The 141,834-nt window shown below is 53.0% G+C and overlaps 1 protein-coding gene across 2 annotated transcripts; it reads left to right on the top strand.

Annotated features, from left to right (window-relative positions):
• The first annotated feature begins 36,061 nt into the window (after positions 1 to 36,061).
• Positions 36,062 to 135,535, top strand: PAX7 (paired box 7). Of its 2 annotated transcripts, none has more exons than XM_082670027.1 (9): positions 36,062 to 36,199; positions 38,718 to 38,953; positions 39,518 to 39,647; positions 40,685 to 40,813; positions 89,726 to 89,925; positions 97,223 to 97,388; positions 98,543 to 98,745; positions 127,879 to 128,125; positions 135,274 to 135,535. In XM_082670027.1, exons 1-9 carry the CDS (start codon positions 36,115 to 36,117, stop codon positions 135,387 to 135,389), a joined length of 1,512 nt encoding a protein of 503 aa, XP_082526153.1. In that variant the 5' UTR covers positions 36,062 to 36,114; the 3' UTR covers positions 135,390 to 135,535. The 2 variants fall into 2 exon arrangements, with proteins under 2 accessions (XP_082526153.1, XP_082526154.1); XM_082670028.1 differs by having other exon boundaries at positions 40,679 to 40,813.
• Positions 135,536 to 141,834: the final 6,299 nt, after the last annotated feature.

The following is a 141,834-nucleotide window of genomic DNA, read 5'->3' as shown; positions in this document are numbered from 1 at the left end:
AGCCCCTCACAGCTTCCCAGGCCACCCGTGCAGCCACCATCACAGAGATGTATTGACCCATTTAGAGTCTCTGGGACAAGCCTTTGCTCTTTCTGGGGGAATCTCATTCTTCTGATCTCCAGTCAATACATGGGTTTGTTCGTGGATCGGAAAACATTTAATTGCCGGCTCTGTAGCACTCTGTCAAAGCCACCTTCACTCCCAGGCACAGCCCGGCTCCTTTGGGAGCCCTGAGGCGCCTGGGCTGACTCTCTCTAGCCCAGGGCCAGGCTGGCCTGGCAGGAAGGGGCAGAGCCAGGGCGTGAGTGCAGTTCTGGCTGGGGCCTCCCCTGGGGCCCGTGGGGATGGAGGCGACACAAGCTCTAACAAGGCCATCAGGAACAGGGTATGCGAACCCTTCAGCCAGCATCAGGAATTGGCAGAGGCCCTTTATGAAATAGGAGGTCCTGGATCCTCCACGATAAGAGCCCCAGTCAGACGGGGGAAACCTAGCTTCTGCCTTTAGGGAACCCCAGTCAGATGGGGGAAACCAAGCTTCCGCCTCTGGTAGCTTCAGCCTCAAAGAAGGCAAGACCCCAAGATGAAAACAGCATTAAAGCAAAGCTACAAATAGACAAAGGCAAATAGATGCCCAGGAAATGGAGGCTGGACCATCTGAGCTAAGAGTTTGACAAGGGTTTGGAATCAATCACGGCTGGCTCCAAGGGGGAGGCAAACATAACACTGTACTTTGAGCAAGGGAAACTATGGACTGGCCAAAAATGTGAGGACAAGCATCTTGAGAAGGGAATACCCATGCAAAAGCTCAAAACCTAGAATGAACTGTATAGACTGTGCAAAGGCTGGCGGTTGAGGAGCTGAAGGGTAGATCTTAGACTGTCAAGGAAGAGCCAAGTTTTACTAAGCACTTAACTATGTTCCAGCTCTGTTCTAAGGGCTCCACGGGTATCATTTCACCTGGTCCTCGCAGCAACCCTGTAAGCCAGACGCTAACATGTCGGTATTATCATCCCGAGGTTAAGATGAGGAAGTTGAAACACAGAGAAGTTAAGTAACTTGCCTAAGGTCACAAGCTGGTAAGTGGGGAAGCTGGGAAGGTTCTAAAGAATGACCCCATTTAATCTCTCTGTTACAAATGATGCCTAAGACCCTGAGAGGGGGGACTCCCTGGTGGTCCAGTGGTTAGGGTGCGGCGCTTCCACTGCAAGGGGCGTGGGTTCGATCCTTGGTCGGGGAACTAAGATCCCACATGCTGCGAGAGGGGCAGCAACATGCTTAGTGTCATACAGTGAGAGGGAGGCAGGGCCAGAATGGGGGCTGAGGCTGTGGTTTCCTGGACCCCAGGAAGGGACATCAGCACACGGAGTTCAGTCTTCTCTTGACCTGATTGATCCAGGGAGCGGGTGGAGGTGGGGTAGGTTGGCAAGAATGATGCAGAAGGATTGTCGTCAGCAGGAAGGGAAAAGGCAGCATTGGTGAGGAAGTCTTAGACCTCTACAGCAGCTGTCTGCCAGAAGTTTAACATCATCGCGTATTAAATGCTTAAAACAGGCAAAGGATTTAGATGACATTTCACCAAAGAAGGTATATAGACAACAAATAAGCACATGAGAAGATGCTCAACCTCATTAGCCATTAAGGAAATGCCAATTAAAACCACAATGAGATACCACTGTACACCTATGAGAATAGCTACACTTCAAAAGACTGACCATCCCAAGTGCTGGTAAGGAGGTGGGACACTCAGACACTGCTGGTGGGAAGGCAAAACGGCGCACCCACTCTGAAAACACTTGGTAGTTTCTTAAAAGTTAAGTTAGCACCTACTATGTGATAAAGCCATTTCATTCCTAGCTATTTACCTAAGAGAAATGAAAGCAAATGTTCATTGAAGTTTATTTAACTGGCCTAAAGCTGGAAGCAACCCAAATATCCATCAACAGGTAACAGATGAACTGTGACGTATCTATACGATGGAATACTTGGCAACAAAAAGATACAAACTATTAATGTGCATGACAACGTGGATGAATTTCCAAATAGTTATGCTACAGAAAAAGCTAGACAAAATGAGTACATCCTGTATGATTCCAGTTACATAAAATTATAAGGGACACAAAGTAATCTACAGTGACAGAGAGCAGAGCAGTGGTTGCCTTGGGGATGGTTGGGGCCCAAGGAAACTTTTAGAGGTGACGCATGTGTCCATCATCTTGAGTTTGGTGATAGTTTCAACAGTGTCTACAAAGAGCAAAGCTTGTTGAATGGCACGCTTTAAATATGTGCAGCTCGTTGTATGTCAGCTGTATCTCGATAAAGCTCTTTAAGAAAATAGTCTGGCGTAGGGCTTCCCTGGTGGCGCAGCGGTTAAGAATCCGCCTGCCAATGCAGGGGACACAGGTTCGAGCCCTGGTCCGGGAAGATCCCACATGCTGCGGAGCAACTAAGTCTGTGCACCACAACTACTGAGCCTGTGCTCTAGAGCCCGTGAGCCACAACTACTGAGCCCGCGAGCCACAACTACTGAGCCCACCTGCCACAGCTACTGAGCCCACGTGCCACAACTACTGAAGCCCGAGCGCCTAGAGCCTGAGCTCCACAGCAAGAGAAGCCACTGCGATGAGAAGCCCACACACCGCAACGAAGAGTAGCCCCCGCTCACCACAACTAGAGAAAGCCCATGGGCAGCAACGAAGACCCAACACAGCCCAAAATAATTAATTAATTAATTAATTAATTATTCTTTAAAAAAGAAGAAAATAGTCTGGTGTTAAGCAGCCTAGAGGGACAGAAAGACCCCCCTGAACCAGAGTCATAGTTAGGAAGTCTCCTTGCACCCCGTCACTCCCACCATGTTCAATGTCGCCTTATTTACAATAGTCAAGACATGGAAGCGACCTGAGTGTCCACCGATGGATAAATGGATCAAGAAAATGTGGTATATACAACAATGGAATAGTCCTCAGCCATAAAAAAGAAGGAAATCTTGACGTTTGCGACAACAAGGATGGACCCTGAGGGCATTATGCTAAGTGAAATAAATCAGACAAATACCATATGATCTCACTTATCTGTGGAATCTTATAAGCAGCAACAACACTGAGCTCATAACAGAGAGCAGATTGGTGGGCAGTGGGCAAACTGGGTGAAGGCGGTCAAAAGGTACAAACTTCCAGTTATGAATAAATCACAGGGATGTAATGTACCGCATGGTGACTATAGTTAATAATACCGTATTGCAAATTTGAAAGTTGCTAAGAGAGTAGATCTTAAAAGTTCTCATCATAAGAAAAGAAAATTAAGTATAAAAAAGAAAAAGAAAAAAAATACAGAAGAAAGTCCTTGCACTTTAAAATCATAAAGGAATTCTTCCATGTTTCCTTTTAAAACGTTTATGGTTTCGTTTTCACATTTAAATATTTGATTCCTTTGGGGTTTGTTTGTTTTATTTAAAAACTTTAATTGAAGTATAGTTGATTTACAATAGTATGTTAGTTTCAGGTGTACAGCAGAGTGATTCGGTCATACACATATATGTACATATATTTTTTTTTCTCCATTCTTTTCCATTATAGGTTATTACAAGATATTGCACAGTTCTCTGTGCTGTACAGTAAATCCTTGTTGTTCGTCTATTTTACATAAGGTAGTGTGTATTGATTAATCCCATACACCTCATTTATCCCTCCTTCCCTTCCCCTTTGGTAACTGTATGTTTGTTTTCTATGCCTGTGAGTCTGTTTCTGTTTTGTAAACAAGTTTGTTTGTACGGCCTTTTAGAGTCCACACATAAATGATAGCATATGATATTTGTCTTTGACTTACTTCACTTAGTATGATAATCTCTAGGTCCATCCTTGTTGCTGCAAATGGCATCCTTTGTAATTTAATTCAGGGAAAGAGTAGAGATGCAAAAATTTTTTTCCAGGTGGCCATTCAGTTGTCCCAGCACCATTTATTGAATAATTCAGCTTTTCTCCATCGGTGATGTAGTAACATTATCAAGTGTTAAATACCTATCCGAATTGAAGCCAATTTCTGGGTTTCTATGCTGTTTCATTGGTCCATTTGAGAATTCATGAGCCAAAACCACATTGTTTTAATGATCGAAGCATCATACATAATATGGTTCTTTCCTTCAGGGCTCTCTTCTTTCCAGAGTTTTCCTGGCTATGCTCACTGGTTAATCTTTCATGTGAACTTTAGGATAAACATCCAGTTCACTGAAAACGGTTGACATTTTTCCAGAATCAAAGTATATTTCTCAACTGGCTTTGAGAGAATTGGAATTTCATGGCGCTGACTCTCCTTCCTCAAACACGATCCACCTTTCCATGACGCATCACATCTTCCTGTCTCTTAATAGTTGTGTTAATTAAAATATGTATTGAAATATAACAGGAATACAGAAAGGTCACAAATCTTTAAGGATACAGCTGGGTGAATTTCCACAAAGAGAATATCCCATGAAATTTCCACCCAGATTGAGAGAGAGAAAATGGTTAGCACCTCCTCCAAGCCCATCCTCCCCAAAAGGAGCCACTTTCCCCAATTCTACCCTCAGGAGTGTTTCCTGGTTTTGAACGTTGCCATTTAGATCACACCGTCTGTACTCTTTGGTACCTCCTTTCACGCAACAGTGTGTTGGCAGGATTTATTCATGCTGTTCCGCGTGGCAGTCCTTTGCTCGGTTCCATTACTGCATCATTTTTCATCGTGTCCAAGCATTCTACGCCTGGTGAGTATTTGGATTGTTTCCAGTTTAGAGCTAGTAGAAAGAGTGATGCTTTGAATGTTCTAGTCCATGTTTTTTGGTGCACATATGAGCTCACTTCTGTTGGGCCCTCTGAGGAGTAGCATGGCTGGGTCATGGCGTGTGTGTTTGAGAGCTTTGCCAGGTACCACCTAATAGTTTTCTAAAGTACTGGGACTCATTTCCACTCCATGAGCCGTCTTCTCAAATCCCTTCTTCCCTTCTTCCCAGGTACGCGGTGAGACTACATTTCCCAGCCTCCCTTGCAGTTAAATGACATATGATGCCAAGTCCTCACCAATGGCTCTGGGTGCCCCTTCCATGCTCCACAGAGAGTGCACCTTCTCCACACTCCCCTCTCGCTTCCTTCTCTCTGGAACCCACAGTGACCCACGTCAACCATGCAAATGAGGGCAATGCCCAGTGGGAGGGCAGAGAAGCATGCTGGGTGGGATCTGACTTCCTGAAAACCTCTCTGGAGTAGAGCTGCCCCCACCAACCAAGCAGCTGTGAGAGAGGAGGTCTTCCTTGTTCTTCAAGCCAATTATTTTGGGGTCTTTTGATTATAAGAGTTAGACCTTTTATCCTCAATAATCCAGGAATTGGTGCCTGCGGTGGGGTACCAATAAGTGACGTGGTCCTAAGGGTCAGTCAGCGAATGAGAGTGATTAACCACGTGACGGAGACATTCTATACCCTTTATCTGTCTTGTAATGAAGAAAGTGAATTGAAGTGTGTTCTCCTTGTAGCTCATGGAACTTCTCCTTTGTAAGTACACCTTCTATGTTATTTAGGGCATTGGTGTTCATAACTCTTATTATCTCCTTTGTGGATTACACATATGTTCTAAAGTGCCTTTCTTTTTCTTTTTTTTTTTTTTAATTAAATTTTTATTTATTTATTTATTTATTTTGCGGTACGCGGGCCTCTCACTGTTGTGCCTCTCCCGTTGCGGAGCACAGGCTCCAGACGCGCAGGCTCAGCGGCCATGGCTCACGGACCCAGCCGCTCTGCAGCATGTGGGACCTTCCCGGACCGGGGCACAGAACCCGCGTCCCCTGCATCGGCAGGCGGACTCTCAACCACTACGCCACCAGGGAAGCCCTAAAGTGCCTTTCTTTAGTGCCTATCTGACTACTTTTCTAGTCTGAACTCCATGCTAATATTAAGATGACGATACATTAAGATTTTTTTTTTTTTTTTTGCATTTGCCTAGGATGCCTTTGCCCAGTTGTTATTTTCACCTATTCTGAATTACGTCGGTTTAGGTATGCCTCTTATCTAGCGCATAGAGCTGAATTCAGCTGTAGACTCCAAACTGGATTTTTTCTTCCTTTTACTGGGCAAATTGAGCTCATTTATATTTATTGACATTTCTAATATCTCTTCTTGTCACAGTTTCATGTCATTTTTTCTGTTTTTAGGGAGTTTTTAAGCCTTTTACTATGGGAATCATTCCCTTTGCTTTTGTATGTGGTTCTTCCACTATACAAGGAGTTTCATACATTTGTTTATTATTATAACTTTACGTAATATTTTTGGTCCACCATTTCTCAGAATGTGAGAAAATCAAGGTGTTTCTTCTTGCCCACCCCCACCATTCCCTTTCCTCCACCATCCCCTTTTGAGGCACTAAAGTTTCCTATCTTAGTGATGTCCTGTGTTCTGTTACGTGTTTCCATATTTCATGTTTGATTTGTCAACTTTGAGTGATGGTCTTTGGTTCCCAGCAACTACAGACCAGGCGTTCAGCAAACACACGCTTCTCTCTCCCATCCCTCCCGTCGTTCCTCACACCGTCAAGGGAACGATCATTCAGGCTCCTGTCTGCCCCTCTGTTCCCCACACCTGTGGAGTCTTCTTTCCAAGCTTAATCACAGTCAGCACACCCCCAGCTCTCTGTCAGTCACTTCTCAGTGGCCGAAGTTCATCTTCACCTTGAGTTTCCTCAAGACGGACTCCATGGGGACAGCACTGGCTGAAATGGTCAGAATTGTGTGGGGGACCCTTGGACTTGAAGGATGGCTCAGCTCAGTGTAAAACCCTGCCTCACACTTTCTTTCCTCACTTCCTCACTTCCCTCGCTGGGGTCCAGTGCCCTCTTTATTACAGACTGGGGAAAAGCCAGGTTCTCCTAGTCTGGCTGTCTGTAGGCGACTCCTCCGGCTCCTGTGATATTCAAGAGAGAGATGTTCTCACTGCAGGGCGAGCCCCTAGCTGACAGGACGTATGTTTTTCTCATGTTTTCTGAGCCCTCCAGTGGCTGACAACCATCTAGATCCTCCCACGTGGTTTCTGTGACCCTTCACCCTGCACAGCTTTTATACCCATCATAGCTGCTATGGGCAGCCTTTGTGTATTATTTTTGAGTCTGCATTTTCTGATTTCTAGTTTTGCTGAAGGTGTTGTTTGTGGGGACCTTTATTCACCTTTTGTATGGTCTCCAGGAGGACAAATGAAAATTGCCGTCTCATGCTGACAAGCACACACCAGCATTCTGTGGAGTCAGCCTAGCATCTGCTCTTCCCCACCTGCTACACTCCAGGGGCCGTGTTCTGGGATTACAGCTCCCACCTTCAACAAGACCCCGTCAGTCTCCTCCCAAAGCAGGAGACCTCCATCGGCAGAAGCTGTTTCTCCCCCAGCAGACTGAGACTTCTTAAAGGACCCTAGTGATGTCTCCCTCTTCAGATCAGAAAACTCCCAAAAGTAGAAGCTATGTCTTCTCCTGGTGTCCCCCATAAACATACAAATTTCTAGTCTGTTGTGAGTCCTATGAAGAAAGGAAAATAGGAAAAGGGAAATAAAAGTCATGGAGGCTACTCGTTTAGTTAGGGCAGATTTCTCCGAGCAAGTGACATTTAAGCAGAGAGCTGAGTAACACGAGGGGCAGTCCAGGTGTGTGTCTGGGGGAAGCGCATTCCAAGCAGAAGGGACAGCAAGTGCAAAGGCTCTGGGGCGGGGGGAGTCATGTCTGTTTGAGCAATGGCAAGGAGGCCAGCAAGGGCAAGGTGAGGCGTGAGAGAGCAACACGGGTAGGGAGGGTCATCATGGGCCAGGATGCTGTCTTTGGCTTTGCTGTAAGTGGAGCCACTGTGGGATTTTGAGCAGAGAAGTGACCTAATCTGACTTATTTTTAAAAGGATCAGCTCGGAAGCCACGTAGAGAACAGACTATAGAAAGGCAGGATGTAGAAACAGGGTCAGCCTCACTCAAATGAGTTTCTTGCCTTTGACACTGACAGGCATCCAGCTGCTGAGGTCCCCCTGAGATCTGTGAGCCTCTCAGACCTCTGCTTTCACACTCCCCTCCCCATGGAATCTCAGCTGATGAGAGCAGGGACCCTACATCCTCACTCCCTTCTTTCCCCACTGCAATATTTACCCTCCAATGACCAGATACGGAATCCCTGACCATTAGGAACTTTGAGGGGCGGGGGAGTAATTTGTAGAGCGGCTGCTGACGGCAGCTCTCAAGGCTGGCTGAGCCTCAGCTTCCAGAAGAGAAAGACACAGGGTGACCACTAGGTGGCAGCATTGCTCTGCTGAGAAGGTGGCGCTGCGCTTCCAGAAGCTGGGAGTTTCGGTCGCAGAGAGAAGGGAGCTGAAACTCTCCCTGCCCCTTGTCTCCAAGGGACCCTTCACGGACAGGGATGGTGGCAGTGTGAGGATTATTCCAGAGGGTTCCAAGACAATAAATACCTTCCACATCAATTGTGGCCACAGAAAATTCTATGAGGTCACCATATTGGGACCTGGTAGCCCATTTTACAAGTGAGAGCAAAGGTCCAAAGAGGAGAGTGTGGCAGGCACGAAATCCTCCAACGGCAGAACCTCAGCCTCTTCTCCGAGCTTTCCATGCCTCCCTGAATCTAAAGCAGTGGCAGGGAGAGCAGTGGGGGCAGAGGTAGCGGAGGAAAGTTGCCTTTACCTGTCCTGGTTTACGGGTCCAGGAGGCATAAGCACTTCTGAGGATGAGAAGGGAGAGGAGTTGAGCGCAGTGCACATTCTTGGGGACTCTTTTAGGTTCCATCAGAACCCCAGCACATCTGCTTGGAGGGGTAGCTAAAGTCAAGCTAAATTAAAACAGGATCAAAAGTGATGGCAAAGCAGGAGGAATTATATTTGTGATTGCCTAGCTGTCTTTATAAATGCTCAATTAATGGTATTTTTTTAATCGCTCCAGAAAGAGGGTGTGGCTCCCTATATGCCTCGCCCTACAGACCCAATCAAACCCTATAGTATAGGGCACCACGTACTTCTCCTTTATCACCATCTAAAGGAGACCCACTTAACATCCTCTTAAGTAACTATTGGATTAATGTCTCTCTCCCCCACCAGAGTGTCCGCTCCAGAAAGAAAGGAGCTGGTCTCTTTGTGCTCCAAATTATATTCTCATCTCCCAGCACTGATGTGTAGCATGTAGCGGACGCTCAGAAAGCATGAATGAATGCATGCATGCATGAATGATAGCGTGCATGAATGTCTTGGCCTAATCCTGTGGCCTCCACGAGGTCCCCCTGCCCCCAAGCTTTGCAGAGCCCATAGGAAAGGAGCAATTTGTTGCTGCTTCAAGGGTGACTGTATTCTATGAACCCAGAACAGAAGTTTGTTCCATGTCAAAATCTCCCCCAGCCGGTTTTGGACCTGTTCCCCCGCTGATGGGCAGATAGAGCAGAATGGGAGATGACCCAGTGACACCAGCCCCCATCTCCACTCCTGTATCCCCGGCCCCACCAATGGCTGGGAGTCCTGCCCAGGCTGCAGGATAGAGAAGCCAGGAGAGCCTTGCTCATAAATTACATTTCAGGCAGTCTGCTGGGAAGATTAGGATTGCAGTGGTTTGCAGCCAGGGCTTTCCATTGTCTCTCTGCAGGAAAAGTGGTTCAGGGATAAACAGATGCAGCAGTGCAAGGGAAGGAGAGAAGGAGGGAAGGAGGAGAGGAGAGAAGGGAGGAGGGATGGGAAAGGGAGAAGAGAGACAGGCAAGATGGGAGAGAGGGAAGCGGGAGAGAGAGAGAAAGGCAGAGAGACAAAAGACAGAGAGACAGAGCAACCAGAGAGATGAGGGCTAGAAGTCACAAAGCAGGACCTGGACAGCAGAGAAGGCAATGGAGGGATGGCTAAGACACCTGTACAGGCAGGTCAGTGAGCACAGCCCTTCTTACTTCTTGCATGTATTTTCCAGATCCTAGGTGCCAAGGGGAACGTATCAGCGTCTTTCCCTGGAAGACAAGACTGATGGTCCTAATAGTCCTGAGTACCAGGGAGGGAAGATTCTTCCCAACCAAATCTCAGATTGGGGAAGATGTTTGCCCAAGGTCACACAGCAAACCTGGCAGGTCCAGGGATTTCAGGACAGGATACCTGAGCCGGTGCTAAATGCTGTTCTCAGGGTCCCCTTGTCAGGAAGAGGGAATCTCCTGATCATTGAGGACAAGCGTGCAGAGGCCACACATTCCCACACTTTCTCTATTTCCATCTGTTGCTGCGATCACCTTGTTCTCACCTCTGGGAGCCGTCACCATTTCCCCATCGTGCTGTAATGCCTCATACAGAATGAACATTTGCCTCCAGAAAAGAAGGCACCAGGTGGAGCACGATGGACTTCACTCCAGCCTCACCCGGCAGGCTCACTCGGATCCAGCAACCCTGGTTAAAACAAAGGCACTGTAATCTCTCATTCACTATTGCATCTGAGCTTCCCCACAGTCCTGTGGGTTAGACTTTATGATGGTGCCCATTATACAGATGAGAAAACTGAGGACTGGACAAAAGCGACTCAGCTCAGAAGTATCAGAGCCAGGAGGAGTCCAATGGATGCAAGTCTGCCTGACTCCACAGCCCCGGCTCATCCGTGTTCTACGCACAGGGCAGTATCTGAGCAGGGACGGGAAGAAATCCAGAGGAAGGAAAGGGAAGATCACACACCCTCCCTGGGAACCACTGACCCATCCCCTGTACTTAGGCAGTCTTTTGGAAATTCCAGAGAATGTCTTGTTCCTAATCTCTCTTATAGAAAAAGATTTCTTGGGGAATTCCCTGGCGGTCCAGTAGTTAGGACTCTGTGCTCCCACTGCAGGGGGCCTGGGTTCGATCCCTGATGGGGGAACTAAGATCCCACAAGCCGTGCAGTGTGGCCAAAAAGAAAAAAGATTTCTTGGAGAGACAGAAAAACTAAGACCCAGAAGAGGTTCCATAACTCTGAGCTTCCTTTCTGCTCCACCCATAGGATTAGAGCTGCCGAATAAGATACAGGACAATATTGGGGCACATTTACACTAAAAAATGGTGCATCGTGTATCTGAAATGCAGATTTACCTGGGCAGCCTGCATTTTTATTTGCTAAATCTGGCTACCCTACGTGGGACACCGCCCACACTTCTCCCATCCTTTAGGATTAGAAGAGGTGGGGTGACACGAACCCAGAATCGGTGTCACTCCCTTCCCAATCAGGGCTATATTCACCTGGAAATCTGCGCCCTGCCGTGAATAAACATTTGAATGAACCCTCAGGAAACTATTATTTTCCACAAAGCGTTGAATCCCAGCCATCTCTAATATACACCCAACTCTCTGGGGTCATCAGAGGAGGAGGGAGTCCAAATTCCCTTCCAAACCCCAGGAATTCTCCAGGCCTCCATGTTGGGGCAGCCAGTGGCTCTTGGAATCAGCCAGGCCTGACCTTGTGACCTTGAGCAAGTCTTATCACCCCCTGGGCCTCAGTTTCCACATTTGTGAAATGGGAGCCGGTTCCCCCTTTCCCTGCAGCCCTAGCCCAAGAAACTTAGCTCCGGAAACATCTCCATGCCCCCCGCCCAAAGACAGGTCACTGTGCATCCGGGGCCCTGGCTTTGGTCCCTGTGACAGCCTCACGTCCCCTCCTCCCGGGTCAGATGGAGGGTTGAAGGCGGGAGGAGAGCCCCTGCCACCTGCCACCAGGAGATGCTGCTCCTGCCTCACTTCCGGTGAGCAGGTAGGCTCTGATGGACACGGCTGTGTGTGTCACATGTTCCCAGCCCCCAGTGTATAAACATTTGAATGTTTATACACTGGGGGCCCAGTGCAACAAAATTCCCGCTAACTCTGATTAAACACTGTCCATGCACCAAACCCCACATAAAGCATTCTCTGTGGATTACCTGGTCTAATCCCACAACCATCTCACACCCTCAGGTGCGTCCATCACCTGATGGTTAGAGAGTTACTTGTGCGGGGCTTGTCTGCCTCCCCCACTGGGTCACACGGGGCCTGCAGCCAACCATCCTGTCTGCACGGCTCACTGCCATCTTCCAGGTCGGGGAAATGGCCTGGCTCAGAGCAGGTGCTCAGGACCTGGTTGGGGAGGGAACCTAGTGCCCGTTATTGCCCCCCTTCTACAGGTGAGGAAACAGAGGCTTAGAGAGATAAAGTCAGTTGCCCAAGGTCCCATAGGGAGGATATTTTGAACCCCAGCAGCCCAACTCCAGAGCCCACGCAATTAACCTCCACCCCATACAGGGGGAGCACAAAGCATAATTGATGAATACATGCACTTATAAATGAATGAATGAATGTATGATGGCAACACCCTCCTTTCTCACCCAGTCCCCTTAGGGGCCTGTGTTTCTCCACCAGTGTGGAGCAAAGCAACCCCTTGAAATCTGGAAGCAAGCACAAGACCTAAGACCCTGACCTTGGAACATCAGCTCACGGGTCCCACTCAGAGACGGGCAGCAAGTGTCCTGAGTCACACAGCTTGGTGATTGGAGGCCAGACATCCCATCCTGCAGGCCCAGGCCCTGGAGCCCAGCCCTGCCCCCCAGCTCTGAGACAACCCTGTGCTTGGTGACAAAGCAGCGGCTGGGGGTTAAATTCAAGCCTTGCTCTTCACTCGCTGTGCTGTGTGACCTTAAGTGCATCATTGCCCTCTCTGAATCTCTCCCACTGTAAAATGGGAATACTGCTCCTGACACACACACCCCACCATGGGGGCTGTTCTGAAAATTAGGAAGTGAAACCACGGACAACCAGCTCAGTCAGAGAACAGAGCTCTGCTCAGCAAATGCCACCAGTCCCACCCGGCCTCTGGCCTCTGCCCTACAAGCGCTGACTGGGGCCCACCAAACCCCAGAGCCAACCTGACAACTCTGTGAAGTCTGCATCAGAGGAAAATAATTGAGGTTAATTCCTTAGCGTCTCACACATACCACCCACCTCTCCTCCCAGCAGGCCGAGGAGGATTTATGAGTTAACAGCGGCATTGTCTTGTAAAGGGCTTTGAGATCCTTGGAGAGAGAGCCCTGGGGACATGGAAAGTATGAAATAGGAGGCATAATGGTATTAGCACCCAATTACTCGAGGATGATCACTCCAGCTCCCCCTCGTCTCCCTGTGACCTCCTCCATCGCCCCTGCCAGGACCATCTGCTTGCTGTGTGGCCTGAGGAAGTTCCCACACCCTCTCTGGGCGTCTGGCCTCATTAGCTGTCCTGAGAGCCCCTGCAAATCAACAGGCCAGTAATGCACCGCTCCTGCCCCTCTGCCCCTGCGTGGCTCACAGCACTACCCCAGGGCTACATCAATCACGCTTGGGTGTCCACCCAGAACGGAAGACGGGGAGCTGGCTCCCAGCCCAAGCTCCTTCCCCACCCCCATGTTAGACATCCCCTGAGCACACGTGGTCAAATGCGTATCAGAATCTGTGACAGAATAGCTCCCACTTAGCGCACTGCAGCGGAGTACCTTCCGTAGCAAGGCATTTAATCCTCACCACAGCTCTGTAACGTACCTACCGGTATCATCCCCAATCTATGGATGAGGAAACTGAGGCCAGAGGCCACGTCCTTGCCCGAGGTCCCACAGTGAGGACGCAGGCGACCCAGGATTCAGATGGAGGAAGTCTAGCTCCTTCCCCCTGTTCTCATACTCAGAACTTCCCCATGTGGGCACCTGCCAGCTTTGCATTTGCCCTTGCTTATTAAAAGTGAACAAAGCTTTATTGAGCATATACTACACACCAGGCTCTGTGCCGAGTGCTGGTCCTTTATACCTAGCTCACCTCCCGGAAAATGGAATGTTTCATCCCCAGTTTACAGGTGAAGAATCTGAGGCATGGGGAGCAGTCCTTTGCCCCAGGTGTCATGGCTGCCATGTGGCCGCTCCACTACCTACGGCCCCACCAGATTTCATATCCTTTACGGGGCTTTCCTCTCGGTTTATCTTTCCGCATGTTTGTGTGCAAGAAGGTGTCTATTTGGACTGGCCCCGATTTTGCATCCTCATCCGGCCCCGCCGGTCCTACTCTTTGCTGGGTCCCCAGCGCCTGGAAGAGTGACAGGCACACAGTAGGTGCGCAACAAATATTTATGAATAAAGGTTGGAAGGAAGCATTCTGTAGGCCTAGGAGCCCTCCGCACAGGGGTGGGAATCTTAGACTTAGCCTGAACGAGGGAAGAAGGCTGGGATAGGGGTGGAAACTGCTCAGAGAAGGAGAATCAGCAAAAGCATATCAGGGTAAGGATCCCTCCCTCCCAAAGCTGCACGATTTCTGGGACAAACGGGCGGCACAACTGGCACCCAGAGGGGGAACGCAGATCCCCTCCCCTCGGGCAGCTGGGGGTCCCGGGGTCCCAAAGCCCCTGCCGTCGGCCATTCGGCCGCCCTTGCCCCCAGGAGCACGGCTGGCCCACTGTCTTTCCCATCGACGCCACGCGTCCCTTCCGGATAAATTCAAGTCCTCGCCTTCCTTGCCGGATGCTGCCGGTGCTCTCCTTGCCTTTGCCCAGCTCCCCATCTGCCTTCTCCAGCTCCCCCACCCCCTCCCTGCCCGCCCAACCCCACAGCACCTCTCCCACCCATCACAAGCCTAATTCCTCGGAAAACTTTCCTTGGGAGCAATTTCCACTTCTTATTATGCCCGCTGCGCCGGCCCAGCTCGGTGCTATCTGGCCCCCTACAGCAGGGAAGACGTCTGACACTCGCCTGGAATAGCAGAGGTGACGGGGGGCGGCCGCCCACTGGGATTACGATAAGGGCTGGCAGGCCGTTTGGTATGCCGGCCCAGGCCACACGCTCTCTCTTCCATATTGGGGTGATAAAGATGATTTTCCATGCTGGTCCCTATCTCCTATCAAGACCAAACATTCAAATGCAGCCCTACGTTTTAAACCCTCCTTCCCCCTGCAAGATACCACCTCCTCCAAAGGAAATTGAACCTTATGATTTGAAAGGGGAAAAAAATTAATTGAAGTAGCCAGGTCATTCCCTCCCTATGACTCTCGGATTTAATGAAAAAATGGAGATGGTTTTGAAGCTCGGTGTGCTTGTGGGGTGTGGAGGGAGAGAGAAGGGGGCTGGGAGGTATTTATTGGGTCAGCTCTGAGGAGACTCCCCTCCATCAGGAGGGTTGGGGACAAGGGCACCGTGTCCCAACCCACTTGCCGGTGCTCTGACCTCAAAGTTGTAAAATCAGACATCAGTTCTCAGCCCAGGAGGAAGATCTTGACCCAGAAGAGAGATGCCGGGTCGGGGGGTGGGCAGGGAAGGGGTGTGACTTCACTTCCCATCTTCATAAAATTTTCCCAAAAGAGAAAGGCTTCAGGAAGGTTTGGGTTCTTTTTCTTTATTATTATTATTTTTTTTTTTTAGAGTTTCAGAATTGTTTCCTGGGTTTGGAGTCCGTCAGCAGAATATTTATTGTACTTTATGGCACATTAGTAACGAGATTGTCTTCCCTTTCCACAGCCGACTTCAACCCCCCCTTCTATCTTGGAAGGAGAGGGTATCAAGTAGGAAGATTCCTTTTTTGCCGAAGTCAGCAGCTACGGCAGAGACACCCCAGCTCCCGGACCTCCGGCTGCGGTGGCATCACCCATGGGACCTTGGGGAGCAGGGGAGGTGGCCCTGGCTGGACCTGGCACTCACTGCTGTCCTCATTCCTCTGGGCCACCGTCCAACCCCCAGCATCACCATCCCAAATTCTTCAGATGGCGGCAAGGAGCCCCTGCCCCTCGGGGTCTCCCCACGCCCCCAGCAGAGCCCCACACCCCAGCACCGGGCACAAATTACAGCCCAGACAAGCGTGGATCACTGGCTAGCAGGAAAGGGCTGGGGGGCGGAGGCAGGACGGGGAGGTGGCCCATCCTCCCCTTCCTGCAGGAGCAAAGGGACAAAGGGGACAGAACAGAGAGGCTGGCTGCCCAGCCAGCTGCCCTACCCACAGCAGCTTCCCATACAGGTTTTACAGGTCTGCCGCAGGGAGCAACATGGCCACAAGCCATTAATTACAAATTGGTTCAGGGAAGGCAAGGCTGGAGACACTATTTACACATCCCCGCTCCAACTTCAGGTGGAAATTCCTCCTCTGGACAGGATGGGCCCCAGAGCGAGCACTGAGCTGGGAGCAAGAGCCCAGCATATCCATCTGTTCGCTAGGTGATGTCGAGAGGGTCCCTGCCTCTCTGGGCCTCGCTTTTCCCCATCTGGCAACCAAGCAGTTGGATTAGATCAACTCTAGAGATATTCCTGATTCTGATCATAACAATAATTAAATAGTAATAATAACAACAGCCATAAGAACTACCACATGGTGAGAGCTGAAGGGTGGCTGGCGCCGAGCTGTCACATATATTATCTCATTGAATTCTCCCAAGAATACTGTGGGCTGGGTATTATTATCCTCACTGTGCAGATGAGGGAGCCGGAGCAGAAGTAGCAAGTGCGGCGGCCCCGGGAGGCGGAGCGAGGGCGGCGGCCCGGGGAGGCGGAGCGAGGGCGGTGGCCCCGGGAGGCGGAGCGAATGCGGCGGTCCCGGGAGGCGGAGCAAGCCTTGTCATCAGGCAGGCAGTGACAGTACCCAGACCTCTGTCCCGCCTGACTCCAAACCCTCCTCTCATGACTCTCGGTGTAACCACCTTGGATGGTTCTGCGGGTCTAGGATTATCCATTTATTTTCCAACTTTTCCTCATCAATTAAAAACAAAGAAAGAAATGTGTCTGGACTCTTAAGACTTCCGAGAGTTTCCTGTGCTGGGTAGTACTCTCCTATGCCTATGCAAACGTCAGCTGAAAGATGGGGAAATCCAGGTCTGGATCTTTATTCTAGGAGGGGGGGAGGGTGTGGAGAAGGCCACCAAATGCAGTTAGTGGAGGCCCCACCTGCCCACGGACCCTATTATCATGTTCCCCATCTTCTCTCCTCCTCCAGGACCCACCCCCCCCCAACCCACCAGGCTCACCTCTCCTCCCACTGCACCACCAGCATCTGGGGCAGGGCTTCTCAACTTCAGCACCACTGACCTGTTGGGCAGGTAATGCTATGCTGTGGGAGCCTGTCCTGTGCACTGTAGGACACAGAGCTCTGGGCTCTACCCACTAAATTCCAGTAGCTTCCCCCTCCTACCCCCAGAACTATGACAACCACAATTGTTTTCAGGTATTGCTGAAGGTCCTTTGGGGGACAAAATTATCCCCCCCCATTGCTCTAGTAGCTAAAAGTACAGGGACCAGGTTACCCTGGTTCAAAAGTCCCTCTGCCACTTAGAGGATAGCATTTGGTGAGCCACTTTACCTCTCTAAAGCTCAGTCTCCACATCTGTAAAATGGGGATGGAAATAATATGCAAAGACATGGTCTAAAGAGTCCATGAGATAAAGCCTGTAAGGGGCACATGAGGTGCTTAGCCCAGCACCTGGCAAACACGCTTAACCAAGGAAACGGTTCTGGGATGAGAGGAACAGATAGTGTCACCCAGAGAAGATTAACATCAATGACAGAAGTCACCGGAGCCGGGTCTGATGTCTTCGTAGGCTGGGAACAGCACAGGCTGAAAAATGTGTGGACTTTGAGATCTAATCCTGAAGACCTTGCTGGTCACATTGTCCAGTCCTTTATCAGAAGACCCCACATCAAGGATGGTTTCCTTTCACTAGATCATCAGTTCTCAACCAGGGCAGTTTTCACCCTCAGAGGACATCTGGCATTGTCTGGAGACACTGTTAATCATGACAACTGAGCAGGGAAGGAGCTGGGAGATGCTTCTGGCATCTAGTAGACAGAGGCTAGGGATACTGCTAAACGTCCCACAGGACACAGGACAGCCCTCCACAACAAAGAGTCATCCAGCCCAATATATCACTGGTAACTAGGTTGAGAGACCCTGCATCAGATTGAGTAAACCACTTGCTTTCCCTTTTTGCCTTGTCCACTAGGAAGCTCAGAGCAAAGTTCTCAATTGCCATAGCTTCTCTCAGCCTAGGTTTCTGATTCAACTCCTTCCTCTACTCCCATCTTCAATCTTCTTTTATCCTTCTTTCAATAGGCCTACAAGATTTTTGTCTCATTTAATTGTGTTTTATTTTTCTAGGGAAAAGAGGGTGTATAAACCAAACCAAAACTAAACTCTATTTGTTTTTTAAGTGATTTTTAAAGTTGTTTATGGTTTGCAGTTTCATTTATAACATTTCATTCTCTCAATAGCTGTGTAAAGCAAGCAGGTGAGGAAACAGGCTCAGCCAGGTGACTTTATGAGTAAATGATGAAGCTGGGACTTACACCTGCATTAAGTGAGTTGTTGGAGACTAAATCGTATTGATTTTCTTAGACAGGGAATAGTAATAACTCTTAATGCATTATCGGACTTAACCAATTAATTTTCACAGCAACCCTTTTTAAAAAATGACATTATTACATTATTTCCTTTTTTAAGAGGAGAAAACCCAACATACCTAAGGGACCCAGGCGATTAGCACATTTGATGCTGTCAGCCCGTGTTTCGGCCAGCCCTGTCTTCACCGTGCTCCCTGCCCGCCCATCCGAGCCACCAGGCTGCCTGATGGGAACACCAGCCTCAAAACCACAGATATAGGTATATGTGTACAATAGAATATTATTCAGCCATAAAACGGAATGAGGAGCCGATTCCTGCCACAACACAGACGAAGCAGGAAAGAGTTACGCTGAGCAAGGGAGGCCAAACACTAAAGGACACGTATTTTATGGTTCCACTGATAGGAAATATTCACAATAGGCAAGTCTACAGAGACGGAAAGTAAATTAGTGGTTGCTAAGGACTGGGGTCAGGGGAGGAATGGGGAGTGACTACTAATGGGTATGTGGTTTCCTTTTGGAGAGGTTAGAATGTTCCAGAACTACATAGTGGTAATGGTTACACAGCATTGTGAATGTACTAAATGCCACCATATAGTGCAGTTTAAAATGGTTAAAACATGGTGGGGTTTTTTTGTTTGTTTTGTTTTGTTTGCGGTACGCGGGCCTCTCACTGCTGTGGCCTCTCCCGTTGCGGAGCACAGGCTCCGGACGCGCAGGCTCAGCGGCCATGGCTCACGGGCCCAGCCGCTCCGCGGCATGTGGGATCCTCCCGGACCTGGGCACGAACCCGTGTCCCCTGCATCAGCAGGCGGACTCTCAACCACTGCGCCACCAGGGAAGCCCAACATGGTGTGTTTTATATATATGTGTGTGTGTGTGTGTGTGTGTGTTTTCTCACAATTGTTTTAAATGTAAAGAAAGAATGAAAGAGAGAAAGAGAGAAAGAAAGAAAGAAAGAAAGAAAGAAAGAAAGAAAGAAAGAAAGAAAGAAAGAAAGAAAGAAAGGAAGGAAGGAAGGAAGGAAGGAAGGAAGGAAGGAAGGAAGGAAGAAAGGAAGGAAGGAAGGAAGGAAAGAAAAGAAAGAGAAAGAAAGAAAGAAAGAAAGAAAGAAAGAAAGGAAGGAAGGAAGGAAGGAAGGAAGGAAGAGGAAGGGAGAGAGGGAAGGAGGGAGGAAGGAAGGAAGGAAGAGAGAGAGGGAGGGAGAGAAAAACCAGTCTGACTCCTCTGGGCCAGGAGTGTATGTGAACATCTTTTTCTTTCTTTTTCTTCCATCTCTCCATTTTGGAATACTGTTTGCACAACAAACCAATCAAAAAAGGAGGAGGAGGAGGAGGAGGGGGAAAGGAGAAAGAAGAACGAAACAACAGCCCAAACCACTGGAACAGCTGAAGTCTCGCTGACGTTGTGGGGAATCAACAGGTCAAAAAGGTGATGCGATCAGTCTGTCAAAGGGTTATTTTGTCTACACAACACGGCACAGCTGGTTCGAAGTTTGGGGTTTTGTTTTCTTTTCCCTCGCTTTGACTGGCTGCTTTAACTTGGTGAATAAGCAATTTGAGAATGACTAAGGAAAAATAATATTTTTACACAAGCCCAGGTTTCCAAATTGCCCAATTAATAGAAGAGGGAAAGTCCTTTCTTTGAAGGATTTGGCCTCAGGCATTTGAAGCCAGCGTGAGTTTTGGTCCCACTCCAAGCGATGGGAAAAGGATGCAAGGGGAGCCCATGGGGCATCACTGTTCCCTGGGGCCAAGAGAGGAGGGGTTTATATAACAGGTGTGCCAGGGGGCTCATCACAGCATTATTTATCCTGGGGGAAGGGGAAAGCAGCCACAGAAGTCTCAACTGGGATAGCTAAAGACACTGCACTGTATCCATACAACGGAACATGACGCAGCTACTAAATATGCTGTCTGGATTAAAACAAAGAAGAATAAAACAACTGAGAACATGAAGATATGTTTTCCTCTAGATTTGAGTAAAATGGTACTTGAACCCACAGTAGGATTGCAAATGCAGGTACAGGGAAAATATTAGAAGCAAATACATGAAAACAAGAAAATGCAGAGAATGATTTCGTGGTGGGCAGTCTTTATTTCATTCTACGTACTTTGCAAAGAGCAAGTGTTGCTTTTATAATCCAAAAACATTGTTTTCAACTATTTTCCGGGAATATCAAGGACCAGCCTTCCCTTTGAGATGGCTTCCGGCTTGCAAATGGACTAAACTCTTTGCTCTCTGCCTGTCATGGCAGCGGCAGTGGGGGAAATCCGGATCACAGGCAGAGAAGCCATTTAGCTGCAGGCTGCTCCTGGCCACCTCCCAGAGATGCTGCCTCAGCAGAGAGCAGCAGACAAACCCAGTCCCAGAGGGCAATGGAGTTTTGGAGGGGACACATAGCCTCCCTCTGGGAGAACATGGTCCTCTCTATTCTCTGGTTCCACCCATGATGGAATTCTTTCTCAGAGAGAATCAGGACCATCCTTTTCAATCTGAGCGTAGGTGGTTCTCCCCCACCCCATCCCATGCTGCCTTCTATCTAATGCTTTCCGTTCTTGCTTCAGCCGCTTAACTGGTCGGGTGTCCTTGGGCAAGTCATTTGAATCACCACTGTTAAAAAGAAATAAAGTCTGCCCTCTGTCGCCACGGATGCCGAACCCACAGATACGGACCCGCAGATACAGAGGGTGGGCTGTACTCTGTTGCGCTGTGCCATTTTACATCAGGGACGCAAGCATCCGTGACTTTTGTACCCATAAGGGCTCCTGGAACCAAGCCCCCACGGATGCTGAAGAGGGGCAAATGTTCCAGTAAGATTCAAATGCGCAAGTCCTCAGAACTCCAGGGTTGCCTGTGACTTCAACCCTGCATTCAGGCCACTCTGGTCTACTTAGTCACCTATCTGGACAACCCTCTGAGGCAGGTGCACCTCTACCGACGAGAAATAGCTGCCCAAAGCCATACAGCTGGAAGATGGCAGAGTCGGGATTTGAACCCAGATCCCTGGACCCAGGGCCAAAGCCCCTTTGAATTGTTTCTCAGTTTTGTGTCTACATCGTCCCTCTGGCTATGCTGCGGCTTGGCGATAAATGTCACATCTGTTTCAGTAAACATTTGTGACAAATCTTTAATAATAATAAACATTGATTGGGCAACTACTAAGTGTCAGCCCCTGCGCTAAGTGCTTTTCACATATCACCTCATTTAACCTTTCACCAGTGGGCATTAGCATCCCCATTTTACAGGTGAAGGTATGAAGGCACAGTCATCCAGTATCACACAGCTGGAGAGTCAGGGGATCTGAACCCAAGAGGGTCGGATGTGTAGAAGATTAAGATTATTAGCTCTATGGCCTGGGATTCACAGCTGGGATCTATATAGCACTGGGGGTCATGGGTTCTAAACTGGCTGCCCTGGGTTGGTTCAGCCAATAAGGCCACTGGAAATCTTGATCCAAGGCTCTGGCTTACAGGTGGGCAGCAGTGCCCTGGGCCTAAAGCCGTTGGTGCCCTGGGTCTCCCACCACTCAGCAGAGGTTGGAGGGGCAGGGAACACTAGCCAGGCATGGACTGGTGGACACTGTGACCCCGCTGTAGGTCAGCGGACATCACCTAGCTGAAGAAGACAAGGTACGATGCTCTTTAAGACCTTGCAGCCCGAGCACATGGCCCACCGACAAAGTGTAGGTGTTCGCTTCCCAACTTTTCACACATCATGGCACGCACAGAAACTGATAATACTTGGGATAAATCAGACGTGCAGCTGGAGGCAACTGGCTCAGCCCCCCACTCGCACCCCAAGTTTGGGGCATCAGATCTTGGCGCACGAGGTGGGAGGCTTGGTTCAGAATCATCCCTCCACTGCCCTCTCCCACCCCTACCCTCTAGGACTTACTTTTCAGTTGAAGGAAAAATAAAGAATTTGCCTCTGGAGGGTTTTGAAAGGACTCCCAGTTCATTCCAAGGACGCTCTGCTTTCATGCAGGTTCCTAGCTTTAGTGTAAAAGCTTGGGTGTCCGTGAGCACTTGAAGAAATGTTTGACTTTCCAATGAACACATCTGAATAGCCCATAATTCATATCAAGCCTCTTTTCCAACCACAATGCTATGAGATATAGAAATCAACTACAAGAAAAAAACTAAAAAACACAAATACCTGGAGGCTGAATGGTCCATATTTCACAACTCACAGCAACCAACCCAGGATCAGTCAACACTTTCTGGTTAACATATCTTTCAGGGAATAAAGACAACTGAAGTCCACTTCTTTTATCTGTATCCGTCTGCATCTTCTATGGATTTCAGCCCACGTCAGTCTTTAGGGCACAGACATGCACAAGTGTGTACCCACACACATTCTCTCTTTACAGTTCCGTGAGTTTCTTCCCTAAAATTAATCAATATATGAAACACAGCTCTGGGAACCTTCTCAATCAAACCCAGCTCTAGAAATTCAGAACAGAAGGAAATGTTCAGGTTCCAAGTCACAGATGCAGGCTTAGGGACCCTCAGACCCTATAATTAAACAGAGGAGCACACTGAGTCCCAGAGGGGAAGTGACTTGCCCAAGGTCATCTAGTGAATCTGTGCTGGATCCCAAGTGGGTCCCAGGTCCCCTGGCTCCCAGTCCAGCGCTGCCCAGAGAGGTACAAGAATCAAGGTCATTGTCTAAATTGCAAGGAGATGAATACACTTCTCCATCCCCGAGGAAAGCCAATGGAGAGAATCTTCACAGGCACAGTTGCCACAGAAAGTTTTCAAAGATTTTCCTAACCTAATATATGTAAAGAAATCTTTGGAGAGCATTCCCCATTAATCAGTTGTCAGCAGCGTTCTAAGGGAGGGGAGGGGAGGGGAAACTAACGCATTTCCCAGAGCCTGTCTTCCGGATTTCAAAAAACGAGTTTAGCAGAGCCAGTCACTTTGGGGGCATCTGAAAAAAGTGAGAAATGCCTCTCACGCCGTCAAATACTCTAACCCAGCACCATAATCCCTCTGATTTAGTGACCCTCACCCTTTACATAAATCAGCATCATCTGGAAGGCTTGTTAAAACACAGATCACTGCCCCCCACCCACCCACCCAGAGTTTCTGATCGAGAAGGTCTGGCGTGGGTCCTGAGAAGTTGCATTTCTAACAAGGTCCCCGATGATCTGATGCCACTTCTCCAGGGAACCACACTTTGAGGATCAGTGTTCTCTGCCATTGAAATGGTCCAGACAAAAGAGTGAAAAAAACTACTTTTCCATCTGTTATTCATCTGGGAGGTGAAGAACACAGTGGTCAGGCATAAGACTCCAAGTCAAGCAGAGGTATTGGTACCCGAGCTCTGACATAAGCTGCAGGAGTGCCAGCCCTGGGGCTGGCATATCGTGGGTGTAGGGTAAAGGTGGGTTTCTGGATGCTGTCTTGGTTGTTGGGTGGAGGTAAATCACGCGTAAACTATAGCAGTGCTTCCCCACTCCCTAAGTGGAAAGGAAGGGACAGGGTCTAGGAGAACCTCAGGAATGACCCATGAATCTCATTTCTTTGCCTTGATACTGGCTTGGGGGTAATTAGGTGCTGAGGCACCAACATGGGCCCCAAGTCTGTTTCTTCTCATTTGTAATAACTTTCACGTGGATGTCCTTATTCTTTAAAGTTATTATCCTCATTACAGAACGTTTAGAAAATCCCTGGAGGCCAAAAAAAGAAAACTATCACCCGCAATCTCACCCCTTAGTTGTGCTTACTCATCATTTTGGTCAACATTGTTAACGTTATTCTGGGATTATTTTTCTTTATTAAAATTTATTTATTTTATTTAATTTATTTTTGGCTGTGCTGGGTCTTCGTTGCTGTGCGCGGGCTTTCCCTAGCTGGGGCGGGCGGGGGATACTCTTCGTTGCAGTGTGCAGGCTTCTCAGTGCAGTGGCTTCTCTTGTTGAGAAGCACGGGCTCTAGGTGCGCGGGCTTCAGTAGTTGTGGCACCCGGGCTCAGGAGTTGTGGCTCGAGGGCTCTAGAGCGCAGGCTCAGTAGTTGTGGCACACAGGCTTAATTGCTCTGCAGCATGTGGGATCTTCCCAGACCAGGGCTCAGACCCATGTCCCCTGCATTGGCAGGCGGATTCTCAACCACTGCGCCACCAGGGAAGTCCTGGGGTTATTTTTCTACACATAAGTTTTTTGGGGTTTTTGTTGTTTTTTGTTTGTTTGTTCTTTAAAGTAGGATCATGCTGTTTTGGACGCTGCTTTTTTTTCACTCAATGTTTCATGAACATTTTGCCAAGTCATTAAAAATTCTGAGAGGTAGTATAGTTCAGTTAAGAAGACAGACCTTGGGGGAATTCCCTGGCAGTCCAGTGGTTAGAACTCAGCATTTTCACTGTTGGAGCCTGGGTTTGATCTCTGGTCGGGCAGGGAACCAAGATCCCAGCAAGCCACGCAGCGCGGCTGAAAAACAAATAAAAGACAGACCTTGGATCTAGACTACCTGAGTTCACACTGAGGTCTGTCATTGACTAGGTAAGAGACCAAGGAAAAGTTAACCTCTCAGTGCCTTCTATTCTTCCCCAGTTGGGATGATAATGTTAGTATTTATCTCAAACCGTTGTAAGAATGAAATGAGCTAAGCATTTGGAATGGTCGCTAGCATGGAGTGAAAGAAACATTACCCAAATGTTACGTCTTTTACTACATGTCTTTGTCATGGTTCCAGAGTACTCCACTATGTGGAAGTTTCATAACATATTGGCAATATCCTCTTATTAAAGATTTTTTCCTGTTTTCCCTACAGTAAAAAAAAAAAATGTGATGAACATGCTTATCATATCTTTGCCCGTATGCATGATAAATTCCTAGAAGTACAAAGTGATGGCCCGATGATGGTTCTAAACATTTCCAGAGCTCCTGAAACATACTTTCCAAGTGCCCTTCAGAAAGCTGATACCAATGTACTCTGCCACAAACAGTGTATGGGAGTCCCAGCTTCCAGAACCCTCAGCAACCCTGGATAGTATCATTTTCCCCCTCACAACTGCCACTGTGATGGACGAGCATGGTAACTCATTAATTTCTTTTCTTAGGTATCTGGTAAGACTGACAATTTTTATATGCTTCTAGCCCTCACATATGTCTTCAATAAATTGCCTGTCCATGTTCATTGACCAGGTGTTGTTCATCATCCTTATTGATTTGCAAGAGCTCTTTATATAGCAAAGACATTAACCCTTTGCAGCAGAGATGTTGAAAGTATTTTCTCCAGATTTTCATTTGCTTCTCAATTCTATTTTTGGTGGGTTTTTCCACCTTGTGTGTTACTTCATTCTCCTCAGGTCCATTTGGTAACCAAGCAGGGTAGCCATAGCTTCCTCCCCCATCAGCATCTTTCCTGCCCAGTTCCATCAGCCTAGGGCCCATTTAAGTTTGTAGCCTGGGGCTGTCCCTTGGACTTACTGCCCCCTACATAATGAAAAACCCCAGATTGGAAAGTGGTCTCTCAGATCTCTCCAGAAGTCCGAGATGACCCCAAATCTGCTGGGCTCCTACCCCTGCTGGCTGCACAGGTCACAGGTCATCACGCTCCAATGAACCCCAAAAAGGATAACTCAGGCCCCCTGGTGATAGCAGTTGATGCCAGCCAACTGGTTTGGCAGCTTGCATTTCTAAATTTCCCTGATAACTTTTGGTGGAATGTAGGTTATAGCTCAGGACTGCAAGAGGAAAAATACTGTCCAGTTGAGGAAAGCAAAGAGAGCTGCCCTTACTGAGCCCTACTGAGTGCCATTCACTGTACGTGCCTTCTGTCTCCAGCAATCCCTACAAGCTAAGTGTTTCTGTGCCTATTTTTAAAATGAGGAAATGGAAGTTCAGAGAGGTTAAGTCACTTGCCCCAGGAAACCCAGCTCCTGAGGACAGAGACCGAGATTAAAATAGAGCTCATCAGGATTTAAAGCCTGTGTCCTCTTGCAGAGCCCCACTCACTGGACCTACCTGGATTTAACCCCCAGTTTGCCACCTGATTGCTCTATGACACCAGGAAAGTTGATTCACCCCCTCATCTTCAGCTTTCCTTTATCTGGGGAGCATGATAGCCTGCCTCTATACCACACCATATTGAGGTGAGAATCAAGTTTTTAAAACATGGACATGAAAACCCCATAAACTGTGAAAGTGTTCAACAAAGGTGTAAATGCTAGATGAATTCCACAGAATCACTCATTCACTCACAACCTTACAATTTATACCAACTTGTATCAACTTGACTCCATCATATATAGCTGGATACTTATATTTACAGGACAGATCACCAACCCCCTTCTCACCCTCATAATCACACTCAATCATTCACTCAACAAATAATCACTGTTTTCCAGGTCCTGGGGGGAGAGGCAAACTGGGTCTGTAACTTTAGGGAACAGAACTAACGCACGCACGTGCACACGTACTCATGCATACACCATGCACACACGCACACACCACGCACACGTGCACACACATTCTCGCCTCCATTTGAGTTTTCCTTTTGAGCGTCTTTTTCTTCATGGCTGGGAACCTTGACTCTTCTGAGGTCTCAGAGACATGGAATCCCTGAGTTCACTTGAAACCGGGCCCCCACACCTTCCCCCTCCTCCAATGAGCCCAGCCTTCCCGACACATGGCAAACCCGTGTTCATCTGAGTCCCCATACCTGGGGGTACAGGGGGACCAAGTGTGGCCCTGCCCTTCCAGACGTGGCAGCCAGAGGCACCTCAGCTTCTCCCCAGCAGAGCATCCCACAGAGGCAAAAATAAGGCCCTTCAAGATCCACTGTGCCTGTCCTGCAGATTAGATTCTTCTCTGCCTTTAAACCGACACTACTTGTGTCAATAAGGATAAATCTCAGAAACACTATGTGGGGCAAGAAAAGCAATTTTCAGGGTGAAATCTGCAGTGTACCATTACATAAACTGTAAAACCCACATATTTCAATGTAAGAAGATCGTGAAATTATAAAAGCATGTATATTACTTCCCTGTGACTGCAGTAACAAATCACTACAAACTTCGTGGCTTAAAACAATAGGAACTTATTCTCTCACAGTTCTGGGGGTCGCACTATCACTGGGCTAAAACCAAGGAGTCACAAAGCCAAATCTATCCCTTACTTCCTTCAGTTTCTGGTGGCTGCCAGCATTCCTTGGCTTACGGCCACTTCACTCCTATCTCTGCCTCCACAGTCATAGTGCTGTGTCCTCTGTGTGTGTCAAATCTCTTTTTTCTCCTCTCTTATAAGGGTACTTGGGATAATATTTAGGACCCTCCCAGATATTCCAGGATAACTTCCCCATCTCAAGATTCTTAACTTAGGCCCCTCTGCAAAAATCCTTTTTGACTTTAAGGTAACGTTGACAAGTTCCAGGGATTAGGACCTGATACCTCTGGGGGCTGTTATTCAGCCTCCTTCAGCATGTATAGAAATGACACACATCAAATTCGCGACTGTAGTTTCTTCTAGGGGAAAAGAAAGAGAATGATGGAGCGGAGGAGAGCGTGAGGATACCAACCGTGTCTACAGGTGTCAATTGTATTTAATGTCTGTGTGAAATACTTAATAATTTAAAAAAAGAGTTTTAAACCCTGCCACCTCCTAGCAGTGTGACCCTGGGCAACTTATTTCACATTTCTGGACTTTCATCTCCTCCTCTGTAATATGAGGATACTGAAACCTACTTCATGAGTGTGTAGGAGCATTCAATAGTATGTTTATAAAGTGCCTGGCAGGTGTCTGGCTCATCATAAGTCATCATCATTATTATTGTTGTTGTTGCCTTTCTGAAATTGAGGAGCATTTTCTACAGCACACCTATGCACGCGCGTGGGCACGTGTGTGCGTGCACGCGCGCACACACGCGCACACACACACACACACACACACACACACACACACACTTCCTGAGTGAGAGAAATAAGTTTTTCTCCTCCAAGCTCTGGTTTCTGAAACTCAGCATTGGTAGGGAGGTGGGGTGAACAGGCGAGCTGAAAACTACAATGGTGGAAGCGGGGTGGGGGGGGCCCCTTTGCAAAGGCACTTTTTGATCTGCTCTAACTGCCGCTATAGAGAATTAGATGGAATTCATTTTTATGATGAAGGAATTAATGGTTATGGAGAGAATCGGGTTCAGGTGGAAGACTTGAATCCAAAGAAGGGAATAAAGCCTTGAAATTCAAATGAAAAATTATTATATAAGCATAAAGGGAACCTATTTTACACCTGTAAGACTAAATGTATAAATATGAACCAACTGCTCCCTCTGGGAAATGGGGATTGTGCTTTTAATTCACCTAGACAAACGTGAAGTGCTCTCTCCTTTCCATCTATACATACCAATGAAGACCTGGCACCTGCCGGGGGCTCCAGAGCACCCCCCAGACTGGCCACCTCCTCCCTCAGGCTAGGCACCTTCTGACTTCCCCAGAGCCCCCAGGAGGGGGCTCGGCTCCTGAACCTGCATCCCTGGACGAGGTCATCTCAAAGGCTCCCTCCCAGCTCTAGCATGCTCTGGTCCTGCCGTCCCCGTCCCCCAACCCACCCCACCCGCACGGACTCCCATACAAGATATAATATCCTATGGTCGTTAGGATATTTCAGTTCATTCATTCATTCAACAGCACCTGCTGAGCACCTGCCCTGTACCAGTCTCTGTGTTCAGTGCTGGTGATTACCCAGTTTACAAAACGGGGAAACAGAGGCAGCAAGAGATGAAACGGGAGCAGGAAATAGGGCAGGCTTTAGAGTCAAGGAGATCTAAGTTAAAATCCCTTCCCTACCACCTGATAGCTCTTTGACCTTGGACCAGTCTCATTTTGACCTTGGAAGTCCCTGAATCTCAGTTTCCCACTCTGTAAAACAGAGATGCTGAAATCCACCACCCCGAGTGGCTATGAGATTAAACGGGCCTGCCTGAATGCTTGGTGCAGGGTTGCCATTCAAAAACACTAGTTATTAACACTGGTGCCCAATGTCAAAGAGTAACGTGATCATTCATCTTAGCCCTTTCTCGATCTCAGCCCTTTCTCGAGCACGCTGTGTGTTCTAGCTCAGCCCCAGAACTACAGAGATAAATACAAAAGGAACACCGTGGCCAACTATATAGAGGAAGCAGGAAGCAAGGGAGCCAGCACGCACTGAGTGCCGACAGCAGACCAAACATTAGCCTAGGTGTCTGCACCCAGCTTGCCACTGCTACTCAAGATGGTACAGATTGGCATGTTTTGAGTTCCATTTGAGCATCTTTCTCTATGCATATACAGCTATTCACCCTCCTCGTGCTCCGAGAGATTGAGAAAGTCTCAGCCCACAGAAGGCACACCCAGTGTTCCACATCCCTACAAATCACTGGCCTCGTACGATTCAGGCCTAGATCTCCCAGCCTCTTCCCAAGTCCGGGTGTCCTGCTTGAGCTAGAATCATTCATCCATCCATTCATCCAATGAATATTTATTGAACATCTACTAGGGAAATTAGCTGACAGCAGTGAATGCACAGAACAAGTGCTCCTGCATCCAGGAGAAGAAAGACCCCTCGTCACTGAGTAGGCCATGATGGAGGAGGGGGCTTCCCGAGGAGAGGAGGACAGAGGAGCCCTAGGGACCAAAGGAACCCAATTCCATCAACTTCCCCTTAGCAGCAAGCCCATCTGAGGTGGGAACCCGGCAGTGTTTGATCTTTTCATCCTCATTCCAGTCCCACTCTACCCCCCAAAAGCCTAGGAGCCTGGAGGGAAAGTTCGCCTGGGCTTGTGGGCTTCCCTGCAATGTGTGCACAGCCACGAGCTCCGGGCCAGCCGGAGCTGGGAGCCGCCACCCCTTTTTGATTTGTTTAATGAAAATGCTTTGCCGGTTCCATAGATGCTCAGCTGTGATAAGGTAATTGTCTGAGGGCGCAGTCTACAACCCATTAACACTGGACTCAGTGCAATTGAACTTGGAGGAATGATCTAAAGGGGCCGGAGAAGGCAGCCCAGTGCGATCTGACACTTGGTCTTTTGTTCAGGCAGCTGGGAGCTTAGGAGATTTCCCTCCCCAGGCTCCTCAATGGATCCAGCAAACAGAGATTTCTGTTGCACACACACATCCATCTCCTCAGATCTGCGTGTGCGCCTCACACACATAACACGCACACATGCCCATGTACACAGTCATTTGCTCTCATACACTCTTATATGGGTGCCCACGTGCTCTCAGCCTCACATGTTCCCACATACACACTCCGATACACAGTCACCTCCATCCCACTCCATTCCGCGTAGGCCATTGGGGCCAGATTGGAGGGGCATTCTCCTCTTCCTGGGGAGGCCCTTTGCCCAAGCCAGAAATGGAAAGGAAAGGGGGGTTAATGGGCAGAGGAAAGGTTTTCACAGATATTGGTGAACACACTGTAAAGATGGCCTTGACTGCATTTCTGAAAGCCCGTGGAAAAGCAGTTAGCAAGAGAGGGAAGTCCAGAGGAGCAGAGGAGAAGGGTGGGGAAGACTGGGGATGAGGGGGGGCACCCTAGCAGTCGGCCACATCCAGGTGAGTGACAGAGGCATCTTGGCACCTCTAGGCTTCAGCCTGTCTTACCTCCCAGAATTTCAGGAGATAAGAGGTTCCCAGGACCAGCCTGAGAAGGAGGAGAAAGAAGAAGGGGGGTGGGGGAGGGGAAGGAGGAACAGAGGGAGGAAAAGGAATAGGTGGGGAGGGAGGAGAGGGAAAGGGAGGGGGAAAAGGACGATGGAGGGCCAGGAAGAAGAAGGGGGGGACGAGGCTGCCTGAGATCCCGATGAACAGTGGGCCTGGGAGAAACCTGATTATGATTATTGTTTTTATTTACTTTGGGAACTGGAATCCAATGCATACGATTCTATTTTTCTGGGGAAAATTAAAATGTCAAGCAGGGACACATCCCAGTTTTCCATTTCTTCCTATTTGGGTTTGGGCATATATTTCAAGGTCACTCTGAGAATTAGCACTACTTCTTAAGAGGAAAAAATAATAAAAGATGCTGGGGAGTGGGGAGGGGAAGGTGTTCTTTCCCAAGGGTGCCTCTTCCAATTCAGCCCTGAGGAATTCTGGCTTCCGGAACCTGGAGCGCCTGGAGGGAGCCTCCAGAGGGGCCTTTGTTCACGGATATCCCATTTCTCTCCCCACCCCCACCTCTCTCATTATCAAACATTTGAAGACTGAATAATTCCATTTGTCGATGTCTTTGGCCGCAGCCTCTGAAAATGCAAAAGGCCCCGCCGAAATCAAAACCGCTGGTTTTCAAGGTGGATTTATCACTCTTTAAAGGAAGATTTATTGGGTAATCGCTTTCAAAAAGTGCTCATAGCACAGGGATCTGAAAGAAGGAGTGTTCTCTCCCTTGGGCAGGGGGAAGGGACCACTGGCCACCTGGGAGCCTGGAAAAGGAGCCCCAGTGGTGGCCCTTACTGGTCTCATACTTCCCATCACTTCACAGCCAGAGAAAGGCCAACTTCCCCAGCTGAAGTCAACCTGGGGTCTTGCCCCGACCCTTGGGTCTATGTCTTTCTCTCCCATTTTAATTGGGGTTGGAGGGTTCCATTTGGGAACTTGGGGAAAGAATTCCTATTTTTAGCATTGTTGTGGCCCTTAAAAAAGAGGTGGGGGGAGATCTCAGGCCAGACAGGGACAGGTGGAGGTAGGGGCCGTGGTTCAAGCCTTTAGAGCACTAGGACGGACTGATTCCTGCAAGGAGTGGGTGGTGGTGGGGTGTGGGATGATTGTGTGCTGGAATCAGCCTGGGCTGGGCCTGGACAATCTGCTTTCAAGAGTTTGAGGTAGATGCCAAACACAGGAGGGTCCCTTCCCAATGGTCTGTGTCCAGTCCCATCTGACCAAAGGGCTCCCCAGGGATTCAGGTCTGAGTTACAGCACGGAGAGCAAGGGAGGCCCGTACATACTTCAGGAAACCATGGAGTTGGGGGAAGCAGTGGACAAAATGGGCAGCGGAGGAGAGGAAACCTCCGGGGAGACGTCAGAAAGGCAAGGAGGAAATGAGACAGTGGGGGACAAAATGATGGAGGAGCCCATGAAACTGACTGTAGGGGGACAGAGAGGGACAGAAGAGTGTGCGTGACAGACAGACAGACGGACGGAGAAAGGGAGAGAGAAGGAGAGGGAGGAGGAAAGAAACAGGGAGAGAGAGAGCTTGGGGTGAGGGGCTGAAGGGAAAACTTTCCCAGCCACGTCCATCCCAACACACACCATCGCGCTTACAGCAACGACTGGACGTCTTAGGAGTTGATTAACGTCCTATGGGGAGTGAAATGGGGCAAGGGGGTTAGCGAAGGGAACTGAGAGGAGGGGGAAAGATCCCCCCTCCAGCTGCAGCCGCCCCAGCTCCCAAGTGAACCCCCCTTTCCCCTGCTGGATGTGAAATCGCCATTTCACTCTGCCACACTTCCTAATTGTTGCAAAAATCGTTTGTGAAATTGGTCTCCAACAGGCGAGAACGGCCAAGCTCATTCCGACAGACACCCCCCTTTCCCTCCCCTCCGCCTGCCCAGCGGGAGGCCACGGAATCCCCCGGCAGCGGAAACGCAGGGCTGGTGCTGCCAGCGCGGGGTTTAGGGGAGTCTGCTCTGGGGGTGTCTCCTTCGCGACTGGACCCGCCGCTTTGAGTCTTCTGCAGCAGCGAAGGGCGGGAACCAGGCCAACGGTTAGGTGGCCCCCGCGCGGGTTGCCTGGGGTTCCAGTGTCCCCGGCTGCAGCCGATCGGTGGCGGCCCTGAACCGAGGGGTCCGGCTTTGCGCTAGCCCCATTGCCGAGCCCGCGCCAGCGGCCAAGTCCTCCAGGAGGGACTGAGTCTTCAGCGGCCGCTTCCGGCACGCCCCAGAGGGCTTCTCTCACCACGGGGAACGGACCAAATCACAGCTCACACCTTCTTGATGGGCGCATAGAGCTTTGCTAAGGCAATAAGGAAGAGACTCCAAAGTCTAAATGCAGACACAGACCGTCACTTAGAAGCACACACTTACTCAGACTGGCATACAAGCCGACAGCAGACCTACACACACAACCCACCTTCACCTGGATACAGACAGACGTGGGCGTAAGCCTATATTCACACACAAACACACTGGCCCGTTCCACCCACAGACACAGAGAAGAGGTGCCTTAAATTCTTACTCGCCAAAACAGAAATTACTGGTGGATGAATGAATGAATGAATGAACAATATATATGTGTGTATATATGTGTGTGTATATTACATACTTAGGCTTGTGTGTGTGTATCTGTGTATATATATAGCCACCTCTGGAGGTCAAGACAGGCCAGACCCTCCAGGAAGATGAGATGTAAAAGGGACTCAAGGCTGACTCGTCTTCCCCAGACATACACATCAGAGCTTAAAAATCATCTTCCAATCTCTCTTGGGGCCAGTGGATACAGTGGGGTAGCACCTCCAAAAAGGAAAGTGTCCCAGAAAACCTTGTAGGGTCCCTATAACTCAGGTAGCCTGGCACGCTGGTTTGGGAAAGGCACTCAGATGTCCTCCTTTCCAATTCTAAAGCAACTTGGCCTCCCCCCACCTCAATCCTGGGGCCACTGGGGGCGTGTTTAACAGCTCTTCAGCAGGCCCCCATTTCCAGAAGGCCGCCCCCATTTCCGGAAGGCCTCCCCCACCCCTCCATCCCCACCCCCAGCCGGAGAAGCCCCTGGTACTGGGATAGAGGGGAGAGGAGGGAGTTTGTCACATGCTGAGAGGGGCAAAGGTCACAGGTGAGGAAAATGGGAGGGGAGAGGGGCACGCGGGGGCCAGCCTGAGGAGCGCTCCCAGGCCAAGAAGAGGCTGACCCCAGCACCGGGAGAGGGCGGGCAGGGGGCAGGCTGCGGGGTTGGGGGCGAGTTTGAGGGCTGGGTTTATTTTATTGTATTTTGCCTCCAGCGCTGGGCCGGAGACACTCTTTCCCGGGGGAGACAAAAGACCTGCAGTCATGGCGTCCTGCCCCGCTGGGAGGGCGTTTCGCCCCCAGGACTCGGTATCCCCGGGCAGGGACGTCTGGTCACTCTGGCAGGGGGAGAGCAGAGAGCTGCAGGACCTCCCATCACCCCACTCCCACTCCCCACTGATTAACTCGGGCACCCTCCCCCTCAATCCAACAGTGGAGGAGCTCCGAATTGGGGAGCTCAGGGTGGTACCAAATCCTGACGGCCCCGTCCCCCCAACTCCCCACCCCTCTGGACCCCCAGATCCCGGGCACCCACTTGCTGTTCCGCCTCAGGGCACCGGACTACCTGCTGGAGAGGGGCTCTGGATGTGGGCTGGGGGCCCGAAGAGGAGCACGGGTTTAATCCCGGCTGGGGATGGGTGAGGGGAGGGGAGGAAAGAAAGAAACGGGTCCCTAACACTCCGCGGACCTCTTTCTAAGCACTAGGCCCGGCCATCATTCTGGGCTTCTCAGACTGCAGGGGGCCAGGCAAGAATGGGACACCGGGGCTCAGAGGCTATTTCCCAGAGAAAGTCATAAACCCCTCCCATGAAGCCACCTAGGCCAATTCCCGGTGGGCCCCACCGGCGGAAATTTCAGAGTGTTGTGAGTGAGATGAGGGTTAAGACGTGAAACGCAGCGGACTCCGATTCTGGGAGGCTCGAGAAGACGCGAGAATCCAAGGGAGCCACCAGCGGGAGGCGGGCATTCCCATGCAGCCGGACTGCAGAGCGGGGCCGTGGGCGACCGGGGACTGGGGACTCCGCGGACCCGGCCCATTCGTCAAAGGAAGACACTGGGACTGAGTTGGCCCCTCCCTACCTCCCCGCTCCCCCCTCCCCGCCGTTGCTCCCTCTGTTTTAACCGGCAGTCCAAATTCTCCCCCAAAAGCGAGGTGAGCCGGGGATCAGAAAAGAGGAAAAAAATATTCGTTTAAGGTTTCTTTTCGTTATTGGTCCTCGGCTGCCTTCCGCCCTGGCCCCCTTCCCTCCTCATGAATAAAAGAAACGTCCGAACCTATCAGATCTCATTCGCTGCCTCCCCTCCTCCTCCTCCTCGTACTCCAGTTGAGCACTTTTGCACAACTTACCCGGCGGATCGCTCGCCCCCTCGCTCTCCCTCTTCTCCTCCCAACCTCGTCACCCCTTATCGCCTCCCCTCAAGCCCAGAAACCCGAGAGGCACCTTCTTCCCTCCCCAAGTCTTCTGGGGGGCGGGGGTGTGAAAGCTGGTGTTTAAGGGAGTAGCGAGTGTGGTCTGAGAAAGAAGGCGTGGAGAGGAGTGGGAGAGGACAGGGAGGGAGGGGAGCGAGAGCGAGGGAATAAATATATAAATAAATACGAAAAAGAAATCCACTCCGCAGCCTCTCGGCTCAGAAACTTTGGCCCGGAGCGCGAGAGCGCGTCGCTCGCCAGTCCGAGGCTGGGGGCCCTGACTCCGGCCGCGTCCCCCCCGAGCCCCGCTGCGCGGCGCGGCCTCGTCTCCGGCTCCTGCCCGGCGCATCCGCCCGCACAACTTCTGGCCCAGCGGAGCGGGCAGAGGAGGCCTTGGGGTTGGTGTGTTTGTTTGTTTGAACTTCGTTGTCGCCACCTTCCCTCCCCCCCCCGCAACCTCCGCCCCTACCTCACCCCCCTCCCCAGCTTCTGGACGCGAGCGACCGCAGCCGGGGGTGGGGGGGATGGGGGTAGGGAGTGTTTGCGGAGGGGAGGGGGAAGAGGTTTAAAAAAAAAAAAGAAGGAAAGAAAGAGATCGCAGCAGGGGTAAAGGGAGCGGACGGGAAGCGATTTTCGCCGACTCTGGATTCGTCCCCGGCGTGCGCAAGAATGGCGGCCCTTCCCGGCACTGTACCGAGGATGATGCGGCCGGCTCCCGGGCAGAACTATCCCCGCACGGGATTTCCTCTGGAAGGTAAGAGCGTCTGGACTTGCCTCGCTTCCCTCCTCCGCCAGGACCTCGAGGTCCTTGGAGAGGTGGCGATCTTCACGGGGTGGTGGCGGCGCCAGCGGCAGCAGGGGAGTCCCCTTCCCTTCTGGATCCAAGTCCGGGCGCCGGACCCAGGAAGTTTCTGGGACCGACACTTGTCCGTTTACGCGTGGGTTTCACCCACCGGCGGCCTCAGCTTCAGAGGTCCAGGACTCTGGCCTTTACCCGCGGGGCTGAACTCCGAGTAGATTTCAGCTCCTAGTCAATTTCAAGTCCTAGTGAGTTTCAACTCTGTACGCTATTTTTAGATACTTTCCACCTAATACTTTCTCGGCTCTCTGCGTTCGCCAGCTACGTGCTTTCTACTCTTCTTTTGAATTGTTCTTTTCACCTCTGGGATGGTCTTCCAGCCCCTTGTATTTCGAAATACCAACAATGTGTGATATTTTATGTCTAAACTAGGACTCTGCTTTGGGGTCTGGAAACTAACTTGAAACAATAAATAGTAACGATTTTCGCCCAAAAGTTTCCACTCGGGCTTCTGAACTCCGGAAATCTCTCGGGGGAGATCTCAAGACGGCTAGAGGGCAGGGAAATAAATGTACAGACAAGGGAAAAGTGTTAGTTTTGTAATGTGTCCTCCCTAAATATCCGGCATCCGGGGTGAACCGGCTCCGGGCTCCAGCAAGGGCTGGGAGCGCACCTTTCCTACGTTTTTGTTTTGTTTTCTTTTTAAACTAATAGAAGGCCTTCAACCTGTCAACTGAGGGATCACTTGGCTTCTGGGGGTAGGTAGCCCAGAATGTCAGAAGTGGTTAGAGAGAGGTGCGACTTTTATTTTTTAATTACTCTTCTTATAATTATATGAGCCCCTTGTGCGTGAAGGAGAGAGAAGGCAAGGAGGGGACGGATGGACAGGCAGCCTGAGATCTGGGGAGGCGGCGGGGGGGGGGTCCCTCCAGCAGCTAGACGGCGCGGGTCCCTGAATTAGACAGGCGAGGAGAGTGGCTCCGTGATCAAGTGCGCGCGAGCAACCACGCAGGCGGGAGAGCGCACAAGCCCGGGGATTTGCCGTAGCACTCTCCTGTAGCGAATGCAAGTAAAACAGGCGGCCGAGGACGCGCAGCGGATTAGGACAATATTTGCCCAACATGACGGAGAATACTGAGGAGAGCCGAGTGCCGGTCGCTAAAGAGGCTCTTGAATATAAAGTTGTGCGCTGGAGAGCTCTCCAGCGCTAATGGCATATCCCGCCACGGAGACCGAGTGACTCGGACTTGGCGACGCACGATTTCTGATTAAATCCGAGGGTGGCTTCAGACACCTACTTTTACGAAGAGGGGTGTGGGGACCGGCAGAGCCAGGGAGGAGGCGGTAGGAACAGCTCAGCAACGGAGCCTCTTCCCGCCTCCTCCCTTCCAATTATACTGTCAGCTCCCTCCACTCGGGCGGCTGTGAAATCGTTCTAATCTGCCAGATCTCCGCAGCCGCCGAGTCCCCAAACTGGGGGGATCGAGGCCGGATTAGTGCACCGGGTGTCCTCCAACCTTCTGGGAGGAAATTGTGTGGACTTTACATTAAAGCTTCCCAGGCGTTCTCCCCTCCCTAGCACACATCAGGCGAGCCTGTCTTCCTGGTTCCCAAAGTCACCCACACCCAGGGACTCTGGCCCATCTGTGCACCAGCCTCTCTGAACCTGCAGGGACAGTTCAGGGGTTTTTGAGGCCAAATGAGTATTTGATTAGAAGCTTGCCGACAATGGGGCATGTCCCCAAATCATCCCAAAACGAAATTCGAACTCTGAGAGGGGTTGGAAAGAAGGAGAGTCCCTCAAGGGACAGCCAGGTGCCCCCAGAAGCAGCAGCCAACGGCATTCTGTTGCTGGTCCCTCTGCTGTGCCTTGGCTGTTCAGTTATGGGTAGGACAGTTCTGCTGCCCAAGCCAGGGCTGTAACTACTAGTAATCAACCAACCTCTTCTGGGCCTCAATAAAATGGATCAGACTTGACCACTTAAGAGCATGGAACTGACCAGATGGGCCACATCTCACCCATTATCAGCCTCTATAAAAGGCAAGTGGACCTGCCGCCCAAGCTGTGGGTCCAGAGGACCATTGGTCCCAGAGTCCCCAGGCTCCGCCAGTCTCTAGGCTCTGCCCTCTCACCTCTGTCTCTCTCCCTCTCCTTCTCAGAGGCATTCAGATCCCCCAGGTGTGTCCACATTCCCCATAGTGTGGCAGGACTGGGGACACACAGCATCTGTGGGGACTCTTGCAGCCAACCCTGACCCCTTTCTCCATCTCTGCCAGACCTTCCGTTGGCTTCATGACAGGTTTTTTCCTGACCTCCGAACTACCACAGCTTCAAACGTGGGGAACTGAGATCTGCTCTCAGGGGTCTTGGGGCTCAAACAAAACTGGAGTCAAAAGGCCTGTGTACTCAGTGTCTCCTTCCCATCCTCACCCTGTGCCTCTCTTTTTCCTCATCTCCCCCTTCCTTCTCCAGTGTCCACCCCACTTGGCCAAGGCCGGGTCAATCAGCTTGGTGGGGTCTTCATCAACGGGCGACCCCTTCCTAACCACATCCGCCACAAGATAGTAGAGATGGCCCACCATGGCATCCGGCCCTGTGTCATCTCCCGCCAGCTGCGTGTCTCCCATGGCTGCGTCTCCAAGATTCTCTGCCGCTACCAGGAGACAGGGTCCATCCGGCCTGGGGCCATTGGTGGCAGCAAACCCAGAGTGAGTGTCTTTGCTGCAGAGCTGGCAGCCAGCCTTCCCGTGGTATCCTGGCTGTGGCCCCTATCTCTACCCTGTGTCATCCAGCAGCACCGGGGAGGGGGTCTATATGCTTCCTATGGGAAGGACAGTGGAAGAGGGTCCCCACTCCCAGACATCCTCCATTATTTGAATTTCTCAGGGATGGGGATAACTGATGTCCCGATTGCCTGAGAGGCCAATGAGTCATTCCTGTGCTGTCCCGACATCTTCCCAGACCCCCTATCACCATCCCAGACCAGGGGTAATCTTTCCCCAGTCTTGCCTGGAATAGTGAGGGGGGACCCCAGTCCTAATTAGGTTTCTATTTTATTATCTATCACTACCCTATTCCACATCCCCCAATCCCGGCCGCCTTCCTGGGAGCCAGTAACAGGTTTCTTGAAAGGATAAAGCCAATCTCAGAATGGAGGCATGGTGACCAGAGCCACCAGCCTGGCCTGGGGCTCTTGGGAGGTTGATATTAAAAGTATCTCCCTCCCCCTACCCCATCTTTCCACTCCTACTCTCCCACCTCCACCTCTGAAGCAGGTGGCGACTCCGGATGTGGAGAAAAAGATAGAGGAGTACAAGAGGGAAAACCCAGGCATGTTCAGCTGGGAGATCCGAGACCGGCTGCTGAAGGACGGGCACTGTGACCGCAGCACCGTGCCCTCAGGTGAGAAGGCAGCTGAGCCAGCAGAACTTGCCCGGAGTCTGGCCAGGGCTCAGGTCATGTGGGGCTGGAGGTGGGAGAGGAGGGGAGATGATGGATGACAGGGAACTCAGAGAAAAGTGAGAAGGAAAAGAACTAGAGCGCAAAGAGGGTGAGGGCACAGGAGGGAATCAGAACTGAAAGGAAGATGGGAAGAGGGAAGAAGGAAAGAAAAGAAGTTAGGAAAGAAGGAGAGAAGAGGAGAAGGAAGAAAGAAAGGGAGAAGGACGACGGGAGAGAGGAAGGAAGGGAGGGAGGGAGAGAGGGACAGAGGAGGAAGGAAGGATGGAAGGAAGGGAGGGAGGGAGGGAGAGAAGGGGGAGGGAAATGCAGAAAAAGTTATCCTATAAAGTTGTGTGGTAAGGGAAGCTCCCCTGGCGCCTTCTCAGAGAAGTGGCCTAGAGAGATCAGTCCATCCTAGGAGGATAGATTGGGATCTCCCTGGATCTTTTTCTCCAAGTCACCATTTCTATTCTGTTGCTGCCACCAGCCACCAGTGGGTCCCAAATGTGGAGGCCCTGAATCTTGCTGCCTGTGTGGTAGAAAGTGGCCCCGGGTGTCTGTGTGTGTACCTGAGCATTCAAGTGTGCAGGGCTGGGATGCACACCTGAGTGTGGGGACTACAGCATCAGGGGCTGGAGGGGCTCCAGGGAGGTCCTGGGGAGGTGGGTGTGGGTGTGAGTGCATCTAGGGTATGTGACAGTGGAAAGCACAAGTGTGTGCAAGGACGTGATAGGAATGCACTAGGTGGGTTCCTCTGCCACCGCCTTGCGACCGTGTGAGTGCCCCAGGTGTGAGTCTCTATGTGAGTGACTGTACTTGTGCCTCCCAGTAGGTGTAAATGTTCAACGGTGGGGGTGGGGGGGGATGGGTGTGAATCCTCCTGAGTGTATTTAGGGGGGAAATGGGCTCCGCTACTTCTCCCAGGGTCCCAGGCGGCCCCGCTCCGCGGCCCCAACGACTTATACTCGCTCTTTTGCCTTTGAATTTCTGAGGTTTAGTGAGTTCGATTAGCCGCGTGCTCAGAATCAAGTTCGGGAAGAAGGAGGAGGAAGACGAAGCGGACAAGAAGGAGGACGACGGCGAGAAGAAAGCCAAGCACAGCATCGACGGCATCTTGGGCGACAAAGGTAGGGAGCCGTCCCGGGGCCGGCGATGCCGGAGCCCGCGTCTCCAGCTCACCAGGGTGCGGGCCAGTGGTGGCGCCGTCGCCACCCGGACTGGCGGACAGATCTTTAGCGGGAGGACTCGCAGCCCCCGGAGCAGCCTGGAGCCTCTCGGTGCGTGCGGAGAGCGCCCCCTCGGTGCGCCCCCAGGCCGGGTTGGGTGCGGAGCCCGCGACTCAGTTGCGCGGCGGAGCGGGGTCCTGACGGCCTCTGCGCCCCCAGGGAACCCGGCGGCGGGTTAGGGCTCCGGGCGCCGCGGACTGCGCACCCCGTTGAAGACTCCGGGCCGTGTGTCCTCCGGGGCTGGCGTTTTGGCTGCTAGTCCGGGTGTCCGTGTCGATCTATTATTTATAGGAAACTTGGGCAAGGGGGCGGGGGGCGAGGAAAGAGGAACCGGCCCCGCGGCTCCCTAAATGAATTTGTTAAGCAGACCCGCACACGCTCTCTAAACGGTCCCTTGAAACTCCGCCTGACAGTTGACTGACCGCTGCAATCAATAAAAATTAGCGAGGGCCGCGTGGGCCGCCGCCTAATTCTCCGTCCTGTGACGCCGGGGCTGAACCGAGACAGCGCGGAGGTAGCGGGGGAGGGGGCAGAAGGGTGCACTTTTGAGGTGCTTTCCTCTTGGGCACGCGCAGGCGGGGCCAGGAGTTGAGGCCGAGTTCTCAGATGCCCAGGGTCGGAGGATCCCAGTGCGGGAGAGAGATTCAGGCTCCACACGCCCTCTCCCCGCTGCTAGCGTGGTTGCCGAACGGGTCTGGAGTCTGAGCCCCGCTTTTTCTGGAGATGGACTAGGGAAGGCGTTTATCTTTCAAGCGCCTGCGCGCCCAGGAAAGGGGACTGTGCTTTTGTTTATTGATGGGGTAAGTTTCAAGAGAAGGGAGAGTCCTTCCTCAATACCACTCCCCTCGCAAGTCTCTTTGAGACTTGGTTAAGTGTGCTTCAAGGGGGGACGCGGGTAAAGAAAGAAAAACGGAAGACCCAAAGTCACGTAGACTGACGGGAAAAGAAGCTACGGGAAGAGAAGCTAAGCCTCCAGACACACGCGGAGGGAGGCAGCAGGCAGACAGGAAAGGCAGTGGCCACTATAACCTGAAAAAAGAAATGGTGGATTTGGAAAAAGTGGGGGAGTGTTCTGAACCCTGAAACTTGTAAAAGAGCACAGTTTCATTTGAGTTTCCTTCCAGGGGGTTCTCCTCTCCTCGCCTCCCTGGAACTCCTAGCCTAGGTCTCCCTCCAGCTTTCAGTAGTCTCTCCCAACCTTGAAGATGAACTTCACAGACAAAGCCCGCTTCCAAAGACAACTCCCAGCCAGGCCCAGCCCTCACAGGCCTGGTCTGAGGGGGAAGGATGGTGGGGGGGGTACGGGCGGCCCAGTGCGGGAGCAGTCTGGAGCTGGGGAAGAAGCGGGCTATTGACATTCAGGGCCCCAAGTGGAGCCCAGTCCCACTGGGGACAAAAGGGCAGGGAAGAAAGTGAGCGAGCTGTGCCTGGCGCCCCGCTGTGCGGGCCTGCTGAGGGCCTCGGGGCTGCAGCGGGAGGCGGCCTGGGGCTTCCAAGTAAGCCCCTGGCTCGGGGGAGGCAGCCTAGAGCCGGGGGATCCCTGGCGGGGTTGCGGGGGGAGGAGACCCACTCCTTATTTCAGTTCACATTGGAAAGGGACTTAGTTGAACTTCTTTTTCTTGGGGGGGGGGAGAGAACTTGAATAATCTTTCCCTGCGAAATACAGCGCAGCAGACACAGCTTCTGAGAGGTACCCCAGGAGAAGTGAAGGAAGTTTGGTTTTATTTGGAGACACTGTGTGTGTGTGTGTGTGTGTGTGTGTGTGTGTGTGTGTGTGTGTGGCAGGGATACCCCAATGTGCTTCCAATTCAGTCTGTAAGGAAGCACAATAGATAAATTTCTTCTGAGGAAGAAGGGAAGGGAAGGGATGGGAAGGGATGGGAAGGGATGGGAAGGGAAGTAACGGAAAGGAAAAGGGTAGCAAGTTCGTTTTGGAAATCCCTTTGGCTCAAAGGAGTCCAGGGGTTTCCGGTGCTGATCTGGGCTTATAAAACCAGCAGAAAGGCAACTTCGCTGGATAGAGGTTTTCCCTGCAGTAGAACCAGGAACTTCCAAGTCTCCAAGGTTTAAGGAGGAGGCTGGAGGTTCCAGACTGGAAGGTTGAAAGTACTGGCGCTGAGTCTGGAGAGGAGTTGCAGAAATGAAAGCGGTGGGCCTGATGTCCAGAAAGCCCCGTGGTTTTTGAGTGGCAGTGGGCATGTTGGGCCCTGTGATTGGGAGCTGGATGGCGGTGTAAGCGCATGTCTCTCGGTGTGGCGGTTTGCCCACGGGCCTTTGGATCGGAGCCGTGGATTCTGTGTGGATATGCAGTATGATTGTAGATGGGTGTGATGGGCAGTATGACAGGGGGGATGAGAGAGAGTTGTCTTTCCATCTGTGGACAAATGGTATCAGCTCCGCATTTGAGTACCTTGGCCAGTGGCTGGCATCCCGGCGAACCACCCAGTTGGAAACTCTCATCTCTCTCCCAGGCCCTGCATGTCAGTTTCATGGCCAAGTTAAAGGTGAAAAGACCTCCCAACCTCCACCCAGTGGGCCAGATGGGGAGAGGCAGAGATACCCTTGGGCAGAGCAGGGGGAGGGGTGCACACCCACAAACTTTGTTTTGGCTTCTTGCTCTTGACAAATGCCTTCTCCGGGGGTTGCCTCTCTCAAGGCGGGGAGCCGCCGAAGAAGGGGTTTAAGAGCTCTCCTCTTTAAGCGCTAAAGAGAGATCCCTCCCTGAGTCCGTTTTTTCCTATCGTCCGCTTGGCATTTAATAATGTTAAGACTTATTAGAGCTGGTAATGAAAACTGGGACTGCTGAATAGGAAACTGTGTTGGAGAGGGGTGTAATAGCTTCCAGGCATGGTAAGAAACTATTTATCCGCAATCAGTCCTCACTCTCAGAGTTTGAAGCACAAACGTTAAGTTGAAGGGTTTTAAAGCGATTAAATTGAGCTTTTATTTCTGTGCACTTTCATCTCTGAACAGCTCACTCCTGCTCCCCTTGGGCTGATATTCATGAGGCTGTTCATATTTTTTTTTTTTTTTTTTTGCTCTTATCCTTGTTAAGACTGAGTTATCAGGATTGTTGGTTGTGAGAATTCTCAGACCGCTTTGGATAGGGGCTCTGGCCACGCTCTGTACACCTGGAAAGGTTCCTTGCCCTCATCCACTTGGACTCTCTCCTCCTCACCCCTTCTCCGAGGATCAGGGGAGAGACAGGCAGGGACTCGACTGGTGAAGGATTTGAGGAGGGATGGGGAAAGAAAAAGATCTTCCCAGCCTGAGTCCAGGGAGACTCTTGTGGGAAATTTGATAGGGGTTTGCAAAGAGTCAAACCATTCCTCCGTGGGAGCCGAGGGAGTGAGTGTGAAGAAATAAGCAATAATTTAGAAAAGCAGTAACAACAGTAATAAAGAGTAGAGCACCAATGCCTCTTGCATCTGACAAGGCTCAAGTTTAGGCTGAAACTGACCAGATCAGACCACGTTGGTCTCTAGGGTAGAAGCCCAGCCAGGTCACAATCAATATGAAATAAGGTGGAAATTCACAAGATTAAAAAGAAGAGTGTGTATTTTCGGGAGGGGTGGAGTGGCGACGTGACTCAAGGTCCACCCGGGAATGTGCTGACTTCCCGCTCTGAAAGACCGTTTGAGGTGGAGGCCAAGGGTGTGCGCGCGTGAAAGGCAGATTTGTATTTCTTTGCATTTTTCCTTAATTTGTTTTTAAAGCAGCAAACTTACAGGTGTGGAGTGAGAAATGACGGAGAAGGATCGGAAAGGAGGGGAGAGCCCGAAGTGTCGGTTTGAGACACTTGTAAAAGGAGGTGGGAAACAATTTAATTTGGCAGAGCTGCGATAGCTGCTAATGCGGTTTTCGGTCGTTTGCTACACTGGAGGAAGCTGTTTTGATTGTGTGTACAAGGACCTGCCAAATTTAATTAGGCTCCGGGGGAGCGAATGAATAGGGGAAGGGGGGCACGGCTCCCCTCAGCCCACACCGTTTTTTCGGCTTCACACCTGGAAGGGGCATTGTTTACTGGCTGGGCGAGAACGGGAGAGGGGAGGGGAGGGGCCTCCAGGGAGAGGGGCCTTGGAAGAGGGAGCGAGGGAGGGGTCGAAGATAGTCCATTTATCAAGAAACAATCTGCATTGATTTATACCAACAAGTTCCCTCCTCTGTAAATGTGTGTTTACAGAAAGGTAATTGACACTCCACCAAATCAAAGGATTACCCCGGGTTGGCAATCTAATCAAACAGAGTCCAGGCGGGATTTGAGGCTGTTCAGAGTGGGATCAGCTTCGCATAATGGGGGCTCGGAGGAAGATGGGAGGGTGTCAGGCAATTCCCCGGCTTTAGGCAGAGCTCGGCGGTGGATATTCAGTGAGACCAGAGGGGGAGAGGGAGGGGGGTGAGGGCTCCGCCGCGCCGGGGTGGTGGGGGGATGGGGTGAGCGGAGAGGAGGGGTGCGGGGGTCTGAGGCAGATATCTCGGGGGAGGGGGCTCCGGGCGAGGGGCCGAACCCACACTGGGCTGACAAGACTCCCCCTTTCTTTCCTCCATCCCCCCAACCGAAGAAGAGAGAGAGGGTGGAGGGAGCTGGGACTAACGAAGAACAACAATGAGATAACTATTACAAAGGCGAACACTGGCGCGCGCGCGCTCGCAGCCCCAGAACCCGCGGTAAATAAACAAAGTCGGCAAACTGTTTGCCAGATAAACTCGTGCCTAAATCGAGTGTGACGGGCAAGGAGAGAAGAGACAGAAGGAGATAAGGTTGGAGGGGGAATGAACGAACATAATCTAATAGAAGACATTTAGAAAACAAACTTTAAACAAGGGAGAACAGGCGAGCGGAGGGTAATTATCCGCCCCAGAGAGAGAGGGTCGCCTTCGGAGGGCTGCGGGTGGGGTCTCGGAGACCGGAGCCGCGGAAGAGCTGCGCGTTAGGGAGAGGGGATGCCTTTGGGACTCCGCGGGGGACCAGGAGAAGGGTGTCCGGGGCGCGCAAAGGAAGGGCTCAGCTCCCAGATTGAGGTTCCCGCGCAGCCCCAGTCTCCCAAACGCATTTCTAAACAGGGTGGGGTCCCCCGCTGCGAGGGCATGCGGGTTTTCTGTTCACCTCCGGGCACGCACTGCCACACACCGGCTGTTTCCAGGCGTCTAAAAGACTCGTGTGCACGGCACAGCCGTTAAAGGAATTAGATATTTACCAGTTTGAAATAAGCCTGGCTAAGAAGAGAGAAGAGAGAGGGGACATTGAAAAGATGAGGCTGGGGGAAGACTTCAAACGAATTCATCATTTGGAATGGTGGAGGGGAGATTTACCAGACAGTATTGGGAAGTTATTTAGATATTAATAACACATTTTCCTGAGGCGCGACCACGGCAGCCATCTGCGCTGCTCTCCGAGCTATTTGGCTGGGTGAAATATGGGCGTCTCAAATGTTGGGAAGAGATAACGCAATCAGGCTAACCCTGGTCCTAAGACGGCATCGCAGCGTTAAACCCGGATTAACCTCCCCCCTCCTACCCCCGCGGCCCCCTCCCCTGTCACAGCTTTCCAAATTTTTCAGTGGAATTTACATGGAAGGATTTAAAAGCACATATAACAGTAGCCTTAAAGCAGTATGGTGATTATTGGGGCTTTTTTTTTTTTTAAGAATGTCTTTCTGAAAATGATAGTTGTCACATACTACATTTTATATAAATAATCTATACACACATATTTTTTAATATAGGGAAAGAGGACTGAGCAAATGAGATTTCCTTCTAGGCTGCTTCTTTGGAGTTTCTATTTACCATCATCAGCAAAGTTGATGAGGCTTCATTCCTAATGGGCACCTAAGGATATAAGCATGAAATGTCCAAGACCCCTCCCTGGCTCTGTCCTGGAAGCGCATAGTCTAAAGCCAGATAGAACTCACACCACATAATAGACAGTGCCAGGTGAGGGGGAGCCTTCCTGCTACCAAGAAGAACACAGAAGAGACACCCCAAAGGGGAGGTTCTCCAGGGGCTTTGGGGCCTTGAAGGCCACGACTAAGGGGGGGCACATTCCAGGAATTCCAGAAAAATAGCTCGTCTCCCTCTCCCACTCCAGACTAATGAGGTAATTAGGAAACCCAGTTGGGGATGGGAATGAGAGGGACTGGAAGGTTGGGACACCCCCCCCCCCCAATTTTTGCTGTCGTTGGCCTTTCTTCTCCTTTCCCCCTTCCCCCAACTCTGGCTGAAAGAGGAAAGGTGGAAATGGGGTCAGCGCTTTCTGACCTGCTGTGGAGCGATTGGCCCCGGCTGGGGTCGGGCGGGGGAGGGAGGGAACTTGCCTTCCCAAATCGAATCAAGGCAGAACGGTGACCTAAGGGGGAAACTTCCCCATTAGTAGATAGATCTCTCCAGAACTTCAAACAAAGTGGGGGGAAGGGAGAGGCGAGGCAGGGAGGGAGCCTGGAGGGAGCACAGGGGGAGCTAGGAGCAAGCAAAGGGGAGGGGCCTGAAGAAGGAAGAGAAGGGGTCGAGGGCAAAGGGGAGGTGAGGGCCAAAGGAAGGGGTATAGGGAAGGGGATGCCAAAGAGGGGTGGGCTGCACTTGGAACTTCAGCCCCGGGGGAGAGGAAAAGCGTCGCGAGCCGCAGCAGCCTCTAGAGGGATGAGGGGAAGTTGTGTGCACCCCAAGTCTCGCTCCAAAGAGGCCCCGCGGGCAGGCCAGGGAGCCTTGGGGCCCTCGTGCCCAGCCCTCTATTCGGCAGCTGAGTGAGCGCGGGTTGCCAGGGCCGGAGAGCCCTGCGGGCCTGCTGAGGATGAACTGGTTCGACTTTCTGAGACTGCGGGTCGGCTCGTGAACCTTTCCAAGATTCGGTTGCCCGGGCTCTGGAGGTGTGCTGGGCCCGAGCCCGGGTCGAGGGCAAGGCAGGGATGGGCAGAGGCCTGGGAGACCCAGAGCCACAGCGGAGGGACGAGAGAGAGTCAGAAAGGAGGAGAGCTTCAGGAGAGAGAGAGCGCGCGTGCACGAGAAAATTCAGAGAAAGACCCAGTGCGGGACGGGAGAACCTTGCCTAGCGTTTGAGGACGCTGAGAAACGCGCCGGGGCCGAGGGAGGCGCAGAGCAGCCGGAAGAAAAACAAAGAGACGCAGAGGCACCGAAAGGCTGGCCTGGGACTGGGAGATCAGGAGAGACCTCGGGACCTAGAGACGGCCCGCGGGAGAGCGCGGGCGGAGAGGGCGAGCGCGCAGAGCCGGGTGGCGGCGGGAGGCGGGCGAGCCGCTGTCGTCCTTTTGATCCTCCGCTGCTTCTCCTTATCAGAAGCGCTTTCGGTGACACCGTCACAAAGGCAGTTCATCATATTACAGCGCGGCCGGGCGGCTCGCTGCGATCCCGCCGCTTAATTAGAGGAGAGCCAGTCGGGCCGGCGGGACGGGCGGGAGGCCGACCCCGAGGCGGGGGCCCGGGGTCCGCGCTCCGACCGGGGTGCTGGAAAGGGGCCGGCCTGTGAGCCTGGCCCCGTCGGGACTAGCGGCGAGAGGGGCGGAGAACCCTTATTCAGAGCGCCGCTAAATCAATATCCCAGTCCGGGTTTCACTGCCGGGAGAGTGAGGCTCACCGCCTTATGGTTTTTAGCAGCCACCCCTTCTAAGTTCCCAGGTTGGGTAAGAGGTGGCGCGCAGGCCACCATCCCCACTCCCCAGCTTCGGGACGCTGCAGACTGGAGGGTAAGAGTGAGGTTACAGCACTGCAGGAGCTGACGGCTTCGTGCTGCTCCGGATCCAGTTCCTGGCTGACTGTTCGATCCCTGCCTCTGATAGCCTGCTCTCCCAATCTCCAGCTGAGCCCAACAGGACGAATCTGGGAGGGGCAAAGTGCACTGCGCTGGGCCCAGGAAGTATACCATCCGTCCTGCCCCCAGCTCACTAACAATGCAATCTTGAACAACTCTCGTAGCCCCTCTGGGTCTCAGTTTCCTTCCATGAAAAACCAGAGAATTGCACTAAGGCAAAGATTCTTATCCTTTTGGGGGAACCTGGACCCCTTTGAGAATGGGGTAAAACCTAAGAAATTGGCTATTCACAGAGGTTCATACAGGAGGAATTTTACAGACCGTACAGAGGGGTGTGTGGGCTTCTAGAGGCCACACCCCATTAAGAACTTCACATGCACATGTTTTCTGGTTACGCTGGTATCCTTGAGGGAGCATCTGAGTCCAGGAGCAGGAACCCGAGCCCAGGAGGGGGAGATGGATGGTGGGTGGGGTGGGGTGGGCTGGGGTGGGCTGGGGGAAGAGGTGAGGCTGAGAGCCTGACCTCTGTCTGGCCCTTGCCGCTTCCTTCTCCTTCCAAAACAGAGGCAGTGAATCCCACCCTCCCATCCCCATTTGGTTGTTGGAGGGTTCTTTCTTTATGAGGTTGTTATATGCAGAGATAAGCACAAGTGCTGTGCTCCCCTTTTGTATGTCTGAAAGAAAGAGACGGAGAGAGAAAAAAGGGAAAAAAAGAAGAAGAAAAAAAGAGAGACATTTTCTCAGGGGGTCAATTTCTTCATTCATTCTGTAAAAATATTGTTGAGCACCTACTATGTCCCGGGCATTGTGTTAAGTGCCCAGGAATACCTGAAACATCAAGAAGGTCCCTGACTTCGTGGAGTTCTGAGCCAGGTGGTGGAGACAGAAAATAAACAGACTGTGCTTCAGTGCATGTGTTTGTGTGAGTGTCGACCCATTATGTCTCCCCGTGCGCCTGCCTCCTTGCCAGACTACCTGTGTGTGTCTGGGTGTCTGTGAATGCCGGGGAAGGGGAAAATGAAGTGTCTGAGTGTGTGTGTTTGGGTAACTCTCCGGGCGAGCACAACAGCAGGATGTTTGGGGGCCCTTGCTGAGTTTGGCAGGCAGCCTCCAACCTGATGCCGGGAATCTCAGGCGTCAACCAGGGCCTCGAAGCGCCGCGGGTTCCAGCGGGGGGAGGAGGGAGGAGCAGCCCGGCCGCGGGGCTCCGGAGCCTCTGGCCTTCGCTGCGCTCTTTGTCTGACCAAAGATCAAAGAGGCCCCGGGATCGGACAGAAAAGGGGGTGGGGCGTCCGCACGAGAAGTAGCTTGGAAAACCGCCCCCTGAACTTTTCTGGGGTCCTTTCCGTGGGACCCAGACCCGACAGAGCCCCAGACGAGTGGGCGGCCACCCTTCCTCGGGTCCCTCTCCACGGTCGCGCGGGGTGACAGGTGAAGAGGATGTTATGGCTTCGGGTTCGAATTCAGACCGCGGGTCTCTAGGTGACTGAGGAAGGTGAAGAGAGGGCGACATTCCGCCGAGGTTTTGTGGGGTGGACATGTGTTTGCCCGGTGTGTTGTTTATACTTTTGCGTGGAGATGGGATCAAACCTTCCTGTTCACTGGAAACTTGTCCAGGAAGTCCGCACCGAATTTATCTGGGCTGTGTAGACAAGAGCATCAGATTGAAGCTCGAGTTTCTGTGTAAAGCGACAACTTTGGGGTTGGGAGGGGTCAGGGGGCGTCTTAAGGAACCTTCTGGAACTGTCTCGTTCCCAGTGAAAGGCTGCAGAAGCGCCTCTATCCCCCGGAGTTGTAACACGGAGTTGTAACCACGGATACAACTGACAACGCTGGTGCAGCCGCAGGACCAGAACCTGACCCCCGAATTTGCACTAAGTCCCACCCCTGCGCCGCCCCGCCCCGCCTTTGCGGTCCTCGTCTTTACAGTTTACCTCCACGTCTGGACTTTTTGAGCTCGGATCCACCCTTCGGAGGGTTAAAAAGTACGGCAGAAAAAAAGAAATTCCAATGTACGCGTGTGGGAGAGGGGGCGCAGCTAGGAGAAACCCTCTTCTGCTGCCGCGTTGTCCCCCACCCACCCCCTCTGTACCCCTTCCTCTCCAGCTGCCTGCAAATGCCAAAATTCAAAATCTCTTCTCTCTCCCTCCCATCTTTGGCCGTGGGAGAAGATTCTGAATTATTGCGCCAGCATTTCTGGGATTTACTGGAGGTGTTGAGAGTGAACCCTAAGAAAAGAGGCTGTGGGACTTTCTTTAATAAGTGGGGCTAAACTTCCGTCCCTCAGGGGGTCGAATCGTGTTCGGGTTTGGACGTTCCTTTCGATGGCCTGTACAGGCAGGCGACAACAAGAGGTTTAGCTGGTGCGCTGAGAGCTGTGCGCCGTGGGCGATTAACGCGATCAATGCCCCTTGGCGTCTCCCCCTAAAAAAACCCCCAAAACAAAAACAAAACCCCCTTTCCCCTTCTGGCTGCGTGGTGGGTTTGAGTCCCGGGAGCCCATTTTGTAGTGTGGAGCCTTGCATGAGTGCCGGAGCCTCAGTTTCCCGATCTGATTAGTGGGGATAAGAGCCTCTCCGCACCTCCCAGGGCGGGAGGAAATCAGGACCTGGAGAGGCTCTTTGGAACCTGGCCAGCGGGTCCGAGGAGGGGGAGAGGGAGGCTCCGAGAGTTTCTCCTCCGCCGGGGCCGCCCCCTCCCCTCAACGCCCTCCCGGCACTGTCCCCGCTCGCGCCTCAGTGGCCACTTCAGAAATACAAACAACTTTAGAAATAAAGTAACCAAACCCCCGAAAGGGGCTTTGAAGGGGCGAATGCCTGGTGGCGCTTTACTATGGTGTGGGCCGAGGCCCCGGCCTAATCCCGCTTTCATTTTCACCGACGGCCGCGGGGGAAGCGCTCCCGGCCTCCCGGCCTCTCAGGAGGCTGATTAGGCCACAAAGAGCCCCCATTATCCCGAGAAGAAAACCGGGGGGCGGCGCGGGGCGGGGGAGCGGGGGGAGCGGCCCGCCCGCGCCCGGGCTATTGACTTAGTGGATGAAGTCAAGAGCGGGCACGCTGGGAGCCCGGGAGGGGGAGGGGGAGGGGAGGGGACAGGGACGGGAGGGGGTGGGGTGGGGGCTGGCCCCGCGCGGGAAGGGGCGGGGAGACCGAACAAAACAGGATGCACAAAACCCCACAACAAAACCGAGCCCCGGGCCAGGGGAAGCCAGGCCCCGGTGGGCTGCTGAGGCTCTGCTGGGTCAGCTGCCCGCGGCGGCCCCCGGAGATGGGAGTGTCGCAAAAGAGCCTGGAGTCGCTGGCTTTCTTGGGAGGGGGTGGTGGAGGAAGCGAGAAAGGTGTCTGTCGCAAAGTGCTGCGTGGCTAGGGCGCGCGCCTCTGGCTCTCAGGCCTTGCTTTCCTCCTCCTGAACCCGCGGAGTCGGGTCCAGAGGCCTCCAGAAGTCACCCCCCGCTGCGTCCACCTGCGGGCCTGTGATCAGTGAGGTCTGGTGGGCAGAGGCCACCCCTGTGAGATGCTCTAGAGGAGGTACCTGAGTGGGAGGTGGGGAGGGGGAAGAATGAAGGAGAAGGGGAAGTCCTGGAGCCTGAAAGATCAGGGTAACTTTGAGTGAGGTCTCCTGAGAGCCTCAGTGTTCCCATCTGCAAAACTGTCCCATGGATGACAACTTCACAGTGCATTGGGAAGGGTCAACAATATAATTACATAAAACACAGGACCGATTGGGAGACGATAAATATTGCTCTGCAATCCCTTCTACCTCCTCTTCTCCAAGGCCTCTTTCAATCTAGAACCCACTCCTCTATGGCTTCAGAAATAATAGGGGATGGAACTCTATAAGTGATTGCCATATCTGGACTGGGGTGGGGCAGCGGGGGGTGAGGGCAGGTGTTCAGCCAGTGCCAATGAATAGTGTTCTTCCTTAACGAAAAGAAATCAGCGGGCCCTGTGGGCAGCTCCTCATTCAACAGAGGCCAAGGGAAGAAGGCAGAAACAGAGCCCAACAGACTTGTTAGGTGTGTGGAGGGACTTTCCTCACCTGAGTTCTGCCCCACCCTCACTCCCAGATAAAGGCTGGGCAGCTTTGGCAGGCAGGTTGGGAAGGTGGGCACCATGTCCTGATGGAGGACACGGTGGAAGCATCCTCCGGGTGTAAAGGAGTCAGGTGCGGGTATGTGACACAGGCCCCCAAACACACCCCATCTCCAGTCATAGCTGCCCCTACCCCAAATAGGCTGGGTCCAGGCCCTGACCCAAACGACTTGGAAGCGCTTCGAAGGCTGTTCATCCGTTCATCTCAGAAGTATTTATGAAACCCTTCTTTCTGTGAGCCGTTCTGGGGATGATACCACCAGAGCCTCAGCTGTGGACTCCTCAAGGCTGAGTGAAGGAGTTAGGACTTATTCCAAGGGCAGTGGGAAGCCAAGGCAGGGAAGCGATGGACTGAGCAGAGAATGTACTGGAAGGTGTGGAGAGACCTGCTAAAAGGTTAATGAGAGAGAGAGAGATACAGAGGAGATGGAGAACAAAGGATGAGTGGAGAGATTTTAGAAGAGGGCGGGCGGCCCCAGCCTGGGATGGAGAGGAAGGGAGAGAAGCAGCTGTTTCCAGATTTTTCCACCTGATGCCCAGGTGTACTGAGCCTATGGCTGGCTAGGTCAATTAAAGGGACCTTGGGATTCCTCTCTATGCTGAGATCCCAAAGGGTAAGACAGAGTTGTATAGACCTTAGAGGTCATCGGGTCATTTTACAGATTGAAAAGCTGAGGTCCAGAGGGCGTGGCCTGAGTGAGCCCAAAGGAGGAGAAGTAACCCCGGTCTGCTGGCAGTTGCACTGGTAAAGGAGAAAAATAAGCTGGTGGAAGTCTTGTTTCTAGGAATTGGAAGGCTTGGGGTGAGGGCGAATACAACCCTTTCCCATCTCTACAGTACGTCATTCTTTGTGTGTAATACGATACACGCTTTCAAGTTCCATTTCAGAGGGGAAAACTGAGGCACAGAGAAATTAGCCCAAGGAAGAAGGGAGGGGGACGTTCTTCCCTAATAGGGTCTGCAGGACCCTGATGCCTTTACCCTACGAAGCCTGAAGGGCACAGATCCAGCTGTGCTTCTTGCCCCATCTGAACAATGCAGCCCCCAGCACCCTCCGCATCCTTCAGGAACCCTAGATCCTCAGGCCCCAGGGAGACTATAGCTTAAGTCAGTACCCCCCACGGGGATCTTGAGACTTGACAGATGCTGAAGATTTGGTCCTCTGAGGGTCTGTTCATCTTCCTGAGAAGAGTCCTTTCAGCAGCCCCAAGGAAAAGTAACCACAGTATCCTGACTAGGGTTAGAATTCAGATGCCCCATGAAGAGGCCCTGGCTTCAACACTTAACTGCTGTGTAACTCTGGACGCAATTTCTCTGGTCTTTGCTCTGTTGTCTGAACAAAGGCAAGATGCAATCAGCCTAGTGGTTTTCAAACTGTGTTCCGTGGAGCCTTGGGGTTCCAAACAAGAGCTTCAGGGGTGATGCGGCCCACGAGGATCCTTCAGGCTCTGGTGCTCTGGGCGTGACTGCGTTGGAGGGGAAGAAGTCAAAACCAGCGTTGTTTCCCATTGATAGAGGAAACTCTGGTGAGACGGGGCTTTGTCCTAGGGAGGAGCTGAGACTACTATCCTCGGCTACTCCGGAGGGGAGGAGGGACAAGCTCTGTTTATGCCTGGAATCAGAGCCCCGGGGCTGTGGTTATTGGTCTTCAGAGATAAGCTGATATTGCTTATCTGGTGACAAATGGTTCCCCTCCTCTTCCATTGCCCTGATTAGAGAACTTTCTCTCCTGGCTGGGAGGTCTCTCTGGGAAAACAGGCAGAGCTGGGCTGGTCTCTAGACAGTGGGGTTTACCTCTTGAGGCCCTGACCCACTTGCTGCTGGGCCAGGGGGAGGCAGTTACCCTCTCTGTGCTTGATCGGGGTACTGGTGGTGTGGCTGGGTTGCAGCATCATCTTGGCTTGGTCCTGGAAGGAGGATTCAATGCAGGGTGGGGGAGAAGGAAAGACCCGTGAGCCAGGAGGGCAGAAGGGTGTGCCCCAGAGTCACCCAGGTGTTTTTGCCAAGGCTACGCACCTGGGCACTTTCTCGATTTGGGACATCGGAGGGAGGTGGCTTTTGGGTAAGCTGCCCAGGTCACTCTGATGGCCACCCCACCTGAGAGCCACTGGTCTAGTGCAACGCCTTGTTTGTAGTTGGAGAAATTGAGGCCCAGAGAAGGGAAGAGACTTGTTCCTTGTTGCACAGCAAATCGAGAACAGAGTCAGAACAGGGACCCAATCTCCACACTGTTAGACCAGGCACCATGAATGGAACATCTTCCGAAGTCTCTGGGTCCCTCACCTTTTATTAGTGTCACCTGCCCCTATCGAGGGTGTAATCTGCCAGGGCACCATGCTAGGAAACATGGGGCTGACAGGGAAAGCCCCCTACCTGTCCTGGTGTCCCCAACTCCTGCCCGCACCATAGGGATGGCCTTCAGACGTGCACTTTCATCTCAGCTCTGGGCCCTCAGCCCTTACATCCAAAGGGAGCCGCTGCTGGGCCACAAAAGGAACACTGGACATGGAATCAGTGAGACGCAGGTGCTGCCTCCCTGCTGTGTCCCCTGAGCAAGTTACTTCACATCTTTAAGGCTTAGTTTTCCCATCCATCCGATGGACATTAAAAATTACAGAAGGAGTGAAGGAGTTAAAACACAGAAAAGATGGCTGGCACACAGGGAGAATGTGATTAAAATGAGATAAAAGACCTGAAAGTAATCTGTGTGCGATAGGGGATCCAAAAAGTTTGCTGAGGGTTTCCCAAACACACATTGTTTTATCAGGGGCTCTAAAATATATATGCATATATTTTTTCATATGAATTTGAAAGATATATTATAAACGTAATATATACTTATACAATTTCAAATCAGAAAAAAAGTATATAAAATAAAAACTGAGAATCCTCTCCTTCCCCAGAGATAATCTTGTTGAGATTGGGGGTATAGCTGTCTCATATATATATATATAGATTATATCAGTATCCATCTCTCTATCCATCTAGATACAGATATGTGTTTAAAGGAAAGTGGCGTCGTGTCAGCTTAACCCTGGCACTATAGAGGCTTCAGGGGTGACCATGAAGCCCCAGAATTGAATTCTCAGTCGTGGGTATGTGTACGTATATATGCATTTCCCTAGGGAGGAATCCTTAGTTTTCCTCGGTCTCTTAGGGCTCAGGGTCCTCAAAAGGTTAAGCATCCCGAGTTAGGAGATTTGCAGGTGTCTGTCCTCTCTAAGATGGGGCAGGCAGAAGTCCCCCCTCCCCCCAGGCCCCTCAGTGCCTCCCCCTCCCCTTCATGCACCTGCCTGGGCTTCCGGCCTTCTCTGCTTCAAAGCGGCAGGCTGGGCTTTACCTGACTCACCTCGGAGAAAAGCAGCCTGGCTTGAAAGGGGGAAGTGGCATTTCAGGCACTTAATTAGACCCAGGACAAGAATGGAGGCTGGCTCTCGGGTCAGGCCAGGGGGGATTGTTGGGGGATTAACACCCAGGTAAACCCATCAAGGCTCACCGGCCCCTTGGCAGCAGGCAGCAGAAAGGCTGGGCCAGCAGCCTGGAATCACATTCCCCCGGGGGTGGGGTGGGGACGGGGAGGAGAAGGAGGGCCACTCCACCTGCAACCTCCACCATCCTCCTTCCCCTCCCCCACCACCAGTGCCCCAGGAGAGTGGAGCTGGAACTAACACTTTATTCCTACAGTGATGTACTGAGCACCCACTATGTGCCAGGCATTGTTCCATGGGCTGGGAGAACAGCCTGGAACGCACAAGGCCCTGGTTTCCCGGGGCTGGCACCTGGGGAAAGGGAGGCAATGAGCGTGTCCTCAAGTAAGGAAATACTTTCAGAAGGTGGACAAGGGTTTGAAGAAGATAAAGCAGAGTGCTAATAGAAAGTGGCTGAACAGGGAAGTGATGGTAGGTGGGTTATCAGGGAGGCCTGCCTGGAGGAGGTGATATTTGACCTGAGACCTGGATGGCAGGAAAGAGGCAGCCATTTATCGAGTATCTACTTAGGAGAATAGCCCACCGAGAGCTGACTGTGGGTCAGGTATTGGGTTAAGCCCTTTACAGGAATGAATGCATGAAATCTTCCCAAGAGCACCTTGAAGGAGGGATTATTAAGATGCTCATTTATAGATACAGAAATTGAGGCACGAGGAGGCGCTCAGCTCTTTGGGCACAAACAGGCAGGGATGTCTCATTGGAAGATTGGATGCCTGTGCTCTCAGCCCGTCCACCTCTTGACACTGTGTCAGGTGTCTCATCTCACCTAACCCCTGGCCCTGCCCCGTGGGTATTTGTTATCCCAATTTTGCAGTTGAAAGCAGAGCTCAGAGAGGTTTGCTCAATTCCCTAGAGTCACACAGCCAGCAAATGGCAGAGACAAATAGAATCCGGGCACCACAAACTCTTCCTGCCATGATGCACCAACTTTTGGCAGGCATCTGACTTTGGAATGCCCTCCACTGACTCACAGGGTCCTGTGTCCCTGGGGAGTGGCTTCCCCTGTCTCTAGAGCAAAGGGCTTGTCATTAACAGAAGATTCAGCAAGAAGAGGGCTTGATGATTTTTTTTTAATGGGGTACCGTGCCCACATTTCTGATTTGCATTTGGGCTTATGAACTGAGAAATCCCCAGTGGCCTTGGGAGTGTGTTGGAAGGTAAATGTTGGGATTGCTGTTAAGGGAGTGTTTTTTCTGGTGTGTATTTTGTACTGTGAACACTGTGTACTGTGTACAGTGTACTGTGTTTACATGGTTGCTGATGGATCGTATTTTGGGAGTCAGGGCAGAGGTAGAGTGGGTCCTGGTTAGACTGGGTGGGGGGCTTTGTCCTGGGTCATTGGTATGTGTGAGTATGTCCTTGTGATATGAAGTGTAAGGACCGAGTGCGAACGTGTTCAGGGCTGTGTGGTTGTGTAGATGTGGGTGTGCGTCTGTTGGCACTGTGAGGTGAATGGCCCTGGGTGTTTATGTACTCCTGGGGCTACACCATTTCCAACGTGCGCGGGCGCAGGTCAGTGCGTTTCTCTGTGGTCTAAATGCACTTGCCCCCATTTTACAGACAGCAGCCGAGGCTTAGGGAGCCCAAGTCATCTGCCTGAAATCACCTAGCTAGTAAGTGGCTGAGCCAGGAAGGAAAACCAGGGCCTCCTTGAGTTCCAGCCTCTTTCCTCTGCTCCCCAGGGTTTAAGTGACAACATAAAGGTTCACACGCCAGCGAGCGTAGATGCTGCCTTCTGTCCCGGGGCCTGGTGGATGGACGTGTGTGCGGTCACATGCGTGTCCCCCTCCTCACTCTGGCGTCTCGGCCTCTGCCCATCCCCTGGGCCCCCAGCCCAGCCCTGTTGCACGCAGGGCTTTTCTTTCCTGGGACTGCAAATAGCCAAAGATTAACGCCCGCAGCTGGCTGTAGCGCTGAACAATGGCAAGACCTAGGAAGTGAAGAAATCACCAGAGAGGCACCACAGCCGCTGTCCAGAGAGTCGGTTCACAGCGTCTGCCCACTTGACGTGGAGTGACCCATCCCCCCTCCCTTCCCTCCTCTCCCCGCTCCCCTCCCCCCACCCCACCCCCCCACCCTGCCCAGCGCCATGCTCCCAGCTGGAAAGGGAAAACAGTCTGTAAAGAAATTCTCACTGGAAAGAACACTTCTCACAAGTTCACCGCCTTAGACCAGAGATTAGGGGACAGTTAAAGAAGGGGAGGGGCATCCCCTCCCAGAGGGAAATATCCAATAAATAATCACATGTGGGAGAGAGGGAGAGAGAGAGAGAGCTGGATGAGGGTGGGGCGGGGTGGGTCTGGAATCCCAGCTGGACGCTGTGACCTAGCCTGGGATGTGTCAGCTCCAACTCTGTTCTCCTTAACGGACGACAAAACACAGTACAATAAAGCAAGACCAACGCACAGGGATGCAAAGCCTTTCTCCTTCCTGAATCTCCACTCACCCACTTCTTGGCGAGCAATGAGGGTGACAGACGACCCCTGAGAATTTCAGGGGCTACTGAGGCTAGTGGAGGGGGAAAAAAAACATTGGATAGGCTGGAAGTTAGCCTGTGCTAATTTGCAAGGCTGTGATAATTCGAGATGAACAGATCATGGTCATTTCTAGCTGGGATGCAGCTCTGGAAAACAAACTTGGGATGGTGGAGGACTTACTGTGTGCTGGGGGCAATAGTCCCCTTTAGGCCCACAACGCTGAGAACATCACAGGCGTTATTAAGCCCATTTTACAGATGAGGGAACTGAGGGTCAGAGAGGTAAAGTCACTTGCCCAAGATCAGATCTAGAAAAAGAGGCAGAAGGAGTTTGGATCCCAGCCTCTCTGGCTTTGGGTCCAGGACTCAGGTCAGCGCCCCCCGTGGCTCAGGAGGGGCCAATCAAAGGGAGAACTAATCTTGCTTTGCACGTGACTGTCATGACACAGTGACATCAGAAGCACATATGTATTCCTTTCTTTTTGGCATAATTATGATTTAATTTTAACTCTGCTCTTTCATCTGCAGCTGGTCAGGTTTGTGCAAGCTCCTTCCCAATTCATCTCCACACCACAAAAAAATGAAACAATACTATTTTAAAGGACGATGAAAGTCCCTTCTAGCAGCCAGAAGCCGGTCTCCCTGGATTCCGGTTTGCGCGGTCAGACACAAGGGCTGCGCCCTGTCCCAGCCCATGACTGGGAAGCTTAGAAATGCAGGTGGCGCGTCCCCTCCTCAGATGAAGCCACTTAATTACCACGCAATCAATATGCAAACAAGTGCCAAACTGGGTTTGAGTCACATTTCTCGTTGGGGACGCAGTGCGGGAGGAGAGTCCAGCAGAAGGGGGGCCCACCGGGGTTGGCTGGCAGGGAGGGGGGCTGCGGGATGAAGACGTGGGCTTTGACTGGGACCCAGGCACCCGTGGACCGCTCCGAGGCCCCCGGAGCCCCCAGTGTCTGGCATGGGGCCCTGCTCCCACTGAGGGGGCCGGGGTCCATGGCTCAAGGCTGCCGTCGGTGGGAGGGTTTCCAGGCCTGTCAGCTGAAGGCTGGCGGCCTCCACTAATTCATTTGACTCGGAAATCTCAGTTTGACCAGGTCCCCCCTCCCCTCTTTAAAACAAACTCATTAAACTTGTCAACAGTCATTAGGCCTGTAAAACATTGAACTAGAGCCTCTGGGGAGACGTGGAGGGTGTGTGTGTGTGTGTGTGTGTGTGTGTGTGTGTGTGTGTGTGTGTGTGTGTGTGTGTGTGTGTGTGTGTGTGTGTGTGTGTGTGTGTGTGTGTGTGTGTGTGTGTGTGTCTGTGTGTGTCTGTGTGTGTCTGTGTGTGTGTGTCTGTGTGTGTGTGTGTGTGTGTGTGTGTCTGGGAGCCTGCACTGCAAAGCTGAACCAGGACCTGGGAGACCCACTTCCAGGCTTGTTGGGGCGGAAGTCACATTCGTTTGTTCATCTGCTTCCCTCCTCCTGCGTTTGCCTTTCATCGAAAGCAGAGCAGCATAGGGACCGAGGCGGAGCCCCAGCGTCAGAACAGACTTGAGTTCGAATCTGCCTTTGCCCATCTGGCTGTCTGACAGTTCCTTCTCCTCTGTGCCTCAGTCACCCCATCTGTATTATGGGTGATATCATAATAGGACCCATATCACTGGGCTCTTGGGAAAACAGTGTCCATAAAGTCTTATGACAAAGTCCGGCACATTTTAAAAGCACGACGTCTGTGGCTATTACGACTATTAATCATACCTTAAAATGTAAGAGGCAGCTTAGTTTAGAACTTGAAAACATGGATTTGATAAGACTTGAGTTTGGACCTCAGCTTCCTGTTACGGGACTCGGGATCAGGGATCATTTCTCTGAGCCTTGGTTTCCCCAAGTAAAATGAGAAAAAGTGAGGACAAAAATGTGTGTTAGAAAATAGGATAGTGGTGAGAAGTGAGTTGACACACATAGAGTCAAAACTAGCACAGTGTCTGGCCCGGTAGGAATCTTAGGAATATCCTTTCTTTCTTGCCCCCCCCAATTCAACCCACTCCCCCCACCTCACCGTGCAGCATGGAATGGTGGGGGGGATTTCTAGGTCTTACTCCTTTGGGGAGGAGCATGGGGGGTACTTCCTACAACCTAAAGCAGAGCTTTTCAGGGGACTGGGGCTGGGGATTGAAACCGCAGGAGGAAGAACTGCTCAGAGGAGAAAAAGCTGCCCACCCACCTCGCCCCGCCACCCCCTTGACTGAAAAAACACCTCCTCCAGTTTTTAAAAACTGCCTGATGGGAAGGAAACCAAGTGACCCCAGATCCCACACAGAAACTGGACGGAAGGCTCCTGCCTGCTGTCCCTTCTAAGCCACACTTTCCTTATAAGAAATTTCTTCTCTCACCCCGACGCCCTACCGGCGACGAACTCAGCCTTTCTTGCCTCCACCAAGGGGACCCAGGACCAGCGGCCTGGAGACACTCAGATGGAGGCAGACCTGGGGCCCCATGAATAGCGGTTTTGTCTGGGCTCCCATCTAGGATTTGTGGCTGTAGTTGTGATGTGTTCTTTTTCCCTTTAAAGTGGGGTGTCTGCGGGCTTTCTCCTTTTCTCGCTCTTTCCTATTCCCCTTATTGAGAATGCCTCCTCAAAAAAAAAAAAAAAAAAAAAAGCCACGCCAGCCTTCTGCTAGTTTTCTTCTCTCTCTGAAAATGAGAACATCAGCTATTGAAGCGGATTGATGAACTCTTCCCAAAAGTTTATTAAGAGAAGGTTAAACAAAGGCCCCAAGGCCCGCGGGCAACTGAGCAGTCAGTATATATACTGGGCCCTTTTGTCCCCCCAGGGCCGACGCATGAATACCCCTCAATGGCCCTCTTTAGAGTGACAAGATCAAGCCAGACAACGGCTTGTTAAAAGGAACTGTTTCTCTTTCCCCCGGCCCAGAGCTCCGTCCCCGCTTCTCCTGCATTAATGTACATCTGCAGCAGGAGAAATAATCGGCTGGAATTCTGTCGGTTTTGTGTGGGTTTTTCTTTTTTCCTAAGTACACCCTTCCTCCTCTTCCCTGCCCCCAGCTGCCCCTCCTCCCCCAACCTTCCAGCCCCTCCCCCCAGCCATATGTTGCCCAGCACAGCCTGCTGGAGTCTTCGAGGGACCCCAGGGTGGGTGTTTCTGGAGAAGAGCGAGAGACCGGGGTCTCTTCCCGTCTGTCCCCATCATCCTAACCACTTTTACTGAGTACTTACTATGTCCCGGTGGCTGGAGGGGGGGACGGATGTGTGTCATCCCTCAGGTGAGCTTTAACGTCGATGATGGTATTATTTCCCCCAAGTTGTGGACGGGAAAGTGAGGCAAGAGAGAAGGAAGAATCCAGCTGGGGTGCACTCCAGGCCTGACTGATGCTTGAGGCCTTGCCCTGTTTTTCAGGGGCTGCGCTCAGGACGGGGGTTGAAGCCCAAAGCAAATCTTAGTCCCAGTGAGACGGCAGCGGGCTTGTGAACAGGAGGCTATAGCTCAGCTCAGAGAGGATCAGTGTGTTTTGAGAGGGCAGTTGTCTGGAAGAGGCCCGAGCCCCAGGACACAGGGCTGTGGGAGAAGACCTGGCGGGGGTGCTGGGTTGGAAGTGGCCTCGCGAGAATCCTTTCCTGCTTATCACGCAGATAAGCCACTGTAAGGGAGAAATTCCAGATTCCCTCCAGCTAGGATGGGGAGTGTGTATGTGTTTGTGTATGGGTCTGGCTGTGTGTGCATGTGTGTATATGTGCGGGTACATGTGTGCAGTAGTGTGTGTGCCTTTGTGCGTATGTGTGTGTGTCCCACAGAGTCACTGTCCTAGTGCGTTTCGTTCCATGCTTCTGTCTCCTGTGCCGGCTTAGAACTTTCCTGGACGACAAGGACTGGTTAACTGTGTGTTATTCTGTTTTGATCCCCTCTGGTCGGTACAATGCTGTAGACAGAGTAAGTGCTCAATACATGCTTCCTAAATCTGGAACTTTCCTGAGACATGTGAGCAGTCGGAGGGGAAAGGGGCAACCAGGCCTCTGCTGAGCGTGAGGCCCGCCCCTCCCTCTCCTCCCCCTCCCCTCTCCTCCTCCCTCTCTCCCCGTCCCACACCTGTCTTAATTTGGGTACTGAGAGGCCTGAAAAGGGAGCATCGCTTATGACCATAGGCTAGAGAATTGGACCTGGATTACTTGCCTTTACCTTCTGAACAGCTTCCCTTGTAGCAGTGCCAGTGAGGGTGTTTGCAGTCATCCTCCCTGATGGTTTTTCCCTGGAGAAAGGGATAGACAGGGGAAGGGAAGGGGGCTTAGGCAAGTAGCAGGTGGAAGGAAAACACTGTTGCCTGGGAGCTAGGAGCCTGGCCACTGCATCGGGCCTTCCCTCCCTGGTGGGGCAACAGACTGCCCTGGTTTGCCTGGGACTGTCCTGGTTTTAGCACTGAGAGTCCCATGTTCCCAGGAAACCCTCAGTCCTGGGCAAATTGGGATGGTTGCTCACCCTACATCCTGGGGTGCAGAGGACAAGTCTCTTTGGCCTTGAGGCTCAGATACGTCACCATCAAGTAGGGTTATCTCAGCCTCATCCCGGCTTTGAGAAGAGGGACCGCAGAGGGACTTGGGAAAGCACGGAGAGCGGTGTGCTCGTGAGGCTGTGTCTCGAGCATGCTTCTTGGGCACGAGCCCTTGCGCTGGGTGGCTGAGGGGGGTCCCTGGATGGGTGGAAGTGGAGCTTGGGGCTAGAGCCTGGGGGGGAGCCTCTTCCCGGGGAGGGGCCCCCAGGGTGGGCCTGACTCCCGTTTGGTGAGATGGCCCTTAGCTGTAGACGGCGTTCCAGGCCGGGCTCTGCCACTTGCCACCTGGGTGGTTTCAGTGGAGTCATCACCCGGCCTATTGAAAGGAAGGTGAGAACCCCTCAAATCCCAGTCTGCTCAGAACAAAGCAGGCCTCCAACGAACGTTAACTCCTCCCTTCACTTCTGCTCTGCTCGTCCCCCCAGACCCCTTATTTTTTTCTGGCTTAAGGACAGAATTAGAGGGAAGAAAACGGGAAATCCAGATGCCGAATCTATCCAGAGACCAAAGCGGGTGGGGTTGAGTGAGGCATAGTGGGGGTGGGGTGGGGAAGCGGTTGAAGTATCATTATATTTAAGAAATCTGCCTCTCCTCCCTTCCCCGCCCCCCAAGATAAGAGTCACTATTTCATGGATGGTTCAAGTCAAACTTCCACCAAGGAAGGGCCGTGACCCCCTGACCCCTGTAACCTGTATTTAGCACGTTCAAAAGTCCCTACTAGCCCCAGAGAGCTGACCTGGGCTGGGACCCAGGCAACAGGGCAGGCAGGGCTATAAACAAGCACGGCTCCTTGGGCTCAGGAATCCTGAATGAAAAAACAGAAGGGAGCTCAGAGGTGGGGCGGGACCCAGGCTGTGAGCACGTGGCCGAGGAGGGGGTGTGGGGATGGAGAGGTGAGGGTGGGGGGGGTGGGAGGATACCCGGGAGGTGGAGAGAGTTAGGGGAGAAGCAGTGGGCAGCCGACTCCACAGATGAGAAGGTATTTCTTCTCTCTGACCCTCAGTTTTCTCACCTGTAAAATGGAGCTAAAAATATTGTCCTCATAGGGTTTTTGTAAGGATTCGGTGAAATAATGTGGGTGAAAGGAGCTTGCATGAGCCTGGAGCACAATAGGGGCTCAAGAGTGCTAGAAGGGAAAGATGAAAAGAAAAATGTGATAAAGCAGGGGCACAGAATGGGGGTGGGGGATGATTGAGGATTGAAGTAGTTGGCGCTCGGTTGTCAGTCCATCAGTTAGTCTTTGTTGAGCTCTAACTAAATGCCAGGCGCTGGGCTGAAGCAGGGAACAACATGGGAACATCCGTGCCCTCAGGGGCCCCTTGTTTGGCGTGGGGGACAGACAGACATACAGATATGCCCCCCCCCACATTCAGTGTGGGAGGTGCTTGGGGTGAGGCACAGGGGCCGTGAGAGATTTCAGGCTTTAAGTTTCATGAGGTGGAAATGAACTTACGGGCAAAGCAGAAATAGAGTCACAGATGTAGAGAACAATGTTTTGGTTACCAGGGGGGGAAGAGGGGAGGGACAAATTGGGAGATTGGGATTGACATATATACAGTACTATGATAAAATAGATAACTAATGAGAACCTACTGTTTAGCACAGGGAACCCTACTCAGTGATCTATGGTGACCTAAATGGGAAGGAAATCTTAAAAAGAGGGGATATATGTATACATATAACTGATTCACTTTGCTGTACAGCAAAAACTAATGCAACGTTGTAAAGCGACTGTACTCCAATGAAAATTAATTTTAAAAAACGGTAGAATAAGAAAAAAAGAGGTGGAAATGAATTTGTTTTTAGTTTTTCGCATTTCCTGTGCATCTTTCCAAAACTTTCTGAGCCTCAGTCTTCTCATCTGTAAAATAGGGTGAATGACACCCAAAGTACAGTGTTGGAAAAAGCCAAGTGCCTGGTGCCAGGCCTGCACACAGTGGGTCCTCAGGGTGCAGGTGCAGAGGTGGGCCTGGAGCCCAAGCTGCCTTCCAGCTGCACACAGGAGCCAGGGCTCCGCTCCCGTGGCCGGGCCAGCCTTTGAAGCTCAGGGCAGCTCCTTATTACTGCAATTAATTACCCAGGACAATGGCGCTCAGCCCTGCCCTCTGCCCGCGCCTTCCAGTGGCAGGGGGTAGGCGGAGGGCTCCCGGAGGGGGGGGTGTTAAGCGGCTGCCTGTTTGTTTATGGGCACTGGAAGCTTTATTGGTTTTACACTCCAGCCTGTTTTGAAATCAAAGGACGTTTCCAGGGAGGGGGGTAGAAGCCAGCCTGCCGGAGCCCAGAGAGTGGTGTTATTTATTTTTTGGTCCCTGGTTGAGCACAGCCTGGTCTCGGCCTGCACCGGTGTCCTCAGAGGCTGCTCTGGGGCTGGACAGCAGGGGTGGGTGCTTTGCCAGGGACAGGGTGGGCACTCAAGGGCGAGGGGGGCAGCCTCTCTTCCATGAGCTGCTGGCAGGCTGGGGAGAACGCTGAGTCGGGCGTGGCGGGCAGGAGCCTTGGCTTCCCAGAGCCTGAAGTAAGCACTTCTGAATCGTGTGACCGGGGCCCTGGCCAAGTCATTCATTCTCTCTGAGCTTCAGTGATCTTGTCCTCAAAACAGACCTAAAGATGAGGACCCCAGCACCCTTGCAGGGTGCACTAAGTGATGCTCAGCGACGTGAAAACATTCGGGAATCTTTATGACGTCGTGGAGTTTGTAGTGGCTTCTTTGTTCTTTCTTTAGTTCATTCATTCATTCACTTATTCTCTTGCCCTGTAAGAGAGGCTACAGCTGCAGGTCAGGCTTCTGCTTAGAATTAGACAAAAGAAAGCTGTTTCTAACATCCTATTAGTTCTTTATTATAAAAGAATTAACGTGCTTCATGTGAGCGCAAAAGTCAGACACCCGAAAAGGATACAGAAAGTAAAGAAAGTTGTCTTCCTTTTCTTTCTTTCTATCCTACAGAGTTAAATACTGTGAATAATTTGGGAGTCAGATCTTCTAGATATTTCTCTGCAGGGGAACGTGCACACCCGTACATATATTTATTTTGACGAAGTGGGCAATATGCACTGTTCTGGGCTTAAAAGTTCAGGTGTCAAGAAAATGTCAAACATCATTTTCTGGAGACTGGTACAAGAAGCTGCTTCCTCTGTGATGCCTCACGGGCCATGGGCTTTGTCAGTTGTTCTGTCACTGTTGATCTGACAAGTGAGACCTGGTGTGCTTTTGGCCCTGTGCCTGTCATTCTCACCTGTTAACTCCAGGAGCCATTGCTGCCCCTATTTCACAGATGGTTAAGACTGAGGACCAGAGAAGTAGAATGTTCCTTCAAGCCCCTTGCTAGAATGTAGCTGAGCTGGAATTTGAATTTGGGTTTTCTGATTCTAAGTCCTCTGGAATATTCTGGGGGGTGCGGAGGAGTTGGTCCCATCCTAAAACACAACTGCTGAGTTCCGAGGACAGACTCCAGATAAGAATGGCCCGGCCCCATGGCGAAAGATAAGGAGTGCTGACATTCACCTGACGGGCCAGGAACTGTTACGAGACTTTAACATGGCCTTGAAGTTAAGGCTGGCTGGTACCAGCCCATCCAAGATGGCTCACTAATACCACAGCCTTCCCTTCTCCCTCTTATTAAGAGAGAGCAGAGAGAAAAAAAGATGTCAACCCACATCTCATCCATTGGCATTAAGAACATGGGATCCCGGGGCCACAATTCCCTTTCCCATCTAGGATGGTGAAACTCACAGCTCCCCCAGATCCTTGCACTAAGATTGCGATTTGGAGCTGAAAGAAGCTTCTCCTGCATCAGATCCATCTCTTATATCAGCTCTGGAAGCATCTAGTCTGACCCTCTCACTTTCACAGATGGAGGGGCAAAGGCCCCAGAAACTTTAAGTGACTTGCCCAAGGTCATACGGCTAATTAGTGGCAGCACCGGGACCTATTCCATCTTCCTGGAAAGAAGATCTCATCCCTCTGAGGCAGTGGTGACCTCTCTCCTGGCCCCCACACGGCCTATAGCCACATCTGGGTTTTTCCTTCCCCACTGTTGAGAGTATTCCAGACCCAGAGGAGGGCAGGAGGCATAACAAATGGGGAGCTAGTGACCTGGAAAAGGGAAGACAAAGCCTGTTTGGGGGAGGGTGGGGGAGAAGAGCTGCTCCCAGGGCTGAGGGTGAGGCAGCCATGGTGGGAGTCCATTTACGAAGTTATCGCAGCCCTCTCCTCTGGCCATTACCTTACAGTTTACAAAGCTCTTCCAAGGCTGTGATCTTTACAACCCTCTGTGGAGTAGCCTTGTCACCCTGCTTTACCTATGGGGAAATTGAGGCCCAAAGGATGACATCAGTAGCTCAGAGCCACACAGTAAGTGACGGAGTGTCAGTCCAGGGCTGGGGGGGGGGGCATGGGGCTTTGGAATCATCTAGCTCTCTGCCCCCATTTTACAGATGAGAAAGGTAAGGCCCAGAGGAGGGGAGGCCAGGAGCTCACTATTCGAGGACCTCCTCCCCTAGACACATACTGTTCCCCGAGACATATGACAGGTGAACCCCAAATCCTGTGGGGAAGCAGGACAATGCATGACCTTCCCCAGGAACCATGCCAGCTTCCTGATGAGGCCCAGCCTGAGATACCATCCTTTACTTCCAGTGATTCTAAACATGGCAGTGGAAGGTGGTGGCTAAGCTCCCAGGCTCCAGAGGCAGCTAGACCCCGAATTCCAATCCTGACTGTCCTGTGCTGTGTGTCCTTGGGGAAACGACCTCATCTCTCTGAACCTTACTTCCCTCACTGTGGAGTTTCATTACAGATCATGGCTGAGTGGTTTACATGATGTGATGCATACACACAGCTCAGCAGAGCGCCTCGACACACCTCTTGATAAACGTGGCTGCTGATTATTTTTACTTCCAAGACAGACTGAGAGGGCTTGAGATTGGCCCAGCTCTCGGCCCCAGTGGCCTTGACAACACACCCGTGGTACGTGCCCTTCCCAGGTCTCCAGCCAGCACAGAAGGCCGAGGGACCAGGTGTCTTGGGCCTGCAGCTAGACAGATGTGGGCATGCGCAGGCTCGGGGTTGGGGAGGGGAACGCCGCAGAGCTGGTGAAGTTTCCTGCACCTCCTTTATCCAGAGACTGCTAATTCGACTCATTCTGTTTCAAAATAATCATTTAATCTGCAGCTCCAAACCTCAGGCCTATCCCCAGCTGTTCTCCACACAGTGGTCTGGTTTCAGTCCAGGGGGACCCTGAGCACGCTAGCCTGTGGGGACCTCATGCGCCCTCCAGAAAAGATGTTGTTGGGTGTCCAGCCCCAGAAGGGCTAAGGGCACAGGTGAACACCCCTGCAAGTGCCGCATTCCCTCTAATAGCTGCCCAGTAAGATGCTCCAGGGTGCGCTGGGGCTTGCAGCCTGCCTGCCCATCTTGGCTCCCAATCACAGTCAACTCCATGGCAGCCGGTGACTGTGGGCAAGGCTTTGGGGTGGAGGAAGGGGTTGGTGGGGCCCTGAGACGACTCTGGGAGGCATCCAGCCAATCTCGGAGCTCGGATACCTCCCCATTCATTCCCTGGCAAAGTCCTCGGAGTTCAACCCTTTGCCCAGGTGGTGCATGGCAGCGTTCCACCTGAAGACAGGCTTTGAAAGTCAATTATTTGAAACCGAGGAAGCCAAGGCCTCACGGGCCTCTCAGAGAAAACAAGCTTTTGGCAAGTTCAGAGAAAAGGAAACAGGATTGAATTTCCCTTCCGACTCACCTGGGGGAAAATTCAGACTGCTTGGTGGTGGGAGTACCTGGGAGCCTGGCTCCAGTGGTAGGCTTAGGGGCCAGGGGTGCTTTGGGGTCATCCAGAAAAGCCCCCGAGACATCCTACAGCTTCCCCCTAACAGCTGGTTCTAGGGCTTTGGACTACTAAGGTTGGGCAGTTCTTCCTTTGGTCTGACTTTATTCCCTCTTGCTGCAGATCAGAGCTAGATGCGTGTGCTGTCGGGCAAGCTGCTTTACCTCCCTGTGCCTGTTTCCCATCTGTAAAATGGAGGAGAATAATAATACCCACTCTGAGGTTCTCGGTCAAGTGTAAAGTCCTACAGAAGGGAAGGGCTGGGGTCAAGTGTAAAGTCCTACAGAAGGGGAGGGCTGGGGACAAGTTTGTTCTGCGGCTGGTTTCGTCTACATCCTTCAGAGACCTGCAGGGGAAGGAAGGATGCTTGGGACCACACACACCCCTGACCCTGCAGCAGCCCAACAAAGGGAAGTCCTTCTCCCAAGAAGCCTAGACCCTCACACAGTAACGCAGCACAAGGAGGACAAATTCCAGGAGGTAGATTCCGGGGGATGCGACCGCGGGGATTGAGGTTAGATTTAGGGAAATGCACGCTCATTAGTCTCTACAAGTCATGAGGTCCTGGGGGTGAGGAGGAAGATTAGCTGGGGGACGGGGTGGGATTTACTCTGAGAATGTGGCAGAGGCAGGGGGATGGTCTGAATGACCTCCCCAGCCCAGCCCAGCCCAGGAGCTCCTGCCTACCTGTCACCTTCAGCTGGGACCCCTGAGCCAGCCCAGCCAGCACCAGGGCTTGGGAAGGGTCCAATCTTTGCTCTTCTCTTCCCCCAGCCAAGGTCAATGGGACACATGATCCTGATTCTCCCATCTCCTCTGAAATCTCTTAACCATCCATCTCTTAACCATGCCACCTCAAGAGCTAACTAGGAGACGGGAAATTCTGGAGCAAAGCCCAGGAGCCTTAGCTGCACAGGAGAGTCAATGGGGGAGCTTTAAAAAATCTCAGTGCCCAAGTTGCACCCCAGACCATTACATCAGAAGGGGGGCAGTGTTTTTAAAAAGCTCCCCAGGGGATTCTTATGAGCGGCCCAGGTTGAAAACCCCTGGCCCAGAATCAGAGCTGTGGGCATTCCAGCCACATGGACGCCTGAGCCACACCCTCCCAGGTTCAGCCTCCTCACCTGCAAAAACCAGACACCATCAGAACCCTCTTAGGCCGGAAGGCAGCTTAGAAGGGAGAGCATGTGAGAAAGCACGTGGTACCTAGTAGGTGCTCATTAAATGCTTGTTAAAATAATAATGGCTCCCAATCATGGAGCACACACTCAGTGCCAGGTATTTTGCATGCATTTACATAAGCTTTTTTCTGGACCTGGATGATTCCTGGGTTGGCACGTCTTTTCCCAGGGGGAGGGTTGCCTTTGTCCTGGTTTTGGACAGGCGGGTATGTCTGGAGGCCCTGGAGGAGGAGGACCCTGGCTGGTTCTCGTTTGGACACATCTTAGGTAACCTTCGGCAAACAGTGACTCAGCTGTAGCCGAGTCCCTTCCCCAGCCAGGCCTGTCTTCCTCACGTTTCTTCCTGCAACATGTCAGGGCCCATGAGGATGTAGCAAGCGCCTGTGTCTGTTTTCCTTGGGGGCCCTTGGGAGGGATGGGGGTGAAGGACAGCGGGTCTCTCCTTGGCCTTCCCATCCTCAGACACTTACTTCACCTGAGCACCCACCTGCCTCCTGTATGCTGGAGCTCAGAGAGGCTAAGTACCAGCCCGAGCTCACCCAGGATTCAGACTCCCAGTTCTTGGTCTCCAAAGCCATATCTTGCTGGCAGCCTCTTAGTTCCACCTGGGGAACAAAACAATGATGCTCTGATCCCCAGCCTGGCCGACACCACTCAGTTCCTGGCACTTGGCCTCACTCTCCTTTTTCTCCTTCCCTCCTCTCAGTCCTGGAGCACCCTCAGACTGGGGGTGGCAGCTGATGGCATTGCTTCCGGGTTTGCAGGGGAGGGCCAGGAGGAATTCAGGGCATCGTTTGAATGCAGAGCCTGCATCCCGAGTCAGTGGCCCCAGGACTTAGCTAAAACCATGACTATACTGGCAGCACCCTCTCCAGAGCCCTGTCCAGGAGGCCTGCTGTCGACCACCCCTCCTCCCGTTGCTGACATACCCTGAGAGTGTCTGCGGGTCTCTGGGACTAGAGGGGGGCCTGACACCAGTCCCGGCTCTCCTACTGACTTGCTGTGTGACCTCAGGCAAGTCATACCCCGTCTCTGGTCTCAGTTTTTTCAACTGTAAGTTGAGTCCCAATGAGTTGGGACTCAGTGATCTCTCAGGTTGCTCCTAGCTTGAACCAACGGACTCTCTTGAAACAAAAGGGAGATTTCAAACATTTAGAGACCAAGTTCATCTGGGGAAGCCTCCCCTTCCCAAACAGGGAGGTCGGTGCCTGCACCAGACCTGCTATCAACTCACATTCTGCCTCTCTGAGCCTTGGTTTCTTCACCTGTAGATGGAATAATAATCATTGCAACATGTTGCCATAGTTAGGTTAGTTCACTAATCCGCAAAAAGCCTTTGAACAGCGCCTGGCGCGTGGAAAGCGCTTCCTGGGAGCGGTAATGACCACTGGGAATGGTTTCTCTGCATTCCAGAGCCCTCCTCTGTAAAGTGCGGATAACAGTGCCTACCTGGTGGGAATATTGCCAGGATTAAATGAGATAATAAGTGCCTGGACCTCGGTGCCTGGCCCATGGTCCCAGTTACTGTAAACTGAATTATGTGTACGGGCGCAGCTGAGTCTTTCTCCCATCTCCAAGCCCCATCATGGGAGCAGGGGCGGTAGGAGCTGGGAAGTGGCGGGACGGAGGGGGTGTAGCCCTGCTCAGGGTGCCAGAGACACTCCGTCCCACATGTCCTGAGTGCCCAGGCCCCGGGGACCCGCTGTGCTCCACCACCCTCTTCGCCCACGTGGGGCCGTGGTCACGCCCGCCGCGCCCTCGGCGCAGCCCCAGCCCGGGCCTCTTTCTGCAGCCAGCTCCCCGACTCCGCCCTCTTGCTTCCCCTTGGGCCAGAGCTCTCAAATTCTAATTTATGAAACCTGTCCACTCAGAGCCCAGATCTGCAGCCCCCCGCGGGCGTCCGTCAATCCGTCGGTCTGTCCGTCCGTCACACGTCATTGCTGGTCTGGCTCCAGCGACTGAAGAGTGGGTGCCCAGCAGCCCGTGTGGGCTGCAGACTGTACAGATGACCGCCCACGCCTGTGTGACACCATCCACCTGGCTCCTGGTCCCATCAGGCTCCACTTAAAGGGATGTACCCTTACATGTGGAGGGCGAAGGCAGAGCCGGGGATGCTTTCAGAAATGGAAATGGGACCCATTTGTTTATAATTTACTCTCTGACACTTAACGGGAACCCGATGGGACCAATAAAGGCCCTGCCCTCACCCAACTCCCACCTCAAAAGTGCTGGAGCCGGTCCAGTTCTCTGGAGGCAAAAGTATCTCAAAGTGGAGCGAACGGCTTTGCTCCCCCCGCCCCGCCCCTCCCCCTGCCTGCCCGCCCGCCTGCTCTCTCAACTTTTGAAAGACTCTTCACTGTTCCCAAGATCACTGGGGCTGCCAGCCTTTCCAGGCTGTGGGGCAGGATGGCAGGGGGCCTTGCTTTCGAGGTAGAGGAGGGCCCAGGAGGGGTTTGGGAATGGACTATAGCATATTCTGGGCACAAGATAGGCCAAGAGAGGGGGCCCGGTGATGGAGGAGAATCCAGTTTTCAATTTTCCTCAAGAGAAAAACGAGTGCACGAGAGACAGAATAATTTTCCAGTGTGCAGGCCCTAAGTAAAACCTCCTTGAGACATTGTGAGTTATTAAAGAGGAGGAAAGAAAAGAAATTGTAAAATCAGTTTGCCTTCAGCAGAACGGTACAATGCACTCTTATTTCCAGGGGAATCTAATTAGAGGGCAGGCGGCCCAGCCTGTGGGGGGAATGAAAGCTGGAGGCTGGGTCTGGGAGGCCCCATGGGCTGTGTGGGAGGAGGGCTGCGAGGGTAAAAGTTGGGGTTTGGGGGATGCATTTCCCTTCCCAGCATTACGGGAGGCTCGACTTGCTTGGATTCGAATCTTGCATCTTGGCTCTGACGTATGTCTTTGAGTTAGAGGCTTGATATGATCATCTGTTTCTTCATTTAAAAATGGGAATGAAAGGGCTTCCCTGGTGGTCCAGTGGTTAAAACTCTGCGTTTCCACTGCAGAGGTCACGGGTTCGATCCCTGGTCAGCGAGCAGGGATCCCGCATGCTGCATGGTGCGGTTAAAATAAAAGGGAATGATAAAATTCATTATTGCTGTAGTTGTCAGGATGAAATGAGGGAATGTATGATCTGAGCTGGACCCACACTGGGCCCTCTGGGTTTGTATATTTCTGTCCTTCCTCATCCACTACCTTACCCGTCTCCACGCCTCCGTCACTGACACCTTCCGAATCTCCAGGCACCTCAATCATCCCCTTGACTTTCAGAATCTCACGCCACCATCTCCCTCTCTTTCACCACTGACCCTCTGAATCTAGCCTCCAGGTCCCCTAGACTCCCGGTATCACACGTCTAGCTCAGCCTCTGAGGTCGCCAAGCCATGCCCCCCTCCTTCACCTTCTCCCTCGACCTCTTGCAGGATACTTCAGATTCTTTTAGTGTAAGATCAACTTTTTTGTTCAGAAATATATAACAGAAAGTAAAAGTCCCGTGAACTGTAAGCACGCGTGCACACACCCAGCGGGACCACGGCTAACAGCAGATGTGGGTCCTTCCACGTGTATTTCACAACGCACAGGATCCAGACCTTCCCATGATGTTCATCCACTTATCGAGGGCTGCATTCCTTCCCACCAATGCCACCCCATGCCAGAGAGCACTGTCTTTTCAGCAACCCTATCAGGGTGATTTGGGGCAAGCACAGTACGGCACTGCAAGGAGAGGGGAAGGAAGCAAAGGACTGTAGAGAAAGGGGCATTGGATTGTGAACCTTCTCTAGTTTCCAAGGCCTTGTCACTGCCCTCACTTAGTGAAAGGCAGATGGAGGGGCAACGGGGTCTGACCATAGGTTCAGACTCCTGATGGACCTGGGTTCAAGTCCTGATATAGCCACATAGAGCTGTGTGACCTTGGATAAGTCATTGCCCCTCCTCTGAGTCTCATTCTTACAACCAGTTCAATATCAGTGCCTGCCAGCTCTGAGTGTTGTGGGATGAGGCCAGTTATGTGTGCCAGGCGTAGCACCTGGCACCAGTAAGAGCATCGCAAATGCCTATTATCACTGTTTTATCCCCGTGGAGTTTTATCCCCACTTGTTCCCCAGAACTGGGAAGTCCAGTCCCTCACCATCTCGAAGCATGATTTTGCCCTCTGAGAACCACTATGTTTTCAGATTCCACCCCCTCCCTGCTGGTTTAACGTAACTAACCTATAGCTGGCCACGTTTGGGGAAAATAACATTATTTATTCTATCAAGATTCAGCACCCCAGGGTGCGAGTGACAGATTTTATTTTTATTGATCAAAAAAATTTTTTTTTATCAAAAACACATCAAACTAGAAAAGGCGTAAGCAGCAGGATCAAATTGGATTTTAACTCCTTTAAAAACGGGCTCCTCCAACAGCCCACTTGCAAAGATGTCTGAGGCTTTGCAGGGAGGTGCTTGCAGTCCGGGGTGCCTGAGGGGTTCCGCGGCCGCGGAGGCTGTTTTGCCACCATCCTTCAGACGCCGCATTAGCATTTGGGCCGCCTCTGAGTGGACCAAACATCTGGATGTGGATGAGGGGATTCAGTGGAGTACCTGTGTGTTGCTTTACAGAGCGTCAATCCTCCAGACCTCTTGGAACCGTGCAGCTGGCTAGCTGGGGCTTTCAGCCTGGTGCCAGGTGTCTGGCGATGCATAAATACATTTCTAATGAGATCATTGTGCAGGATGAGTCTGCTTGCCAATAAGCACGTTGGCCTGAAGAGCAAACCTTCGTCAGCATCTGTCGGAACGTTGCAAGTTATTGCCGAGCTCTCAGCATATGGGGGCGGGGGGCAGTGCATTCATTCCATAAATGTGCATTTATTCACTCATTCATTCATTCATTCAGCAAATCTGTGTTGAGCTCTTCCCATGGGCCAGGCCCTCTTCTGGGCAGTGGGAATAAAGCAGTAAACAGAACAGATAAAGGTCCTCGTTCTTCTGGAGCGGAAACATCACCTCTTCAAATAACTCAAGCTGGGAGGCTGGAAGATGGGTCAGGGAGGAGGCATGTGTCAGGCGTGGTCCCTGACTTCAGCCTTTTGAAGTCACTGTTTTGATGCTGTGGCAGCTCTTTCCCCTGTTAATACCAGTGCACATCTGATTGCTGATGGTGGAGGGAAAGATGGTGGGAGAAGGAAGAGGGCTTAGGACAGAAGCCAGGGTAGATAGGAGTGGAAAGAGGTGGGTCCAGAGACTGGGGCAGGGCAGGGACAGGCTGGGCCCTGGTCAGGGTTCCAGACACCCAGGTGGTCTGTCCTGAGTCTGATGACCCAGCCACCGTGGCAAGCTGCAGGAGCAAGGACCGCAGAGAAGAAAGTTCACCTGCCAGACTGGCCCCCCGCTGGGTCCCCCTGGGTGTCTTCTCCCCCATCATTGTGAAAAAGATCTAGGGTTTTGGTGCGTGAAGCGCTGTGGGCTTGGCACTCTCAGCCGCTCTACCTCCATTCTGATAATAGCAAGAAAAGTATGCTTTTCCCTTTCCCTGGAGCAGCGTGGTTTTTGTTTGTTAGCTGTTGCTACTTTTCTTTGAATTTCTATGGAACGGTGGTTCTCAAAGTGTGGCCCCCAGCAGCAGAGGCGGTATCACTGGGGTACTTGTTGGAAATGCAACTTCTTAGGCTCCACCTACTGAATCAGAAACTCCCCCCGGGGGAGGGGCCCAGCAATCTGTGTTTCCACAAGCCCTCCCAGGGATTCTGATGCCCTAAGAACCACTCCTCTAGGAGATGCTGGGGAGGCAGCTTGATTGACTTAAAACGTATTCGCTGGCTTTGGCCTGGAGCCCACCTTGGCTAAAGGAAGGCTTTGCCACTGAGCACCCGACAGGTCTCCACACCTTTCTGAGCGTTCACCAAAGAGCACTGGCCCTAAGAGATGCTTGTGAGGATTTCACGAAAGGACACAATGCATGTTGAGTTCCTGGCACCTAGCAGACCCTAAATAAACTGTGACCTCCCCCCCCCTTCTATTACTGCATCACGTGAGGGAAACAAACAAAAGATGAAAGTATTTAACAGGACAAGTGCTGATCACCTTTGAAAAATCAACCCCACCAACCCCAACAGCAACAGAATCACAGCATCTTAGAATTTCAGAACTACACTATGTTAGAGCCAAAAGGGGAGAACTTAGTCCTGCCCCTCTTTTCACAGGTGAAGAAACAGAGGTTCACAGAGGCTGTGTGCCTGGCCCATGTGACGCAGCACACCAGAGCGTCCCTCTTCTCCCTCCACCCCCTTCCGGTCACACAGCCTGCCTCCTTCCCCCTTCCGTCCTGCCTGCTCACTTACTTTGCAGGAGGAGCCCCAAATGAGCCCCTCCCTAGCTGCCTTTCACGAATATCTTTTCAAGCTGGACATCTTGTCCATTTCATCCTCTGCTCTGTCACCCATAGCTGGCTTAGAACCTACACCTATGTGTGGAGTGAATGAATTAATATCTGGGGGCAGGAGCCTGGACAGGAGGAGAGGTCATCGGGCCCTGGGAACCCCCTGCCCTTGATGGGTGCGGTCGATGGCCTGCCGTGGACCCACCAGCATCCCAGCACTGGGACCTGGCTCCGAGCTGGTGTCTGCTTCAAGACCAAGTTTTCCAGGGCTGGGGCGTCCGCCTGACATAATACGTAACAGTAATTAAGAAATAAGCCGCCTTGCCCAGCTTCACAGCGATCATTTGGCTAAGTAACTACCATGGTCCAGTGCCTCAAAAATCACCAGTAGAGTACGCTCCTTATGGCCATAAAATTTCTCGTTTTCTGCCTTTCATCAGCCTCCCCCTGCAATCTTCGCCTTGCTTTATTTATACATTCGTCCTCAAACAATGGCAATAAACTCTTTCCCAGAGTGTTGCAAATCAGAAATTTGTCCACATTTTTCCACCACCTTCCACTGTGGACCTGCTCTGCCTGGGAACAGCCCAGCCAGGCCAGCTGGAGAGGCTGGGTTGCCGTAGATTGATGGGGGCACGACAGGATGGGCTTGTGGGGAGCGAGGGTGGGGAGCGGGCAGCAGGAGAATGCACCATGAAAGGCCAGGCTGCCCAGCGACCAGCCATAGACACAAGGGGCCCACGACCGGCTGGGGAGAGGTGGGGGGGGAGGGGCAGGGAGGGGAGGGGGAAGGGGCAGGGAGGGGAAAAGCCTTCCCCCACCTCCTCCCCCTAAGAGAGGAAGAAGGGTTGGGGACTACTGGCAAGCAGGGTTGGCCCTGGGCAGAATACGAGGGTCACGAAATCCATCCTTCTTCACCCCCACAGGAATCAGATGATCTTGGGGTGTCTTGTAGCCCACACTGCACTCCCAGCTTAGAATCCCAATCCCTTCTGGAGCTCCTCACTAGCCCCACCCATCATCATTCTTTCATCCAGCAACAGACATTTATCCAAAGCCCTACGTATGCCAGTGACTGTACTGGGTTCTGGAGTGTGACGTAACGAATAAATCAGATACAGCCCAGGCCCCCTTCTCAGGGTCATTCTTAGAGACCCAGGAGGACCTCTGGTTTTCAGGGATGGGGAAAAGGGGGCCCAGAGAGGGGTTTAGACTTGCCAAAGTCACACAGCAAGTTGGAGACAAAGGCAGGAACAAACTTCAGGCTTCCAGTCTGGAATCCCCTAGCCTTTCCAAGCAGCCCACAGGCTCCCTGGAGACCCTCCTCTGGGCAAGGTAATGGTCCCCTCCTCTGGCCGGGGTGCCAGCTGCCCGTAGCGGGCCTGGGCGTGTCACGTCTGCAGTGACTATCTGTATTTTAATCTGGAGTTCCCGGAGGCAGCAATAGGTGGAGAAGTAACTCACGTTGAAGGCTTTGGTGTTGGTCTACAACAGAGGGGAAGTCTGTTCTGTTAGGTGGGCTTCCCAAGTAAAGCTTTCTGCTCCTAAGGAGGAAGGCTGGACTCCATTAAGCGACATTAAGGGCCTGACTTGTTTTTCCAGTGATCCTGCTTCACTTTCAAACCCACGCTCACAGCACTGCCCACCTGTATGAGTGGTTCTCTTCGAAGGCGGTAGGGTTCTGAGAAATGCACTTGTTTCCGTGGTGGTGGACGGTAACTGCTATGGCTTTTGTCCGTGTGGGTCTGTGGGGCACCCAGTAAGGTGCACCTTGATATGCAATGTGATGTTAGGTTTCAGAGTTTTCTGGGAGGCCCATTTAAAGAAAGATGGAGGTGGGGCTGGATGGAAGTTGGATGGCTATAAATGGCTCCCGAGGGAAAAGGAATCAGCCCAGAGTCCCGAGAGAGAACCTGTGACTTTGAGGAAGCTTGAGTCATTTCTCCTTGTTGTGTTTGGGAGGGCAAGGTCCATGGTTTCTTCGTTTAACTGACAGCTGCAGTTTCCATGGGAGACTGTTATTAAGAACATTCTAGAATGATAGGAACTCAGAGCTATGCCCAGTCACCCCACCCTGGGGTAATGCCCAGTTATAACAGAAGAAATATAGTTTCCAACTTTAAGAAGCTGCCAGTCTTATTGTGAAGGTGAAGCCTCTACTCTGGAGTGTCCCCAACTTGATGGGGGAGACCTCGTTCCCATCCTCAAGAAGTTCAAATAAACCTTTTGCGAACTGGATGATAAGATAAACAGAACACAGGCCTTAAAACATTGGGACTTCCTTGGTGGTCCAGTGGTTAAGACTACACGTTTCCAATTCAGGGGGCACAGGTTCGATCCCTGGCCGGGGAACTAAGATCCCGCATGCCGTGAGGTGTGGCGAAAAACTAAAAACAAACAAACAAAAAACCCCACAAACTTAATTGTCAGTCCCCAGCAGGAGCTGAGGCCATGTGCTGAGAGGGTGGCATGGGGGGCAAATGCCACAGGGATTCCAGGAGAGCGCTCAGGGTGTGGCAGTCATGGAGGGCTTCCTGGACTAGGTGGACTTCAAGTCCAGACTTGAAGGGTGGGGGAAGTGAGACAGTAGGAACTAGTGTGAGGGCACCATCCCAGGCCACTGCAGGGTACAAAGGCCTGGCAGTGACCTTCAGGGGAGGCACATTTGGGGCAGGGCAGGGAGGACCCTGAATGCCAGGCTCACAGGGGTCACCTTGATGGTGAAGACAGGGACTCAGGGGCAAGCTGCCCGGGTTTAATTGTCAGTCTGCCACTAAGTCCCTCTGAGCCTCAGTTTCCTCATCTGTAACATGGGGCTCATAGTAACACTCACCTCTTAGAGTTATCATGGGACCGACCACGTGACTTACCACGAGAAAGGCACATAGCTCAAAACACATCAGCAGCTCTTTTCATGTTTATTCTCCTGTGGCCTTCCTGCCCGGTTGTGCTGTAGGAGACTTTGTGTGGTCACAGAGCCCAGTCTTCAGGGTTCAGTGAGCCCCAGGTTTAAGCCCTTCCTCAGAGCTGAGCCTGGAGGCAGGAGGGTTGATGGATGGAGCCGGGGTCCTGAAATCACTTTCCATCCCACCTTCTGTGACGACTTTCCAGTGGCTGCAGCCTTCCAGGCTCCAGCTTTGAGGAGGGGGAGTGGAGGTTGGGAGGTGGAGGAAGGAGGGTCTGGGCAGGCTTGACTTCCCAGGCATGGGGTCCTTTCACGGTGGCTTTGTGGGGCTCTGACGGGTGGCCAAGCTGCCTCTTCCTTGCTGCCACGCAGGGCGGCTTCGTCTGGCCACTGGGGCCCCAGGTGCTGCCATTTCTCCTCACGGATTTGGAGGCCTCACCCCAGGCCTCTCCCAGCCCAGCTTTCTGAGTGCCTGCCCTGGCCCCTTCGTGCCTGCCAGCATTAGTGCCCCAGCTGGATGGCTTACTTGAGACCCTTCACCTCTCCTCTCCATGGGCACCACTTGCTCCTGGGATGGCTCCCCCCGGGGATGGGATGCGGGGTCCGTGGATGTGGCTGGGGCTGTGCAAAGCCTCCACCGTAGGAGAATAAGGAAGGAATGACCAAGGGATATTCATTCATTTGTTCACGCATGCATGCGTGCTTGCATTCCTTGCCTTCGAGTTTTGTGCTTTTGCCCCAGAGGTAGAGGAAGTTCTCATTGTATTCGGGCGTCAGTCGTAACAGCAATGATAATAACAGCTAACACGTGTTGAGCGCTTACTGTATACATGGCAGCGTTGTAAGCCTTGTCTTGCAGTAGTTCATTTAATTTTCACGTATGACGACTCTGTGAGGTCAGCGCTATGTGATTTTCCTCCTTTTACAGATGAGGAAATTGTGGCCCGGAGGAGCGAAGTAACTTCCCTGAGTGAGTAGGGCAGCAGGCTGTGATCACTGCCTCAGAGGCGCCCCTTGGTGATTTCTCGAGGTTTCCATCTGTGCAGCTACACCGACAGCCTGAGGGGCAGGCGGATGGCAGTTCTTACTTCCCGCGGGCGGATGGGGAAATGGAGATGCCACGAGGACGAGTGACACGTTCAGGGTCACACAGCAGGTCGGGGACTGAGCCCAGAGTGCCGGCTCCCCGCGTGCCAGGCTTCTGCCTGAATGAGAAGAGAGACGGGGTCTGCTCAGCCAGGGCTGGGGGGGGCCCATCACCCCCACTCTTGGAGCTCAGCCTCCGGACATAGTTTTCTCTCTTCCTTTCCTCCTTGACTCCCATCACTACCCCCATTTTAGAAAGGATGAGAATGAGGCTTGGAATTCAATCACACATTCAGCATCTAGAGCAGTAGGGCGCAGAGCCAGAATTCAAACTCAGGTGCCTCTGATCCCACAGCTTCTGTTCTGCCCACCTCTTCCCAGTGTCTGCCGGTGACAGGCTCGGCCACGCTCTGTGAGGTGGGGCCCCGTTGGCAAAGCCCCTTTCGGGAACTGACTCTGCTGTCTACCCAGCACGAATCACCACTCTTCAGCTTCAGCCTCTTGCCCTAAGCAGGCAAACATTAGTTTTGAACTCTGTCCCCAGGAAGTCTCCCCTGACTGAGTGCTGGCTCAGGCAGTTCCAGCCCTCTACCAACCCACTCTTCTCTCCCACACGTGACTTGGGCTTGGTTCACAGTTTGGTGCAGACAGAGCTCTGGATCCATCATGAGAAAACATGGCTCTGAATTCTGGAGATGCAACTACACAGTACCATTTCAAACAGTACTACTTCCTTCTTCCTAGATAGTCCCCTTCCTGGCAGGAATGTATAAAGAGTGCCCTCTAGTGCCTGAGGACAGGACCATACTGTGAGCATAGAAGCCACAGTCAGAGAATACCCCATGTGGGCCTCGTATTTTGTAATGCGAATTAGCTACCAAAGGTTCAGAGTTTTTAAAAAAGGCAGCCTGCTGGGGTTTGATGGGGACTTCCGGGAGAAGGAAAAGTTTTCTCACGTTTAGGTTATGAACAAAGTGAGAGTTCCACCCAGTCGTCCTGAAGACACTCTCCTCCCTTCCCTCTCCTCCTGGAGTTGGCAGAGTGAAGTTGGGTCTCCGTCAGTCGCTGAGAAATAGCATAGGATTTGGAGTCAGACAGAACCTATTTGGACCCCTACCTCACCAATGCCTCCCGACCCCTCGGGAGGCCTCTTGGAGAGCAGGACTGAAATGAATCCGCGGGGACAGTTTGGCTGAGCTCCAGCCGTGAGGGCACAGAGGTGGGCACCCCAGACCCAGATGGAGAGGGTGCCGTCCTCCAGAAGGCTTCCTGGAGGAGTGGTCCCAAACTGAGTGGGAAAATGACGAGGCTTGATGGAAGCTCACACTTGCTGAGCACGCGCTTGTCCCTGGCACTCTTTCCTGGCCTTAATATACTCACTCATTTACTCATTCCTTCCGTTATTCAACAAATATTTGGGTGTCCACTTTATGCCAAGCACTGGAGATTCAGCAGTGAACAAAAGAGACAAAAACGCCCAGCTGCTTGGAGCTTGCACTCTGGTGAGGGCCAGGATGATGCGGGGAGGGGGGTGGGGACGGGCAGTAAAATGGAATATTTGGCATATCTGACTGTGCTATGTGCCGCGGAAAAACTGCAAAGCAAGGAACGTGGTTCTTGGGGGGAGGGGATTCCCATCATTATCCATATTTTCAACGTGTGGAATCTACACGATCCAAGCAAACTGTGTTGGGAGCCTGTGCTTTTTTTTTTTTCTTCTTTTTTGGTCGCGCCGCTGGGCTTGCAGGATCTTAGTTCCAGGACCAGGATCAAACCGCGCCCGCTGCAGTGGAAGCACAGAGTCTTAACCACTGGACCGCCAGGGAAGTCCCAGCAGTGCTTTTCAATGCCCTGCTCCAGCCAGCAGCAAACTGCAGGCCAAGAGGGGAATGGGAAGGGTGTTCCGGGCGGAGGGCACAGCCTGTGCGAAGGCCCACGATTGCTGGGGCCGGAGACAACTGCTGGAGTCCAGGGAGAGATGGACAGGTTCTGGGGCAGGGCCAGGGTGGGGTGGCGGGGTGGGTTCGCAGCTAAGCGGGATGCTGAGTCACCCACTTCTGGGGCTGGGCTGACTGCCTGTGAGGCTTGATGGGAGAGCAAAGGGGTTATTGAGGACTCCTAAGGTCTGTGACCTGGATGCCTGGGTGCTGGTGCTGGGAAGGGTACCCGAGAGAAGTTTGGGCAGAGAAGGTGAGTGGGAGGGGTCGCTTCCAGGGAGGTGTAACTAGGGGTCTGATTCCCTCCTCTCCATCCACCCACTTCACCAGGCCTTGTGTGCTGTCTGGTCCGGCTCCCGCCGGCCCTACTGAGCTGCATGAACCCCACGCTGGTTACAGCTGAGCAGTTCCTGTGGAGGGGCTGGGAGGGCGCCTGCCATGGCCCGGGGCCCCCAGCTGAGCTGTAAATGACTTTTCCATTTTCCAAGACCTGCGCCCAGGCCTGTTTGGTATTCAGGGACACCCAGCCCACACTCGCTGGCTCTCGGCTCTGCCTGAATTACTTGATTAAAACGCATATCAACTATTATGTGATTCATTTCTCTGCTGCGGCTGTGAGCCGGCCTATGTTAAACTGTAATAAAGGCTGGGCTGGGAGGCTGCGGGGACGGGGGAGCTCAGGAGCGGGGTGGGAGGGCGTCTCTGAGTTGGGGGGGCTGAGATAAGGACCCCAAACCTCAGGGCCAACTGCTGGCTTCCACGGATCTTCGATGACAAGGACTTGGTTTGGAGAAGGCTCAGCTCCCTCCCACCTTCTGAGGGAGAGGTGGGTAGGTCCAGAAATTGTGACCATCTCATTTCCATGCTTTTCTTTGGCAAAAGGGAGAACAGAGAAAGTTTGGGAGGGTGGGATGGAGAAGAAGCCACCTGGGTTTTCATGATCAGAAATGGAATTCTCCATCACCTGGGAATTATAGCAAAGTTGGCCTTCACTGGGCTGGGAGTCCCAAGTCCTGGGTTTTCTTCCTGGCCTCACTGGCCTGAGACTTCACCGACCATCTGTAAAATGGGGCTAATCCTGCCTGCTTGACACTCCATTGGGAGAGATTAGTGTCAGAACTATGAAAGGGCCTGTAAACTGTAGAGTGCATGCACAAGTATAGGCTCGTGACTGCTGCAGTGTGTCAGAGTTTGAAAGGAACTTTCTGAGCATTCTGCCAAGCTCTATTCATTTAAGGAGGCTTCATTAGGCCCCTGCTGTGTGCCAGGCACAGTCTCTGCTGGACTCAAGGATCTCCCTGTCCAGTGGGACCAAGAGACCAGAAACAGGCCAGTTTGATGTCTCCCGATGAGCTCTGAGAGCTCTGAGGATGAGAAGTGAAACCAGCCTGGCCTGGATGGACCCAGGACACCCACCAGCTGGGTTCTGCAGGGTGAACAGGAGTGCACTGATGAAAGGGTGAGGCATTCCGAGCAGAGGAGGCTGGAGTTCAAAGGCAGGGAGGTGTGAGACAGCCCAGCTGGGTCATTTAGGACTCTGAGAGCTGGACAGGGAGTGGTGGGGTGAGTCTGGACATGTGGGCAGGACCAATGATGGTGGGGCCTCGCTGGTGTAACTGAGGCCCCCCATGTCAGTGGCTGTGAAATTCAGCACGCTTCAAAGGAGGGGGCAGAGGCTGGGGTAGAGAACAGGAGAGCTGCCCCCCAGCGATTTTCTCTCCACTTCCATCAACCTGGCCTGAGCTGGACTCTGACCTGAGCAGACCTGCTTCCGTCCACCCTAAAGCTTTGACAAGCCAGACAGCTCTTGTCACCCGCTCATCCCTTATTCTATCCTCAGGCTGCTCTCAACTCATGGAGCTGTCTTCCTCGTTTATGCCTGTCCTGGCCCCAGTTCATCTGGAAGTAGTGTTTCCTCCATCAGACTGGGACATTCCTATCACAGGGGTGAGGCCTCCTCCATCAGATTGGAAGCTTCCTAAGCCAGAGACTGTTTTTCCCCCATAAGATCGGGAGGGCCCCAAGGGAGGGGCTGTTTCTTCCTTGCTCTGTAGTGGACTCTTCACATCCCTAAGCAAGACAGGATCTGGGAACCCAGAGAGAGGGTCCCTCATCATATTCCTCTCCTGGGGCTATCCAGACCAGCTCCAGGCTCTGTCCCACCCCCACTGGGGCCTTTCTATCCAGAGCTGCTTCAGAGCAGGAAGGCAGGGGCTGCAGATGGCCAGGAGGCTGCTCCCCCACTGGTCACCCCAAATCCAGCCTCTGTTTAATGGATGTGAGCCTGTGTCCCCCTCCCTATATGTCCCCCACCCTGTGCCAGCTGCCCAGGCTTCACCAAGAGGCAACCAGCTTCCAGTGCATGGAGGACTCAGCCCCAGCCAGCAGGGCCTCTCTGTGGCCAAGTCCACCTAATTCTATTAATTTAACTCAGAGGCTAAAGGGTTCCCAGGGGTGGGGAGGGGGAGAGGCAGCACAGGGGAAACCAAAGTGAAGGTGATGTGGTGGCAACAGGGCTCTTTGTGTCCCTTCTCCCAGTCCAGTGGGGCCAAGAGACCCATAAACAGGCAAGTTTGATGTCTCCTGATGAGCTTTGAGAGCTCCAAGGATGAGCAGTGAAACCAGCCTGGCCTGGATGGGCCAGGAAGGCTTCCTGGGGGAGGACACCTGCCATCTGGGTTCTGCTGGATGAGTAGGAGTGCGTTGATGCTCCTTTTTTCTGTTATTATCATCATTATGCTCGTCAATAATAATAATCCTTCATGTGCCCTTTACATGTTCCAAATTACTCCCATAGTCTTCATTTCATTCTGTTCTCACAGCAGTCCAGTGAGGCATGCAGGGAAGTATCATTATCCTCATGTGTACCTCCGAGACAGTGGAGGTCCAGGGAGAGGATGCAACTTTTCCAAGGCCACACAGCAAGGCTGGAGACAGAGCTCAGAATCCAGGTGTCAGGCCTCCCAGAGAAGGACTCTTGACTAGACCAGAGCTGCCCCAGAGGGTCCCCGAAACTCCCTCTCAACCTGTCCTTCCGCCCCATCCCTCTCCAGGAATGAGCATGGGCTTACTGGCTATGTGGCCGCTCTCAAGTTACTGAACCTTTCTGAGCTTTGTTTCCCTATTTGTAAAAGAACCAATAGTGCCAGCTTCATAGACCTGCCATGAGGATGGCATACCAAAGAGTGGCTCCAACCTAGCATGGGGGGGCTCTTCTGCTGGGATGGGCCAGGATGGAGGCGGGAGATCTTTTCCAGGGGCCTGCAGTCACAGACTGTAGTCCAGCTCTCTTGAGATCTCTCTGGATCTCCCAGCTACTGGGACACGGCCCTGCTCTCCCCACTCAGCATCCGGAAGGTTGTTATGGCAACCACCATCATCCTAGTGGATCATTCCAGATCTTTTCAATCAACAGAGACTTGTGGGCCCTGCTCTGCCTTCTTTAGTCTGGGTTTCCATCTGGGTGTCTCTCTGGGCTCGAGGAGATCCCAGATCTGTGCTCAGTAAGGGGCAGGAGGGACAGGGAGATGAGGAAGAAATAAACACAGAATTCCATGAGGCACCTAGAAAGCCAGAAGTACTTTAGATGGCAAGAGCATCCAATGCACCTGGGGCCTGACTGGGCACTGAGGCTGGGCAAGGTCTAGTAACAGAAGCACCTTGAACTTATCTCCAGTCAGTCATTTGCTAACTGCACTCATGATTTTGGTTACAGTCCTACAGCCTATTCTGTTATTTCCTTAATATTTTACTTGGTGCAAAAGTATCTTTAAAAACTGAATTCAAGGGCTTCCCTGGTGGCGCAGTGGTTGAGAGTCCGCCTGCCGATGCAGGGGACGCGGGTTCGTGCCCCGGTCCGGGAAGATCCCACATGCCGTGGAGCGGCTGGGCCCGTGAGCCATGGCCGCTGAGCCTGAGTGTCCGGAGCCTGTGCTCTGCAATGGGAGAGGCCACAACAGTGAGAGGCCCGCGTACCGCAAAAAAAAAAAAAAAAAAAAAAAACTGAATTCAAAGAAACAAATTCTCTTGTAAATGAAATATGCCTGTCACGTCCTATAAACAGATGGGAACCATAAAAACAAATATCCTAAAAACAAACAATGTCATTTAATTCTACCTGGAGACGAGTGCACGCAGAAAGATCTTGAGGCCTGTCCTCTCCTTGCTAAAAAGAGAGACCAGCGGCTCTAAAGACACGCTGTCCTGTGGGGTAGCCACCAGCCCCGTGCGGCTAAGTAAATTCGAAGGAAAATGAAATAAAATGAAAAACTCGGATCTTCAGTTGCACTAGACACATTTCAAGTGCTCGGTACTACACGTGGCTGATGCTACCGTATTGAACTGCACAGACCTAGAACATTTCCATCATCACAGGAAGTTCTATTGGACGGCACTGCTCTAAACTGAACTGAGACTTAATCAGTCTGGGGGTTCTCCCAGGACAGGGCTGTGCCTTCTCCATCAGGCTGGGGCTCTCCATCTCCTCCCCGATCTGACCTCACAGCTCTGAGTACGATCTCTGCCCATAGGTTTTGCCCCCAACAGCCCTGCTCCCCATCTCAGCTCCTGTCCGAGCCCAAGGGTCCCCACTGGAGGACAGAGCCCGGTGTCCCATTCCCCATCTACAGGCTGGCCTCCCTTGCTGCCTGCCAATCTCAGCTCTCTCCTTCTGAGGCCCCAAGGGCTCTCTCCTTGTCAACGTCAGAAAATGAAGTTATGCAGTGAGTTTCAGGAAGTGAACCCTTGGGATTACTTGTATTTGGCTCTGAGCCCCAGACGTGCTGGGGAAAGCACCCCAGCATGCCAGCTGTGACCGTTCCGGCCTCCTCTTAGTGACAGGGAGCTGGGAAAGGGCAGGGGGGTGGCTGGATCCGACCCCAGGTGTCTGCCTTTAGGGGTGAGGCAGGCAGCCATGAAGGCAGGTCTCCTTGCCATTGGTTTCCTTGTTGTGTGGCGTCACAATCAGCAGCCAATGAAAAGCAGGGATGACCTCCCGATGGCTGTGTTAGCAGGATGGGGGAAAGGGGGTCTGGGGCAGAGGAGCATCGCCTCTGGGGGATGCAGCATCATGGGGATGGCATCACGCATCTTGCCCTTTGACACGCCAGGCCTTCGCACATGCTCTTCCCCCCACCTGGAATGCCTTTCCCTCCACCTCCACTTGACATCTAAGAGGTTGCATTAGGTGTTGTGTTTTTTTCAGGGATGGGGGACAGTTGTCCCTTGTGGGAGGAGCCTAGACCTATCTGTATAACCAACATTTGAAGCCACTGGGTAAGAACAGGATGGGGGACAGGAGAGCAGGGTCTGAGTGTGGGTGTGGACACTTGCTGAGGGACTTTGGGTGTGTGATGTTACTTCTCTGTGACTCAGTTTCTCCCATCTGTGGTGTGAGCACATGATCTCTGAGGCTCTTCCAGCTTGACTCAGGTGAGCTTCCAGAACACAGCTTACGTAGTCTGCACATGACACCATAGCAGGTGCTTTGTCAATGCTCTGGGGAATGAATGAATGACAAAACCTAGATGTACTCCACAAATATCAAAGATGGAGATGGAAAGGGAGGGGAGAGAGAAATGAAACAAGAAAAGGGAGAAAGCAGGAGTGGGGAGGAGGAAGACCATCTCTGCCGCTTTCTCTTCTCCCTTCCCTGGTTTCCTCTTCTCACCAGCCCCCTCCCCCATGCTCCTGAGGGTGCAGTTTCAGAGCCCTGGCTAGGGGGCTCCTTGCTAGCATTCCTTCTGCTGGATCAGGGATGGGCACGAGGCCCAAGCTTGATGGGGGTGGAGAGTCAGTTCAGCCCCCAGGGTGTCTTCAGCCCTGACGGCCGAGGAGCTTGATCAAGCCCTTCTTGCAGCCTCCATCACCTGGACCTGGGACAGAAGTAAATTCCTGTCCTGACAGCCCATCCAGGGCCCGACTCCTGGGCTCTCTGCACAGAAGCAAAGGCCTTCACCTACCCCTAGGCTTCAGGGTGGAAATTAATGGGGATGATGTGGTGGGAGTCATGGCTATGGTCAAGGTCATCAGGTGAGGTCTCTTCCAGCCTGTAAGATCACTCAGTGATCCTGGAACATCCCAGGAAGGGCCTGGGTGTGGAAGTCACGTAGTCCAAACGCTTCATACTGTAAATGGGGAAACTGAGACCCAAGGAGGAAAGGTAGCCTTCCTAGGGTCACAGTTCAGGGCATCTGGGGGAGAACCAAGCCTGGAATCTAGGCTTCCTGACTGCCAGCCCTTGGCACAAGCATTTGCTCCCTTCCTCCAACCTTTCCTTTCTTCCTTTCGTTAGTTTTTGCAATATTTTCCAAAAATGCAATAGTGTCATTGTTTAAATGATCATCATTTAAGAAATACTAAACTATAAATAAGTTTTAAAAAGAAAACAAAAATTCTGTCACCCTGAAGGTTAACATTTGTTGGTCTTTTGAGTGTAGTGTTCTATAATGTATTATGCACACTTTTTCCAAAAGTGGGATTGATCTCCACACACTGGTTGTACCTTGCCTTCTTCTTTTTTTTTTTTTTTTTTTGCTGTACGCGGGCCTCTCACTGTTGTGGCCTCTCCCGTTGTGGAGCACAGGTTCCGGATGCGCAGGCTCAGCGGCCATGGCTCACGGGCCCAGCCGCTCCGCGGCATGTGGGATCTTCCCGGACTGGGGCATGAACCCGTGTTCCCTGCATCGGCAGGCGGACTCTCAACCACTGCGCCACCAGGGATACCCCCTTGCCTTCTTCTTAAAGTCAGGTTTATTGAGGTGCAGTGAATATTCAGTAAAATTCTCCCCCTTTTGGAGACTATAGTTCTAGGAATTTTGACAAGTGTGTTTCATCATGAAACCATCCCGAGTGCTATGTCATGGACATCCTTCCGTGTCAGTAGAAATAACCTAAATGCCCAGCTACAGGGGTTATTTTTTTAAAGGAATGGCTGGGCCATAAGGTATTTAACCAATCCCCTAAGGTTGGGCAGAGAGGTTGCTTCCCAGCCTTCACGCTGATAAATAGTGCCGGGGGGAACATCCTTCCTGTGCTCAGGAGGGATCTGAGACTCAGTGCCGTGGTGGCCTGCAGGTATGCACAAAGCACCCGTCCATCTCACCGGGCCCCCACCCTCTTCCTCCCTCTCACCTGGCTGTAGGCAACCGTCTGGATGAGGGCTCGGACGTGGAGTCAGAACCCGACCTCCCTCTGAAACGTAAGCAGCGCCGCAGTCGGACCACGTTCACAGCCGAGCAGCTGGAGGAGCTGGAGAAGGCCTTCGAGAGGACTCACTACCCGGACATCTACACCCGGGAGGAGCTGGCGCAGAGGACCAAGCTGACGGAGGCACGCGTGCAGGTGAGGGGGCGCCTGGGGCTTTGTGCTGTGGGCATCATCCGGAGACCAGGATTGGGAAGGTGGGAGTGGCCAGGGTCAGAGGGTTTAGTGGGCACCCCCCCAGGGTGGGGATGGAGGTTCTGCAGCAAGTGATCCAGGAACCGTGTAGGCAAGTATTGCCCTGGCACTTGGTACAGAGTAAATGGGCAGCGAATGTTGACTGATTAACTAATCCCTAGGCAGTCCCAGGGAAGCCAGGAGCGGCAGTGAGGACTTGGATTGCCGACAAGAACTTCGTGGGGGGGCGGGGAAGGGGGTAGGAGGGATGGAGGAGAGACAGAAAGGGAGAGGAGAAAAGGGTGAGGGAGGGAGGAAGGAAGGACATTGGTTCAGCCACAAGAGAGGGAGCTCGGGGAGTAGAAAAGTCTCCAAATCTCTGAGGAGGGGAGGAAGTAATCAGGACACACATTCCAGAAGAGACGTAGCTTCCTAAGATGGGTAATGAGTTTCCTGTTACGAGAAGCATGCAAGCCGACTGGGAGCATGTTCCTGGTGAGTTAGAAGCATGCGGGGGAGGGTGGGCAGGCCTAGAACACGCCCTCTACACCCTCAAAGTGCGTGCCTCCTAATCAGTGGGCCTGGGGGAAGGGAGGGCATGGAAAGAGCAGAGTCTGTCTGGGGTTCAAGGCCTGCAGTGGGGTGGGGGGACTTGCCTCCGCTCCCCAAGCTGTGCTCTCGGATTCCACGAGGTCTACAGTTCTCTAAGTCAGAGTCTCTAGGGGCCCGGCTGGGACGGGCTCAGGCTGGGTGTGTCGGGGAGGGTGCAGAGGAGGAAGAGAGGGGTCTGATGAACAGCTCCTGTGGGGGCCCATTCTTGGCCCGGCTTCTCTGTGAATGGGGGAGGCGGGTCTACAGAGATCCCGCCCCCAACTGTTCACTGGGGGCACTTCCATCTTATCCAAGGGGGACCAGCCTTGCTTTGGCACCTACCTTATGCCAGCGGCAGTGCTGGGGGCTACTCCCACGTGACCTGGTGGAAGCGCAGACCGCCTTCTCAGGTCGGGATGGCCACTCCCCAAGCCGCAGGCACAGAAGCTGAGGCTCAGAGAAGCGACATGGGGGGGATACAGAGCCCAGCAGAGGCTGAGCTGGGCCTGGAACTCAAGCCTGATGGATGCCAAGCCCAGGTTCTAGCCATTCAGAAGGAAGAAATGGACTCAGAGCCTGGGATTTGCAAAGCAATAAAGTTCTAGAAGCAAAGTGGCATTTAAGCAATCCGGGGACCCGCGTACCTCCCTCTGCCCTCCCCACCCTCATCTTGGAGTCGGGGACCCTTGGCTGCCCCTGAGGGAGATCCTGAGGAGAAGGGGGCAGGCGGCAGCAGCCAGCTCATCTCATTCCTTCCCCTCCTCTCCGGGGTGATACCCGAGCCTGCCCCCCAGCCCCCAGCCTCCCTCCCCCACCTCTGATCCCCCTGCAGCTGTTCTGGGCACATTCCTGGGTGCTTTCTCATTCCCACGTCTGGTGGCCATGGCTGCTTCCCACCACCTGGAAGCCTGACCGCTCCTTGTAAAATTTCTTGGCTGTCAGGGCAGTGCTTTTATTGGCCCAGGGGACTCAGAAACAGGTGTCACTCAAGGTCCAAGGATGGAGGGGGGCCTGGGAACAGGGGGGGCAGCCAGAGCTCAGGCAGACTCATGGTGAGGGGACCAAGGCCGCCGTCCTCCACCTCCCCCCTCAGGCTCTGAGCTCCCCAGGGTGGGGTGGGGTCTCCCCACAACCCTTAGCCTGAGAACTTGGCCTGATCCTAGCCGAGGAGGGATCAATACATGTTGAGTTTTTAAAAAATAAATAAAGGCGGACCCCAAAATCAAGACAGGAATAACAGAATATTTGTCCCAGAGAAGAGAAGGCTTGGAGGACACGGCTGCTCTGAGAGGCCCCTCGGAGTGGTGGGGAGACCAGGGCCGATAGGACCATGTCCTAAATCCCATATAAAGGTCTGCAGGGACAAAAACACAAGATTGGGAGCCACAGGCCGGGTTCCCATCGGTTTCTGCCTCTGATCAGCTGTGTCACCTTCAACAGGTCAGCTTCCTTTCCTGAGACTTAGTCTCCCATCTATAAATAAAGGGATCAAGCTAAATGAGCACTAAGGCCCTTAAAGCTCTAGGATCCTAACTTACTGACTATCAGAGCTGTCTTGTGAGGTGATGAGATCCCTGTAACCGGAAGTGTTCAAGGAAAAGTGCAATGTCCAGTGGATCGGAGAGCCTGGTGAGAGGGTTCCTGCTGTGGACAAGGGAGCAGGGACCTGAAACCCTCTGAGCACCGCTTTGATTTTAGGGCTGATGACTTCTAAGGTCTTGGCGTCTGATTCTAAGAGCCCGTGATTCGGGGGTTTTGCAGTCCTATGCCATCACATTTCAATGGTGCCGGGAGACGGGATACTGGAGTGGTTCAGAGTGGTCTCGGAGCCAGACGCCCATGTGTGAATTCTAGCTCCATCACTTACTCCCTCGGTCCTCAGTTCCCTCCTCTGCAAAATGGAGATGACAAAAATAGGGTCCACTTTGTTCTGAGGATTAAATGATTGCACGTAAACACACAGACACAGAGTCAGGAAGTGCTTGGCACACAGAAGTGCCCTGAGTAGGGGCCATTAGTATTAAACTCCACCTATTCTTAGTGGTTCCAATTCTGGCCACCCTTGAAACTCCAGGGTCATTCATCTGGCAGTCATGTTGGGTACCTACTATGTGCCAGACACTGTTCTAAGCACAGGGGATTCAGCAGACAAGAAATCCCTGCTGTCATGGGGCTGATGTCCAAGCAAGCAAGGAAGCAGGTAAATATATGTCAGGCGGGGTTCTATCAGTCAAGTATGTCACCCCCTCTGCCTCCCTTCCAGCCCTGCTCCCCAGCAGAGGGTCGGGAGCCTCCTGGTGAAGCCCCGCAGGGCATTATGTGGTGTTATATGGTACCCCCGATGGCTGGTGAAGACGCCCCATCTCAGCCCACAGAAAGCCCAACCACCGTGAAGGGTAGGAAAGGGGCGTGAGGCAGGAGGACGCATGCCTAGGGCCCAATGACTCCTTTCCCTGGAAGAATCTTCATTTCTAAACAACTGGGGTCCCGAAGCCAACCTTTGCATACATCTTCCTTGCAGGTGAACAAATCTGTTTCGTCCTGAGCTCCAAGATCCCTGAGCCTGTGTGTTTCTTCTAGAAACAGAGGCTGCAGGTCTGATAGGTCCCGAGGCCACCCCAGGTGTCTCCCACAACTGCCTATGAAAACATCTCACCCTTCAGATGACCAGCACCAAGAGACCAGGGCTGTGTGCAACTCTTTACATATGGCCCCAAATCATAACCCTGCTATTTGCCTGGGGGTGGGCTGGGCACATTCTGAACAGAATTGCATTTTGGAGGCACTAGAGGGACTGGCTAAGTAATAACTTACGCCACATCTTTTCATTACACTAGATGACATTTATGATGCATTTCTATGCGCCAGGCACGACGCTCGGCACCTTACATACATAATCTTCATCATTCTCACTGTAACCCTAGGAGGTAGGGACGATTCGTCTCTCCACTTCGTAGGTGAGAAACCTGAGATTTCTCTAAGAGAAGCAACTTCCTAAAGACACACGTAATAAGTGACTGTCCTGGGACCCGAGCCCAAGTCTGTCCGTCGTGTCCTTTTCCTCGGTGCTACATTGAAAGAAGGGCCAGGTGAAATGTTCAACTCGGTAAACTGATGCTTCCTACAGTGTCCTGCTACCAGGGCTAGGTGTTGAGGGAAGGACCAAAAGTAAGTAATAAAATCCAGCCTCTACTTTTAAAGAACTCAACCCTGAGCAGGGATTCTGGGTGGGACACTGGGGCCACCACTGTCCCTCCTGGAGCCTCCATTTCCCCATACATAAATAGGAAGCTTGAAGTACATACTGGCTAAGAGCCTTTCCAGCTCAGCCATTGGAGGCTTTCCAGCAGAATAAGAGTTGTAGATGCTGTTCTAAGTAAACACTTTGCCTGTGTTAACTCCTTTGAGGTCCAGAACCACCAAGAAGGTAGGTGGTTCTTAGCAACAAAGAAAATGAGGCCCAGAGGAATAATGGAATTTGCCCATCTTAGCTAGGAGTCAGAGGCAGGATTCAAAGCCAGGCAGTTGGGCTCCAGAGTCCCTGCTCTTAACCATCATGTCACACTTTGTGAGGACGGAGGTGCCTGCTGTGGTGGAGGCAGCCCTGGGGAGACAGGACAGTGAGGAAGAAGCGAGGAGAGGAAAAAAAAAGCAAAAGACGTGTCCTCTCCTCCAGGAAGTCCTCCTGGATGCTGAGAGGAGTTGGAAACCCCGCCTCAGACCTCCTTATAGCACCTTGCTTGCCACCTCATCTGAGCTGACTGCAGCAGAGAGCAGCTGTCCTTTGACTTATCTGTCGCGTGCCCAGGCCAAGGGCAGCTTGAGGGCTGGGACTGTGTCCTGCTCACCTTCTATCCTTACTGTCCTGCTTGACACAGAGTGGAGTCCCAGGAACAGTTTGAGATGGGAAGGAAGGAAGTAAGGAGGGCGGGAAGGAGGAGGAAAAGGAAGGGAAAGGAAGGGGAAGGGCGAGAACGCTTCCAACTTGGTTGAGTCCTCTTTGTTTGAGGAACAGATGACCCATGCCGAAGAAACAGCTGCATGCAGTGAAACTAGAGCACGGCGTCCCAAACTTAAGTCTTTCTCTGACCATCTTCAGGACTTTGGCCACGTTTGCGTATTATCTGTATTGTCATTTACTTTTTAAAATAAAATTACTGTTTTTTTTTTTTTGTTTTTTTTTTTTTTTTGCGGTCTGCGGGCCTCTCACTGCTGTGGCCTCTCCCGTTGCGGAGCACAGGCTCCGGACGCGCAGGCTCAGCGGCCATGGCTCACGGGCCTAACTGCTTCGCGGCATGTGGGATCTTCCCGGACCGGGGCACGAACCCGTGTCCCCTGCATCGGCAGGCGGACTCTCAACCGCTGCACCACCAGGGAAGCCCCAAATCAGTGTGTTTTAAAATAAACATGCATATCACTCTCATAAAAAGGAAGGCAACTGGAAACACTCACACAAGGGAAAACAAGACAGCATGGGAAAGTCCTGCCGGAATACATCACCTGCCAGGGCGTCCTCCCTGTGCTTTAAACAGGGAGACTGGCGAGTGTTAGGAAGGATGCCGAGCGCCAAGCTGAGACTGTCTCTTCCACACGCCCCAGGCCCAGAAGAGATGGGAGTGGTTCAGGGTTATTTATCATCTGTGTTACTCACCTTTGGGGATGTCTCTCCACCTCGGAGTGTAGGAGCCCCACCCTTTGGGAAATGCTGATTTAAAACAAAGCCGTTCCCCACACCCTCCGTCTGAAGCAGGGAGCAGGTAACACTGCCTCAGTCGGACTGGCAGACATCTGTCCCGCCCAGGACGCCCGTGGGGAAGCCCTCGCTGCCTTGGGGAGGTGGGGAAAAGCCAGGACCTTCATTTTATTTGGGAGCCAGTTTTTGGTCTTGATTTCGCTGCCACATCTCCTTTTTCTGTGAATCCTTAACGGAAGGAACAGCTGCCCTGTTCATCCAGCTTGGTAAGCTGAACACCGTTTCTCCCCTCGGAGAAAGGACAGCCGATACCAGGGGCCATGAACACCCCTCCGTCCCTGCTGAGACCGCCCTCAGGTCAGCAGACATCGTCCAGAGGTTTGGGTGTCTTAAATGATCCATGCCAGGGGATCCGTGTCTTCACCCACCAGTGGGGGGACTCCCTACCGAGCCTTGTGGCCAAACACCAGCAAAGGCACACCAGAGCCATCTCTGCCTTCCACTGTTCATTTGTTTGTTCGTTCATTCATTCATTCATTCATTCATTCAACAAGTATTCCTATAGAGCTGTGAGCCATGGGCCAGGAATTCTTGGCTTCTGCCTGTGAGGCTTAGGGCCTGAAGGGGAAACAAAGAAACAGATAAAGACAATAATTGTTTGTATGAGGCAGCTCACAGCTGGAGGCCTCCTCATAGAAGGGGATGGGGACCTGCCTGGACTTACTTTTGAGGCAGGGATTCCTCATTGGAGCAGGGGGGAGACATTTCTGCTGAGCCCCGCAGGCCGAGGAGCCAGCCCTGGAAGAGCGTTTAGGTTGGAAGGAACATCGTGTGCAAAGTCCAGAGGTGGAGAAGCATTCTCTCACAGCAGCCCCGTTTTTCACACTCATTCTTGTATTAATATTTCTCTGGTTTGTCCCAGGGAATTTGCTGCAAATCCAGACACGAAGGTTCTAGGAAGTCAGACTGATTGAAGTTTGAACCTCACGTCTATTACAGACTAGTGGTGTGGCCTTGGTCAAGTGATTTGACCTCTTTGAGCCTCAGTTTCCCCTTCTGTAAATGGGACTAGAAGGGCAGGCCTCACGGGTCTATGTATGAACAGACGTACGAAGAGCTAGCACAGGTCTTGGAGGAAAGGGAGACCCAAAGATGTTAGATTGGGCTTCCCCGGTGGCACAGTGGTTGAGAGTCCACCTGCCAATGCAGGGAACACGGATTCGTGCCCCGGTCCGGGAAGATCTCACATGCCGCGGAGCTACTGGGCCCGTGAGCCATGGCCGCTGAGCCTGCGCGTCCGGAGCCTGTGCTCCGCAACGGGAGAGGCCACAACAGTGAGAGGCCCACGGATCGCAAAAAAAAAAAAAAAAAAGATGTTAGGTTATCTTCCCACTGGTGCTTAATCAATCCTTGTGTCTGTGGAAGGTGGGCTTTCCTAATCAAGGGGGCCCATGCAGCGAAAGCCAAGCAGGGTCTAAGGCTCCTGACAAAGAACTAGACTTTCACATCTGAGTGTGGCAGGTGGGTCTCAATTCAGGTGGGTTCTGGATATGCGGCCTCCTCCTTGGGGGCTTCCTGGAGGAGGTGAGGAGTGAGCATGTGTATGAACAAGGGTGGTCACACATCTTTGAGGGCGGGAGCAGCTGCAGGGAAAGAGCACTGGACTGAGAGTCACTCAGACCCGGCTGTGCCTCGCCGACCCACCCTGTCACGTGGACAAGTCCCCCACTCTCTCTGGGTCTCAGTTTGCTCATCTGTAAAATGGGGATCATGATAATGACCTCCTCATTGGGCGGTCGGGAGGACAGAATGGGATTGTACCTATGAAATCACTTTGCAAACTGTTCCGAGTTGCAGGGAGGTGAGGATCTCCTCCCACGGAAGAGGATGCTGGCTGGATGGAGGGTATAGCCGTGCCTCAGCTCCCTGCCAGGAGCCAAGCTGAGGGCTGTCCATGCTCCGCTCTCCATCCCCCAGGTCTGGTTCAGTAACCGCCGTGCCCGCTGGCGTAAACAGGCAGGAGCCAACCAGCTGGCAGCATTCAACCACCTTCTGCCAGGCGGCTTCCCGCCCACCGGCATGCCCACGCTGCCCCCTTACCAGCTGCCAGACTCCACCTACCCCACCACCACCATCTCCCAAGGTGAGTGCGCAGCCCCATCCAGGCATCTCAGCCACACCTTTTCATTCCCCTCCACCCCCACCCACTCCTTCCTTCCATAACAAAGAAAGAATAAGAGGGTGTTTGGTTTCTCTTTAATGGCTGCCTGGCTGCTTTCATGGGGACAGCCTATTAAGACAGAAGAGATGGGGTCCTGCCCTTGAACTACTAGGCTCTGCACCCAGGTGAAGATAAACAAGGTCGCCTCCATGCACCTGTTTAGAACAGAGCTTCTCAAACTGTAAAGTCACATGCGTCTTCTGGGTCTTATTAAAATGCAGAAGAGATGATGGTGGGCAGAGAAGAGTAACTCCCCTCCCTCCCTGGCTCCTGGCCCCCAGTCTGCCCTCCCCTTCCCACCCTCCGCCCCCAGCACACATTAAGAATCCTGCTACTTGACTTCGGCCTCATGGAGCCCCGTGGCCTCCTCTTAAAGGACTGGCAGGCTAGAGTTCTAGAAGCTGAGGAGAGGCCTCCCTGTGATTTTTGATGAGAAATTGAACTGTGGCCAATGGTGATGGTCCCATCTGCCGGAAGGCCTACGTGGAGGGGCTGGGACAGAGAGGAAGAGCAGCCCCGCAGCTAGGAACAGAACGGCAGTTCCAACTCTGAGCCCCCACTCACTAGCCTTGTCACCTTGCACAAGGGCCCTGAGCCCACTGAGCCTTAGTTTCTTCATCTGTAAAATGGGAATCACTGTTGCTTCATACCTTTAGACACTATTTGTAAGCGCACCTGGTGAGTGGTCGGCACTCATAAAGCGCTATGGGGACAGGCCTGGGCAGATTGACACAGTCCTCACGGAGATCTGACTTCCAGTCCAGATAATGTTTATTGAGCACCTACTACGTGCCAACCACTGAGAACAAGGCCAGCACGTAGTGGGTGCCTAGAGGTTGTCTGGAATGTTGACTGGTGGTCAGTCAAGACTTGCCAGTCCGTAGTGTCCTGCCCGGAAGCCAGTCGTCCCATCCCAAGTAGCAAGAGAAGGTGGTCCCCTCCCCGCTCCATCTGATGGAAGGAGGCTGGGAGAAGGAGGAGGCTCAGGTCTTGCCTTCCAAACAGGAAGTACTTGCCCTCCCTCGCCCTCTGGGGTGAGGCCACTTGCTCAGGCCCTCTCCTGGGTCTCTCCACAGATGGGGGCAGCACTGTGCACCGGCCCCAGCCCCTCCCGCCGTCCACCATGCACCAGGGGGGCCTGGCTGCGGCCGCTGCAGCCGCAGACACCAGCTCTGCTTACGGAGCTCGCCACAGCTTCACCAGCTACTCCGAGAGCTTCATGAACCCGGCAGCGCCCTCCAACCACATGAACCCTGTCAGCAATGGCCTGTCTCCTCAGGTAGGTGTCCCCACACCCCGCCCAAGGTCCCATCACCAGATGATCGCCAGTCCAGCCAGCGAGGGCTCTGGGGGACACAGGCTGACTCTCCCTTGGGGAAGAATGGCTGTTGGACACCTTGAGAGAGTTTAAGTGGGAGGCGGGGGTGCTCCTTCCACCTGCACTTGTCACTATTCTGTGACCCTTCACCCTGGGTTTATCTTCTTCAAGCCACAGACCTGGGTGACCCAGCGGGCAGATGCAGAGAAAAGGTTTCCATCACAGGTTTCCATATTTCTCACCACCCAGAGCTTATTAAACTGGCCCATCACCCCCCTCATGGCTGTTCAGTCCATAAAAGTCAGGCATTTTCGGCGCGTTGATGGAAGCCTTGCACCATTTCCTATGGGATGCTGACTGGTTGGGGCTTTGTTCTAGAATCGGGAGTCTTTCCTGGATTCCATCCTGGGCTCCGTCTCCCACTTTGGTCACTAGGAGTGACCAATGAGTGAAAGAAAGGACCATGTACTACTGGTGGAGAGAACTGTGGCAATGGGTGGGGAGGGGAGGGATGGTTCTAGCCTGGGAACTCTACTCTCATTGGGTCTTGGAACTCTGTTTACTCACATGTGGTTGGTTGCTGGTTAAGTCACTCATCGCCTGACGGTGCTATTAGAAGCGGTGGGACCATCTTTAGATGAAGCCAGAAAGACAAGGCTGAGGCTGATGTGGTTATTGGAGGGTTTGGGGAACAGGACTCAGTGATGCTCGAAATCCTAGTAAAGTGGAAGAACTGCTGAGCTCATTTTTGTCGCTATAACAGACTCTCAGATATCTGTGGGGGAAAGAATTGAATCCAAGTCTCATTTTACCTTGCCTCCCATTTTCTGAGACACCTCTGTCATGTCTGTGGTGAGAACACATGGGGTGCAAACTTATCTGAACAGCTGTAACGTGGTAGAAAAGGTGAGGCTTGGAGGGGGTTTAAATCCCAGCTCCTCTGCTCAGGGTGTTAGGCTAGTAAGCATCTTTGAGCCTTAGTTTATCTCCCATTAAACAAAAGAGTAATTAAACAGAGAGCTGCTAACCTCCTAAGAGGGGTGTTCTCTGCATTCAATGTGCTAACAGGTCAAAGCACTTAGCACAGAGCCTGGCACAGAATAGGGGCCAAATAAACATTAGTTCTCTCACCCCTGCCCCGCACCCACCCCCACCACCCCGGCCATTCCAGGACAATATAGTTGGCATGAGAAATGTGTTACCTAAATAAAAGGACCAAAGAGAAGGTCAGCTACATCCCCCCAGGCCACTTCCACCCAGCTACCTGTTTTTGTAAGTAAAGTTTTATTGGAACACAGCCATGTCCGTTCATTACGTATTTATTTATGGCTGCCTTTGTGCTACAACAGCAGAGTTGAATAGTTTCAAAAGAGATCACATGGCCCGTAAAGCCTAAAACGTTACTGGCCCTTATAGAAAAAACTGGCTACCGTTGGTCTAAAATATTCCCCCAAATGTTCGATTTCTGCATGTTTGGGGGTCATTCCTGTTTGCCTCAATTAACGTGTGTCGTTGAGGACTAACTGTATTTCAGTTCCATCATTTACTTATGGGTAAGATCCCTTTCCCTCTCTACACCCCAGTTTTCTCATCCGTGAAATGGGGTGATGTTAGCCCCTACCTCATAGGGTTGCTGAGGACTGAATGAGATGACCTAGGTAAAGCACTTAGGCCAGGTCCAGTGCAGAGCTGAATACCCGGTGAACCCACGCAGCTGAAGGGAGAGCTCCCAGGGGTGAAGCAGCAGGTCCTCGTGGGCCCCACATTGGGAGGGTGATGCAGCCTGTAGACCAGAATGTTTTTCCAGTAGAACCTAATTGGCCTCTTTGGGGTTCAAGGCCACCAGCTCCATCTCATTAGTGCCAAGGACTAACTGGCCAAGCTAACCTTCCAGAGCCAGGTTTAGACATGACACGATCCAGAGCTGGCTGGGTAAGGATGGCTGCAGAGACCCACAGTGTCCACACTCGAGAATGTGGTCCAGGCCTGGCCTTATGATACAAAACATATTGGAGGAAATCGGGGGGTGTTGAGATCAAGTGGGCCTCCAGCTCACTTTACAGGTGGAGGGCTAGGACGCGTCGGCTGGGCCAGGCCTGAGAGTCCGGGGCACCCGGCTCCCTGACCACGGCTCTTCCGTGTACACCCATCTCCACGTGGGCTGAGGTTCGTCCCCAGAGCAGCGCTTCTGTCACAAGACAGAGGAGAAACTAGCAGATTAAGGGGCCCCTGGCTTCCGGAGCCTATGGTTCAGCAATGGTGTTAAAGAGATGTTCCACGCACTGTCTGAGCCCAGAATTGAACCTCAGGGAGGGAAGCAGAAGAACGGAGAGAGCCTGACCCACTAAGGTGAGCAGCCAGACCAAAGCCGACCTTTTCCCCACTTGAGCTGGACCCTCACCCCTCCTCTGAGAGACCCTCAAGGCTTCCGCCCCGTTCCTCAGGGCAGAGGGGCTGTGCGGGGCGTGACGGATTGCGTGAACTTTGGAGACCCATCGGGAGGTTCCCACCAAAGGTGTGAAGACAGATGGAGGGTCTGCCAGGGGCCGAGGGGACCAGGAGGTGAACAGCTGCTAGAGGGCAGGGAGAGGGCTGCGTGTGGGGCGGACGTGAGGGCAGGGTCAGGCTGCGTGTGCTTCTGCGTGTGTGAACCTCCGGGTTAGGCTACAAACACTTCCTGAAGGAAGGGGGCAGCGAGGGGGTGTTTAGGGTCTTATACAGAAATCCCTGGCATTTCCCTGTACTCCTTCCCCCATCTGACAGGCCAGCTACACATGGTCAGCAATCTCTGTGGTCTTGGGGTTCTCCACCAAGAGAGGTTCATTACCATGTCTGTCTTCCCAGCAGGAGGGGTTTCTCCATAGCTCACCTGGGCAACAGGGGGAGGATGGGCCCCACTTGGGCTGCGGGGCCAGCATACCCCTCCCTCATCCAGGATCGCAGGTCCACGGTTGCCCAGGTAGCCTCGGCCCTTGTTCTTAGAGAAGCCCAAGGGGATGCGGTCGGGGACCCAGCTGGGGCTCTGCTGAGCACCTGCTTGTCTCACTAACCGGCTTGCTGCTGCCTGGAGAGGACCTGCCTCCTCCCCGTGGGTTGCCCCGGGTCCTGGCCTCAGACCCAGCCTGGGAAGTGGGTGCTTCCAAACCTCAGAGCCTCCACGGAGAGTCTGCCCAGCAGAATCTCACAGAAAAGCCATTTACTCATCTAAGCTCTGGGCCTGTCCTCTGGCTCTAACATAACACACAGCTATGGAGTGCCGGCTGTGGGCCAGGCACTGTTCTCGGCACTTGGGATAAATCAGTGAACACAGGGATGCAGGTCCCTGCTCTAGTGGAGCTGCCAGTGTAACAGGACAGACAGACAATAAACATAATAAAACAGCAAGGCATGCAACATGTTTAATAACAGCGTGGACGAGGACAGCTAAGCTTTCTGAGCCTCTGTGATGTTCTGACCCTGTTCTCAGTGCTTCCTATAGACTAATCTACTCGAGCGTCAAACCCTGGGTTCACCCGTCGTTTCCAGAACCCGAGATTGTACCCACTCACACTGCCCTCCTGCCTCTCAGAAACGGCCACACATGCTCTCTTTTTGAGAGACTGGCTGGCAGCGAGGAGAAATCATCTCGGAAGCCAGTCCCTCCTTCTCAGTGGAAGGGAAAGCTCCTTCAGCCCATGTCATGGATGAGAACACTGAGGCCTAACTCAGGTTAGGGGCCAACAGGCAGAGCTGAGTCATATGAGAGGCTTAGATGACCTTGAGGCTTGGTTCCCTCGGGGCCTAGGCCCTCACCCACCCCCAGAACCCAGCCTGGTAGGATTAGGGACTCAGCACGTGGATGGCCCTGGCTTTGCTTGGAAACAACTCTTAGAAACAAGCTCAGGACAGCTTAGGACAAAAGGACCCTTTTGTGACATCACTTCAAGTGATCGGATTCCTGCAGGTGGATCAGTTCATACCAGCCCACGTGTAGGAATCACGAGCAGGGCACAATTTTAAGGGCGGTGGGCAGAGATAGAAAGGGGACACTCAGGTCCTTAGAGATTCCCCGGTCTGATGGGGGAGACACAGCCCCCAACCTGAGGAGCTCTCAGTCTGAGAGGAGGGACACGACTCTGTCCTCAGGAAACCCCTTGTCCTTAGATGCCCCAGTCTGATGGTGGAAGCACAGCCCTGTCTTGGAGAGTTCCCAATGTGATGGGGGAGACAGGCCACGGGGGCCATTCATAGCCGCAGCACTGACCAGTCAAAGCTCCCAAGCAAAGCATCAGGATCAAGGTTCTGCCGTTTCCGGGGTCATGTGAGCTGAAGGCCACAGGCAGGCTGCCCTGTGCTGGGGTCTTCTCCGGGGCCTGTGCAGATGTGTTACCAGGGGCAGCCCGAAGCAGGAGCTGCCTTCTCCCCCAGGCTTTCTTAGATGCGGACTATCAGAGTTGGCAGTGGAAACTGAGGCCCAGAGAGGGGGAGAAAATTGCCCAGATCACACTGTCAGGTTAGCAGCTGAGCTGGGACCCGCACCCAGGGCTCCAGACACCTCACCCACAGCTCCCGCCGCTGCTTCATGGGAAGGGGGAGTTTCTCTCCTGCCACCACCCCTCCTCTTGCCTCTTCATGACGTCCCTTGCGCATCGTCCCCTTTGTTCCTCTCTGGAGCTTAACGTGGAGGAACCTGTAAAGGGATTTACATATTTACAATTTCCCCCATGTGGAATTAATGAAAGATAGTCTCTAAGTGTGAAGTTAATCACACGGCTGTGATCACAGTACGCCAAGCCTCGTTGTCCTTTCCCTCCTATAATAGTTACAGTGACGGCTTACGTAGAATGAACGCTTACCGTGGGCCAGCCGTGAATGGGCTAAGTGTCATACCAGCTCTCACTCAGCCAGTCTTGGCGGCTACCTTGTGACCTTGGTTTACAGATGAGGAAATGGATTTGTCCAGGGTCATCCATCCATTCGCCCATCTAACAAGTATTAATTAAGCCCTACCACATGCCAGGCCCCGTGGTGGGTTCTGGAAAGTGGCAAAGCTAGGATTCAGATGGTCTGGCTCCAGAGCCCACTAGGCTGTTCTCTTTTATCTGCCCCGTAAGATTGGTCCTGTGGTCCATATGGGGAAACTGAGGTCTGAGGCCACAGTGGCAGTTAACGGCATGGTCAGGTTCATGGTTTACACCTTCAAGCTCCCCCTTCCTCCCTAGACCTGTAGGAATAAAGCTCAGGGCTTTTCAATTCTTTATGAACGGGGTCTCCAGAACGCCCCTCCATGGTAGAGTCCCACCACTGCCCTCCTGGCATCCTTTGAGGCCTCCAGGAGAGCCAGTCCGGCAAGGAAAGACACCCCATCAGCTGATCACCTACGGGATGCCACATCCCCTGTCAGCACTTTGCTTCTGTGAAGTTACTCTGGCCCCACAGAACTTGGGAAGAGAGACTCAGAGAGCTTAAGTAACTTGCTGAAGGCCACAGAGCAGGTGAGTGGTGGCGATGCAATTCTAAGGCAGATGTGCCTGACCCACGCACCTCACCTTCTCATCACCCTCAGCGGGATGAGATGGAGAAACCTCTCACACTGCGGACCTGAGCCAGGGCCCTTCGCGCGGTGGCCACTGGAAACTCCCTTTGCCTTTTTCTCCCCTCACTTCCTCTGTGTGTTTTTTTCCCCTTTATTGGCGACACCGCGTTTATAATAAGCATTTAAAATGAGTCTTGCTGGACCAGGGACAGGGAAGGAGGAGGGCGTAAGAGATTTGTCGGCAAGAAGACGGGGAGGGGGATCGTGGGGTGTTAAATAGCCCAGAATTTTTAAAAAACTGATGCAAATCACTGGTAGGAGAGAAAATTATGTGCAATTACGTCCTGATATTGGAAGGTTTTGCCTAGCCCAGGCAACAAGATCTCATTAACAAGCAGAAAATAAGATTGAAATGGTGTGTAAAAGGGCTGAAAAATGAATTTGAATGCTGCGTTTGTCCACAATTACCCCCTCCTTCACACATATTTTATTGCAATTTTTTTATTATTCTTAATCTCTCCATTCCTCAAAGCAGATTGGGGACATCCTGGCATTACTGGGGCGTCGGGAGGAGGTGTGGAGGATTTCCTGCTCCCCTGAAAGGAGACCCTTCTCTCGCACATTTTCCAAGGTTGGGTTTTGGAAGGATCAGAATTCATTTCTCCGGCTTAGCGGGTTGTAGGAACATGAGGCTTTAACCCCAGCCGAGTGAGCGCGCCTCTGGGCCCCGCCCAGCCCTTCCTTTTCCTCCCTTCCTGGCGGCCCCTTTGCCTCCAGCTTCCTTCCCTTCGCCTTCTCAGGGTCTCTTCCAGGCTCGTCCTTTCCCGGGAAGTCTCTCCTGGGAAGCCTGGGGCAAGAGAAACGGCCTGACCTCTGCCAACAAGCAGCCCTGAGTTGGAGTTCTGGTTCTGCCACTATCTGAGTTGCTGTGTGGCCCTGGGGCAGCTTGCCTAACCTCTCTGGGCTTCCTTTTCCTCATCTGTAAAAGGGAGTGATAATCCCTACCTCTCAGGGGGTGCTGTGAGGACTAAGGGAGATTTGAGTACAGTGCCTGGCACGTAGTAGGTGCTTAATAAATTCTCCACCCACCTCCCCCTTCTGTGCCCTGGCCTCCCAACTCTGTTTTACTGCCACCTCATTTCTTCTATCTCTTTCCCCCTTTCCTTCCCACCTGGAAAATGCCTGAGTTGGTTTCCAGTCTTGGGAAGAGAGGGTGACAGGGTGCAGGTAGCACCCCTCTCCGCAGAAAGCACAGGAAAGGCCATCTTCCTCCCTCCGCCCTCAGGTCCCAGGGAAAGATGAGCTGGGATGGAAGGAGTGACCGGCTCCAGTTGGAAGGACAGGCTGTGACGCTGGTTTTTCCCAGGATTAGGGGAAAGCTAACTGAATCACCTCAGCCACCTACCCATTGCTCATGGTGACCACTGGTGATGGTGTGGGGTCAGGGGTCAGCTTGTGGAAAGGACCGAGAACCTGTGGCCAGATTTTCTTGGACTTGAAGCCAAATGCCCTTTTGCAGTATCTGCCCTCCCTGACTGGCTTTCACTGCACCAGTAACAGCCCAGCTCCCAGACCTCCCCCACATCAGCCAGCCACATCTGCCAGCCTGAGTCACAGCCCTGATCAGGGTACTAACTGGAGGTCGTGAGGAGCGTCCACTTACCTCATCAGGCCTCCGCACACCCCCAGTGCCCCTTCCCCACAACTCCCGGCCAGGCCCACCCTGGGACGAGGATGAGCTGCAGGCTCAGAGAATCAGCCATGGGGTCCCAGGCGTCCTCAGTCCTTCCAGCCCCTGGGCAGACAGACCTGCCAAGACCCTGCTCTCATGTCCAGCTCTGCCTTTGGCCATGGTTAACCCACCAGTGGGAAAAGCTGAGTTATTTCCCCCCGGGCGGCTGGCCAAACAAAGCCACCTGCTCACGTCAATCAGAGGCCCAGCTCCAGCCCACAGGGAGAGGCCTGGGCAGAGCCTCGTCTCCTGTGAAAACAGACTCGTGTTTATGTCTCTGCCTTTCTCACCCCTTTTCCTGGGTGGAGGGGACTGAGTGGGTGGTGGACAGAAAGATGAGACCGGAATCAGGAACTTTCCAGAATACTGGTGATGGAGGCGGGTCATGCCTGTGTGCAGGCCCTGCTAGGAATTGGGGGGTCTAGCTTATGGCCTGGCTTCTGGGTGACTGCGGGATCTTTTCTTTTTTCTAAAGATTTTTTGATGTGGACCATTTTTAAAGTCTTTATTGAATTTATTTCAGTATTGCTTCTGCTTTTTATGTTTTGGTATTTTGGCCCCAAGGCATGTGGAGTCTTAGCTCCCCAACCAGGGATCGAACCTGCACCCCCTGCATTGGAAGGAGAAGTCTTAACTACTGGACCGCCAGAGAAGTCCCCAACTTTGGGGTCTTTTTACCATTGAGGGCAAGCCTGGCTTTTTCTCCTTAGAGGACTGAGTGGGATTCTGGGAAGACGGCATTTTGAGCTCATCTCCCTGAGTCTGGACAAGGGCTGTGGATTGAGGGCTGCCCTCAAGGGATGCTCTGGGCCTCTTTTTTGTCCACTACTGATACATCTATAGCAATCAAGACCCTATACCTTGAGAAGATGTGGGCAGGAGCTGACCTCTGCCCCTCCCCATGAGCAGAGTAAGGCCTGGTATAAACAAGCGGGAAAGAGGAGACCTAGATGTTTCCACACACCATTTGATGTCAGGGACCACGGTCTTCAGTAGGACCCCAGGCGAGGCAGTGGTACTCTGTGTATGGTGATTCATTCTAGCGACACACAGAACTCAGTGTCTGGCCCATAGTAGGCCTCCAGCAAGTGTTGGTGAACCCCCAGGAGTATTGCAGGCTTGACTACACACAGCTGTGGTCCGTACCCAAGAGAGTTTTGAGGCAGCTGATCAGTTAGTTTGAATGTTAGTATGTTCAATTGCCTTCAAATTCATTTCTCTGGCTCCTGTTACTAACACAATGTATAGGGAGGCACAAAAAGGAAATAACACATGGCTGTCTCTGCTCTTACCGAGTATGTTTTAGGGGAGACAGTACTACCCCCATTGCACCACCAAAGAGCAATGAGAGAATCAGTTATTGACAGTTGAGAGGGATTTCTGGTCAGACAAGATAGGAAGAGCAGAGGAGTTTGGAAGAGGGAGGGCATTGTCAAAGAAGGCTTCCTGGAGGAGGAGTCTCAAAGGGCAAGGTAGCATTTGCTCAGGGGAAAATAAGGGAAGGGGTAAGAGGTTGGTGCAGACTGGACAGCAGCAAATAATATGGCAAATGCTAAAACAGTGTCTAATTCAGATACATCATGGGCTGAGTGAAATGATCATACAGACTAGGTTTTGGATCCCAGGTCTTCTATACTTACTTGCTATGTGACCACAGGCAAGTTACATGAGCTCACTGAGCCTCAGTTTCCTCATCTGGAAGATGGGGCCAATACTGGTCACCTTGTGGGATTTTGAGAAATAAATGAGACTATTCATGTGAAATACCTAAAACTATGCCTGGCAATAGAGGGAGAGCTTAATAAGTGACAGTTTTTCCCTCTTCGCTTCTCCCTGCCCTAATTAGAAATTGGGGGCGAGGGGAGGGAGGAGAGATGGATCGGGAGTTTGGGATTAGCAGATACCAACTATTCTATATAGAACGGATAAACAACACGGTCCTACTGTAGAGCACAGGGAACTACATTATATCCTGTAATAAACCGTGCCGGACAAGGGAGAAATTGAATTAGCCATTCTTTTCTGGGACTGGAGGTCCGGCTCAGCCCAGGCCAGGCCTGGTCACTGGCTGGAAAGTCAGGCGGTCTGAGTTCCCTCCAGACTTTGCTTCTAACGCACTGTGCGACCTTGGTAGATGCCTTTCTGCTCTGGGCCTGAGTTTCCCTATCGGTGCAATGAAAGTGAGAGGCCAGCTTCTAGTCAGGAACCTTCCTGATGAGAGTCCGTGATTCCCGTGGGTTCTTTGTATGAGCACGTGAGTCCCAGCCTCTAGGTCTCTGGGAGGGGCCAGCCTTCCTCTTCACCCTCCTGGGGCCCCAGCCTGGGCCTGGGGAGCTTCCCAACAGGCTGGGGCTTTAGCCAACCAGACCTGCCTGGCTTGGTGGGAAAGAATGCAGATAGCGGATTTGTCCTTCTTTCTGATTAGCACGGGGCTGGGGCCTCTGAACCAGACAGTCCCGGCAGATAGAGGGGAAGAAAATGAGAGAGATTAGCATTTAATACAGCAGGCAGACTCAGAACTGCTGAGGCCCGTCCCTGGGGTCCGCAGCAGGAGGGAGGCCTCTGGGATGGCAGGGCAGCCGGACCTGGGAGGCCAGGCACGTACCCAGATAGGAGAGGCAGGAGTGACTTTGAGGGTCCCCAGAGGGCCATACTGTCCCCTGCCTCCAAGCCTTGGCACCTACTGCTCCCTCGGCCTGGGTCTCCTCCACCATCCTGTCATCATCTCAGACTCACTCTTACTTACTTTTAAAGACTTGGTCCCTTCCAGGAAGCCCTCCTGCACCCCCTTATGCTGGGCTAGTTGTGCTTTCCCTGTGCATTGATCACATTTTATCAGTATATTAAAAGTACCTGTGCTGGTAGACAAATACTAAGTGATAATAACAATGGTTCCATTTTCTGAGCCCTTATACCACAGGCCAGGTGCTGTGCTAAGCCCGTCATACGGATTATTCCATTTAATCTTCATAACATCTCCTTTGGACGGGGAGGGCCCGGACTGATTTCTGTCTTACAAATGAGGTGGTGGACAGTGGCACCATGCAGTTTAAACAATTTGTCCAAGGTCAGGAACTAACAAGTGTCAGGGCCTGGACTTGAACTCAGACTGCCTGGCCCCAGTGACCATGCTCTTAGCCAGTACGTGTCACAAAAATGGTCTGTTTCCCACTCGCTGGTGAGATCTCTGAGGGCCGCAAACTCTTTGATCTCGGCTATTCCCAGTGCCCTAAGGGGCAGGAGAGGAGAGGCGTCAGGATACCAGCTCTGGAATCCCTGGGCCTGTGCCCAATCCCCAGGACCATCACTTCCTAGCTGGGTGCTTCCAAACAGGTTCTTCTCTGCCTCGGTTTCCCCCTCTGTAAAGTGGGGCTCATAAATACTTCCCATCTCATGGAACCAGTCTGAGGAGTAAGCGTGCTGATAGATGCAGAGCAGGTTGGCATCTCGCACGATGCCGGGTAGCTGTTTGTAGATGGGGGCTCCCAAGGCCACACAGTGAGCTGGCGCAGGACCAGGCCCCCAGCTAATTCTTCTCAGCATCTTTGAGTTCCCCTGCTCCTTCCTGCCTCCCTGTCTACCCTCCTGCCCTGCCCCAGCCTCAGCCCCAGGGTTCCCCCCTCTCTCCAGACCCTCCCACCAGTCCCTTCTCTCTGCTGGCCCTCGCCCCAGCTGGGAACATTTCTCCAACACCTTCAAGGGCTTGGGACAGGTATTTCGAGCTTCCCCTGGGAGTTTTGCTGTGGGGTTGAGGCTGATGGGGAGGAAATGGGCAGAGGAGGCTCCTCTCCTGGGGCTTCTGGGAGTATCCGAGACCTGGGCTAGTGTCCCCCAGGCATCGCGAGCGACCTTTGGAAGGTCAGGCCTGAGTGCCACCCCAGCTCCTGCGGGGTAATTCGGCCAGTCACCACCACTCTCTGCTTCCCTTTCCTTCTCAGTGACGAGAGCCAGCACTTTCTTTGGAGGGAGGACAGTCTCCACCCCAAGCCCTGCGCAGCCAGACTGCCCTCCCCCCGTCCTCCTCCAGCCAGTCTCCTCTCCACGTGCCCTCCCTCAGCCCAGAACTTTCTCTTGGGCCCAGCTGATGGGAAATTAACCGCTGCTTTCTTTTCTGCACTGATTTTCTTCCGCTTCCTTGTTCTCTCCTTTTCCCGTTTCCTCCCCCCAATCCCCAGCTCTCCTGCCCCTTTTCCCCTTTTAGCCCCATCTGCATCCGACCCTCTTTTGCTCCATCCTTCCTTCTCTCAAATCCAGTCCCCTCCCCCACTCTCTTCCCCCTAATCTCTCTCATTCTTCTCCCGGCTTCTCCCGCAAACACCTCTTCTTTCTCCCCGTCCAGCCCCTCCCCGCCCCCTCACCCTCTACTCCCTCCCGTTCTGTGTTCCCTCTTCTCCCCTTCTCTCCTCTCCAGCCCGCTGATGGTGAGCTCCAGGCAGGGACCGGGCGCGGTTCCGGCCCGGCAGACCCGGGTCGGGGCGGGGGCATCGAGGTGGGGGGATCGGGCGGGATCCGCGCGGCCGCCCCTCCCCGCGCTCCGCCGCCTCCACCGCCGCCGCCGCGCGCCTTTGATCCATGGCCCGAGGCCGCCTGACAGTGGAAAATGCGGGGAGACAAAACCACTCAGTCAGAGTGATTCCCAACAACTGTCTCCCCGAGATAAGGACGCGCTCGGGCTCGGCGACCTTCTTAATTCCTGCGGCCCGGGCCTGAGATCGGGGAGCAGCAGCGAGCCTGGCCGCCGCCCGGAACGCCGGGCCCGGCGCGGGGCTTGCGGTTGCGGGTTCTGCCTCCGTCGGCCCAGCGGACGCGCGCACGGTGGTTGGTGGCCGGTGGCCGAGGGCCAGGGGAGCGAGTGCGCTCCGCAGACAGGCACTTCCTTGCTTGGTAGCGCCTCCAGTGAGGGCTTCCTCCCTCATTCCCATCCTCCATTCAGTCGCTTCTCTTAGCCAAGGATGCACTTGCTGGGATGTTCTCACCCTCCCTTCTCATCCCTTAGCCAAGCCCTCTTCACTTCCTCTGAGAAGCTTCCCGTCCTCCAGTATGGGTGGCCGCACTCCTTCCCAGGGTAACAGATTTGCCTCTGAATTCGAACTTTCTGGATACTGCTCTCTCCCCCTAAAGCAAGAACCAGGCTTTTCTGGGGGCGCGTGGCCCCAGCACAAAGCCTGGCTCACAGCAGGGGTCTGATAAACAGCGGTGGGCCCGCATTGGACACAGCATCCATCGTATGCCCAGCCCCACGGTCCCTGCCTTCAAAAACCTTCCAGTTATTTTGGCAAAAGAAAGCAAAGGAAACCAGGCGCCAGAAGGCTCCACAGAGGAGGGGATGCCCCAGACAAGAGGATGTGGGGAGGTAGGGAAGCATCTGTGGCCCTCACACCCACCTGACAAGAGAAATATGTTTCTCGGGGATGCCAGGCTAGGCTGGACTGGACTGACCAGCTGGAGGTCCACCTTGGCTTTCCCACCACCTTCCTTGGCAAACTGGGGTCTACCTTGGAGGTTCAGGAGGTGACAAGAGGTCAGATTATGTAAAGGGAGAGCAAAAGGGGACCTTCACAATCCCAGCCTAAAGCCCCAGGGCGCTGTCTGTTTGGGACAGAGAGAGCCAGCATGATCGGGGTGATGACAGGGGCCAGAGGTCATGGGGAGGCAGAATCCCCATCTCTGGGGTGCAGGCAGGATCTGGTTCTGTCAAGACTATTGGAGCGTGGGTTCTTAGAATGGGAGGGGATTCAATTAGAGTCAGTGGTTCCCAACGCTGGGCGTCAGAATGATCTGGAATGCCTGTTAAAAATCGAAATTCCCAGGCTCCACCCTGATGGGTCAATACAGGAGCTCTGCTGTGTAAAATACAGCTCTTCTGTATTTTAAAGGAGGCGCCATCTGAGGCAGCTGGGGTGAGGTCCGGCACATGGAAAGCACCGGATTAGCGAGCCTTCACCTTGTCAACATCGCATCAGCACCTTGACCCTCAACCCCCTTTCTTTAGGAAGTGACTCAGGGGCAGGGCTGTTTGAATTGAACTGAGACCCCTCTCCAGCAATCTCTGGGCTGGAAGGCTCCCTTGAAGTAGTTAACCCACTGCCTTCTGTTATAATAGAGACACCTGCGGTAGCCCTCCACACTTCTCACCGCCTAGAAAGACTCAGGGATTAGCTGGGCTTTTCCGCGGCACGGTGGGTGTGGCAATGGCCGGATCCTTCCAGAGGGTTGGTGGACAGCATTTACAGTCCTCTCTGCCTCTGCTCCAAGTGGCACGGGCAATCCCTGCTTTGACACAAAGCCCTGGGCAACCTTTCCAAGGATGGAGCACCAGGCAAGGAGAGGGAGACCCATCCCTGCCTGGCTCCCGTCCCTCCATCCTGCTCGTTTGTTGGGGGCCAGCAGAGAGCACGGAGACTCAGCATGCGGGCGACCCTCTTGCCAGACCGGGGTGTGACCTGCGGCATCGGAGGATTAAGGTCCCACGAGAGCCCTGGCAAGTGTCTTGACAAAGGGGATGGTCCAGGCTGAAATTGAGACGTGAAGCCTGGGGGCAGATGTTCCTGAGCCTCCCCCAGGGGCTGCCTTCCCTTCCCTATCACAGATAATGCCCCCCACCACGCCTAACTGCCCAGGCATCCTTCCCTGAGCCCCCTGGATGCTGACTCCCACCCCAGCCAACTCCAGTCTCCTTCTCTAGGCCTCTGGAGGAAGCGGCTGTCCCAACTGGGGTCCCACCCTGCTTTGGCTCCCAAAGAAATGGAGTTATTCTCTAGCACCTTTACTGTTCATAATGATTACAACAATCCCCGATTTGTTCAGAACCGGAGGAGTCCACGATGTGCTTTTGCCCCCATTAGCTATTCGGTCCTCACTGAGCCCTGAGGGCCTGGAATTGTCAGAGGGGCAAAGCTCAAGGTCAGCAGCAAGGGACAATGTTGGAATCCAAAAGCCAGGTCCGCCCAACGCCAGAGATTCAGTTCTGTCCTCTGTGCCGGGCTGCCAGAACAGAACCCTGGCCTCTCCAGGTCTGGTCTGCACTTGAACAGGCGCCCAGGGGCTTCCCATGTTGAGGAAAGCTTGAGAAGTACTGGCTAAAATGACCTCGTTATGCCGTCCCAGCTCTCAGATGCCCCATAAGCTCCTTGAGTGACTCAGAGTGGACCACCCTGGGCAGCAGAGGAAGGGGAAAGGAAGGGGCCTTGGAGGGAAGCCGCCGAAATCCCTCAGAGGAAGAAGCAGGGGAGCAGAGGAGATGGGCTGAGGGTTCCTCCAGCCTGTAGTCCAGTGCTGGGCTGATAACCAGCTCTACCAGGGTGCTGGCCTGGCCTCCCGGCCTAGTGGCCTCAATCCTGGCACACTAGGCTCCAGGGCTGATTTGGGAGGCGCCCCCTGTTGGAGGTGTGTAGGAGCGGAGGGCAGAGGGGCATGAACGTGGACAGACAGACCCACAGACCCATAGAGAGAATCAGGGTGTGAGATGCTGGTGGAGAGAAGGGAGGTCAGTCCAGACAGATATGCAGAATGGTCAGAGAAAGGGAGGGGTGGAGAAGCGGCAGAGGCAGAGGGAGAGAGGCAGGACGAGAGAAGAGACAGAAACAGAGAGACACCCAGAGACCAAGAGACAGAAATGGGAAGAAAGACATGGAGAAGGAAAAGGAGAGAGAGTGTGCAGACAGGGACTGGGATGGGGAGCAAAAGGCAGAAACAGGGAGACACCAGGGTGACGGCAGTGATGGAAAGTCAGAGGCACAGTTGGAGGGAGATGAACTCACAGAAGTGGGATGGGGAAGGGAGCCCAGACAGGAGGGAGGACCCCAAAGCTGGAGGAGAGAAGGGGCAGAGGACTTGAGGGAGACACATACCCAGCTCTGCAGTCAGACTCAAGTGTGAATGCCAGCCCCACCTCCTCCTAGCTGTGTGGCCTTGGGGAGGGAAGGAACTTTACCTGGGGTTCCTGCCAAGCACCAGTGGGACATGGGAACCTGCCAGAGCCCAGCTCCTCTCCATGCTCCTTCTCTCCCCTATGGTCCAGGTGTCCATGGCAGGGACCTTTTCTCAAGCCCAGGCCTGAACCCCAGACGCCCTCCTCCCAGCCCTGGCCTCCTGGTGTGGCAGTGGTTGGTCTCCAAGCCCCCAGAGCCCAGGGTGAAAAGTCTTGGCCTTTTGATGAGTGTTTCCCTTTAGTTCCAGATGCCACCCTGACAGGGGCTCCCCTGTGATTAATATCCCCACCCCCAAGGCCTGGGACCTGCCCCTCTTCCCCAAGCCAGAGCTGGTGGGTGTGTGGGCAGCTTAGGGACCGAACCTTCCAGAATCACCGCCTGGTTTTCCCTCTTCCTTGACCCTTCCTCAAAGCCACCCTCAGAGGAGCCAGTTAAACTCAGATGAGCTGAGTTTTCATCCAAGTCCCCGTTTTCTCATCTGTGTGACATTCATAATCCTGCAGCCATGGTTAGGAGGCTGTGTCAGCAAAGGGCCCGGAATCCCTTGGGGCAAAGCAGAGAGACCTCTGGGAGCCTGCTGGGAGGACCCTACAGCCCTGATAACAGAAGCACTAAAGGTGGACATAGGGCATAGAAGAACAACTTTGGCTCTGACAGTGACCCCGGGAGGTGAATTAGACAGTCATCAAACCATGTAGGGGGCATACAGGCTTCAGCCATTTGAAGGATCTTATACATAGTGGCAGGGGAGGGGACCATGGATCGTTGGGGGTACTGCCAGGTGGCGTTGGGGACTTCTGTCGGAGTTGGGGACCACAGTTGGAGATGCAGGTTGAGTTCAAATTGGTCGTGGTCGAATGGGAGAGCTTTATTTTAGATAATAACTCTCCAGCTGGGATGGGTGGTTACGAGCTGTGTGATCTTGAGCAAATGACTTGACCTCTCTGGGCCTTGGTGTCTTCATCTATAAAATGTGGATGACAGCAGTACCTGTTTCACAGGGTTGTTGTGAGGAGAAAATAGGTTAACACGGGAAATGCTTAGGACCCTGCTTGGCATGGAGTAAGCACTGAAGCCTGTTAGCTGGGATTACAGATGGTTACCTTTGGAAGTGCAGTCAGCGCAGGGTCATGGAGTTGGATTGTATTGGGAGTTGGGAAACCGGCTGCATTGGGGTGCATGTGGTAGAGGATGGGGTGGGCACTCCATTCTGGTTCCTAGCCCACCTTGCCCAGCCCCCTTCTCAGATAACCCAGGGCACCGCCTTCCCAGCCCGCTGCACCATCAGAAAGCTTCTGTCTCCTCCCGCATCTCTCCCAGCCTGGGGCCTGCAAAGAGACAGCATCTCTCCGTGACCGTCCCCAGACTCTTGTTGTTTGGTACATCGGAGCCGTGGGCACGTTTCTGCTAATTTTGTGGCTGCCTTTATCAAATGGGGATTCACAGGCGCTTTATCCTCGATAAGTGGATTAGTCGGTGAGCTAAACAAGATGGTGTGGGACGCAGGGGCTGCTCCGGAGAAGATATTTGTTTCGCAAAGAATGGAGCCCGTGTTGCCTTCCCTGTGCAGGCGAGGCAGGCAGGGCGGTGGAGTAGCTGGAGGGCCGGCCCTCTGAGCTCCTTCTCCCCGGGCAGGGGAGCCCGAACTCTTGGGAACTCCCTACAGGGCAAGCAGGAAATGGGAGGGAGGCTGGGTCCCCGGAGAACAGGGTCCCTCTGGGGAGGAGAGAGTGGAACCCCGGGTTCAATCCAGCTACCTGTCATCCCTGGGCTCATCTGCAGTGTCAAGTCCCTGGGCGGCAGCTTCCTCCCTATCTCCTACCTTCTGATGCCCTTGTCTTCCCTCCTCCCCTTCCTCCTAGCCTTTTGCTTCCCTTTTGTTTCTTTTCTTTCCTCCCTCAAATACCTCCGAAGGCTTTTTGCTAAGTATTGTGAACCCAGACACGGATGAGACGTGGTCCTTGCTTTTACAGACAGAAGAACAAAACCAAACCCAGAAGCCTCCAAACATGGCAGCAAGAGGCAACTCTGGTTGCACACTGGGCTTCTCAAAGTTCTCTCCGAAGTCCAAAGTGTGTTCCCCCGAGGCCCCGGAGGTGGGCTGTAACAGATTTGTATGTATTCGCTTTAAAATGCAGGCTCATTTTGCATGCTTTGCCACTGTGGAGCTATACTTGTTGACCATCACAATAAAATTAATTAGCGTCAGGGCGAGTCGACACTCCAGGAAGTTGTGCCATGTTCTCTCGTGACTTGGTATATGGTACATGACGCCATGCAACATCATGGATGTTGAGACTGAGGGAGAGGCAGAGATGACTGGATGTGTGGAGTTTGGGTGACCAAGAGGCTGATGTAATCGTAGACAGATACAGGGAGTGCAGGAGGAGGGTTGGATCAGGGTAGATGTATGGAGGTCAAGGCCAGGGGGCTGCCCAGGAGGGAGCTCAGGGCGGAGATGTGGATTTCAGAGGCCTCTCTCTATAGAGACTCGGAGACGGAATGATATGCTCAGGGGGGAGAGGAGAGAAAGCGGCTGGGAGGATGCTTGGTCCAGCTGTTCCTCTAGGCTGGATGAGAACACGGGGGACCCACATGTTTTCTTTTCCCCCTCCACTTCTTCTATGGGTGGCCGGGATGTTGAGGTCCCTGCTCTGTGCTGCAGCAAGAATCTGGTTGAGGGTGAGGGGGGAGCAGAGACTCTAAGAAGGAGAGAAAAGGATGGAGCAGAGCATCCCGGGTCCCCAGCTGGTCCTTAGCAGCGTCTGTCCTCGCCAAGCTGCCTCCAGCTGAGTGTGATTTTGCTATTTATTTACATGTAATTATTGCTATGAGGTGCAGATATTAACGCTGTCAAGAGCAATTTGCTCTGACATTTTTCACTCACTCAGTGCCCCCGCCACTCTCGATGGAGCCCAGGGCTCTCCCAGCCCGGGCCGCTGCTCGCTCGGTGGCCGGGCCGGAACCACCCAGCCGGCAAGGAGTGGCGTCAGTGAGCTCACCCGGCTCCTCCGCAAACTCATTAAACTTCGAAATTGAATTTGGTCTGGGAAAGGGCCGGCTGGGCCCTGCTCCACCCAGCCGAGGCTGGCTCAAGGCCTCCCCGCCCTGCCTTCCTCCAAGAAAACTGGGCAGGGGCTGGGCTGGCCGGGGCAGGGGCTGGTGGCTGAGGCTGGCAGAGGGCAGCTGGTGAAGACGGTGGAGGGTCATTGTCAGAGAGGTGGGAGAGAACACAGCCGCCAAGGCGGCCAAGGCATAAGGGTCAGGCACGGCGGCTGGAACCCTCTCGACCCCATTACCGGCTCACCCTACAAGAAAACCAGGCAGCTCTAACTTTGGGGGACGTTATTGCAATTGACTGCTATACCCACCTAACAAAGAGACGTCCCTCTGGGGCCCGGCAAGCACCTTAGGCAGCCTGCAGGGCGTGGTACCATGCGTGTAGGAAAGGTGCCGAGCTGGCCCTGCGGCGGGTCCCGGAGATAGACGCTGGAAAGAGAATCGACTTCGGAGTTACACCTTCTGAGTTCAAGCCCCAGTCCACCACCTCCTGATTGTACAGACCTCGGTGAGTTTTTTTTAGCTCCCCTGAGCCTCAGTTTCCTGATCTGTATTGGAACAGCCAATACCCATAGTTCATTGAACCTAAGGCTGGCCCTTTCTTGATCTTCTCAGAAGACCTCAACAAAACCTTTGCACACAGCTGGTGTCATTGCTACCACAGCCGTAGCAAGGTGCAATGGATGGTGAAAGGCATTCCAGTTCTAGAAAGATGAACGTCCACGTTGTTCTGACAGCTGTGGTAAGGAGTGAATGGCTGTGCCGCCCGCCCATAGTAGGTGCTTAATTACGGAAGGCTACGATCAGGTTTCCTTGTGAGCCTCTTGATAACCAGGGGCTGTTTTATACAAGAGGACACTGAGGTTTGTTCCTTTTTTCACTCGTTCTTTCCACTTAAGGGACTTTGCTCCTTGGAGAGGACCAGCAGGGCCTGAGCCATCATGGCCGTGAGTCCCTAACGCGTTGTGATACGTGCCAGCTTGTCTGCCCAGGTACTAACGAGGCCTCCCTGCCACCACTCACTCCCTGCCATGGCCAATCTGCGTCCTCGTCTCTGGTAATTACTGAGGGGGAGAACTCCCACCACGCCAGGGGGCCCGAGAGCCCAGGCCACCCTGTCCCCCTCCTCCTCTCCCAACCTGGGCCCGGCCAAAGTCAAGGAGGCCCCCCCTCCCCACTCAGCCCTCCCGGCTCCCCCTCCTCCCTTCAGCTCAGCCAATTAGGCCCCTGACACCTGGAGCCTCTGACAAACTGTTTCTGTCACTTGCTCTCTGTCTTTCATTAGGGCCGCAGAGGAGGGGGAGCTGGAGGGGAGGGGGGGGAGATGGGATCTTTCATGCTTAGTAAGGCCAGATACATTAATTACAAAACGGCCATTTGCCGCGTGAAAGTGTGCTAATTAAATTTATGCAATCATTATCTTTAAATAGTCATATCTTTCCCAGCGATCGGCCCCTTCCTTCTCCAACCCCACCACCGCTCTGAGAGCGGAGTTGCGCTAATCCCCATCCGCCATTATCACGCCATCAGAAATGGTCTCTGAATCCCACCGCACCCCATCAGCTCCAGCACCCACCAGGGACCAGGAGCCCTTGGACCCATCCTGGCACAGACCCCTTCAGACTGGGGCCAACCCACGATCCACCTAGGGAGGGGGAAGCCAAAGTCTGCCCCCACCCCACCAGTGTTTCTAGATGCTTCTAGAAGTTTCCACATATTTGGAGGTTGACATCTTGTAGACCAAACACTGGAAATTTGTGTGTGTGTGTGAGAGAGAGAGAGAGAGAGAGAGTCTTAGCTTCTTGGACAATGAGTGGGAAGTCGTTCTGTGCATCCCGCCATTTTCGAAACAGCCTTTAGCTAAGCTGGCAGGGACCCCTGGGGAGAGGAGGGACCTTCTGTTTATTTTCATCCACCCAACTCTGTGCCAGGCCCTGTGCTGGGGATAAAAGATAAGTAAATTCATTCATTCACGGATTCACTCACTCAATAAATATTTGTTAGACATCTACTGTGTGATGGGCACAGGGAGTAAATAGGACAGCAAATGTGCCTCTAGCAGCTCTTGGTCCAATCCAAGGTCAAGGTCAGTCTGTGCCCAGGGGAGAAAGGGGGACCATGGCAGGGCGGAAAGTTTTCTCTCAGTGATGCCCTTTTTTGGCTTTGTCTCTCAGAGTATCTCCCTTCACACACCAGGAGGTTCTTACCACAGCCTTGGCTGAATCCTTCCTCTGCAGAAATTATCCTCCCTGCTTTCCTCTCCCATCAAACAGAGCCTGACTCCTGAGTCTTTTGGGGTGTGGTCTGTGGAACTCCCACGTGGAGGGAGGAGAGAAGCTGGTGGACTCTGGCGGTGGGGAGGGCCCTCCTGGCCAGAGATGACAGTCAGTGACAGCCTGTTTCCTGAGGGCCCTCTGAGCTCTGAGGTCCCCAAGCCCCAGTGTGTGCCCTTGGTGAGATCAACCAGAGGGGCAGACTGGACATGTGCCCAGACACACATGCTGTACCCATTAGCAACACTCACACGTGAGAATCACAAACGATACTCACACACATGAACACACAATACTATCACACGAACTCAGGAGCACACATACAGAACTCACATCTGCAGACGTACTCTCATGGGTACATGTGTGCACGTACGAGACATGCACACACAGACTCACAAACACACATACAAAATTCAAATATACATACACACAGTACTTTCACGTGCACCTGCGTGCGTACACACCCACGCTAGTCTCACACATGCAGTATCCCCCATATGCTCCCGTATAATACACACACACACAACACACACACATACACAGTGTTAAGAATGACCCAGAGCCACATATGGTAAGTGAAGACCACAGCCATTGCAGGGCAAGAATACCGGACTAAAAGTCAGGGGTCGAGGGTTCTTGCCCCGGTGCTCATCCCCTAGGTGATTCTGGGTGAGCCCCTCCTAAGCCTCAGTTTCTTTATCTGAGAAATGAGGTAACAGCGCTTCACAGAATGGTTCTGAGGCTTAAAGGGAGATGGCTTTCGAAACTGTAAGGTGCGGTGCTCGTGCAAGAGAATGGCCTTCATGGAAGACTGGGTGGGGACAAGCGTGAGGGGAACAGGAGCCAGGGGGCTGGGGCTGGGGTCGGGCAGGGGAGGGATCCTTGCTTGGGCACCAGCTTTCCTGGTTGGCGGGGGGCTGCTGTGTGAGATGTGGCTGGTGGAGGGTGTGGCAGGCGAGGGCCACAAGCAGAAAGATGGGAGGCGAAGTGGGCGGCGGCGACAGGGGGGCCTGCGGGAAATCTTGTTCGGATACTCCAAGTCAGCACCCGAAGCCCATTACCGCTGTCCACAGGAGGCAGGGAGAGGGGAGGGGGCCCAGATCCTCTTAGCGGAGAATTGAGCGCGAGAGAGGGGGAGCAGTGGTGGTGGGCGGCTATCCGGGTGGGTGATTTCTCGCTTGCACTAATCCCAGCATGGAGCTGGGAACAGGCGGCGGGATGGGCAGGTGTGCGTTTGTGTGATGTGTGCCTGCGCTGTGTGGTGTGTGTAGGTCTGTTTGCCTGTGTGCATCTGCGAAGTGTGTGGATGGCGTAGGGGCAGGCAGTTGTTCATGTGTCTCATTCTTTGTGTGTCCGTGTTGGCTTGTCTGTATAATGCCGTGCTTATCCCGGTATGAGTGTCTGTGTGTACTCTGTGTGCGTGCCCGTGATTTCACCCACATGGGTGTGGAGTGTAGTCATACTGTGTGTGTAGCAATAATAGTGATGATCTGAGAGCAGTGGTTCTCGTAGTTGGCAGCATACTAGAATCATTGGAGAAATGAGCTTTTCAAAATCTCGATTCCCAGACCCTCAGACCAACTAATCAGCAGCTCTAAGGGGTGGGGTCCTGGCATCAACATTTTAAAAGACTCTCCAGGTGATTGCACTGGGCAGCCAACATGGAGAAGCGGTCTCCGGGCGGAGAAACCCCAGGGGAGCCGCCCTGTGGCTTCTCCCCAGCTCTTAGCCTGCCCTTATGGGGTTTATCTGGACACAGAGGTGGACTTCGGACCCCAGACCCTGAGAGACCAGGGCAAGTCATGAGCTGGGCTTCCCCGGCTCATCCTCAGCCTGGGACAGTCTGTGGTCCAAAGAGACATACTTCATGTAATGCAGACGGAAATTGTGTTCCATTCCTGGCAAGCTGTGCCCTTACCTTCTCTCCCTGACAATGGGAACAGGCTGCTCCCCAAACATGCCCCTCTCAGCTCTTGTGGAAGTCAGGAGGATGAGTTAGTAAGCGGGTGGACCAGGCAGGGCTGCAATCAGACCTAAGGCTTGGAGATCAAAGCACTTGTGTGCCAAGCGCTGTGTGCCAAGCCAGCTGGTCATTTTGGGGCCAAACCGGAGCCTACCGGCAGGAGGGGTGCCCGTTGTGAGCCCCAGGACCGGCTACACTGCCGCTAGTTTGCGGGGACAACTCTGCCTGAGTGCAAACCATTGCCCCTCTTTGAGCCTCCATTTCCCCATCTCTGAAGATGTGCCAATCTCCGAGGTGCCTCCCAGCTTTCATGTGTGTATTTCGATGTGCTTACGTGCAGGTGTGTGCACAAAAGTGCATTGATGAGTTTAAGAAGGGTAGGTGGGTGTACGTGAAGTTTATCATGACAGTTTATCGGAGTTTTGATGAAAAGCCATGTGGTGGTCTGGAGAAGAGGTGTTTTGAGTTGTCTCACCTTCTGGGATGCAGATCTGTGTCCCTGTGGAGGTGCAGTGTGGGCTGCTCTGTGCAATGTGTGTGTTGTGTGGGTGTGTGAATTCTGGGCCTCGCTATTTCTCAGCTCGAGACTTCATAGATTCGCCACTCTCTACAAATGAGCACATTCAGGGACCCTTGGGGACCAAGGCAAGCCATGAACTGGGCCTCCCCAGACCATCCCCCGGAGGGGTATGATGTGTCCACGTGACACATGCCTTGCTCCCTTTCCAGAGTGCAGGCAGAGTGATGCTCCTTGCAGAAAGCACCCACTGTGTGCCAGGCCCCCTGGGGGAGAAGAGATAGAAGAGACAGGGTCCCTGACAGGGAGGAGGTCCCTGACGGGGAGGAGGTCCCTGTGTCTGCCTCGTTTCAAGCCATGTCCCATCTAATCCAGGTGGCATGTAGGGGGAGAGGAAGAGGAGGGGGAGAGCTTACATTTACCGAGAACAAATGACACGCCCGGCACTGCGTAAGCATCCTATGTGCATTGACTCATTTAATCTTTCCAATAACCCTATAGGTAGCTACAATTGCTATCATTCCCGTTATACAGATGAGAAAACTGAGGTCCAAAAAGTTAAAGAAATTGCCCATGGTCACAGCTAGTCAGTGGCAGAGCATGGATGCCCATGCAGATATCCTGGCCCCCAATGCTGCAGGGAAGCCCCTCAGAGCACTCACTGGCCGAGTGTCTTTGGGGAAACCGCTGTCCCTCTGAGGCCTCAGGGTCCCCTTGTGGCATTGCAGAGGCGGGGCTCCCCACCTGCTGCCTGGTCACTGGTCCCGTGGTCCTTGGCCTCATTCTAACCCCAGTCTCATCTCCAGGTCCACCATCCCGACCTCACCAGTCTCGGCCCCTGCCCCTTCCTCCCCCCCTGCATCCTGCCATGGGCCCACTCACCCACCCTGAACCTGGCCATGGAGCCCCGATGACGGTGATCACCCCTTCTAATTGCAGCCTCGCTCCCAGAGCCACGTTCGGTTATCACAGAGGGTGCAGATCTCACAGCTCAGCCTCCTCTGTCCCAGGCCCTCGGGGCCAGCTCAGGAACGGAGGGAATTAATTACATTTTTCCCATCCCCTTCTTTTAAAGTAGGGGAGCGCCGGCACGTCCCGGGGGAGGGGGCGGTGAGCAGAGGATGTGGGAGGGGGGCTGGTGCTTGGCTCCCGCGGCCCCCACCCCCCAAAACCTAGAAACCTCTCCCCGGCGGCAGAAGGTGGCGGGGTGAGACCGGCCCCTTATTGATTTAGTCTGGTGGAGGCTGGGACTGATTTAGAGCAGAGGGAGAGGAAGGGGCTTGGGGGGGGCATGGCGGGTAGAGGGGGAGAGGAAGGGATGGCTGTCACTCAGCCTGACAGACAGCCCAGAGATTTGCCTTCAGATAAAACCTTACAGATGTGGAGGTCGGTATTGATTTTGAGTTAGTAACGGTAACGTACCAAGAAGTGATACATTAGTGAAAGCAAGGTCACCGGGGAAAAAAGTAAAACCCACCGGGGGAGAGGCCTTAGCATACTTGAGGGGGGTGGATTACCGCATCAGACCAGGACTTCCTCAAGTTCAAAAGTTTGCAGGCCCCAGACCTCAGCTGGGCCCCTAACTCTGGGCAAACGCTTCCTGCTTCCGCGGGCAAAGAGGGACTCCCGGGGGCCCATGGGCCAGCCACAGGCTGGCGAGGGCCACGTAGGCCTGCGGGGCTCTGTGCAGTGCGGTTGCCGAGGGCCTCTCTCTCTCTCTCGTGCTCTCCAACACAGCTTGCTGTGGGGAAGGAACACAGCTAGGGGTCAGGGAGACACGGGTTCAAATCCCAGCTCTGCCACTTACTGGCGGTGTGATCTCAGGCACTCCTTTTCACGTTCCTGTGCTTCGATTTCCCCATCTACGGAATGGGGGTAATAGCCCATTTGCTGGAGAAGTCATTCAGTGCTCCCCTCTCTCACCTCTCTTTATTTATTTATTTACTTCTTGCGGTACGCGGGCCTCTCACTGCTGTGGCCTCTCCCGTTGCGGAGCACAGGCTCCGGATGCGCAGGCTCAGCGGCCATGGCTCACGGGCCCAGCCGCTCCGCGGCATGTGGGATCTTCCCGGACCGGGGCACGAACCCGTGTCCCCTGCATCGGCAGCCGGACTCTCAACCACTGCGCCACCAGGGAAGCTCCCACCGCTCTTTAGATGGGTCCAATCCCATCAGCTTGGAAGTGGTCATGCCTTGAGACAGGGGTTGGATGCAAGGGAAACCCTTTGATCCCCAGGCCTCCAGGCGCTCTGGAAGAGAGCGGGCACATGCTGCACATCCCCCATTCACACCCACCCCAGATGTGGATTTGATTTGATGTCCCAGGGCAAATCCCATTGAACAAGTGCCATTACAAGGAGAGCTCCCTGGGCCTGAGCTGATTCTGAGCTGTCTCTTAATGACCCAGGGTCCAAGCCCCCCAAGCCACTGGGCACCACGTGAGCTCCTTCTGACAAAGCATTCCAGGAAGGCTTGCAGCTCCGAGGATGTTCAGTCTTCTCGTTGACCTTCTTGCTATGTCTCAAACCTGAGGTGTTCCAACCTCAGGGCCTTTGCACTTGCTGACTCTTCTGCCTGGAAAACTCTCTGCTCTGTCTTCCCTTGGCTGGTTCTTTTTGGTCTTGCTGAATCTCACCTCTCTGGGGAGGTCTTGCCTGACTACTCCACATACTCTATTTTTCTTCCAGAGCGTTTATCAGTATCATAAATTATATTATTTGTTCATTTATTTGTTGTCAGCCTCCTTCACTCGACTGGCAGCTCCAGGAGGTCGTGGAGCTGCTGCTGTTCATTACTGCATCTCAGCGCCTGACTTAGTGTCTGGCACATATTAGGTGCTCAATAAATATTTGCTAAGTGAATATGCATGAATTCAATGGGATTTTCTGAGCTTATAGTATGTAGCAGGTACAATGTAGGCACTGAGGCTGCAATGATGGATGAAACACAGTTCCATCCTGCCCTCAAAGAGCTCGCAGTCCAGCCCTATCTCTAGCCTGGCACATAGTAGCAGTCTGTGAAACGTTTGATCAATGAATAAGTGAATGAATGAAGGATGTCTTCAGGAAACACTATATGGTTTGGGATAGCTGGGCCATAAAGTGCAAGGTAGGAATGGGCGGGAGGAGTTGGGACAGGCAGGTAGAGGTCCAGTCACAAGAAGACTTTGCCCTGTTTATCTGGGAGGTACGAGGAGCCACAGATAGTTCAAGCCATGTCGTCAGATTTGGTGGTGGTTGTCTACAGGGCTCTGCCTTGCAGGATGAGTGCTGGGTCTATGCACAGCTCCCAGCCCATCCCCCAAAGCACCCACCTCCTCTCCCTAACCACAACCGCTTTGTCCCCTCCATCCCATCCTTTCTGGGGGTGGCATCTGGGTGCTGTGCAGGAGGTAAGGATTAAACTGGGGTCTCACCAGAGCTGACAAACCCTCACAAGAGTCTCCCAGCCCCACACTTGTCGTTTTGAAGGAAAAGAAATGGGGGCCTGTGTGTTTTCCCCAAACCTCTAAGTTTATTCCTGGGGCCCAGGCCTCCTTGAAGGGAAGAGCAGGGTTAGTGTTGATATGGGGTAGGGAATGAGATGATGGTGATTTTCTTAATTTAGATGGAAGGTGGGAACCTGACAGGCAACCTGGAAGAGAATCGGGTCTCCTAACCCCAGGGCAGTGTGAGATTCCTGAGTACGGCGCCCACCCCCCGCCAGGCCCACCAAACACACACACCAGCAAATTCCTCAGACCCAGGACCCCATCTCAACACTCCGAGAGCAATAAACCCAGCTCAGCGGTGTCAGACGTCCTCACACACCACCCCCTTCACCGGGCCCCTCTCACCAGCACCCCTGGGTGGACCCTGCCATGAGAGAGGCCTCGGAAGTATGTTCAACAAAGAGTGAGTTTGGGAGAACTCAGCTCCCTAAAGACACCCAAACTAGTCCAGGTGTCTCCTTCTCCCAGACCCATCCCCGTGTGTCTTTGCCATCTCACTGGGTTGACACCCCATGAAGTCCCAGCTAAACCCCCCCAGCTGCGGTGGAGACAAAGTCCAGCCCCAGTGGGCCTGGTGCCCTTGACTTTGGCTCTGGGAGAGGGTGAGAAAGAAAGGACAGAGGGGGGTGACCCCCAGGGCTGAGGGGAACGTTCTGGGTACATTGTGTGAAGAGTCAGGGGGAGGCTGTGCTCATGGCATTCCGGAGGAACCAGGCCCCCCAGGGGTGAGGGACCCCACTGCACACCCCCACCAACAGCTGCCAGGGAACAAACATCTGGGGTGAGAACCCCTACCGTGGTTAAAACCCATCTTGGAGAGTCAGACTTGCCATCATCGGGGGAGTGGGGCCAGGCCTGGACTGCTCCCTGGCAGACCTGCTGTGAGATCTGGGGAAGCCACAGCCCTTCGCAGGCCTCAGTTTCTCCATCCGAGAAATGGGCCTTATGGCTCCACCTCACACCTCTGTGCAGGGCTCTGCACCGGGAGAGTCACACGAGTCTGTTGCTAAGAGGAGGGAAAGGTAAGGAGAAGGGGAAGAGGAGCATTAGAGGATCTGGGGCTGCTGATACCTGAGCACTTTCCACACACAGAGCCTGTCTCAACCTCCCAGCCACACTCTAAGGATGGGGGCGGTCACAGGGGTTAAGGGACCCCTGGCGGGCTGCACAGCCAGTAAGTGGAGGAGCTCAGTGTCTGCCCCTGGCCTGAGGATTCCACATCCATGCTCTCCACCCCGCCCATGCCTCATGCCTGTGGCAGGGATGGGTCAAAAATGGGCAGGTGAAAATTTTCACAAGGTGTCTAGTTGGCAAAAAGATCATTGCTCCAATGCCCGAAGCCTGCTTTCTCCCCAGGGGGGTGCGTGGGGACATCAGAGAGCACACCGTGTGCCCAGCATGGATTGCAGCATGGCCCTTCAGCTCCGTGCTGAGCAGATTATCAGCCAGACTGACCACCCTGGCCCTGGGGCCTCCCTCCCCATAAAGGGTGGCATTACCAGGAGGCCATCAGGATCCTGGGCCCTGCAGGTCAGGTCCACAAGGGCTGCCTCTTTATCCCCCTCCCCGTCATCTCTCCTGGATTGACCAGGACACCCCACCTGCACCTCCCCCCGCCCGCACCTGCTGCCTGCACCACCTTTCCCACTCTATCTCCAGTAGCTGGGCCACCGGGATGCCTGGGCGCCCTCCTCTGGGCTCCCACAGCCCCCTCTGCTGCCTCTACCATGCCCCTCATCACTCCATATTCTGATGATCTGTTGCTAGTTGCCACCCTCACCAGACCCAGAGACTCCTCCAGTCAAGGTCAAGGACCATGGCTCTTCATCCTCTGAAGTCCCAGGGCCCGGCCTGAGGCCTAGAGCCATAGTCATCATCAATGCATGTTTGTTGAATGAATAAGTGAACACACCAATGAACCAACACCAGGTTTTTAAGCTGAGTTTCTAGAGACAAGCCTCACTCTGTCAGCTGGGGTTGCCAGCACTGATGGTGAGTTCCTGTTTGCTAAACCAGGCCAAGCAGGAAGGGGGTGATGGTCACAGACACCCGGCAGCTGGCAGAATCAATGCTGTTTGAAAGCATTGGCCACGTAGGGGCAGAAGCTCAAAGTCAAGAGCATAGTAGCACAGGATGGGGGAGTAAAGCTGGACAGATCCAGAGTCTTTAACCTTTGTGTTGGAAGATGGGGGCATCCCAGTCTGATGGGAGAGGCATAATTAGCTGGTTCATTCATTCATTCAGTCAGTCATTTGTTTATGCATGTATGCATTCATTCATTCAGCAGACAGAAATAAGGTGCCCCTCAGAGCCAGGCCTAGGAATAGAGAGGGGAACTATGCCTGCCCTCTGCCCCCAAAAGCTCTCAGTGGAGGGAGGCTCCATGGGCCAGGACTTGACCAGAGAAACTGCTAACCGTCTTGCCCACAAAGGCAAGCAAGCCACGTAAATGGAGGATCTCAAGGCTGCAGGGGCCTCAAGGGAGCAACTCCAGCAAAGGCCTGTCCGAGGCCAGCCTGGCATCTCCCCTGCTCACCCTCACGTCTGCCAGGTCCTTCCTCCGAGCCCCGCCCGCCTGCCATGGCGCCAGCACTGACGGTCTCTCCCCCGCAGGTGATGAGCATTCTGAGCAACCCCAGCGCAGTGCCACCGCAGCCCCAGGCCGACTTCTCCATCTCTCCGCTGCACGGCGGCCTGGACTCTGCCACCTCCATCTCGGCCAGCTGCAGCCAGCGGGCTGACTCCATCAAGCCGGGAGACAGCCTGCCCACCTCCCAGTCCTACTGCCCGCCCACCTACAGCACCCCCGGCTACAGCGTGGACCCCGTGGCTGGCTACCAGTACGGCCAGTATGGCCAGAGTGAGTGCCTGGCGCCCTGGGCGTCCCCCTCCCTCTCCCTGCCCCGCCCACCTCCAAGGACCTCCCACTTACGTGTAGAGAACAGCAAGGTGGTGCTGGGGTGCTGGTGCCCATTTCATAGGTGAGGAAATGGAGCTCCAAGAAGGCGGAACGGCTGTCCTAAGATGATGCTGAGACACTACTACTGTCTTAGAGCCGCGCTGCCCCATAGGAACTAATACGAACCACCAGTGTCATTAAAATTCCCTAGTAGCCACGTTTTACAAGTGGAATGATTTTTACTAACATTTTTTATGTAACCCAGTATATCCAAGAGGTGATCATCTCGATGTGTAATCCGTACAAAATTAGTAATAAGGTTTTTTTTACACTCTTTTTTTCGTACACTGTCTTTGAAATCCAGCCTATTTTCATTCAGATGCTGTTTTCATTGGAAATACTTGATCTGCATTTAAGTTGCATCAAATTTACAACTGAGGAAGTAGATTTACACACCCAAGTTGTTCCAAATATACTGAAAAGTTTCCCAACCACTAAATTAAAGCGAATTTCAGTTTTTAAATTTAAGTTGGATAAAATGAAATCAAAAGGTAACATTCAGTTCCCCGGTTGCCCCAGGCACATTTCAAGTGCTCTGGAGAGCCGCGTGTGCTGGTGTCAGACAACGCCCGCGCCTGCGTGAGAGATCCTGCCCCTTTCTCCCCGCCTCACCTCCACTATAGGGCAAGGCAGTATCTTGAGTTATCTCCCCTGCGCCCATCCTCAGCCTTGGTTTCCCCAAACCGTGAGCTGGTCTCAGGCGCCCATCCCAGCTGCCACACCCTTGGCACCTGGCCTGGGGTTAGAGATGGCAGACCCTCAGACCAAAGGCTGCAAAAGGCGGGCTGGACCACAGCCTCCAGCTGGACGGGGATGGACGGACAGACGGACGGGGCAGCAACAGGGCCAGTCAAAACAGCCCGGGGAGCCAAGGTCACAGGCTGCCCCTCCTGCCCCGCCCCCAGCAAAGGCGTCACCTGCTGGTGTCAAACCAATCAGAAGGGCATGTGACAAGAGGGTGTGACCTTCCAGCCCCAGGGCTTTTCTGTGCTTCTCTGCCCTCAGTGTAGCCCTGACCCAGCCCCACTGACCTCTGCTTCCTAAGCCCACACCCACCCACCCATCCTCACGCAGCCTTGGCCTCCACGGCTAAATGAGGGCCAGCCGTGCCGGCCTCCGCCTCCCACCCGTGTTCGCAGCCCCTTCCCTGTATATGTGCGTGTTCACGTACGTGTATCTGGGCGAGTGCGAATACATGCGTCATGGATACCTTACAGTTTGTGTGTGTGTGTGGGGGGGTGTGTGTGTGTGTGTGTGTTTCGGCATGCACGTGTAAGTGCACACATCTTGCGTGTAGGTATGTTTATATGTATATATGTGAATGTGTGAGTGGCACATGTGGGTATATGTGTATATGACACACGCGTGTGAGTATAAATGAGCATATCGTGTGCACGTGGTTGCATGTGGGTTTGCATGTTAACACTCCTGCACACGTTTGGTCATGTGAGTATATGTGGCTATAACACATATGCACGTGTGTTGAAGTGTGTACCTGTGGCTCAGTGTCTATGTAGGTGCCTGTGTTTGACCTACGTCGCTATGTGGAATGTATAACAAATATGTGTGCATGTGCGTAGGGGTGTGTGTAAGTGTACGAATATGTGTTGCAGTACGTACATGTGTGTTCAGCATGTACATACGCTGGAGTGTGGGAGTGTGTGTATTGGGGAGTATGTGTGTGTGCAGAGTGTACATACGGCTGTGGGTCTGCTTGAGTGTGTGCATAGGTGTGGCTGTGTGTACTGGTGTCCAATTGTGCATCTGGGTGTGAACACATGATGCTGTCTGTGTGTATAACTGTGTGTGAATGTGTGTGCATGGGGTCATAGAACACACGTGTGCGTGTATATCTGCGAGCAGGGTGCCTACATGTGCACGGGAGTGTTTCCAGAGGGGCCAGGGTGACCCCCTGCCCCAGCCCGTGTTCCCGGGCACGGAGCGGGACACACATGCTCTTGATAAAGAGTTTAGAGCAGCTCCAGTGGCGGCGGCGGCAGCCCTGGCCTGGGGCAGGCGTTAGTCACACCCGGAGCCCTGTGCCCCACTCCAGGGGCGCCTGCCCAACTCGGAAATAAAATTAACCCCAAAGTCAGCACGGGGGCCGCGAAGGAGGGGGGATCAAAAGGAAAAGGGCCCAGGAGGCGAGAAAGGAGTTTTGTTCCCCTTTGCTGGGGAAAAGCTGGCCAGTGATTTCCTCCCCTGTCCCCACTCACCCTCCCACTCACCCCCCCATCCTCCCTCCGCCCTCCTCCCTCTGGCTCCCCCTCCTCCCACTTGCTCCCCCTCTAGCTCCACCCTTGCTCCCCTGGCTCCTCCAGGGTCTCTCAGAGCACCTCCTGGGCCACCTTCTCCTGCCCTCCCAACTCAGACCCCATACCCCTCCACCCACCCCACAGAGGCTCCAGGGGCAGGCAAGGGAGGGGCCTGAGGGAGAGTCTGCCCCTCCACCACCACGGTGTGGGCAAGTCACCTGCCTCTCTGAGCCTCAGTTTTGCCATCTGCGAAATGGGGGCCCAGGGATTAGACTCCATCGTCTTGATGTTTTCCCCTGGTACCATCCCCCTCACCTTTGACATCCTGGGACAGCCCAGGGACACACGGTTTTCCCACTGACCACTGCCCCATGTTCATGGGTGGCCAAACCCACCTATGACTGGGCTCCCACAGCTCATGTGCGAGAGCCTCATGTTCCAAGCCGTGCTGTGTATGCCCAGGGCCACCTGTCATCTTCTCACATCCGTGCCATGCATGAGGTTAGCCCACTGGGCACTGGGCGAAATGCATGTTCCTCATTTCGTGTAATCCTCAAAAATCCCAGGTTATTTGCTCTCAGGTTACAGATGCAAAAGCTATGGCTCAGAGAGACGAGGAACTTTCCCCAAGGTCACACAGAAAGTGAGTGATGGACTCCAGGTCGCCTAACTTCAAACCTAGTTCTCTTTGGGCCAAACCACAAACCTGTATAAGATCCTGAGTAACGATGCACACCTTGACCCACCTGGGTGTGGACTCATGTGTACAACTTCACATGCACCTGTGCATGGACAGAGATTTATTTCTCTGTGGGTATTCACTAATGTGTGTCTATACATAGCTTCAAGGCAGAACTATTCAAGATGTATGTGTATAAAGAAAGGAGAAATGATGGTTTCTTGAGCATCTACTATGGGTCTGGCATTCCATCCTGACGGCCACCCTGTGCAGGGTGCAGGATTATTCCTATTGGGCAGATGAGGAAATGGGATCCCAGAGAGATTGGCTGCCTGAGATCACCCGGTGGTACGTATCGACGTGCACACGGCCACACCTTTAGCCACGGAAAGCATCACTTTCAGGTGTGCCTGGAGTCACGTGGGCCAAACTCTTAAGCAGCAGAGTCCACCTCCTCTTCCCGGGCCTCTCCTCTTCCCAGGGACACCTTCACACCTTCCTTTCCTGCTCCCTACCATCGTCCATCCATCCGTCTCTCCCCGTCCCTAAAGGGTGGGGGCAGGGGGTGCAGGGACGGGGCACATGGCAGATTAATACGGCCCTGGTGTTCCCAGAGGCCAGGGCCGTACTAATGATGGGGCTGATAGAACGCAGAAGTGTGAAAAGAATTTTAATAGATCTGACAAGTCTAATAAGAATTTGTGTCTAGAAGGGCCCTCCTCTGGGGCCGCGGTCCTCCTCTGGGGCCGCGGGCTGACGAGACGCTGACGGCTGAGATCTGTTTACTGGTTGGCATCGCTGCCACCTCTCCTGCCAACTCCCGATTAATCTAATTTGAGACATTTAGAGCCCAGGCTCAGGCGCGAGGCAAAAGAGGGGAGACGCAGAGAGACAGGAGGACAGGAAGGGCCATTGACAGACGCCATAATGAGAAATGTCACAGCCCTGCTCCTCGCCGGACCCCGGCCTGACCCCAGGGAGAGGCAGACTCTGCGGGATGACGGGTGCCCTTGAAGTAGGCTGGGTCGTAGGTAAATTTTGGCTTGGTGTTTCCTCGCTCATCTTGACCACAAGCACCTACTGTGCACAGGGCTGTGGCTGGTGACAGGGAGAGGCTAAAGAGGAAAAGACAGAGTGCCCAGAGGCACAGCAGGACAAATTCAGCCTCCTCCAGCTCGCGTGCCGTGCGCGTGCCTCTGGGCCAGCCATCTTTCTGAGCCTTGGTTTCCATGTTTGTAAAATGGGAACAGCCACATCTAAAGCATGGGACTGTTGAAAGAATCAGATGAGATTTTGTCCGCCTAGTACCTAGTGGTTCCCATCCATCATTGTTATCCAAAGCCAGGCCTTTCTGCCCCACCTGCAGGAAGAGCTGTGCCCTTAGACGAGTCACGTACATTTCCTGAAGTAGAAAATGGGGCCATTGCAGGCTTTGGGGTATAGAGTGTTCCATGCACTCTGAAGTGCTGTACACGAACAAGGGTGATGCTGTAGGAGGCTGCTGGGTGGGGTTGGTCAGGGGTGAGTAGCAGCTGGCATCAGACTGCCTGCATTTGAATTATGATTGCATAATTTAGGAGCCCTGGGATCTTTCAAGTTATGCAGTCTGTCAGGGCAGGGCCTCAGTTTTGTCATATGCAAAATGGGGATGATAGTAATAATACCAACCTCACAGAGTTGTTGCGAGAATTTTAAATGAGATGATGCACATGAAGTGCTTAGAACAGGACTGGCAGAGAGCCAGCTCTGGGGAAACATTAGCTTCCCCTCTTCCCCTTCCTATTATCACCCTGACAGTGAGGCCTTCTCGTGGGCAGGACCTGGAGCCCAGATGGAACTGGCTCCAAGTAGCTGAGATGGTGTGGCCACAGCTGCCGGGTCCCCCTGAGGCCAGAGATGGGAGATTTCCCACCCTCACCCAGAGCAAGGGCTACATCCAAAGCAGGCCACCACCACTCTGTCCTACCTGCTGGGAGCCTGGAGGCTGAATGACCTCAGAGGCAGCACCCAAGGGGCCCAATTCAGTCCCTAGAGCCTGGGAAGCTGAGGGGCACAGGGTCCACACACTCCAGAAAGACCCCAGGGCTCTTGCACATCCTTTAGGAATCTAGGAGGCCATGCCCTGAGCACTCCGTGCCTGGCATCTTAAAGCCCATTATCTCATTTGATTCTCGTAACAGCCCTTGAGGAGTGTGGAATTTGTTCTCCCCATTTTACAGTCAAGGAAACAGGGCTGGAGAGGCAAAGTGATTTGCCCAAAGCCACGTGAGCAGGAGGTAACTGGGCCTCTGAATTGCCCCATTCACTGTTCCTTTCCTTCTTGCACCATCAAAGGGCATGTCCGCTTACTAAGCCCCAGTCCCGGGAGCCCACATCTATCCAACTCACTGTGTGCCGGGCACAGTGCTAGCTAACCACTTTATATACATTTTCTCATTTAATCCCAATTACCCTTCAGCCTAGGTGCTATTATTATCTCCCAAGGAACCTGAGGCTTGGACAGGTGAGTTGGTATGCCCCAAATCAGTTTGCCCTAGTTTGCATCTAGGTCATTTGAGCCCCTAGGCAATACAGCCTCCTGGAGCTCAAATTATTTTTTAGAATTTTTTTTTTTTTTTTTTTTTTGGCCATGCCGGGTGGCATGTGGGGTCTTAGTTCCCCAGCCAGGGATTGAACCTGAGCCCCCTGCAGTGGAAGCGTGGAGTCTTAACCACTGGACTGCCAGGGAAGTCCCACTGGAGCTCAATTATTGATACAGCCCATCTCACCTCCCCAGTTGCACTCCAGCCATGCCCATCACCTCCTGGCTCTACCCACCCATCCCAGGCAGGAGCCCCCAACTTTGAGGAGACATGTAGAGTGTTACAGGGCCCCTCAGTGAGCAAGTGACAGAGAGGGTGTTGGGCCAGGCCTCGTGATTCCTACCATAGTCCCCTCTCCATCTTCCTCTCGCCTCTGGATCCGAGGGGTCCAGGGGGTTGGATTGATCACAGCCACAGATTCTGGTTTGGGAGGTGCCATCTCTGTGCCTTTCAAGAGGCCTTGGTCACATGCCAGTCGTCATTTGGTCAGGGATGATTTCTGCTGCAGCCCCAGGCAGGCACAATTAGGACAGTGAGGACAGAACACACGTAGACATACCTGCACACACATACGCACTCACCCGGACACATGGACCTGGCTTAGGTAGAGCTCACCTGTGCAGTTACCTGTACATGCACAGGTGTTCCCACTGTTTTTCTACACATGTAGGTGCACACCACTCACCCACATCGGTGCACACGTACATGTACTAGTGTTGTTCGTGCCCATTACTACATCCCAGAGATTCTCGTTTCCACGGTTCACCACACGCAAGTACACACCCTCAAACTCTCATTCTTCTCCTCTGGGTGACCAGAAATGACAAGGCTGAACGTCTCAACTCCCTACATTACAGGCTCCTAGCTCCTCCTTCTGCATGGACCCCTCAGCTCCCCGGAAAAATCTCCTTTGATTTTTGAGTACGAGGTCTTGCTTTGCCTCATCCATGAGCTGGGCTTAGGGTCCAAAAAAGGCAAAAGGACCTTGTCCTCATTACTACCTGGATGCCATGGGACTCACTGGATGTCCCCCAGAGCAGGGATAGGTGGAAAGAGGAACTAATTCTTCTCTAAACAATGTGATACCCTCTGTACTTCCCTACAGAATCCACGAAAGAGCTGGGTAAATGATGTGTTAAGCAAATACGTGCTGAATGATTGGAGAGGAAGTGAGAGAAAGAGCTTCATGAAGAAATGGATGGATGGATGGATGGATGGGTGGATGGGTGGATGGGTGGATGTGTGGATGAACATATGGAGAGGCAAGGAGTGGATGGACAAACTGAGGAATGGATAAATGGACAATGCATAGATGGATAAATACATGATTGGATGGATGGATGGATGGATGGAAGAAGAGATGGATAGATGGACAGAAGGATGGATGGATAAATTAATGAAGGAATAAATGGATGGATAGATGGATATATGGATGGATGGATGGATGGATGGGTGAACGGATGTGGGGCAGATTGAATAATAGGCAAAAAGAACCTCAATTTCTAGGAGTTTATCTTTTTTTTTTTTTTCCAGCTGCTGTTGATTACCTGGCCAAAAACGTGAGCCTCTCCACGCAGCGTCGCATGAAGCTTGGGGAGCATTCGGCTGTGCTGGGACTCCTGCCTGTGGAAACTGGCCAGGCCTACTAGGGCCCCTGGGGCGACTTGCCCCAGCCCAAGTCCCAACCTAACCCTTACTGATCCCTGAGCCTCCCAGCCTCAGTCCCTTCATTGCCCTGGGGTCCCAGGAGGCCAGGAAAGGAGCCCATTCCCTTCTCATGGCCAGCGCTCTGGAGACGAACAGCCCATCCACCATTTGCCTGTGATTAGGGACCTGGAGTGGCCCCCTTGGAGTCTGCCCCCTCACTGTCCCCCCAGGAGGGTCTCTGGTCAGCCTGCAGTCTTCCCCCGGCCGAATCCTGTCGTGGCCTCTGTGCCATTTCAGACACAGAGATCACAGCTCACCCTGAATAGAGTACCTTGAGCGCCCAAAGGAGGATGGTGTCTGGGATGACGTCCTGGAGCCCTTTGGCCCCAACTCCAGTTGGTCCCCTGGCCAGAGGAGGAGGTGGAGCTCACAGGGCCGCTCTGGGAGTGCTGGGAGCGGCCCTCCCGGGTGGGTGTCCGGCTCAGGGCCAGAACCGCGGCCATTCCTCCTCTGAACACTGGGACTTTAGCAGAAGGGGGGACCCTAGCCCTGAGGCATTCCCAGGGAATCACCTAGGAATTCTGAGGACTTCAGGAGCCTCTCCACACACCTCTGCTGGGTGGAGGGGGGAATCCAGCCCAGGCAGGGGGACTGGGACCACCAGGAACAGGCTTAGCCGGGGGCGGGGCCGTGTGGGTGGGGCTTGTCGGCAGTGGGCCAGCCCAGGGTACCAGGACCCAAGCCAGGCATCCGGAAGCAGCTTTGGGCTCTTAGACTGAAGCCCCAGTTCCAACTTTGCCCACCCCACTTAGGGCCTGGGGAGCCCACAGAACCTCCAGTTTTCTCATTCACTGAATCAGATGGCAGGGGGAGGGGATCAAGTCTTGAGGACACATAAGTGAAGAGGCAGGCTCAGAAGGGGTTTCTGTAACTGGGGTCCCTCTGCTTGTGGGCAGCAAACCTTTGTTGCCAAAGGCTTCAGCTCTATGCCTCCAAGTCCACAGCCCATGGAGCTTCGATTTCTCGCAGAGCCTCCCTCAGAGACCCAGGCCTATCCCCTGCATGCCCTACCCTCTAGGAACGGGGCCTCCATTGGTCTGGGAATCCCTTTAAGCTGCTGGGGGTGCAGAGAGCTTCCCTTGGGGCTCTGGAGGAGGGTTCTTGGATCATCAGGGACTGGCTGCCCCACAGACAAGACCACAGATTCTCCTTGGCATTTGCGGGGGAGGCATGTCCCTGTCCCACCCAGAGGTGCATCTTTCAGTGTTGACACATTCAGCCAAGATGCCTCTGTCTTCTGATCCAGCACAGCTGGGTGAAGAGATGTGGCCAGTCTTTGAGCCACCACCCCTGGGCAGAGGGGGACACCAAAGGTTCCGGAGAAGAGGGCAAAGTTGCCTGCCTTGGCCACTCCGGTTGCTCTCCCAAGCTCCCCTCTCTTTACAAGTTGAGACCTTTGGGGAGTGGTTCCAGCCCCTGACTGTGGCCTCCCTTGAACTTTTCACCACCTTCACCTGTTGAGCAAAATTATATTCATCTTCTCCATCGCCATCATTATAATCTACACTTAGATCACCTGTATCAAGTGTTGCTGGGTCAAAGGCACTTGAGATGGGAGACACAGCACTGAATCCATGAAGACCGGACCAAATTGCTTGGCCCTACCTGGGCCCCTGAGGCCACCTCTTTGCTCAACCCATGCCTCTTGCCCTCAGCCAACAAGACACTCCCAGAGGGAAGGGCTGCTGCTTTGAGAATCAACCTGAGTTCCTCCCTACTGGGGAGCTGGGTTGGCAAGATACTAGGACGCTTTCCTGCATGGACATCACCTCTGTGACAAATGCTCACCTGCTTCTCAGCTTCAGACTCAGTAATACCAAGCCTGTCCTGGACCATGACCAAGGTGGCTTGTATCTCTGGTTCTGAGGAACCTATTATTAATTGGGGACGAACAGACTCTGGTAGCCGCGGACACCCAGACGTGTGTGGCCCATCAAGTTGAGCCAAGGTTTCAGTGGGAGCCTCCACGGCAGGAGACTTTGGGTTCTTCACGCTCTGGACAAAAAGGAAGGGCGTGTTGTGTGTTGGTGACCCGGTCCAGGCTTTTGTAGCTGTCACAGCCAGGAAGCAGTTCTTCCTTAAGATCAACCACAATCTTCATCCACATTCCTTAAGTGGTCAATCTTTCCCCCTGGAGACCTGTCTCAGAAATCCTTTGAGCCGCCTTAGGTTACCCAGGAGCAGGGATCTCAGGCAGGTGACATCAAAACCACCCAGCCCTACCCCCAGGAAGTGACATTCCAATGCTAGGACCAATGACAGGTATCTGCCCCCCATGGCGAAATGGGAATAAACCAAATGATTTCTCATTACGTCCACTGTCTCTGGAGTTCTCCCAAGCCACCATCTTAGTAGAAAATGGGTCTTACTCCCCCAGGGGCTCCACGCTCCTCAGAAATAGACCCTGACCCTGACAGGTTTTCCTAAAACCCAGTGTATTAATGTGTCTAGCCAGCTCAGTCTATAAAATTCAGTCTTGTGTTGGCAGCTTGCAACTTCACCAGAAAGATGATCTTGGGTGAGAGTTACAAGGCCTCAAACTCTTGAGGGTTGATCACAGGCTGAGGAAGAAGGCCTGAATCCCAGTGGCTAGGCCAGCCCGGAACAATCCCCATCCATCCCTGTAAATAGATTCCATAGCAAAATAAAAGATATTTCCCCCAACTTATCACAAGTAGCTGTTGGTCCTACCCCCTCTTCTGAACTCATTGTACATTAGCTGGAAATGTGGTGACGTGCTGTTCGTTGATAGGAAGTTGACTTTATATATATATATATATACACACACACACACACACACAATGGAACTAAACCCCCCACGGTGCGTGTCATGCTAGTGCCAGGGACCATCTGTAGGGATATATCTGCATATCGTGTGTTTCAAATTATACATTCCGGTCTCTCTTGGGTTCTTTCATTTTTATTGCTTTGTTTTTCATTTGGTATTTCTCTCTTGCTATTGGGGAAAAAAAAAAAAAGGAAGTGATATGTAAGAACCAAGCTATGCTTTTATACTCTTACGTTTTCCTTGATTTACATTTGCCGTTCTTTTGCCAGAGGAACATGAAGGAGAAGAGAGCTAGAGGAATGAGAGAAGAATCGAGAGAGGTTTGCCCAGAAGAAAAACGAGAAGGTCAGGTTTCCAATCTGACAATGGCTTGAGAACACCGTGGGTCCCAGACATCGAGCACTCCACCGAAATTCTATGCTGTTTGCGATGGAACGGGTGAAGAATTCTGAGATTTGGATCCTGGGACTTGGGAAACTCCCTGATGGCCCCCAAAAGACACGCTCTGGGGCCTCTCTCAGGCTGATATTCTCCTCAGGCTCCCGAATTTGCCCTTCACTATTGGATGCTTTCTGAGGTTGACAGATCTTCTCCCCTCCTGCAGAGGCACCGAACCAAGGCCAAATGGGGGTCCTTCAGCTGCCGTCTTGAAATGCTCAAAGACATCTGTATATCGAATGCTTTCTCTGCCAGCTCTAACGAGGCCAATCCCCTACCTGGGAACTATCTGCATAGCACTCTAGATCATTCCTTCTTCCTAGTAACTGGTTGCTTCCGTGTTTGACTCACAGCCATTTTCCTCCATGTGGGAGTGAGTGTGGGTGCATGAGCGTGTGAGTGGTGTGTCCGCGTGGGCGTGTGTGGGCGCGAAGGTGTGTGTTTAAATATAATCGCACCATAATTTATTCAGCTATATGAAGTAGTAGACTAGAAAGAGAAACTGGCATTCGCTTTAACTACCTGCTTGTAAGCGCTTCCTCTGTAACTCAGGCGTAACTGTTACATATACATTAAAGAGAAATTAAAAGCATCTCCGAGATTCCGTGTACTCAATTGATCGTCATGGTGCGGCTGCCCTTAAAAGGGGCTGGGGGCCGTCAAGAGCTTTGACCTAGTTTATTGGGTGTGGAGGAGTTAGAACTGCATTTCTCTTGCACCCCACCTGGCCCCCCAGTGCTAAGCAGATGCTGGACATGTAGCGAAAGCCTCAGCAGTATTTCATTAATGGATGCCATTCTCAAGTATCCCTCTGGGAAAACCTCAGTTCTCTTCACCAGGAAAAATGTTCCTGCCACTAAACTTAGAACCCTCTGTGGTCATGTCCCAGTATATAAAATTTGGAAGGTGGGAGAGAGCTCAGAAGCTTACCTGTTGCCGTAGAAACAGGGCCTGATGTGGAGATTCTGGGCAGGTGAATTATTGAGGGAAAGCCCTCAAGAGGAATCCGTAAGGGAGTAAAGGAAGCAAGATAGGGCTGGGGAAGGAGCTGGCAAAGAGGAGGTCTTACTTGGCGTCTAGCCCCACCTGATACTGCAGGGAGCGCTGGAGTGTGAATCGTAGCATGGAGTCAGTCTCACCTTAAGACCAGGGGACTCTCGTTGCACAAGTCAGTCATTCATTGGCTGCTGGCTGTCTCTGGGGATGTGGATGGTGGGTAAAGGGCTCATGTGGCTAAGCACCTCTGGTTAAAGTGGCTCCTATGGGCTGAGGGCAGTTCTCCAGAGAAAGGTGTGGAAGTGAGCCCTTAGCAACAACATTCATATCAGTTAGGGGACAGGTGCGCTGGCCCAGTGAAAGGGCCTCTGGGCAGGGCCAGCACCATCTACTCCACATGTGTTCCCCTGGCTCTACACCAGGGCACCTGTGTCATTCCAGTGGGTAATCTGAACGGGGCAGCAGTGAGGTGGAAGAGTTTTGGGGAGAAAGTGTAGATGAAACATTGGTAAGGCGGATGGGAAGGAAGGACCTGAGTCCATCCAATCCAGCCAAGTTCTCTTCCCAAGTTCAGACCGATCGGAAGGCTGCCACGCGCCCTTCTCCACGTAGAATCCCTGCAGTGTGATGAGCTCTGTACCAGCCCCCTATGGAATCAGGCAGTTTATGTCAGAACCAGGGCTCCCAACTACGTTTCACCCAGGTCTGTCTCCCTACCTACCACCCCGACCAAGCAATTGTCATTCAGTAAATCAGGAAGAGATGGGGGAGAGTCAAGAACTAGTCAAGTTCCATCCTGACCTCTGCATATGACTCTCTGTGGGTCCTGAGACAATTTTCTTCCCTTCTCAGGCCTTATTTCAGTATACTTTTTAAAAAGCAGGCTAGGGGGCTTCCCTGGTGGTGCAGTGGTTGGGAGTCCGCCTGCCAATGCAGGGGACACGGGTTCGTGCCCCGGTCCGGGAAGATCCCACATGCCGCGGAGAGGCTGGGCCCGTGAGCCATGGCCGCTGAACCTGTGCGTCCGGAGCCTGTGCTCCGCAGCGGGAGAGGCCACAGCAGAGAGAGGCCCGCGTACCGCAAAAAAAAAAAAAAAAAAAAAGGCAGGCTAGATGATATCTAAGGATCTTCCAGTTTACCAAGACAATAAACTGAGCCAAAGGCTGGTCTTGGAGCAGCCCAGAGAGTGTCCAGAGAGTGGCTTGGAGCTGTCCATCACCGGTGCTAGGGAAGAAACACAATGTGCTGAGTGCTGAATGTAGGACGCCAAGTTGCTCCAGACACAGACCTGCCCTTGGGGACCCCCAGAGAGTTCTCTGACCCCCTCTTAGGGAGCTTTCCTATGGATCCCACTCAACAACCTTTGTTTATAACTCCAAGGAAAACTGAGAAACATAGTCCCCTGCCCAGGCACACTACTATCCAGAATAAAGTCAGGTTTCTGTACCTAAGAGAAAAGAGAAGAATGGATATTAATCAGATAAGTGTATCAGTCAGCTACTGCCACAGCAATGCTGCATAACATAGCCATCTCTGTTCCTGGTCTCATTTGTCAGGCACACCTTATGGTGGGTGAGTTTCACTGCCTTTCCTTGAGAAAATTTACTAGTGAAGGAAAGAGTCTCCTGAGACAGGAGATAAATGGAGCCATTGAGATGAGGAGGGAAACAGAACAGAGACTGGGGCTTCTGAGTATAGTCCTGTCTGTTACAAAGTTAAGTCTAGAACGTCTAGTCCTCCCAAGAATTCAGCTTCCAGAACTCTGTCCTGTCCACTCCCCAGGCTGTCATTGACTCACTCTGAGCAGAGAACCACTCCTGCTTCTGATCATGTAAACAGCTATGGCAGGGAGCAGAGAGTCACTTCCCAGAGGCACCAGGGAGAGAGCATTCAAGCCTCCAGTCACCTCCACTCTCTCCCCTGGAATGAGTCAAATGTGCTTTCTCAGGTAAAGCCCTGCCCTTGGTCCCAGATGCCCTCTGTGTGACTGTAGGCAAGCCACTTCCCATCATCCTTTGAACAGAGATAAAGTCTGTCCCACTGTATCAGGTTGGAAGGCAGTAACCAACGACCCCAAATCTCGGTGGCTTAAAATACCAAAGGTTTACTTTTTTTCTTGTTCGTATTCACGTTCAAGACTCTGATGAGTCAGCCTGCTAGAGAAT

Source organism: Grampus griseus, assembly GCF_964374135.1.
Source record: "Grampus griseus genome assembly, chromosome: 1".
Lineage (NCBI taxonomy): Eukaryota > Metazoa > Chordata > Mammalia > Artiodactyla > Delphinidae > Grampus > Grampus griseus.
This window is presented reverse-complemented; position numbering and strand designations above follow the sequence as displayed.

Excerpts from the sequence above, each read along its gene's own strand:
- PAX7 (XM_082670028.1), top strand. The coding sequence starts at position 36,115 with ATGGCGGCCCTTCCCGGCACTGTACCGAGGATGATGCGGCCGGCTCCC. Across the intron at positions 39,648-40,678 it reads CCGCAGCACCGTGCCCTCAG|GTTTAGTGAGTTCGATTAGC; the intron begins GTGAGAAGGCAG and ends TGAATTTCTGAG. Across the intron at positions 128,126-135,273 it reads GTACGGCCAGTATGGCCAGA|CTGCTGTTGATTACCTGGCC; the intron begins GTGAGTGCCTGG and ends TTTTTTTTCCAG.